General features: G+C 42.5%; 2 protein-coding genes, 1 long non-coding RNA gene and 1 other non-coding gene across 10 annotated transcripts in view; 2 read left to right on the top strand and 2 right to left on the bottom strand.

Moving 5' to 3' along the window:
- TTC1 (tetratricopeptide repeat domain 1) overlaps nucleotides 1–51,310 on the bottom strand; it is an 80,781-nt gene extending 29,471 nt beyond the window's left edge. Inside the window, exons 1-6 of one of the 7 annotated variants that reach the window (XM_055561397.1) lie at nucleotides 51,046–51,310; nucleotides 37,626–37,838; nucleotides 29,582–29,642; nucleotides 26,550–26,656; nucleotides 19,469–19,704; nucleotides 18,060–18,420 (exon numbers count right to left, since the gene is read on the bottom strand). In XM_055561397.1, the coding sequence (XP_055417372.1) occupies nucleotides 18,060–18,389 (330 nt within the window). In that variant the 5' untranslated portion in view covers nucleotides 18,390–18,420; nucleotides 19,469–19,704; nucleotides 26,550–26,656; ... (1 more) ...; nucleotides 37,626–37,838; nucleotides 51,046–51,310. Of the gene's footprint in view, nucleotides 1–18,059; nucleotides 18,421–19,466; nucleotides 19,705–26,549; nucleotides 26,657–29,581; nucleotides 29,643–37,625; nucleotides 37,839–51,045 lie in introns of all 7 variants that reach the window. The other 6 variants (XM_055561390.1, XM_055561406.1, XM_055561354.1 and 3 more) reach the window with 6 other exon arrangements.
- A 6,482-nt stretch (nucleotides 51,311–57,792) lies between these two features.
- ADRA1B (adrenoceptor alpha 1B) lies at nucleotides 57,793–120,267 on the bottom strand. Its single transcript, XM_055561343.1, has 2 exons — nucleotides 119,319–120,267; nucleotides 57,793–58,436 (listed from the first exon to the last, which is right to left on the bottom strand). The coding sequence occupies exons 1-2, from the start codon at nucleotides 120,265–120,267 to the stop codon at nucleotides 57,838–57,840; spliced, it is 1,548 nt and encodes a 515-aa protein (XP_055417318.1). The 3' UTR covers nucleotides 57,793–57,837.
- On the top strand, nucleotides 74,739–74,845 carry LOC129642464 (U6 spliceosomal RNA). The gene has a single exon (XR_008709734.1). It is a non-coding gene; the product is annotated as a U6 spliceosomal RNA (small nuclear RNA).
- An 8,919-nt stretch (nucleotides 120,268–129,186) lies between the features above and the next one.
- LOC129637338 (uncharacterized) overlaps nucleotides 129,187–144,179 on the top strand; it is a 20,858-nt gene continuing 5,865 nt past the window's right edge. The window contains exons 1-2 of the long non-coding RNA XR_008707436.1: nucleotides 129,187–129,311; nucleotides 141,948–142,027. This is a non-coding gene — a long non-coding RNA (uncharacterized LOC129637338). The remainder of the gene's footprint in view (nucleotides 129,312–141,947; nucleotides 142,028–144,179) is intronic.

Raw genomic sequence — 144,179 nt, 5'->3', positions numbered from 1 at the left:
GAGAAATCAAAAGCTTTACAGACAAGCAGAGGCTAAGAGAATTCAGCATCACCAAACTGGCTTTACAACAAATGATAAAAAGGAACTTTTCTAGGCAGGGGTTGGGGGGGGTGAGGGGAGAAAGGAAGGAAAAAGAAAAAGACCATAACTAGAAACAAGAAAATCACAAGTGGGAAAGCTCACCAATAAAGGCAAATAAACAGTAAATGTAAAAACTCATCCATACAAGTAAGATATTAAAACCAGCAACTGTGAGATGAGACTACAATTGCAGGAAGTGGGAAATGCATTTGAAAATAAAAGTCCAGTAACTTAAAAACAACCTTGTATAGTTGGCTTAAAACTCAACATTCAGAAAACTAAGATCATGGCATCTGGTCCCATCACTTCATGGGAAATAGATGGGGAAAAGTGGAAACAGTGTCCAACTTTATTTTTTTGGGCTCCAAAATCACTGCAGATGGTGACTGAAGCCATGAAATTAAAAGATGCTTGCTCCTTGGAAGAAAAGTTATGACCAACCGAGATAGCATATTCAAAAGCAGAGACATTACTTTGCCAACAAAGGTCCATTTAGTCAAAGCTATGGTTTTTCCAGTACTCATGTATGGATGTGAGTTGGACTATAAGGAAAGCTGAGTGCCGAAGAATTGATGCTTTTGAACCGTGGTGTTGGAGAAGACTCTTGAGAGTCCCTTGGACTGCAAGGAGATCCAACCAGTCCATCCTAAAGGAGATCAGTCCTGAATATTCACTGGAAGGGCTTATGCTGAAGCTGAAACTCTAATACTTTGGCCACCTGATGTGAAGAACTGACTGATTTGAAAAGACCCTGATGCTGGGAAAGACTGAAGGCAGGAGGAGAAGGGGATGACAGAGAATGAGATGGTTGGATGGCATCACCGACTCAATGGACATAAGTCTGAGTAAACTCCGGGAGCTGGTGATGGACAGGGAGGCCTGGGTGCTGCAGTCCATGGGGTTGCAAAGAGTCGGATATGACTGAGCGACTGAACTGAACTGATCTGATATAGACTGCTATATCATAACCTCATGGGAACTACAAACCAAGAAACTACAACACACACAAAAAAGGAAATGCAGCCCAAACACAACTCTAAATAAAGATAATCCTCAAGTCACAAAAGAACAAAAGGGGAAGGGGAAAAAAAAGACCTAACAAAATCTAGTTGAAAATGATTCACAAAATGGTAGTTAAGAATTCAGATAGATAATTACCTTAAATGTAAACATTAAATGCTCCAACCAAAAGATTTAGAACAGCTGAATATATACAAAAATGAGACTTGTGTACAGGGTGCCTATAAGAGACCCAATTCAGATCCAGGAACACAAACAGACTGAAAGTGAGGGGATGGAAAAATGTATTCTGTGCAAATAGAATCAAAAGAAAGCTGAAGTAGCAATACTCACATCAGATAAAACAGGCTTTTTAAAAAAAGACTGTTAAAAGAGACAAGGAAGGACACTCCGTAATGATCAAGGGATCAATCCAAGATGATGATTTAACAACTATAAATATATATACACTGAACCTAGTTGCACCTCAATATGTAAGGCAAATGCTAACAGTCATAAAAGGGGAAACAGATAGTAATAGTGGGGGACTTTAACATCCCACTAACACTAATGGACAGATCATCCAGACAGAAAATCAATAAGGAAACACAGGCCTTAAATGACACATTAAGCGAGACAGACAATTGATATTCATAGAAAAATTCATCCAAAAGTAGAATATAATTTCTTCTCAAGTGCACATGGAACATTCTCCAAGATATGTCACATCTTGGGCCATAAATCAAGCTTCGGTAAATTTAAGAAAATTGAAATCATATCAAGCATCTTTTCTGACAACACTGAGATTAAAAATAAATTACAGAAAAAAAAACCTGTAAAAAAAAAAAAAGGAAACGTGGACACTAAACAATTTGACACTGAACTACCAACAGATCACTGAAGAAATGACAGGAAATTAAAAAACACCTACACACAAATTATAACGAAAGCATGATGATCCAAAACCTATGCGATACAGCAAAAGCAGTTCTAAGAGGGAAGTTTATGTCAATGCAATCTTACCTTAGGAAACACAAAAAATATCAAACAACACAGCCTTAAACCTAAAGAAAGAAGAACAAACAAAATCCAAAGTTAGTAGAAGGAAAGATATAAAGATCAGAGCAGGCAAATGAAATAGAGATGAAGAAAACAAAGGAAAATATCAACGAAAGTAAAAGCTGGTTCTTTGAAAAGATGTAATTGATAAATCTTCAGCTAGACTTACTAATACAAAAAGGCAGAAGGCTCAAAACAATAAAGTTAGAGATGACAAAGAAGTTACAATAGACATTACAGAAATAGAAAAGATCATAAATTCTTAGAAAGGTACAATCTTCCAAGACTGAACAACAAACAGAAAATATGACCATGTCAATCGTAAGTATTGATATTGAAACTGTGATCAAAACACTTGCAACAAATGTTGACAGGTAAATTCTATCAAACATTTAGAGAAGAGTTAACACCTATACTTCTGAAATGTTTCCAAAAAACTGCGGAGGAAGGAACACCCCTAAGCTCATTCTACGAGTCCACCATTATTCTAAAACCAAATTCAGACAAAGACATCACAAAAGGGAGAAAATTACAGGCCAATATCACTGATGAACACAGATGCAAAAATCCTTAAAATATTAGCAAATCAAATCCAACAATACATTAGAAGGATCATACACCATGATCAAATGGGATTTACCCCAGGGATGCAAGGATTCTTCAACATATGCTAATCAATCAGTGTGATACACCACATTAACAAACTCAAGAAGAAAAACCATACGGTCATCTCAATAGATGCAGAAAGAGAATTTGACAAAATTCAAAAAACCATTTATCACTAAAAAAAAAAAATCTCCAGAAAGTGGGTACAGAGAACCCATCTCAGCAAAATGAAGGCCATATATGACAAACCCACAGCTAACATCACTCTCAATGGTGAAAAATTTAGATCATTCAGGTGGCACAAGTGGTAAAGAAACTGCCTGTCAATGCAGGAGATGCAAGAAATGCAGGTTTGATCTCTGGGTCATGAAGAGCCCCTGGAGAAGGAAATGGCAAACCACTCTTATTTCTTGCCTGGAAAATTCCATGGAGAGAGGAGCCTGACGGGGAGCCCACGGGAGGGCAAAGAGTTAAGACAGGACAGCACACACACACCACGCATTCTAAGACCAGGAACAAGCACGTCTGCTCTTCCCCCTTCTATTCAACACAGTTTTGGATGTCCTACCCACGGCAATTGGAGAAGGCAATGGCAACCCACTCCAGTACTCTTGCCTTGAAAATCCCACGGACAGAGGAGCCTGGTAGGCTGCAGTCCATGGGGTTGTGACGAGTCGGACATGACTGAGCAACTTCACTTTCACTTTTCACTTTCATGCATTGGAGAAGGAAATGGCAACCCACTCCAGTGTTCTTGCCTGGAGAATCCCAGGGACAGGGGAGCCTGGTGGGCTGCCGTCTATGGGGTCACACAGAGTCGGACACGACTGAAGCGACTTAGTAGTAGCCATGGCAATCAGAGAAGAAAAAGAAATAAAAGAAATTCAAATTGGATAAGAAGTAAAATTGTCATTGTTTGTACATAACATGATACTATCCACAGCAAATCCTAAAGATGCCATCAGAAAACTATTAGAGCTCATCAAGGAATCTGGTAAAGCCACAGGATACAAAATTAATATACAGAAATCTCTTGCATTTCTATAAACTAACAACAAAAGATCAGAAAGAGAATTAAGGAAACAATCCCATTTACCATCACATCAAGAATAAAATACCTAGTAATAAGCCTACCTAAGGAGGCAAAAAGACCTGTACTCAGAAAACTACAAGATGCTGATGAAAGAAATCAAAGATGACACAGATGGAAAAATATATAGTGTTCTTGGATTGGAAGAGTCAATACTGTCAAAATGACTATACTATCCACAGCAATCTACAGATTCAATGCAATCCCTATCAAATTACTGACGACATTTTTCACAGAATTAGCTAACAAAAATTTTAGGGATTTGTATGGAAACACAAACGACCCTGAATAGCCAAAGCAATCGTGAGAAAGAAAAATGGGAGTTAGAGGAATCAGGCTCCCTGACTGCAGACTATACTACAAAACCACGGTCATCAAAACAATGCAGTACAGGCACAAAAACAGAAATAAAGATCAGTGCAACAGGACAGAAAATCCAGAGATAAACCCACTCACCTATTTTCAACTAATCTGTGATAAAGGAGGCAAGACCATACAATGCAGAAAACATGGTCTCTTCAATAAGTGGTGCTAGGAAAACTGGACAGCTATATGTAAAATAGTGGAAATTAGAACCCTCCCTAACACCATAGACAAAAATGAAAAGGATTAAAGACCTAAAAGTAAGGCTGGAAACTATAAAACTCTTAGAGGAAAACATAGGCTCAACATAAGTCACAGCAATATCTTTTTTGATCCACCTCTTACAGTAATGAAAATAAAAATAAACAAATGAGACCTAATTAAACTTTAAGTTTTCTACAGCAAAGGAAATCATAAATAAAACGAAAAGACAATTCACAGAATGAGAATATTTTTAATCAATGCAATTGACAAGGGGTTAATCTCCAAAACATACAAACAATTCATGCAGTTCAAAATAAACAAACAAAACACAAACAACCCAATAAAAAATGGGTGAAATATATAGACATTTTTCTAAAGAAGATATACAGATAGCCAAAAAGCATGTGAAAAGATGCTCAACATCATTAATTACTAGAGAAATGCAAATCAAAACTACAGTGAGATATCACTTTACACTGGTCAGAATGGCCATCATCAAAAGATTATATTAACTGAAGTTAAGTCAGACAAATATCATATGAAATCACTGATATGTGAAATCTAATAAAAAAAATGATACAAATGAACCTACTTACAAAACAGAACAGACCCACCGATCTCAAAATCAAATTTATGGTTACCAAAGGAAAAACACAGGGAGGAAGTGATAAATTGGGAGATTAGGATTAACATACACACACTACTAAATACAAAGTAGATAACTAATAAAGACTGACTATTGCACAGGGAACTCTTACTCAATATTCTGTGGTGACATATGAGAAAAGAATTTGAAAAAGAATGGAGATACACACACACACACACACACCTGATTCACTTTGCTGTATATATGCACTAACCAAATTATAAATCAACTACACTCCAATATAAATTTCTAAAATTTTAAGATGATAAAAAATTAAAAAAGTTATAAATAATTTGTTGCAAAAACTAAAAGGAGTATGTTTAAAAACTTAAATGAGCATGATGACAATGATTTAAAAAAACAGAACCATGAAAAAAGGACAGACATTATTTACAAAGAAAAACAAAATGAAAACAAAGATGAAAGAGTCAATAACTGAAATAAAATATTCACAGATGGGCTCAGCAGACTTATATCAGCATAAGGAATAAGTAAACTTGAAGTTAGAGCAATAGACATCCAATCTGAAGAACTAAGGGCGGGAAAAAAAGACGGGGGGTGGGGGGAATGGACCTGTCACAATATATGTGATTAGAGTTCCAGAAATGAGGAGAGACCAGGTATTTGAAAAAGTGACTAAAAATCTCAAAACTGTGATGAAGAGTTAATCTAAAGATCCGAGAAGCTCAGTGAACCCCAAGTACACAGATCCATCTCTTAGAGACACCAGAGTCAAATTTGCTCAAAGACAAAATCTGAAAGCAACAAGATAAAAACAACTTATCAAGTACAGGGGAACAACAAAACTGTCAATATCTGATTTCTCACCAGAAACAATGAAGGGCAGAGGCAGTACAATGACACATTCTAAATGGTAAAAGAAAAAAGACTGTCAATCAAGAATTAGATATTTAAGAAAACCATACTTCAAAATAAAGGCTAAATAAAGACATTCACGATAAAGACAGAGAATTTGCTGCTATCATACCTGCCTTACAAGACATACTAAAGGGAGTCCTTTGGACAAAAAATGACAACAGACAGTAAAAGTTCATGAAGAAATGAAGGGCATTATAAATGGGAAATACACCAAATGCTCTATAAATACGTTATTTTCTCTTTTAGGGCTTCCCTTGTGGCTCAGCTGGTAAAGAACTGCCTGCAATGTGGGAGACCTGGGTTCGATCCCTGGGTTGGGAAGATCCCCCGGAGGAGGGAAAGGCTACCCACTCCCGTATTCTGGCCTGGACATTTCCATGGACTGTATAGTCCATGGGGTTGCAAAGTGTTGGACATGACTGAGCAACTTTCACTTTCAAGAAAATTTAGCTAAGAAACAGATGGCTAAATCAGAAATATTAAAATGGTACAGTAAAAAAAATTATCTAACACAAAAGACTGTAGTAGAAGAAAAAGGAATAAAAAAGACATGAGACATATAGAAGACAAAATGTCTGATATAAATTTAACCATGTCAATAAGCATAATGTGAATGGACTAAACACTAATGAAATGGCAGAGACTGTCAGACTGAAATTAAGAAGATCCAATCACATGCTGTCTCTAAGACACACTTCAGATTCAAACATGCAAACAGGATGAAAGTTTAAGGATATCAAAAATATATGAATCAGTAACCATAAAAGAGAGTGGATGTCTTAGTTTGGGCTGCTATCACAAAAGTATCAAAGACTGGGTTATAACCAACAAGCATTCTGGAGGCTGAAAGTCTAAGATTAAGGGGCTGGCAGATTCAATATCTGGTGAGTGCCTGCTCTCTGGATCCTAAGGGTCTTCTCACTACAGCCTCATGTGACAGAATGGTCAAGGGCTCTTAGATCTCTTATTAGAGCACAAATCTCATTCATGAGTACTCCACCCTCACGACCTAATCATTTTTGAAAGGCTCCATCTCTTAATTCTGTCACATTGGGAGTAAGCGTCTAAGATATAAATTTTGGGAGGATGAAAATATTGTCTATAGCAGTGCCTCTAGAAGTATCAGACTAAATAGTTTTAAAAACAAGAAATATTGCTCGAGACAAGGAACATTTCATGATGATAGGAGAGTCAAGTTAGGAAAATATAATAGCTATAAAAACGGTTATCTACCTAACAGTAAAGTGGTAAAGTTATAAAATACACAAAGAGGACAAACGGCCAGAACCTCAGACGCTTCCCAGGTGTCCCTTCCAAATCTGTAATACCTTCTTTCTCACCCCAGTCCCACATCCCCCAGCAAACACTCAACTTGTTCTTCATAGATTAACTTGAAGAATAATTTATGTATTATTAACTGAGGTTAACATAATTCTAAAAATCTTAAATATTCACTTATGCTTACCACCTTGTGAGAAACGTATCCAGAAAGGACTTCAGAGATCTTAGAGGCTGCTCTAGGCCCCTAAGTATTCTGCAGTCTACACTCCACTGAAGTTTAGCTGCAACTTTGCTAACAACTAACACTGCCTGATTGCTTTCATGTGCTAGTCATTTAATCCTTACAATAACTTTGTGAGAAAGGTAGTATTATTATCCCACCTTATACCAAGTTAAATGATGGAACTAGGACAGATCTGTCTAACCCTTCATGCTTTTAACTACAAGAGTATATTGTCTTTCACTGTATGGAAATAACAAATTGTTTGCAGGAAGAAATAACTGAGCAAGACACAGAAACTGCTGCAGAAAGGTAAAAGCACAGAGCTTACACGTTTCACTGTCCTGAAGAAAAAGTGACTTTAAATTCCCTTGCTACCAAGAATTAGGGCACCTGAAAGATGACACTACTTCAGAACATGTCATCAAGTCAGAGATCTGATCTATAACGATTCTGAGACCTATGTTAAAAATAAACCTCCACCTCACTGTGAATCAGGGACTTGTACCAACTGGTCTTGGGTTTTTCTTCTACAGTTAATCCAAGTTCATTTTCCAGTAAGTTAGCAAAATGGATTCCTTGAAGATGGATGAATTCAATCTGCAAGTACTTATTCTTTGAAAGTGAAAGTCACTCAGTCATGTCCAACTCTTTGCGACCCCACGGACTACACAGTCCATGGAATTCTCCAGGCCAGAATACTGGAGTGGGTAGCGTTTCCCTTCTCTAGGGAATCTTCCCAACCCAGGGACTGAACGCAGGTCTCCCTTATTCTTTGCCCTTACAAATATACAGATGCATGGGATCTTTTATTCTGTTTTCTAGGAAATTATTTTCTTGGGTCATAGGGTAAAATAATTTCACATGACATGGGGCATAGTCCTTTATGAAAGAACTGAAATATTATACTGCAGAAAGCCATCTCCACAGCACGGTTTTATACTTTTAAAATAATTCTCCAGTTATTTTAAAATTTTATTACTACTCAAATCTCTGGTAATCCAGTCTGAGTCTAAATGAGGTTCTAATGCCACTATAACCTAAATTTAAATGATAATCTGACAAACAGGAAGAAGGTAAGCATTTGGGAAAGGAAATGAACTCAGCTGACACTAAAATATAACTAGATCTTCGAGGCAAAGATGGACATTTTGAAACAGTCCTGGGACAAGTTGGTAGTTATTTGAAAAATGAAAAATTTGGATTTCTATGTCACACTACACACAAGAATAAACTCCAACTGGGCTGCAGATCTAAATGTAAAAATCTATAACTACTGGGAAAAAAACAGGTGAATTCCTCTTTAAGCTCGGTGTAGGGAATGGCTTTCTGTAACTCAGAATCCTACAGAATTTCAACTGACACAACTTTAGATATTGGTGTAACCTGGAAAAAATATCAGAAGGTGTTCAACCATTCCCTTATTAATCACAAAACATCCACTCTCCACCAGAGACCCTCTCAATGCAGTGGCTGGCTACGGATATTTGCTATACTTCAGGTCAGTGAACAAAACATAAATACAATAAGCTTGACTTGGAACTTACAAGTTTATATGCCTTCTATCATTATTAAATGATACAAACTTGCATTAAGTACATTAAAAAAAACTTCTCATAATTAAATAATTCTGTAGTGAATATGTGTTTATAGACAACAGGGAGAAAAACAAGAGGTTCACTATCCACAGATTAATTTCCATATTGTAAATCTATCAGCAGCTCTCTGGTTCCCCCTGCAGCTTTGTAAAGTAATTGCTACAAAATAAAAAAGTACAAACTTAAAGCACAGTAAACAGAGATCTGGAGAAGGCAATGGCACCCCACTCCAGTACTCTTGCCTGGAAAATCCCATGGACAGAGGAGCCTGGTAGGCTGCAATCCATGGGATCACGAAGAGTCGGACACGACTGAGCGACTTCACTTTCACTTTTCACTTTCATGCATTGGAGAAGGAAATGGCAACCCACTCCAGTGTTCTTGTCTGGAGAATCCCAGGGATGGGGGAGCCTGGTGGGCTGCCGTCTATGGGGTCGCACAGAGTCGGACACAACTGAAGCAACTTAGCAGCAGCAGCAGCAGCAAACAGAGATCAATCTTATCTGGCTAAAAAAGAGGAATAAAAAAAGTTACATACTTGCTAAAGGGCTGGAAAGTGGAAGCACAGACAAAACTTTCTGCTTCAGCCCTAATTTAGATGGGAAGAGGAATCCCTACACTGAAAAGGCTAGATACACTGACCTACAAATTATCCTAAAGGGAATGGTTTATCATTAAAAAGGAAACAGAAGCTTCAGTTTTGTCTTCTTTGAAATAAGACATCATTTGCTTCACACATTTGCTCTTTCCACAAGTCACTTTTATTAGTCTACTAGGAACTTGGAGGGAGAATCTCTAGATTGAAGCTGTAGTTAGAACCTCTCACTAAGCCTTGTCCTTCTGAGGAAAGACAACTGATCTTCGAAACAGTTTCCTGTTTCTTGACTCAGAAAGTCCCATCTCCCAAAACTCAATTCAACAGAAATAAATTTTCTTATTTTGGTACTGCTTACATTCTGTCCTATTCTTTTAATCTTTTAGAACCCTGAGTGCAAGATCAGGGTAAAAAAATATATATATCCTATTAGTAAGCTCTTCTTCTGATGTTAGATGGAGTCAGTATACTGGTTAGTCAATATTTCTTATTTTGGAAGCTTAGTCATCTGCATCCATCTAGCTCTCTGTCTCCCAAAGTGGAGTCACAGTTCTACCTGAACCAAAATGACATGGAAAATAAGCCACAAGGATTTATTGTATAGCACAGGGAACTACATTCAGTATCTTGTAATAACCCATAAAGAAATATAATTGAGAAAAAGTACAACTGAATCGAATTGATGCTTTTGAACTGTGGTGTTGGAGAAGACTCGAGAGTCCCTTGGACTACAAGGAGATCCAACCAGTCCATCCTAAAGGAGATCAGTCCTGGGTGTTCATTGGAGGGACTGATGTTGAAGCTGAAACTCCAATATTTTGGCCACCTGATGCGAAGAGCTGACTCATTTGAAAAGACCCTGATGCTGGGAAAGATTGAGGGCAGGCGGAGAAGGGGACAACGGAGGATGAGATGGTTGGGTGGCACCACCGACTCAATGGACATGGGTTTGGGTAGACTCTGGGAGCTGGTGATGGACAGGGAGGCCTTGCGTGCTGCAGTTTATGGGGTCGCAAAGAGTCAGACACAACTGAGCTGAACAGCTGCATCACTATGCTGTACACCTGAAATGAACACAACGCTATTAATCAACTAACTTCAATTGTTAACAAAGGAGACTCCTGGCTGCTACCTCACAATTTTGTGGTTGCTTATCAGGGCTTTGCATGGTTAGTAAGTTTCCTGTGATTCTCAGACACAATTCAGTTTGAGAACCACTTATCTACACAATGAGATCTTCCTTAGTAAACAAAAGAAACACTGAATGCCATTTTAACTCTTTCATCTGCAAATAACTTCCAAACGTTTTAGAGTAAAGGACCCTTACTTCCCCTGGTTTAAAATCAGGATCAGAAATCTAAGGTCCCTTCCAGTTCTTAAATTCTAGGATTTTATTTAATCACTTGTCAGTAGCATTCATTAAACTTAATACTGGTAAACGCTATAAAATTAAATATGGCAACCTTAGTTCAAAAGAATGCACATTAGAAATGAAATAAAAGGAAAAGCACAAATCAGAAAGGGTTTTCTCATGAAGTTAACAGAATATGCAGGGCACTAAGTTACTGAAAATTTTCTGGAAGCAATCAAGAGAACTGTTCCTGGTAACCATGCCCACAGTTACAACAACACTGATAAGATTATGAAAACAATGCAATGGGGACTTCCCTGGTGGTCCAATGGATAAGACTCGGTGCTCCCGATCCAAGGGGCCTGAGTTCAATCCCGAGTCAGGGAACTACATCCGACATGCAAAAACTAAGACCAGCCACAGACAAATAAATAAAACAAATAATATTAAAAAAAATAATGCAATGAGGCAGCAGATACATGGAAATCAAAAGGATAAAGTAATGTGGGATTTAAGAAATATGGGAGTGACGGGGGAAAGACTAATAAAGAACTTCAGCACTAAACCAATAACTATTCCTGGTTAAAGATTAAACAGCCCTAAAGCAAAAAACAATCCTTACAATTTCAGAACCTAAGGAAAATGTTTTAAAATTGCAGAAACAACATGCTCTGAGTCCATGCTCACCAAGCAACAGACTTTTTGTAAATGAACTCGATGTGCACACAACTGGCAACAAGGAGCAAATCCGTTAAAAGGAAGCAATCTGCACTCTCGCTCACAAATAAAAAACCTTTTTTATTTGCACACAAAAATGAAATCACCAGAGACCTGACAAGCTCAAAAAGCCCTCCATCATCTGCGTATTTCTAATGGGCATCACCAGCTACCCAGTAGCCAAAGCCAAGGAATCATGCTTATTCCTCTGTCCAGCCCTCCCAAAGGAATCCAGTATGTCTCGTCAACTTCTCCTCCAAAATGAATCCACTTAGTCCACAGTTCAAGCTACCATCATCTTTCACAGGCTACAGATTAAGCCCTAACTGGTCTTAGTGTTCTGCACCATCCCTGTCCCCATGACCAACAGAATATCAATAAAATGCTAATAACTTTCATCTTTCCTCTGGCTTAAAATTTCCCATCTGTTTTCCATCTGTGCACTCGGAAAAAAATTCAAATTCCTTACTCACAGCTCCCAAGGTGTTCTATCATCAGACTCTCTCTTACTTCATCATCCCATTCTCTTCCTTAATCACTTTGCTCCAGCTCCCAGGCCTTGCACTCCTTGCAAGATCATCAACTGTAGCCCGCCAGGCTCCTCTGTTCAAGGGATTCTCCAAGCAAGAATACTAGAGTGGGTGGCCATTCCTTTCTCCAGGGGATTTTCCTGACCCAGCGATTGAACCCAGGTCTCCCGCATTGCAAGCAGATTCCTTACCATCTGAGCCACCAGGGAAGCCCATGCCAAAAATACATCAAGTTTACAGCTACTGTACAACCTTTACACTAACTGCTCCCTTTATATGGAATATTTTCTCATCAGATCCTCACACACTTGACTCCTTTTTCCCGCAAAGTCTTTCCTAAAATGGCACGTCCCCAGAGAGGTCTTCCCTGACCAACCAATTTAAAGTAGTCCTGCCTACATGAAGCAACCTAGACAGATGTCCACCAAGAGATGAACGTATAAAAAAGATGTGGTGCAGGTACATAATGGAATATTACTCAGCTATAAAAAGGAATGAAATTGAGTCAGTTGTAGTGATGTGGATGGACCTAGCATCTATAACATAGAGTGAAGTACATCAGAGAGAGAGAAACAAATACCATATATTAACACACATATATGCAATCTATAAAAATGGTACCGATGAACCTACCTGCAGGGCAGGAATAGAGATGCAGACATACAGAGCGGACTTATGGACACAGAGGGGAAAGGAAAGGGTGGGCTGAACGGGGAGAGCAGCACTGACATGCACGCATCACCACGTGTCGGACAGAGGACTAGCGGGAAGCTGCTGCACGGCACAGGGAGCTCAGTTTGGTGCTCTGTGACGACTAGAGAGGTGGGACGGGGGTGGGAGGGAGGTTCTAGAGAGAGGGATGCATGTATACATATGGCCGATTCATGCTGTTGCACTGCAGAAACTAATACGATATTGTAAAGCAATTATATTCCAATAAAAAAAAATAAAGTAGTCCCGCCCACCCCACCAGGCCCCATGCGTTTTTCATCACTCCCCCCACCTCCACCCATACCTCCCAACTAGAATATGAGACATGAGTGTTTTATTCACCACCGTATTCCTAAATGTCTCAAACAATGCGTGACATGTGGAAGAAATGCAAATATTTCTTGAATAAATGAATGATAAAATCTCTGATATCTGTAAGACCAATTACTGGCCCTCATGGGAGAGAGAAAACCTTACTTACTCAGCTATTTAATGAAGGAAGACAGTGTGCAAGGTTCCAAGAGAGTGGTCTTTGAATTTTAGTGTGTGCATAAGAACACCCAGAGAACTCCACTTTGATAAGCAGCCCACAAAAAATGATTCTCTTACATCAATACCACCACAAAGAAATATATTCTATAGTTTCCCAAACTATAAGCATCTTTGTATCATAATATTATCATAGTAATAATTCTCATCTGCTACCAGGTAAGTCCACCTCAGTCAAGCCTTTAAAAATCATTTATTTGCTTTGCAGATCTAGTACATCTCAAATGTGAGTTAAAAATCCCATCCCTCTGGGTACTCATGTCTACATTTAAGTTTTCACAAATAGTCAGGATTGCTGCTGAAACACACGTGCACACATAGTGCTTTCTTGAAGAGATTCTGCCAGTTTTAACCAAACCTTAACTGCCTCCCTCCTCCATTACTCCTAATCTATGAGTTCTGCTGAGAACTGGCACTCACTTGAGCCTGGATCTTCTCCTCAGCCACAGGGCTAGTCAAGTCAACTTGAATAACAGACTTCAGCTATTGATACCTGATACGTTTGGCAATACATAGATCCTATGATAGTAAATCTCTCCCAAATCTCCAAAGGTCAGCTTTATGTACTTACTTTAGTAAAAAGTCTGCCCTGGTTATAAAGAATAGAAAATTTATTTATTTATATACTCAAATTGGAGTTACTTTTTTTGATGTTGGTCATATGTAACATGCTTATCATAAAAAAAAAAATCCTGCAAACATTATAAAATTGTATTAAATATAAATGAAAATTCTCCAATAACCACATCCTTCAGAGCTACTCACTTTTTATAATTTGGTGTATACCCTTCCAAGCATTCCTGTATAAATATATTTTCATGTATAAACTATTTTCACACAGGTTTGTAACTTAAAAGGAATCACTGACTGTTCTATGCTGCTGCTGCATCACTTCAGTCGTGTCAGACTCTGTGTGACCCCATAGATGGCAGCCCACCAGGCTCCCCCATCCCTGGGATTCTCCAGGCAAGAACACTGGAGTAGGTTGCCATTTTCTTCTCCAATGCATGAAAGTGAAAAGTGAAAGTGAAGTCGCTCAGTCGTGACCCCATGGACTGCAGCCCACCAGGCTCCTCCGTCCATGGGATTCTCCAGGCAAGAGTACTGGAGTGGGGTGCCATCGCCTTCTCCGGACTGTTCTATAACCTCTGACAAAGAAAACACCTGCATGTCTTTTCTACTCTCAACACTCACTTAGAACATGTGTAGAAGTTTCTCCCACACCAAGCAACTCCAACTCTACAGTGGACACCAGCCAGTGTCCTACACTTTAACTTAATTATGTCACTACCTACCTGGAGACAGTGCCAGACCCCACAGGTTATAGGCTGAGTTCCACAAGACTGGATCCATCCCCACTTCAGATGGCAACTGCAAGTCCAGGTTGTCACTGCTGTTTGTTTTTTTTTTTTTTTTGGGGGGGGTCTGTTTATATGTGTATATATATTTTAAACTATAGTTGATGCACAATATTATATGTTATATATAAAGGTGTACAACACAGTGATCCATGATTGTAAAAGTTACACTCCACTTCTAATTATTATAAAATATTAGCTATATCCCGTGTTGTACAGTACATCCCATAGCTTATTTCATACACAGTAGTTTGTGCCCCTTACTCCTCTACCCCTATACTGCCCCTCCTTTCTTCCCTCTCCCTACTGGTAACCATTGGTTGGTTTCCTGTATCTGCAAGTCTGTTTCTTCTCTGCTATATTCGCCAGTTTGCTTTATTTTTTAGACTCCACATATAAGTGGTATCATACAGTACTTGTCTTTCTCTGGCTTCTCTGACTTGGCATAATGACCTCCAAGTCCACCCATGTTGCTGCTGTCAGCTCTGCTTTTTACCCATGGGCTATAAATGGACAACTTCCACGACAACCTCCTCAGGTTCAACTAATTTGCTAGAGAGGCTCAGAGAACTCAGAAAAAGAGTTCACGTATTAGATTATCACTTTACTATACAGGATATAACTCAGGAACAGTCAGATGGAAGAGATGCGTAAGGCAAGGTTTGTGTGAAGCGGCACTGAGCTTCCAGGCTCTATGGATGTGCACCCTCTCAGCTTCTGTATGTGCTCACCAACTCTGAAGCTCTCTGAACCCCATCCTTTAGGGGTTTTATGGAGCTTTCATTAAGTAAGCATGATTGATTAATTCAACCTTCAGCATCTCTTCCCTCCCCAGAGGTGGGGTGGAGTGGGAGTGGGGCTGAGAGCCCCAAACTGACAACCAGACCTCATCCTTAGGGATTTTCCCAAAGTCATCTCATTAACTCAGATGTGGTTAAAAAAGCCTTGCTATGAATAACAAAATAAACCTTCATCTCTTTTCCCTTAGGAAATGTCAAAGGTCTTAGGAACTCTGTCAGGAACTGGATAAACACCAAATACATATTTATTATAAATCATATTATAACATCTGCTTAATTTATTTAACATTCAGGCATTAATCCATGTCGAGAGAAGATTTATCTCTTTTTAATGATTTCATTGTACACCACATATAAATATGCCAAAACCGTTTAAAGTAATCCCCTCTGTTCAACATTAGTTCTAGTTTTCTGAAATTATGAATGATCCTGCAAAGCGTCTTTATGGTACTCACCAGCCACGTGCGACCATTTAACTAAAATTAAAAAAATAATTTTTAAATTCATTTTGTCAGCTGCACTAGCCATATTTTACCTGCTTAATGGCCAGATGACTGCTAAAATGTAGTAGCCAGTGGCTACCATATTGGACAGTGGAGATATAGAACATTCCCATCACTGTAGAAGGTTCCATGGTAGCCCTGATCTAAAGAAATGCTCATATAAAAATTTGCTATCTGTACACCACAGAAATGATGTAGCAATTCAAACTCCCACTGTTAGTACATTAGTTGCTACTTCCTTTTCTTGTCAACATCCGAACAATGTTCTCATCTGAGAAATGACATGTTTTAATTTGCATTTAAAAATTATTACTGAGACTGAAAGTCTTCCCATGTGGCCCTTTGTGTTTATTTTTGTTGTTGAATTATCTGAACTGTGTCTACTTTAAAAGAATCAAGCTTAAACATATCCTTTTCCCAATGACCTATAAAACTAAACCTTATGTGCAACAAAGAGACACTTCTTCATCTGTTTAGCTGATTTCCTAATACTAATTTCACAAAGATATTTATCAAAGCATCATAAAAGAAAGCTAATACAACAACTGCTGTGAGTTACACAGGTATACACAGTTGTCAAAACTCAGTGAGTAGTACACAATATAACTTAAAGTTTTACAACATGTAAATTATATCTTAATTTTTAAAAGGACCAGTGTTATGAAAATTAAGCTAAACACTTTCTGGAAAATCATTTCTCTAATGTTATTAAATAGTACTTGATTTAATTTTCTGAGTCGTTTCTGCTGGAGGTAGTTTATGAACTTGGCTTATTTTTGCCCTTTATCATTCTCCTCTAGTGACACACACTAGTACAAAAGCTAACACATGCGTGTTAAAACCAAAAGATTTGATAATGAAAAGTGCCTAAGATGCTTCTCCTCACTTCCTGCTACATCCCCCCTCCCATTATTACACTGCATGTTTACCATCTCAGCCCATCACCAATGCATCATAACCTGTTCGGTGAGTGAGTGCTTCAGAGGCATAAGCTACAAATCTCACTCATATTCTCTGCAGACAAACTCAGATGTTACAGTACCTCTTTAAGCCACCTTGCTTCTGAGATCAGAAGGAAGAATATATAGAAGACACCAAGCCTCTGTCTCCCAAAATAAATGCTTGCTCAGTCACTAGCCCAGGGGCAGAGTAGCAGGACAGTATACATTTTATTAGTGGATCTGCTTTGTAGGAAGACAGTTGTTTTTGTTATTAAATTCTGCATTATATTTTACCTTTGGAATCAAAGAGATCCGGGTTTGAGAAACAGTTCTACTACTTAAAAGATACGTGATTTTAGGCAAGTTACTGTACTACCCTAAGATGCTATCTTATGGAGATACTAACAGTATACATTTCATAGGCATGTTGTAAAGATTAAATGAAAACACAAGCAACATTTTAAGCTTAGTGCTTGGCATATTACTGGTGCTTAACAAATGAGCTATTATCACACATAATTCTGTTCCTCAAGAACAAAATGTAAATGACACAGGTCCCAGTAAGCGAATCAACACCAGGATATTCAGGCAGTCATTTTTTGCTAACAAAGGATTAACAAACAAGCAGCATACTAAGACCAAAAAATATCCACGACAGGAATTTCAGCAGCCAACCATCAATAAGGTCATTAAAAAAAGCTAAAGGGTATATATATAAGAAATAGTTGCACAAGATGAACGTAAGAACTCAAAGTTCACAGAAAACAAGTGGAAACTTCTTTGCTAAGCAGACACACTCAATGCGGCCCCACCATGTCACTGATTTATCTCGATCCATCATTACTAAAGCAATAAGGACACAGATGGGCAAGTCACTCTTTACCACAAATGCTGCAATCTATGATAATAGTATCAATCAAATTTAGCACTTTACAAAAGTTTATGTGGCAAATCATGCACACTAAATAGAACATTTACCTTTTTCTCTTCATCTGGCATGTTCTTCTCCAGCTCCATTAGATATTCTTCATCTAGTTCAGAGGGATTCATATCATCCTCAGGTTTGTTCTCAAGCTTGTCTGCTACCGGCTCCTCCATCTCAAATGAGGCACTGGCGTCATGAAAGCACTCCTCCTCCTCCTGGTCCTCCTGGGGCTGGGCGTCGACATCCTTGAGCAGCTCGCTCTGGGAATGCTGCTCTTTGCCACTGGATACTGGAGGGTGAACACACTCTGCTTCCTGGGGATCTGTAACTTTCAAACCAGTGAACAGATCCTCTGGAACCCTACAGTTCAACTTTTCCCCCATTGCTGAATCAGTGAGGGAGGTGAAGCTGAAACTGCGAAAGAGAAAATAGGTTAGGTAATGCTATCTACCTACCTATCCAATGCTAACTATCACATTTAAACAAACTTCTGCATCAAAATTCAAATCACATCCGAACTTCTTCTCATTGACTCAATTATATATTCATACATAAAGGCTTTAATAAGCCCACAAATAATGCCAAATGTAATTCTAACTGCTACCCTTTTCAGAACTTCTTACAAGCCAAGAGGAGACACCGCTTTTAATGTGATTCTTCCATCTTCTACTGCTCCTAGTTTTTCAGGGTTGCAAAAAATTGGCAGAAGCGAAAACAATGGCAAGAAAAACGATGCGTTTCTAATTTTTATTCATATTGAATAACCAGGTCGTAAATAATTTCCAGCACCACCGCAGGAAGCTCAAAAATAAGTTTCTGGTACAGTTCAAAATATAATCCGTGCCAACAGAGCAATCATCAACTTCACCCACTTGCATGTGATACAGCCCACGCAGGTTACAGTGGAAGGGAGGCCTTGGCTCTGGTAGCCCTAATCAGGATTCCCGAAGGGGTCAGAATTAGCCATGAAAAGCGTGGTTCTTAACCCTGGATGCACATCGTTAACACTCAAAACGCTTTAGCAAGTCTTGCTGACCAGACTGTATACTCGACAGATTCTGATTTGCTAGTCTGGCGTGGAGCCAGGGCATCTGTAGTTTTAAAACGGCATCCCAGGTGACTTTCAGGTGCAGCCAATTCAGAACTAGTGCTGTAGACGCTGAGTCAGACCGTCAGCAGCTCCACTCCTCCGGTCGCAGTAAAATCACGCAGACCCTTGGGTTGCGACAGAACCCGAATTCGCCCCTATCTCGTCCCAAGAAAACTTTAAACAGCACGATTTTAATACGGAGACTTTGCCTCCACAGCAACGTTTTGTTTTTCCCAGTTCCCAAGCCTAGTATAAGAACACAGGAGTCTGACGCTCCTGAGTTAAGGAGGGCCACCCCTACACTTCCCAAACGTTCCTCCCGTAGCTGTGTCCCTCACCGCCAAGACTAAAGACCCATGTGGCTACTCACACCTTCACTGTTCCTCTCGTCCTCACCTTCCTCGCCTCTGAGATCTCTACTTCCGCTCAGTCAGGTGCTCTTCCGTCGGCGCCGGCCAATATCGTCGGCGTTGGCAAAGCATCCTGGGAAATGTAGTAAAACCTCAGGGAGAGGGTGCGGCACTGTCGCTCTATCACGTCATTGTACGGACTGAAAACGAGCGATGGTTGCCATCTTGGGTTACGGCGAGACTCCGCGATACCGGGCTCTGGAGAAAAAAAGGAAAAGAGAAAGGCTGTTTCTATAATGTTCCTTTTACTCCTCTGCTCTGACCTCTCAAATGCCAGCTGTGCTGTGTACAGAAGAGTCCTGAAGCATGATCCTGTTCAAAAATAGTTTTCCCTCTAATGTTTCTTAAAGTGTGTTTTTGTCGAAAGGGGTCTACAGCTAGATCAAAACAGTGTTGATAAGTTGTTAAATGGCAACCAACTCCAGTACTCATGCCTGGAAAATTCCATGGATGGAGAAGCCTGGTAGGCTACAGTCCATGGGGTCGCAAAGAGTCGCACACGACTGACTTCACTTTCACTTTTCACTTTATACTCCTCTCATGAATGTACAATGGATTTTTCCAGAGGATATGTGTCCTGTGATAGCGCAATGGATTGAACGCAGGAGCAATGAGAATCCAGGTGTCTTTTATGAAGCCAGAGATTTGCAAAAATGTAAGACAATGCCACTCTTCATTATATGTACATTTTTTGTTTTGGAAAACTTAATTATCTATAGAAAGATTGTTTATGTTAGCATATAATGGGTGTATTGTTATTTTAAGTGAATTAATAAACATATTACAGTATTTTCAGTTATAGGTAGAACCCACATAAACAAAAGCTTTTTGCGGTCCTCAATAATATTTGAGAGTGTTAAGCAGTCCTGGAACCAAAAGCGAACTGTTGGCTTTTACATTCATTCAAGAGATGTTTACTGAATATTAATCAGACCCCAAGCATTGCCCACTAGGAATACAGAACTGAGATATCCCTTTAAGGTAGCCAGATACATAACCAAGGATAACAGCAGAATATTAGTTTTCTATAATTCACAGAACCTACTGCAGAGAAAGCTGGAAGTGACTTTCAAGAAGGGTATAACATTTGCTTTTTGAATTTGTATCTGAATGAGGTTATACAAACAGTTATATTTTTGTATAAATCAAAAGTTTTAATATGCCCGAAGTAAATATTAAAAATATATCAGAATTTTAGAAACCTTTTTATATTTTTTATTTTTTTAAATACAGTAAGACCTTCAAAAAGTTAAGTGGTTAGGTCTTATGATCTTTAGGAAGTCCTGTTAAATTCTGGTGTGATAGGCTGTAAATTTCAGAGCAAAACTAAGAAAGTAAATAAATTCAACAGACACATTACAATGTCAAGTTATTTTAATAGCTGTCCAACTTTGGATGATAGTTCTAGTAGCTAGCCTTTATTGATTACATGCTTATTAGGTGCTATATGCTGTGAAAAATGCTCTAGGTGGATGATTTGATTATTTGAATCCTAATTCTAGCTCTGTCATTTGACTAGTTGTGTGACATTGGGACAAATTACTTAATGCTGCTAAGCTTAATATATAAATGTACCTCATACGTAAATTGGGATGGAGCCAAGGGAACATTTCATTTAAAGATGGGCACAATAAAGGACAGAAATAGTATGGACCTAATGCCAAAGCCTTTGACTGTGTGGATCACAATAAACTGTGGAAAATTCTGAAAGAGATGGGAATACCAGACCACCTGACCTGCCTCTTGAGAAATCTGTATGCAGGTCAGGAAGCCACAGTTAGAACTGGACATGGAACAACAGACTGGTTCCAAATAGGAAAAGGAGTACGTCAAGGCTGTATATTGTCACCCTGCTTATTTAACTTCTATGCAGAGTACATCATGAGAAATGCTGGGCTGGAAGAAGCGCAAGCTGGAATCAAGATTGCTGGGGGAAATATCAATAACCTCAGACATGCAGATGACACCACCCTTATGGCAGAAAGTGAAGAGGAACTAAAAAGCCTCTTGATGAAGGTGGAAGAGGAGAGTGAAAAAGTTGGCTTGAAACTCAACATTCAGAAAACGAAGATCATGGCATCTGGTCCCATCACTTCATGGGAAATAGATGGGGAAACAGTGAAAATAGTGTCAGACTTTATTTTTCTGGGCTCCAAAATCACTGCAGATGGTGACTGCAGCCACGAAATTAAAAGACGCTTACTCCTTGGAAGGAAAGTCATGACCAACCTAGATAGCATATTCAAAAACAGAGACATTACTTTGCCAACAAAGGTCTGTCTAGTCAAGGCTATGGTTTTTCCAGTACTCGTGTATGGACGTGAGAGTTGGACTGTGAAGAAAGCTGAGCGTGAAGAATTGATGCCTTTGAACTGTGGTGTTGGAGAAGACTCTTGAGAGTCCCTTGGACTGCAAGGAGATCCAACCAGTCCATTCTAAAGGAGATCAGTCCTGGGTGTTCTTTGGAAGGAATGATGCTAAAGCTGAAACTCCAGTACTTTGGCCACCTCATGGGAAGAGATGACTCATTGGAAAAGACTCTGATGCTGGGAGGGATTGGGGGCAGGAGGAGAAGGGGACGACAGAGGATGAGATGGCTGGATGGCATCACTGACTCGATGGACATGAGTCTGAGTGAACTCCAGGAGTTGGTGATGGACAGGGAGGCCTGGCGTGCTGCAATTCATGGGGTTGCAAAGAGTCGGACACGACTGAGCGACTGAACTGACTGAACAAAAGCAGAAGATATTAAGAAGAGGTGGCAAGAATACACAGAAGAACTATACAAAAAAAGATATTCATGACCCAGATAACCACAATGGTGTGATCACTCACCTAGAGCCAGACATCCTGGAATGCGAAGTTAAGTGGGCCTTAGGAAGCATCACTACGAACAAAGCTAGTGGAGGTGATGGAATTCCAGTTGAGCTATATCAAATCCTAAAAGATGATGTTGTGAAAATGCTGCACTCAGTATGCCAGTAAATTTGGAAAACTCAGCAGTGGCCACAGGACTGGAAAGTGTCAGTTTTCATTCCAATCCCAAAGAAAGGCAATCCCAAAGAATGCTCAAACTCCCACACAATTGCATTCATCTCACACACTAGCAAAATAATGCTCAAAATTCTACAAGCCAGGCTTCAATAGTATGTGACCCATGAACTTAGAGATGTTCAAGGCTGGATTTAGAAAAGGCAGAGGAACAAGAGATCAAATTGCCAACATCCGTTGGGTCATAGAAAAAGCAAGAGACTTCCAGAAAAACATCTACTCTGCTTTATTGACTACGCCAAAGCCTCTGACTGTGTGGATCATAACAACTGTGGAAAATTCTTAAAGAAGTGGGAATAACAGACCACCTCACCTGCCTCCTGAGAAATCTGTATGCATGTCAAGAAGCAACAGTTAGAACTGGACACGGAACAACAGACTGGTTCCAAATTGGGAAAGGAATACGTCAAGGCTGTATATTGTCACCCTGCTTATTTAACTTCTATGCAGAGTACATCATGAGAAATGCCAGGCTGGATGAAACACAAGCTGGAATCAAGATTGCTGGGGGAAATATCAATAACCTCAGATATGCATATGACACTACCCTTATGGCAGAAAGTGAAGAAGAACTAAAGAGCCTCTTGATGAAAGTGAAAGAGGAGAGTGAAAAGTTGGCTTAAAACTCAACATTCAGAAAACGAAGATCATGGCATCTGGTCCCATCACTTCATGGCAAATAGATGGGGAAAAAATGGAAACAGTGACAGATTTTATTTTGGAGGCTCCAAAATCACTGCAGATGGTGACTGCAGTCATTAAATTAAAAGACGCTTGCTCCTTCAAAGAAAAGCTATGACCAACCTAGACAACATATTAAAAAGTAGAGACATTACTTTGCCAACAAAGGTCTGTCTAGTCAAAACTATGGTTTTTCCACTAGTCATGTATGGATGTGAGAGTTGGACTATAAAGAAAGCTGAGCGCTGAAGAATTGAGGCTTTTTAACTGTGGTGTTGGAGAAGACTTGAGACTCCCTTGGACTTCAAGGAGATCCAACCAGTCTATCCTAAAGGAAATCAGTCCTGAATATTCATTGGAAGGACTGATACTGAAGCTAAAACTCTAGTACATTGGCCACCTGATGCAAAGAACTGACTCACTAGAAAAGACCCTGATGTTGGGAAAGATTGAAGGCGAGAGGAGAAGGGGACAACAGTAGATGAGATGGTTGGATGGCATTACTGACTCGATGGACATGAGTTTGAGTCAGCTCTGGGAGTTGGTGATGGACAGGGAAGCCCAGCGTGCTGTAGTCCATGGGGTCACAAAGAGTCGGACACGACTGAGCAACTGAACTGAACTGGATTAATCACAAGGTGGACTCAAGATTGCTGGAAGAAATATCAGCAACCTCAGATATGCAGATGATACCACTGTAATAGCAGAAAATGAAGAACTAAAAAGCCTCTTGATGAAGGTGAAAGAGGAGAGTGAAAAAAGCTGGCTTGAAACTCAACATTAAAAAAATTATGATCATGACATCCGGTCTTATCACTTCATGGCAAATAGATGGGGAAAAAGTGGAAGCAAAGACACATTTTATATTTCTGGGCTCCAAAATCACTGAAGATGGTGACTGCAGCCATGAAATTAAAAGACACTTACTCCTTGGAAGAAAAGTTATGACCAACCTAGATAGCATATTCAAAAGCAGAGACATTACTTTGTCAACAAAGATCCATTTAGTCAAGGCTATGGTTTTTCCAGTAGTCATGTATGGATGTGAGAGTTGGACTATAAAGAAAGCTGAGTGCCGAAGAATTGATGCGTTTGAACTGTGGTGTTGGAGAAGACTCTTTAGAGTCCCTTGTACTGCAAGGAGATCAAATCAGTCAGTCCCAAAGGAAATCAACCCTGAATATTCATTGGAAGGACTGATGCTGAAACTAAAGCTCCAATACTTTGAAAGTCACCTGATGTTGAGAGTGAACTCATGGGAAAAGACCTTGATGCTGGGAAAGACTGAAGGAAAAGGAGAAGGGGGTGACAGAGGATGAGATGGTTAGATAACATCACTGCCTCAATGGACATGAATTTAAGGAAGCTCCAGGAGATAGTGAAGGACAGAGAAACCTGGCATGTTGTAGTCCATAGGATCGCAGAGTCAGACACAACTTAGCAATTGAACAACAACAAAACAGTGGTTACTCCCTCTTCAGTTTTTTGGCAGAAAATAATATAAACTAGAAGACAAGGACCCACAGGCTTGGCACATAATATTTAATGCACATTAGAGACAATAATAATATGTGACAGGCCTTGTGACAATAGCTGGGTACAGGACACCTAATAAGAAACAGTCCCTGCCTTCCTCCATCCTCATGAGATCACAGGCTAGAGGCGTAGGCTTGGAGACTGGGGATGAAGGAAGGCACTACTGAGCCTAAAGGAAGAAGCACTCCATTCTTTTCTTTTTATACCAAGAACAAACAAGCAGTGGGACCTGTTTGGTAGATCTTCACTAAGAAGATATCTGAATTAGTCTGTTGGAGGAGGAATAATTCATTAAGAGGATAAAAAGGACAAAAAGAAAGGTTGGAGGACATCATGAAAACCTTCAGAGCATTTTGGGGAATGAGAAGGAGTTGGATGTTGCAGAGGTATAGAGCATGAGACAAGAAACATTTTTAGAGATGCAAGCCCACCAATCAATTCTGGAAACTGTAGAGATTTTGTCTCTTCGTTCTTGCAACCCTGCTCTGTAAAAGGAAAATAAGTGTTTTCCATCCAGGGGGTGGTTCTGTCGTGATTTTCCCAGTGCAGAGACCATGTCTGTTTTGTTTACAGTTGTAAGGGGCCAGTGAATATCCTGCTATCACACAGGTGAATGACCCTCTTTCAGGAATTTATAGCCGAAACACTGAATAACCCAGTGCTCTCATGGGTTGTGTAGTATTCTGAGGCTTCTGGAATTTCCTTATACCATTGTTGTGAAAATTAAACACAGAAAATTAAGTGCTCAAGATAGAAAAAAAATTACTAAGTGCCAATTAAGTGATATTAATAGTATTTAGCATGGCAAGTGCTCCACAAATATTATTAATTAAGGTGTTACAGTATTACCATTATTAAGACCAATTACTAATAGTAATATAACTTGATTATTAGTGTTACTAATGATGACCAGTAATATTACTAATAGTGATAGTATTTGTGAAGTTTTCATTCACATCTCACAAGACAGGGAACTGATCACATAAATTTGTTGAAAGAATGAAAGCTGAACATGAATGCAGCATACTAGACCCTGTGGTGGGTACAGTGATATATCTGGAGAATAGCGAAATAATCATTTACTCTTTGTTTTTCTTTCTGGAGGGAGCAACTGGGTGATTTCTCAGTGGCACACACCCATCTCTCAATCATAAGGAGTTGCCCACTTAGTCATGGCCTGCTAGCTCAGGGCTGGGAGCAGAGCAGGGACTAGCAAGGGGTAAGCAAGTCTCAGCAATGGCTAGAAGTGATGGAAGTAGAGAAGAAGTCTTATATTCAAGGGTGGTCCCTTGGGTCACTGGCATGTCAACAGGATTGCTGCCTGTATGGTGACTAAGAGTGTAGGTTCTGGTGTCAGGCTGCCTGGGTTTGAATCCCTGCTCTGCCTCTTAGCAGCTGTGTGATATGATTGATCTTGGACAAGTCACTAAACCTTAACACCTACCTCAGAAAGTTTCATGAAGTTTGAATGGGATAACGAACCTAAAGCACTATATACAGACCCTGGTACAAACTTTAACTATACTTTAAGTTAAAGCAATTTATTTAATTGCTTTGTGGAGAATCTGCAGGCAGAGATGGAAATCACTCCTACCTGTCCCAGTGATTTACTATGAACACACTGTCCTAAACCTTTAGGAGGCTCTGTGCATCTATGCTCCCTGGAGCTAGAGATTTCAGTCTATGCTAGACTTACTTGGTCCTTTTCCTGCTCAAAGTGGATATATTAATACCACAAGGTTACTTAGCTTGGCTTTGGGGATTCAGCTTTATACCTGCAGGTTCTTTAAGTCCTGGGCTCCTTCTCCCAGAGTTGGAGTGCTTGAATTCGCTAAAGTAAGGTTCAATATCCAGGAATAGTCAGGGATGCCAAATGAATTCCCTGAGGTTGAGACAGACATCAAATATATAATTAACATGCAGATCCTGTATTCTTAGTGTTTCTAAAAGATACTATTGCTTTTTATTTTTTCCCAGTTCTAATCTTCAAATTGAGATTTCTAGATAGGAGACATAATCAAGAGTTAACATCCTGCACGTTTAAATTTCTAGATTTCTGTATCTGTTTGACCAGCATGTCCAATAGTAATACACGAGACACTTATGTGTAACAGACAAGAATAAACCTGACTCCATGTTGGATCTATTTCTTTAGCTCTAACCCATGTGCTCTGTGGCCCATGCTTAGTCATGCTGGCTTTGCACCTTTGTAAAAGAATGTTGCCTATAGCCTGCAATATACAGGAGAACCCATTCTCAAGGCTCTGACCTTTACAGATACAACACTTTTCCTCTAAAGACCACAGAACAGAGAATGACATTTGTCCTGTTGGAGGTTTGCAGGAACATTGTTACCAAACAGACCTACAAGGAAGGCAGGAACAAAGGATTCTGGCACCAAGGTTTGCAACATCGAGCCACACCCCCTTTCCTTTTACCATAAAAGAAGCCTGAATTCTAATTTAGAGAAGATAGCTCTTTGGGACACTAGTCTGCCATCTTCTCAGTCTGCTGGATTGCTGAATAAAGTCTCTATTCCTTGTCCCAACATCTCACCTCTTAATTTATTAGCTTGTTGTATGGCAAGAAGTAGTAATCTTGGACTCAGCAACATATGTTAATTAAAAAATTTTTTTAAAGCTTTAAAAACAGTAAAATAAGTGAAATTAATTTTTTAAATAACATTTAATTTAACCTAGTATGTCCAAAATTTGAACATATAATCAATATGAAAATTATTAACAGAATTTTACATTTTCTTTTTCATACTAAATCTTTGAAATCATGTGTGCATTTTACTGTTATAGAACATCTCAATTTGGACATTAAATTTTCATCAAAAATAGTTGACTCTATACTCAGATTTTGTAAAATTTACAGCTAAAAAATAGACTCATATATCCAAGTTTTTCAAAAGTTCTTCCCAAGTGAGTCAAATACTAGTTTTTAAATTTAATTAATATGAAATAAAATACATTTGCATGATTGCACTAGTCACATTTCAAATGCTCAACAGCCACATGAAGCCACTGTCTACTGTATTAGATAAGACAGGCTTAGATTTTTCAGAAAAACAGGCTAACTAACATTCATAGAGAAATTCTATGTGTCAGGAGGCATGCTCATTATTTTACCTTTGTAATTTTAGGTAATCCTTACAACCTTGGCCTCCCTGTTTTTACCCTTTTTCCCTATGATCCCTTCACCATGCAGTAACCAGACAGATCTTTAAAACATGCGATTCCTATACATATCTCAATCACTTTCATTGGCTTCTCAGGCTGATCAGAATAAAACCTAAAACTCCTTGTCATGACCCAAAAGGCCCATGTGAGCTGGTCTCTATCCACCTCTCTGACCTTGTCTTGTACCACTGCGCCTCTTGGATACTGACTACTCTGTCTTCCTAAAACACATTTTCCCTGCCTCCAGACCTTTCTCCCTCTGCCTGATGTAATTTACAGCTCTTCCCATGGTTTGCTCATTCTTATTCTACAGGTCTTGCCTCAGTATCACTTAAGTAGCTCACTCTATTACATCACCCTGTCTCCTCCATATCACTGATCACATCTGTAACAATCTTAAGCATTTATTTACTTGATTATAATAACTCCCTCTACTAGACTATAAGAGCCACAAGGATTGAGATCTCATCTGTCTTGTTTGCTGTGAAATCCATAGAGCCCAGCACGGTGCCTGGCACACAAGAAACACTCAAATATTGTATAAATGGATGACAGTAATAGATATTATTATTAAAAATGACAAGACTGAGGATCAGAGAAGTTAAAAGTTTTCCCCAAGGTCACACAGCTAGTTGAACAGAACAAGGGCATAAAGCCAGGTCTAACCACAAAGTCTGTGTTTTTCTAAAGAACCAAAGGAGTGGGCAGATATAGTAACCTTAACTGTTAAGAGGAGAAGTGGCCTTGAAGGCAATATATATCTATAAAAAATATATGGATATATACTTGGCAGGAAAACTCAGCAGTTTTTCACTGTCAAGCAAATGGCCCAGAGCCCGGTTAAAGATGAGGCCTTTAATGTTGGTAATGGATGGATGAAGGTACCATATAAAATGGAGACTGACAGTCTTAGAGGGACTCACGCAGAAGACTGCCAAGGCAAGCATCCTGCACCCACTTGCCCAACCCCGCCTCTGCCCTCAGCCTTGGCCATTTGGATCAAGAAAGGGAATCTGTGCCCTAACCACAAATGGAATGACTTAGCTAGCACATTTTTCCCCCTTGGGACTCATCCACTGGACCAAACAATTTATTCTGAGTTAGGACACGTACTTCCAACCCTCACTTTACTATATTAAATGTCAATGCCCATTTTAAAGAATAAAGCATTGTGTTCACGATGTATAAACCTTTGCAAGTTTAGGCAGCAGACCAATTTTGGTTCAGCAGGTGGCAAGGATGGGAGACAGAAGGAAGGAGGGCTGTTCGGGAAGTGCCAACTGGATGTCAAGTACCATGCTGAACATTTTCATCTGCCATTCCCCTCACTGAATCCTCCCAGGCTCCCATTTAAAGGGGGAGGCAATCTTTTAACTCCAGAAAGGAGACTGTCTTCTTTGTCATCCTTTGCAGATGTAGTGGATATAGGGGGAGCTAAATAAGCTACAAGTTCTTCAGGGAGAAGCTCTGTCCCAGGTTTCAGATCTCAGCTTCAAGGTCCCCTCTCTGGGGACTCACATTTTAAAGAGCTCATGCCCCACCACTCCAGTGATTCTCTTTCACAGGGTTCCATTTCATGAATCATGGTATGTTAAAAAATTATTTTCAATTATTTTACTTACCTCTTGTCATTTATGTGGGAGAGGAAGCAGTGGGAGTTGAAGTTTTAGAGCAGTCTCTTTCCTGTAAAGGGACAGGTAAATATTTTAGGCTCTATGGGCCATGTGGTCTTTGCTGCAACTACTGGACTAATACTGTTACATGGAAGCTGCCAAAGGCATCATGTAAATGAATGGGAACTTGTCTGTTTCAATAAAACTTTATTTACAAAAGCAGACATTGGGCTGGACTTGGCCAGTGGGCTGTAGTTTGCCAACCCCTGTTTCAGAGCACAGATTGTGGCATCAGATTGGCCAAGACTGAATCCCAGCTCAGTCCTTGACTAGCCCTGTAAACCTGAACATGCTCCTTAAACTTGTGATTCCTTATCTGTAATGTAACGTGGGGTAACAGTATTTTCCTTCTAGGGTGACTGGGAAGCGTTAATTAATTCACATAAGTAAAATACTTAGCACAGAGCCTGTCTCTTAAAATTTTTAACGTTATCAACATTAGTCTTAAGTGTCAGGAGGGCAGGGGCCACATCTGTTGTGCTTGGCATAGTGCCTTGCTAAAGGTGGGCAATCAAGGAACACTTGTAAATAAATGAATGACCTCTCATTAATATCAAGATAAGAAAACTGGAGTTTTTTCTCTGTTGTTTTTCTTTTAAATATAGAAGTAGGCTTTTTTCTATTTTAGTAGAATAAAAGTTTTCCTCAATTCTACCTTTTAGCCGAGTTCTTCTCTATATGGCTAAGACAGCAGAATCAGACTTCCATTCTCTCAAAGCCAGAAAAAAAGGGCAGCTTCCATTGTGCAAACCAGACATCCTCTTCAACAAAAACATCCCAGGGTATTTCCAAAAGTCCTTGGGGAAACCGATCAAAATATCACCTTGTTTAGGAACCATTTTTCTTGGCCAAGCTGACTACCTACCTCCCAGTACACTGTGTCTTTGAGTTTAAGACTATGAAAGCATGAAGTTAACACCCCAAACATAATTTGAGCTCATTTCTAAAATATTGTTGAACAAATAAGATATTTGTAGATATTTACTTTGCTACTTAAAACATTATAGTCACCTCAGCAGATATCTTGGATGAATAAATTTTTGGTAAGTACTCACAGATATTTTAAAGGCACAGACTATGAAAGAAACCAACTTTCTCAACTTTCTAGTCATTTGTCCAATTATCCCTGTATTTAGAGATTACAGAGGAAATGACTGATTGATCTGTGATTTTTTTCTTTTAGACATGGTTTATTGACTGAAGTTTTTCAGAAGTGAAGTCGCTCAGTGTGTCCGACTCTTTGTGAGTGCATGGAAGGAGTAGCTTACCAGGCTCCTCCGTCCGTGGGATTTTCCAGGCAAGAGTACTGGAGTGGGTTGCCATTTCCTTCTCCAGAGGATCTTCCCAACTCAGCAATCAAACCGGGGTCTTCCACATTGTAGGCAGATGCTTTACCATCTGAGCCACCAGGGAAGTCCAAAATACTGGAGTGGGTTGCCTTTCCCTTCTCCAGGGGATCATCCCAACCCAGGCGGATTCTTTACCAACTGAGCTATCAGAGAAGCCCAACTTCCCTGGTGGCTCAGACAGTAAAAGCGTCTGCTTGCAATGTGGGAGACCTGGGTTCAATCCCTGAGTCGGGAAGATCCCCTGGAGAAGGAAATGGCAACCCACTCCAGAACTCTTAGCTGGAAAATTCCATGGCTCCTAGGCTCCTAGTTTCTCAGAGCCTAGGATAATTGGAGTTATATGATCCATTGGGAAAAATCTCACTTTCTCTCCTGTGTTCTTCAGTAGTTCTATTCAAGTGCATTTAAGGTGCAATTTCCCCTTTATTATTGGTTTTTTTTCCTAGGTCAATCCCAATCTATATGACTATCTCAGGACACTTATCTAGAAGTGATTGAAAAAAATCAGCATCTCTGGGAAATAGGTCTAAAGTTGAACAACTTAATAACCCTCATTTATTACCACTTAAGAAGCTGACTCTGCACAGCTGAACAGGCATAAGCTCTGCATCTGTGTGTACTCACATGCAGATTTCTCTGGTTCTCTTAGTAGCTCTTAACTAGATAACGCTAGTATTATTCCCATTTTACAGAAGAGAAAACTGAGGAAATAGAGCACTGAAGGGAGTTGTTCAGGACGACCATGATAGTTAGTGGCACAGTCTCATTTACAGCCAGAGAGGCAGAGTTCTCATATTTCAGGAGCTTTGTCTTATTTGTTCCATGGGCTCTTTGGCAGTCTGATGAAGCCTATGGATCCCTTCTCAGAAAATGTTTTTAAAGGCATAAAGCAAAATACACATGATTATGAAGAAAATAAATTACTTTGAAATATGCATGCTCAGTCACTTCAATGATGTCTGACTCTGCAACCCTATGGACCTTAGCCCGCAAGGCTTGTCTGTCCATGGGATTCCCCAGGCAAGAATACTAGGGTGCGTTGCCACTCCCTCTTCCAGGGGATCTTCCCAATCCAGGGATCAAATGTGAGTCTCCGGTGACTTCTGCATTACAGGCAGGAGAATCTTTACCGCTGAGCCACCAGGGAAGCCCCATTTTTTTAAGTTACTAAAATATTAAAAACAAAATTTGTAAGGTAGATCTATATAGATGTATGCCTCTTAATTAACATTAAATATGGCAGGTGTAATAATGACCACAGTTTTAGGTAATGATGAACATAAATGACATCTTAACATATCTGAAACAACTATAATAGGCTCTAAAATATCTGTGATTTCCTTTGGTAAAAAAAAGTCACAGAATCTGCTACTATTACTGTGGTCTGTTGTCTACAGTCATAATAGAAAGAAATGCTAAATTTCAACTAGAGGTTAGAGAAAATAAGAATGAAATGGTTTTCCCCATCCAAATTCACAACCCTTCTTCCTGGGTTTTATCCATGGTCCCTGTAAGGGTCTGGAGACTTTAAAAACTCCTTCTCTAGTCTGGTCCTTCATAAAACAGATGAGAAAACGGGGGGTCACAAAGTGATTACTTTGGATTGCTTAGCTATATAATAGAAAGGATAAAACCAGAGCCCAGGGGTTGTTAAAAGCTCTCATACAGGGCTGTTATGAAGAATGAATACAATACATGTGAATGTTTGGCACAGTATCAGGCACAAAATAGCCATCTTGCAAAAAAAAAAAAAAAAAAGGCCAGGTGATACAGTAGAAGCTCAGAGAGATAGAACTTTCTGGAAACCTCCTTAAATAAAAGGGGGACAGAGTCAGCAGGATGTGCCTTTTGTTCCTGTCCCTTTCCTTTTCCTGTCCAACAGAGAGACCTGGTGTCCACATTAGAAGGACAACGCAGGCAAGTGCTAGAAAGGGACATAGGGCCTCCATCCTCAATGGTAAGGAGCAACCACACAAGCCCTGGGTTAACTACTCCCAAACTTCTCACATGAGAAAAAAGATCTTCTGAGTTGTTCAAGCCACTGCTACTCGTGTTCTGTTATGTGTAGCCAGTTCACTCACTGACACACGCTTCTTGCTGGTTGGTGGCTGACTCTCTCTGAGCTTTGCATCTGAAAGAGCAACATCAAGGTTTTCTGGTAAGGATCAGAGGATACAGAGGACTCAGCACAGTGCCTGGCTCAATTTCAAGTGCACAGTTAAAGGCAGTTGTTGTTGCTCATACAACTCAACAAAATAAACCAAACAACCCAATCAAAAAAATGGGCAGAAGATCTAAATAGACATTTCTTCAAGAAAAAAATAAAAATGGCCAATGAGCACATGAAAAGATACTCAATGTTGCTAATTATCAGAGAAATGCAAATCAAAACTATGGTAAGTTACCACCTTACACTGGTCAGATGGCCATCATTAAAAAGTCTACAAATAACAAATGCTGAAGAAGATGTAAAGAAAAGAGAACCTTCCTCCACGGCTGGTGAGAATGTAAGTGGGTGCAGCCACTATGGAAAACTGTATGGAGGTTCCTCAGAAAACTAAAAATGAAATTACCATATGATCCAGCAATCCCACTTCTGGGCATATATCCAGACAAAACTCTAATCCAAAAAGATAACATGCACCACTATATTCCTAGCAGCACTATTCACACTAACCAAGACATGGAAACAACAGATGGATGGATGAAGATGTGGTTCATATATACAAGGGAATACTACTCAACCGTAAAAAAGAACAACAAAAAATAAAAAAAAACAAAACAGTGCCATTTGCAGCAACACAGATGGACCTACAGATTATCATACTAAGTAAGTCAGAAAGAGAAAGACCAATACCATATGATATCACATATGTGGAATCTAAAATATGACATAAATGAACTTATAGAGAAACTCACAGACATCGAGAACAGACTTGTGATTGCCAAGCGGGGAGGAGGTTGGGGGAGGGATGGAGTAGGAGGTTGGTGTTAGCAGATGCAAACTATTATATAGAAGGGATAAAAAAACAAGGTCCCACTGTATACCACAGAGAACTATATACAATATCCTATGATAAACCATAATAGAAATGAATATAAAATATATATACATATATATAACTAAATCACTCTGTTGTACAGCAGAAATTAACACAACATTGTAAATCATTATAAATCAACTACATTTCAACTTTTTTTTGAAAAAGGCAGCTGCTGTTTCTATTATTGTTTCAGTGCCTTGTGGCTCATTTTAGTGTCTTGCGGTTCAGTGCTCTTTCTTCCATATTGGCTCACAGCTGCAAAACCACGTACACAGCCTCACCATTCCTATCCACCCTCCCACCCCCTCAAAACTCCTCTCCCCCTCCCTCTGGTACACATGCCTCTAACTCAACCCTGATTAAGTACTTATCATGTCTCACAGAAAGGACTAGTTTGTGAAAATGCTGACAGAGGCAAAACACCTAATAATTAGTGGCTAACAACCACAGACATGGAAGCAATTAGGAGGTTTATACAAATTCAGGGAATGAAAGCAACTTCTCATTTATTCCTCAGATTTCTTGTATAAGCCCTGGAGATGTTATTTCCAACCAGCAATGCTGACTTCACAGGAAGACTGTGGGATGAGGAGTGAGTGGAGAGGTTGGAGGGTGTTGTGAAGAGCCTTCAGACCCCAAATGCCCCTTCCACCCTGCTCCCGTGGCTACTCTGCTGGCCCTTTACCACCCAAGCTGGGGTCCTATGGATGGCACTCTTGCCTATGGGTCTTGACAACAGGATGGTGCTATTTCCCCACTAGGTCCTTTTTTTCCTTAGACATCTCTTGCCCCAGGAGTGATGGACTGGGGACCACTTGGGATGCTAATGCCTTCCAAGTAGGCTTTCTTAGCCATGGAGCACTACTCTGCACTCAGGGCTGGTTGGGGCTCTGTATGTGTAATGGGCAGGCTAAAATTTGGCACCTCTTCCAATTAATATCCTTTTATCATCATCACCAACTATTAAAATAGTGTCATTTAAAAAATTCCTGTAGAAGAAATAGGACTAACTTGGAACCCCAGCACCATTCCCCAGAAGTTATATTAACAACAATTTGCTGTGTATCCTTCCTGAAAATTTCCATACACTGTAATGGACTGCATTGTGTGTCCCCCAGCCCACCCCCTAGCACACCAGTTCATAGGTTAGAACTCTAACTCCCAGTGTGACTGTATTGGGAGATAGAGCCTATGAGGAGGTGATAAAGGTTAAATGAAATCATAAGGGTAGGGCCCCCACTCCAATAGGACTGATGACCTTATAAGAGGCAGAGACACTAGGGATGTGCAGGCCAGAGAAAAGGCCATGTCAGGCCATGGTGAGAAGGCGTTGGAGAAACCAACATTACCAACACTTTGATCTTAGATTTCCAGCCTCCAGAACTATGAGAAAATAAATTTCTGTTGTTTAAGCCACCCAGTCTGTGGTTTGGCCACCTGGGCTCACTAATACTTCATTAAGTAAGTCCATGAGCCAGACAATGTATCAAAATGTTTCATTGTGCTCAACCCCTTTATTCCTTTCTCCTTTTACCAAGGAGAAAGTCAGCTTTTGTTATTCCATAGCTTAGGGGTGGCTGAAGTGCCCTACCCCTTAAGAGATTTTCTTCACTTCCATTCCTAGGAGCACTACATGGTAATGTTTGCCCACATTATCTCAAGTATACTGTCAAACTTTCCCCTTTAGATTTGATTGAGTGAGGATGAGAAGGAACCGATTTTCTAGAAATACAAATGCATAGAAATGGATTAACCACCCAGAGGGGTCCACTTCTGCTGGCAAAGCAAAATTAATGTTCTAAGAAAAAAATTCAGGGGAGTATCTCTTATTGTTCCACGTACTTATTTTCTTGTTAACTCCCTTTTGTGATTTTTCTGAATCAGACAAATTTTGGGGAGGCAGATTAAAGGGTGCAAAATGAAGACTATTTAACAAATTACCCAGTCCTCATAAACAGGTTCACACTGTGCATTATTTAGTGTCAAAATTTCAGCTATGGTGAGGCTAACTTCAATTATTTTTGGCATGCTTTAGTTCTATCCCATCTGCATGGTTCAAAGAAATTTATCACTTTTTACCACCAGGCACTTAGGAAGAAAACTACTTCTTCTCTCATGTAGGCATAAAGGAAAAGCAAGAAGCAACATCGGCTGTCTACCTTCCACTCCTCTTTTTCCTGACTTCGGGACAAGGGACACCCTGAGATCGGGACCTATTTTCTAGGTGGAAATCTCTTACCCAAAATCACTGCTCCTTCTGGATCAGAGTGTAGAACTCGGCTCTCCCCTTCCTGTGTCTAGGAAAGCCCAAGGACAGAGCTGCTCATGAGGCCATGTGCTGATGATACATATGAGAATTTCCGGGGTCCAACAAGGACCCCTTCCATGCCTGACCTTCCAATCTTGCCCCCTAAACCAGAACCAGGTTCCTACTGCCCATCTCTTCCATGTTTGTAAACAGGACTATTCTTCCCTAGAAGCTGAGTTCAGCTGGGGAGGGCTTTCTTTTGGCTAGGTTCTGCTGGGGAATTATACAAAGTTATATGTTGATTTGTGACACACTTTGTGCCAAAATATAATCACTATTTGCACATCTTTTCTTTTTCTCTTAAATTCTGTTTTTAAAGGGAGAAGAAACATTTGTATGAGAATGTTCCCAGGCACAGGCAGAAGTAGAACTTTAAAGATACTCTCTTTGCTGTGATTGCTAATGTTTTGTTGACTCTGACCAAACATGTGTACTGCACAAAGTTAGGCCTGTTTTAAGAAAAGAGTGGGTTAAAAAAAAAAAAAAGTCCACATCAAGAACTGTCTTTTAGAGCAGGAATGAGACCAGTTAACTTTTCCACTTATTTACGCCAGTGATGTTTTAGCATTTTTTATAGGTCCCGCCCCACTCCCTGTCCACCCCCGAAGCTACAGAGCTGGTGTGCTACTTAATCCAGTCATCGACACTCAAGTCCTGAGGCTCTCAAGGCATCAATTTGAAGGACACTGAAAACTCCTCAGAATGTTTTTTCTTATCTAGGAAGATTTTTCTAAGACTAAAATGCAGAGAGCTGCTTTTATTATACCTTAAAATGAATAGCCTTTTAGATCTTAGATTTAGAAATAGTGTTCATTTGGGGGCTTCTTAGTAATGATTGCTCTGAGGGGCTCCTTGAATGGATGAATGATGAAAAGAAGTCTGAGTGCTTGTCGAGGCTACTTAGAGAGGAGTGGACTCTGCTGGTAGCATCCTCGTGGGAGGATAGCTATGACCAGCACTGTGAACATAACTCATGAAGACCCATTTCTAGAAGATCCTTTCACTTCAGGAGGATGAGTTGGGGTTTGGGAAGTAGTGAGACGGACAAGACTGACTGATTCTTGGGGACTTCCCTGTGCAGTGGTTAGGACTCTGAGCTTCCACTGCAGGGGGCATGGTTCCATTCCTAGTTGGGGAAGTAGGATCTCACATGCTGTAGCACAGCAAACAGAAAAAAAAAAAAATAAAATAGTTTTGAAACACATCAAGTTGATTGATTCTTGTCACCACTCATCCATCCCTTCCCCTGTTGAGGACTTCTGTGAGAGAATCATGGCTGAGTCCCCAGTTACCTTCAAGGTCAGCTCCAAGGGCCTTGGGGGAAAAGCCAGATTCTGCCTCCTCAGCTTTAATTTCCAAGCCGCAGGCCTCCCTGGCTCACTCCATGTACTCCCTCAGAGTGACACGGTGACAGGGTGGGGTGGGTGGGGGCTGCTACAAGTTGAGCCTTCGCCAGAACTTGGTCCACAGCCTATAATTTCCACAGGTTTGATGGGCTCCAGTTCCTGAAAAGTAACAGCAGTATTTGAACAGTGTCTTGTTTCCCAAACTTCAGTCATTAGTAAAGTCACAGCATAATTTTTGCTATTTCTGGGGTCCTCTATTATTTCTGTATATTTAAGATAATAAAAATAATAAATTATGTATATTTAAAAATAATTTCTGACTGAACAAAAAATAACTTCACCACTTAAAAAATATATTTTAAAAGGAAAAATTTTATGTCATCTGCATAGTTGAAATACTAGTGCCACTTGCTCTAAAGAGAAGCTTTCAGCAGAAGTAAATACAATGAAAATGAAACAATATGATTAAAGTTGAGCTCTGAGGCTGCCTGCCTAAAGCCCTGGGCCTAAGGTGTGTGACTTCTTTACTTAAACAAGAGAGGGAGGAAGGAAGAGAGAAACAGAGAGGGGAAAGTGAAAGAGGGGTGTTTGGGCTTTACTAGCACCAAAGTCAGACTTTCAATATGATGTAATCGGAAGGACTAAAGGAAACTGAAGAGAGAGTACTTTCTCATTTTACGGTCTAATATTATTGCCTATTCAGTGTTCTACTTAAGTCATCCTATAGGTAGGCAGCGTGCAAAGTACTCTAGCTGAGCAGTTACAGGATCTTAAAAAGTTATGATCAGGGACTTCTCCGGTGGTGCAAGCAGGGTCCAGGTTTGATCCCTGGTCAGGGAACTAGATCCCACATGCTGCACTTAAAGACCCCATATGCCACAACAAAGGTCAAAGATCCAGAGTGCAACAACTAAGACCCAGCTGCTGCTGCTAAGTCACTTCAGTCATGTCCGACTCTGTGTGACCCCAGAGACGGCAGCCCACCAGGCTCCCCCATCCCTGGGATTCTCCAGGCAAGAACACTGGAGTGGGTTGCCATTTCCTTCTCCAATGCATGAAAGTGAAAAGTGAAAGTGAAGTCGCTCAGTCGTGTCTGACTCTTCGCGACCCCATGGACTGCAGCACACCAGGCTCCTCCGTCCATGGGATTTTCCAGGCAAGAGCACCGGAGTGGGTTGCCTTTACCTTCTCCATAAATATTTTTTAAAAAAGGATCAGAAGGTCATAATGAAATCAATTTCCTTCTTGCATAGATAAGGGGAGATGAGGACAAACTGAATTTTTTATTGTAGTCAAATACACATGAAATTCACTATTAGTGACATGTAGTGTATTCAGTGTTGTGCAACTATCACTGCTTTCTAGTTCCACAACACTTGCACCATCCCCAGAGGCCTCCCTGGACCCATTATCGGTCATTCCTCACTACCCCCTCTCCTAGCCCTGGCAACCACTAATGTGATCTCTGTTCCTATGGATTTGCGCACACTACAATTTTATATAAATGGAATCATGCAACATCTGGCCTTTTGTATCTGGCTTCTTACACCTAGAATGATGTTTTTAAGGTTCATTCATGTTGTAGCATGTATTAGTACTTTTCATTATTTTTTATGGCTAAGTAATATTCCATTTATATTCCACCAGGGACTTCCCTGGTGGCTCAGACGGTAAAGCATCTGCCTACATTGCAGGAGACCCGGGTTCAATCCCTGGGTTGGGAAGATCTCTTGCAGAAGGAAATGGCAACCCACTCCAGTATTCTTGCCTAGAAAATCCCATAGATGGAGGAGCCTGGTAGGCTACAGTCCACTGGGTCGCAGAGTCGGAGACGACTGAGCGACTTTACTTTCACTATTCCACTTACAGTTGTACCATTTTGTCTATCCATTCATCAGCTGAGGTACATTTGGGTTACTTCCACCTTTTGCTCTATGCTGCTATGAACATTCATATACAAAGTTTTGTTTGAGTCCCTGTCTTAAGTTCTCTGGGGTATATACCTAGGAGTGGAATTGTCAGGTTAAATGGTCATTCTATGTTTAAGTCACTGAGGAACTGCCTATCTATTTTCCACATGGGTTGGTTATACCATTTTGCATTTCAATCAGCGATGTACAAAGGTTCCAATTTCTTGGTATCATTGTCATCACATGTTATTTTCTGGGGTTTTTGTTTGTTTGCTAAATTGTAGCCATTTTAGAGAGATAGACTAACTAACTTTGACTGAACACTAACTCTCCATTTCTTCTCTGATTAATTCTCCACTCAGCAGCCAAATTAATCTTTCCAAAATGCACATCTGATCACATCATCTGCTTTTTTGATCCCAATCTCTTAGGATGAAGACAAAAAACATCCCAAGTCCTCCAGACTTTGACCTGGTCCTTGTCTGGCCTTTCAACCGGTACCATTCCACCCAGGCCTTTTCAGAAAGCATCCTCTTGCCCGAGCATGGAGAGTTCCCTCTGCCTGGAATGCTCCCTTCCCACATCCTCAAAGCTTAGCTCAGGCTTCATTCTCCAGGAAAGCCACCCCCCAACCAGGCCAGGGGGCTTGTCCTTAGCTCTTAGAGCACTGTGCATTTCGCCTTTTTAACACCTTCTCCTGTTTGCAGTTACATATTTATTCATGTCATTATTTGGTCCTGTTGGAGAGCTCTACCTTCACTCTGCAGAACAGTCAGCAATGAGGCCTTGGACACTCCTTGAACCTGGAGCAATTGTCTTTCCCCTTGTCCATTCAGTCCTCCCAACGAAGGAGGATGAATTTTCCTTTCTCTGCATTCCTTTGCCCAAAGAACAACTTTTCCCTTCCTCAAAACCTCATCAAGTATGCAGGGTTGTCTGCTGGGTTTGCTTGATTCTTAAATTCAAAAAACACATAGGACAATAAAAAGCATGAACACTGTTCAGGAAATGAAAAGATGAGACAAACTGGGAGAAAATATTTGCAAAGCACATATATATTCAAAGAATTGGGCTTAAGATATATAAAGAACTCTTAAAAGTCAATAAGATTTAAAACAAAAATGAGCAGATAATTTAGACATATGATCAAAGATGTAAGCACATAAAAAGATGTTCAATATCATTAGTCATTAGGAAAACACACATAAAAATAAGTATGTAAAAAGACACTCAATATCATTAGTCATTAGGGAAATGCAAATTAAAGCCACAATAGAAGCTATACACCTACTGCTGCTACTGCTGCTGCTAAGTCTCATCCGACTCTGTGGGACCCCATAGACGGCAGCCCACGAGGCTCCCCCGTCCCTGGGACTCTCCAGGCAAGAACACTGGAGTGGGTTGCTATTTCCTTCTCCAATGCGTGAAAGGAAGCCGCTCAGTCATGTCCGACCCTCAGCGACCCCATGAACTGCAGCCTACCAGGCTCCTCTGTCCATGGGATTTTCCAGGCAAGAGTACTGGCGTGGGGGTGCTATTGCCTTCTCCAATATATCTACTAGAATGACTAAATTTGCAAAGACTAGCATTACCAGGTGTTGGTGAGGATGTGGAGCTTCTAAAGATCTCACACATTGTTGACAGGAATGCAAATGGTACAGCAATTTTGGAAGACAGTATGGAAGTTTTGGTAAAGTTATGATACAACACAACAATTCCACTCTTAGCTATTTACCCCAAAGAAAGACCAACATCCACATGTTCACACACAAAGATCCTCAGCTGCTGGCTGTGCTGAAAAGGTCTCCCCAGCAGAGGTCAGCCTGCTATGTGTTTACAGGATATTTTCAGCCATCACAAAGGAGACATATAAGATGTTAAGTTATCAGTCTTGTCTTTGCTTTTACAGAGTTTTCCAGGGGATGAAGTTCAAAAATGCCAGATAAAAATGCTATATAGGCTTTGTGTTTCAGACACTAGAAAAAACCCCAAGTAGCTCATAAGATTCCACTGTGAGAAACACAGAGTCTGATGAGGGAAATAACAGTCAGGCTTCCCTTGTGGCTCAGCTGGTAACGAATCCACCTGCAATGCAGGAGACCTGGGTTAGATCCCTGGAGAAGGGAAAGGCTACCCACTCCAGATTCTGACCTGGAGAATTCCATGGACTGTATAGTCCATGAGGTTGCAAAGAGTCAGACAGGACTGAATGACTTTCACTTTTCCCATATTTAGTTCCTCTAGGGAGGATTTCATATCTATGACACTGGGGAAAACTGTAGGGAAGACCAGTGGTTTCTAGAACTGAAAGTGGGAGGAGAGTGGCTACATACAGGCATGAGTGAAATTTGGAGGTGTTGACATCTAGATCTTGATTTCAGTATTGGTCACACAAATGCATACAGTTGTCAAAATTTATCAAACCATACACTAAAAAAGAGAGTAAGTCTAAAAAGATTTTTAAACTACTAAAAAAAAATTGAAGTATAGTTAATTTACAATGTTGTATTAGATTCAGGTGTACAGCAAAGTGAGTAAACTATATATGTATTTTTCAGATTCCATGGCATTATAGGTTATTTGAAGACACTGAATATAGTTCCCTGTGGTATACAGTAGGTTCCTGTTATCTATTTTATACATGCTGCTGCTAAGTTGCTTCAGTTGTGTCTGACTCTCTGCGACCCCATAGATGGCAGCCCACCAGGCTCCCCAGTCTCTGGGATTCTCCAGGCAAGAACACTGGAGTGGGTTGCCATTTCCTTCTCCAATGCATGAAAGTGAAAAGTGAAAGTGAAGTCACTTAGTCGTGTCCGACTCTTTGCAACCCCATGGATTGCAGCCTACCAGGCTCCTCCGCCTATGGGATTTTCCAGGCAAGAGTACTGGAGTGGGGTGCCATTGCCTTCTCCTAGGGTGAGGGTGCTGCTGCTGCTGCTGCTGCTGCTAAGTCACTTCAGTTGTGTCTGACTCTGTGCGACCCCATAGACGGCAGCCCACCAGGCTCCACCATCCCTGGGATCCTCCAGGCAAGAACACTGGAGTGGGTTGCCATTTTATACATAGTAGTGTGTATATGTTAATCACAAACTCCTAGTTTATCTCCAAGAGTTTTATTTTAGTGCTGCACTCAATATGCCAGCAAATTTGGAAAACTCAGCAGTGGCCACAGGACTGGAAAAAGTGAGTTTTCATTCCAATCCCAAAGAAAGGTAATGCCAAAGAATGCTCAAACTACCACACAATTGCACTCATCTCACACGCTAGTAAAGTAATGCTCAAAATTCTCCAGGCCAGGCTTCAGCAATACGTGAACCGTGAACTTGCAGATGTTCAAGCTGGTTTTAGAAAAGGCAGAGGAACCAGAGATCAAATTGCCAACAACCACTGGATCATCAAAAAAGCAAGAGAGTTCCAGAAAAACATCTATTTCTGCTTTATTGACTACACCAAAGCCTTTGACTGCGTGAATCACAATAAACTGTGGAAAATTCTGAAAGAGATGGGAATACCAGACAACCTGACCTGCCTCTTGAGAAATTTGTATGCAGGTCAGGAAGCAACAGTTAGAACCGGACATGGAACAACAGACTGGTTCCAAATAGGAAAAGGAGTACGTCAAGGCTGTATATTGTCATCCTGCTTATTTAACTTCTATGCAGAGTACATCATGAGAAATGCTGGGCTGGAAGAAGCACAAGCTGGAATCAAGATTGCTGGGAGAAATATCAATAACCTCAGATATGCAGATGACACCACCCTTATGGCAGAAAGTGAAGAGGAACTAAAAAGCCTCTTGATGAAAGTGAAAAAGGAGAGTGAAAAAGTTGGCTTAAAGCTCAACATTCAGAAAACGAAGATCATGGCATCTGGTCCCATCACTTCATGGGAAATAGATGGGGAAAAGTGGAAACAGTGTCAGACTTTATTTTGGGGGGGCTCCAAAATCACTGCAGATGGTGACTGCAGCCATGAAATTAAAAGACGCTTACTCCTTAGAAGGAAAGTTATGACCAACCTAGACAGCATATTGAAAAGCAGAGCTAATACTTTGCCAACAAAGGTCCGTCTAGTCAAGGCTATGGTTTTTCCAGTGGTCATGTATGGATGTGAGAGTTGGACTGTGAAGGAAGCTGAGCGCTGAAGAATTGATGTTTTTGTTTTTGTTTTATTTTTGAATTGATGTTTTTGAACTGTGGTGTTGGAGAAGACTCTTGAGAGTCCCTTGGACTGCAAGGAGATCCAACCAGTCCATTCTGAAGGAGATCAGCCCTGGGATTTCTTTGGAAGGAATGATGCTAAAGCTGAAACTCCAGTACTTTGGCTACCTCATGCGAAGAGTTGACTCATTGGAAAAGACTCTGATGCTGGAAGGGATTGGGGGCAGGAGGAGAAGGGGACGACAGAGGATGAGATGGCTGGATGGCATCACTGACTCGATGGACGTGAGTCTGAGTGAACTTCAGGAGTTGGTGATGGACAGGGAGGCCTGGCATGCTGCAATTCACGGGGTCGCAAGGAGTCAGACACGACTGAGCGACTGAACTGAACTGATACCCAATAAAACTGGCTTAAATACTTACTTGAAATTCAACCATAAAAAAGAAATAATTTAATTTAAAAATGGGCAAAGGACTTCCAACAGGCATGTAAAAGATGCTGAATATCACTAACCATTAGGAAAATGCAAGCCAAAACCACAGTGAGAGGGTCTTCCCTGGAGGTCAAGTGGTTAAGACTTTGCCTTCCAATGCAGAGGGTGCAGGTTCAATCCCTGTTGGGGGAGCTAAGATCCTACAAGCCTCCCAGCCAAAAAAACCAGAACATAAAAAACAGAAGCAATATTGTAATAAACTCAATAAAGATTTTTAAAATGGTCCATTAAAAAAAAATCTTAAAAAACCACAATGAGATACTATCTCATATCTATTTAGATGGTTACTATTAAAAAAAAAAACAAAATAACAACTGTTGAAGATTTGGAGAAACTGGAATACTTGGGCACTGTTAGTGCCGATGTCAAATGGTGCAGTTGCTATGGAAAACAATATGTTAGTTCCTTAAAAATTAGAATTATCAGATGATTCAGCAATTCCATTTTTGGATAAATATCTAAAAGAATTGAAATCTGAGTCTTGAAGAGGTATTTATACACCCATGTTCATAGCAGCATTATTCACAAAAGCCAAAAGATGGAACCTACATGTCCATCAGAGAATAAATGGATAAACAAACTGTGGTATATACATACAATGGAATATTATTTATCCCTAAAAAGAAAGGAAACTGACATATGTTACAACATAGATGAATATTATGTTAGGTTAAATAAGCCAATTGCAAAAAGACATACTGTACGTGAGGTGTCTAGACTGGTCAAACTCATACAAACAGAAAACAGAATGGTGGTTGACGGGGCAGGGCAGGGAGGTGGGGGGTGGATAAGGAGCTGTTTAATGGGTACAGAGCTTCAGTTTTGCAAGATGATTCTGGAGATTGGTATACAACAATGAATATATTTAACTCCACTGAATTACACATTTAAAAATGGGTATGACAGTAAATCTTATGGGTGAGTGAAGTGAAAGTCACTCAGTTGTGTCTGACTCTTTGCAACCCCATGGATTATACAGTCCATGGAATTCTCCAGGCAAGAATGCTGGAGAGGTGGAGTAGGTAACCATGCCCTTCTCCAGGGAATCTTCCCAACCCAGGGATCGAACCCTGGTCTCCTGCACTGCAGAGGGATTCTTTACTCGTTAAGCCACCATGGAAGCCCTATGTGATGTGTATTTGACTGCAATTAAAAAAAAAAAAAACCAACCAAAAAACCTTAGAGCACTTTAGGAATGTGTGTGTGTGTGTGTGTGTGTGTGTGTGTATATATATATATATATATGTCCTGTATACAAAAAAAGCCAAACAGGGAATATACAATTAAAAAGAAAAACCTTTCTCTGTTCTTTTTTCTTTCTAGTACATACGCTCATTCCCATTTCCTGTTGAGAGTTACACACACAAATATATAGCTTTAAAATGTACGTAAATGGAGTGAAACTGTATGTATGGTTAGGTAATCTGCCCTTTCCATAGTGTCCACCTCATTTTAGAGATTTTCTATGTCAGTATACAGCCAGTGACTGGATTCCTTCTAACCATCACACTGCATTTCATAGCTGGACTGTGCATAATCTATTTAAGCATTTTTCTCTGGATGGACAGTTACATAGTTTCCATTTTACCCCTTCCCCAGACAAAGCTGCAGTAAACATCCTTGTACATCCCTGTGGGCTTGTAAGAGTCTCCCTGTGGGTCACAAGCCTACAAGTGCTCTGTTGAAGGAACATTCCCTTAAAATGTTACAGATATTGCCAAACTGCCTTCCAACACACCTTCACTAAGACCACGCCCTAGTACTGCATGAGGTTGCCTTGTCTTCACATTCTCACTAGATTATCAGTTTAAAAAATATTTCCTGCTGGGCTTTCAAAAGCCCACAGAACCCCAGCCAAATGGCCCATTTTTCCACTGACACAGTGGCCACCAGCTAGGTCTTGTTCTTGCTATCTCTCTCTCTAGGAATGTCCTCCCTGACCCCACTATCCCCAGTCCCTTTCCAAATCCTTCTGGTGGGCTGCAGCTCCCCTGCTTCAGCAGTTTTCCTGGACACCAGGGCTTCACCTCCTGCCTGGAGGCCTCCATGGAGTCCAAGCCTATCTAACTGCACCTTCTACTGCTTCTTCAACAGCACCTGTTTCTTAATCTAGAGCTTTTCAGGCTTACCCATCAAAATCTCTCTACCGGCAGGAGAGAGGAAAAGCAGAACCTGGAATGTCTGGGGAGCACAATTTCAAGGTTTCTCGGTGGCTCAGTGGTAAAGAATCTGCCTGCCAATGCAGGAGATTCAAGTGACGTGGGTTCCACCCCTGGGTCAGGAAATCTCCTGGAGGAGGAAATGACAACCCACTCCAGTATTCTTGTTTGGAGAATCCCATGGACAGAGGGGTCTGGCGGACTACAGTCCATGGGGTCTCAAAGAGTTGGGCACAACTGAGCATAGCATAGGGAGAGGAAAATTTCTTTCAAATCCCTCGGTTTTTAAGATTCTAGTTTTATATTTAAAATGTTTTAATACATGTCTCACCCCATAAAATTGGTGCTTCAGGAGATGCCCCACATCGATCCCACATTTCTGTGAAGTCCCTGGCACATCTGTATACTCAGGTAGAAAAATGCAATCTTAGTTTGATCTTCCTCACTATTCCCAGAGTTCTCCAAAAGAGACTCAGATGTAGACTTACCTGTCTGGTACAGAGAGGAAGTTCAGTAAATTCACTCAGTGTTTGGTGCACTTTCCCTCTCTTTGACCTGTTAGTTGGGGAGGTCAGGGAATTGCAAAGCAATTTCATGCCTTCACACTCCTCTCGCTTAGGCGCGCTGGACGACAGGTGGCGCCCGGGTCTGCCTCACCGCAGAGCTTGTCCCGCTCCCAGCACCTGCTCCGGAGAAGGAGCCCTGGAGCGGTGTCGGTCACTGCAGTGTCTAAAGTACTGTTTCCCAGTCTCTGCACGTACACAGGAAGGAAGCCCGACTCTGGGAGGCTAGGAGCGGTCCCGGGAGGCTTCATCCCTGATGTGCGCAGCTGGAGACGCGGCGGCGCCAGCCCCGCAGGAGAGCCCAGTGCACCTCGGCGCGCACTGAGCCCCCCGCTACTGAACAGCGGTCGCCAACTCCTGGCAGCGGCAGAAAACAGAAATCTTATGCCACTTATTTATGAGCCTACTAGAGAAGGAAATTGAAACCTCTTGGTGTGACTTAAAAGACATGGTAACAACTGCTGTGTGATTTCTGGGAACTGGCTCCCCAAGCTTGTTACAACACCGTCCTTTCCCCCGCCCCCCTCCTTTACACGCCGCTGGCTTCTTACTCGCCGGAGGCAGGGGTGGGAGGTCAACAACTTGGGACAGAAGGATCAGAGGAGAAACTTCGTTTCTCTGAAGCCACCTAGGCTTAAGGCAGATGGCCAACTCGGTGTTTACCCAAGCAGGTCCTGGAAAACAGTAGACTCTGGTGTATGTGGAAGGGGAGTAAAACCTAATCCTTTTCCTGACAGGGTTTGTGTGCTTCTCCAAATGTGGTCTACCCACCAGTGGAATCATTTGCGAAAAATGCAGATTACCGGGCTTTACTTACATATACTAAATCAGCCGGAAGAGGCCAGAGGTGGTAGCCGTGGGTCTGTGTTACATTTGTGGGAGTAATTCTCTTCGGAGAAGGCAATGGCACCCCCACTCCAGTACTCTTGCCTGGAAAATCCCATGGACGGAGCCTGGTAGGCTGCAGTCCATGGGGTCGCGAAGAGTCGGACACGACTGAGCGGCTTCCTTTCACGCATTGGAGAAGGAAATGGCAACCCACTCCAGTGTTCTTGCCTGGAGAATCCCAGAGACTGGGGAGCCTGGTGGGCTGCCGTCTATGGGGTCGCACAGAGTCGGACACAACTGAAGCGACTTAGCAGCAGCAGCAGTTCTCTTACTCCCTGAGTCTGACCAGCTAAAAACATTGAGTTTATATACACAGAGTAGAATGGTAGTTGCCAGGGGCTGAGAGGTATGAGAAATGGGGGGATGTTGGTCAAAGGGTACAAAGTTTCAGTTATAAGGGATGAGTAAGTTCTGAAGATCTAATGTACATGATGGTTAACTCTAGTTAATGATACTGTATTGTATAGATGAAATCTGCTAATAGTAAATATTCTTGCCACACACAAAAAGGTAACGTGTGAGGTGATAGATAAGGTGATAGATATGTTGATTAACTTGATTGTGGTGATCATGTCATAGTGTATACTTATAACATCATGTATACACCTTATTCAATTTTTACTCTTCAATTACATCTTAGTAAAGCTGGGTGAGGGGGGAACTCAAACCACAAAGTACAAATGCTTCCTGCCCAGATTCTCTATTCTTTTATTGTGCCCTCTGTCTCCTTTGTAAGTTAAATCTTGCCCAGCATTCCCTTAGCTGTGTCAGAATGAACATATCACGGGCATTTGCTGGTGCTAGGGGTAATGGTTATGAGTGTGGGTTCCAGGATCAAACTGTCCATGTAGAAATCTTAGGTCCTCCCTTCCTTACTAGTTATCTGTTACTATAAAATAAACTTGGTGATACAGAACAGTGAGTCATTAATTGTTATCTATCATGATTCTGGGAGTTGATTGAGCTCAGCTGGGTGATTCTTACTCAAGGGTAACTTAACACGCCTGGTGGTTGAGGCTGGCTGTTGGCCGAGACCTCAGCTGGCAAGAACATCTACTGTGGCCCCTTGAAGTGGCCTAGGGTTCCTCATAAAATGACAGGTGGGTTCCAAGAGCAAGCATCCCAAGAGAGCAAGACATGGGGAAACTGAATTATGTTACAGGACTTTGGAAGTCCTACAGGGTCACTAGGACCCTGCATTCTATTTACCTCTTAATAAGAAGAAGCTGTAGAAGTTTTTTTTAAAACCACCACATCTTCTAAAATCTGTATCTTTAGGCAAGTTAGCCTCTTCATGCTTCAGTTTCCTTATCTACAAAGTAATGGTAACCTTGTTCATAGCATGTTATGAGAATTAAATGAGCATGTGTGTAAACCCCCAAGTGTAGTGCCTAGCACGTAGCAATTGCTCAGAGGTACCCACTCCAGTGTTCTTGCCTGGAGAATCCCAGGGACAGGGGAGCCTGGTGGGCTGCTGTCTATGGGGTCGCACAGAGTTGGACACGACTGAAGCGACTTAGCAGCAGTAGCAGCAGCAGTGATTATTCTGGGGATTATCTCATTACCATCCACCCAAGCCTTTGAGGTAGGCATTTGACACCCATTTTACAGAGGGTAGGATAGGGGTCCTAAGATGATATAAAACTTTCCCAACCCAAACATCTTCCCAATTCTTAGCAAAGGTTCTTCTCCAGGAAGGACAGGGGACGTTGGAAAACAGTTACAACTGAGTTTCTGGTCTGAGATAAGTAGAAACCCTCACCTGGAACAGCATTCCTTAAACCACATCTCTTGCATGTGAAATTGAGTTAGTGGGCCACAGTTAGCATCATTTTAAGTGACCATCTAATTAATAATACAAAATGAGAAACAGAGTACAAAGCAAGTATAAACTTTATGAAACTTATATTCCTTATATCTGTATGCCTCAGTGGTTTTCAGCCGTGGACAATTTTGTCTCCCAAGGAGACGTTTGGAGATGTCTGGAGACAGTTTTGATCGTCACAACTAAAGCGGGACAGGAAATGCTTCCGACATTGAGCAGGTAGAGGCCAGGGATGCTGCTAAGTATCCTACAGTTCACAAGAGAGCCCTCTCCCCACTCCCTTAGGAATAAATTATTCAACTCAAACCCTCAAGAAACCCTGGTATATGTATACCTATATATCGATATCTACGTGTACCGGGTTGCCGTGTGCAATGTTCCATTCTGTGGGTTGTAGTCAAAAAGCTTGAGATTCCCTAGCCTAGAAGACTGCTTGGAAGTCCAGCTCCTGAACCTAGTTCTGCCGCTGAGCTTTGCTCACCAGGCCCTAATGGCATCTGTCCCTGCTCAGAGGATCTGAATGCACTATTTGTTTTCTCCTGGTTTGACTTTATTGTCAGATCTCCCCAAATAGGATTTCTCCCAGGAGAGTTGGAGTGTGGACATAAGTAGCTTCAGAAGAGAACCTTCTGGGACTTCCCTGGGGTTAAGACTGTGCACTTCTAATGCAGGGGTCTTGGGTTTGATCCCTGGTCAGGAGACTCTGATTCCACATGCTGGTGTGGAGCAGCAAAAAGAGAACCCTCTAACACCCATTAACCCTGGTTCAGACAGAAGGTTTTCACTTTCCTGTTGGCCATTTCTGAGACCCTTGGCTTTCCTTGTGTCCCCACACTGAGCTAATCACTAACACTAGTTGAACACTTTCTGTAAGCCCAACACTTCTCAGTTCCATGCATTGGCTCATTTCTTCCTCATAGCAACTGTGTGAAGAAGATTCTATCATGGAGGTTTTACTAGTGTGGGAACTAAAGCTCAGAAAGGTTAAATCACTTCACTGGGACCACACAGCTGGTCAACTGCAGAGCTAGGGTTTGAACTCAGCCTAATGACCAGGCTATACTGCCACTTTCCAAGCTATGCTCTGATTGGAACCTAGGCTTGAAACACGTCTATCACACAGACAGACCTGGTAGGAGAGGACAAATTCTAGGCTGGGGCCAGGCAGTGTTTAGTCTTGTTCTTACTCTCCCCTTTATCAGCCATGTGACCCTGGAAAGGAACTTTTAGAGGTTTAGCTTCCCAGTCTGTCAGGTGGGGATTCCTGTACCTGCTAAGCCTGTCTTAGGAAAACTGCTCTGGGAACACTATGGACATGGAACTGCTTGGGCCAGTCCTTTAAAGATACCCACCCTGTCACCTCTCACCTCTTTGACATGCCTCTTCATCCAGGTTCTCATTGGTTGCCTCTTAGAGCCTCCTGTATCCATCAGCTTGGGCTGCCAAACAAACTCTACAGACGGGGTGGCTTAAACAACAGACATTTCTTTCTCACAGTTCTGGAGACTGGAAGTCTGAGATAAGGCATGAGCAGACCTGGTCCTCAGTGAAGACCCTGTTCCTGACTTGCAAGTGACTTCCCTCTCACCGCGTCCTCTCATGACTGAGACAGGATGCTCTGGTGTTGCTTCCTCTTATAAGAGCACCCATCCCATCACAGAGGCCCTACCCTCCTGACCTCATCTAAACCTAATTACCTCCTGAAGGCTCCACCTCCTAACACCAACACATCAAAGGTTAGGGCTTCAACTCGAATCCTTTCTCCCTGGAACTCCCAAACCCCTTTATCTACTGGCCTCCAATGGCAACGACACTGTGTCCTTCCAAAATTCCTGTGTCTTCAGGGACTGTCCAATCTCCTCTTCCAGACTGAAATTTTCATAAGACAAACCCTGTGTTTTATTTGCTTTTGTTTTGTTGGCTCCTGGCTTTGTGTAGGTGCTCAACAATTGCTTGTAGGATAAGTGAAAGAACAGTGGGGGAGTGAAGTACAGGTGTGAGTGGTTGCTGGGTTTCAGGTGGTGTCTGGCAGAGACACGAACGTGCTTCCAGCAGTAGCAGCTGGCACTACACGTGAGAACAGTCACCAGGTTTTTACACTTTCATCTGCTCCTGAGCTGTTCTGGAAGCCTTGTATATAGATGCTGCTTTTCTGAATGAGGCCATCAGCAAGGGCCAATGCTCTTTATCTTACTAATCCCAATGAAGTTGTCTCCACAAATAGCTTGTCTTGGAGGATTGTGCACTGAAGAGAGAACAAAAGTGGAATCATAGATTGGCAGAGCTTAGGGGTTGTCTTTGACTCAGTGCTTCTGATTGTCAGACAATAGACAGAAGCCTAGAGAAGGGTGGGGATTTGGGAGCTGGGCTATGACCAGATGCCCGGCCTTCAGACTCCCGCCTCCACTGAGGGGTATATGAAAGCACTAACTACAAAAACACAGGGGTGCTGGGTAGGCAGGACCCAGCTGACATTCTTCAGATGCCACTTCTTACAGGAAGCCTTCCCTGACCAGGACTGCCCCTGGCCCAGCTCCCAGGTTAGAGGTAGGAGCCCCTGCCATGAGGTCCCCTAGCACTCTGTTCTGCTGTGAGAGCATTCTGACACTCATGGGAGGTAACATACACTCATTCATTCAAAAATATTCAAGCATCTACTGTATGGGAAGCACTATTTTAGATGCTGAGGATATAAGAGTGAACAAAACAGACAATAATATCCACCCTCACGAAGCTTGCATTTCTAGTGAGCACAGGAAGACAAAAAACAAAACATAAAAACAGATAAAAATATATAACATGCTCAGTTCAGTCGCTCAGTTGTATCCAACTCTTTGCTACCCCATAGACTGCAGCATGCCAGGCCTCCCTGTCCTTCACCATCTCCCGGAGATTGCTCAAACTCATATTCTTCAAATTGGTGATGCCATCCAACCATCTCTTGCTCTGTCGTCCCTTTCTCCTCCTGCTTTCAATCTCTCCCAGCATCAGGGTCTTTTCCAGTGGGTCATATAACATTCTAGGCATCAATAAGCGTTGAATGATGTGGGCGGTGAGGAGGTCAGTTTTAAATAGGACAGCCAGAGGAATCAGATGACCCCTGAGAGGTGACACTTGAGGAAAGATGGAAAGGAGTTGAGGGAGGAAGCCACATGGACAGAAGGGGAACTAGGCAGAGGTGTCAGCAAGTGCAAAGGCCCTGAGTAGGGAGCTGCTGCTGCTGCTGCTAAGTCGCTTCAGTCGTAGCCGATTCTGTGCGACCCCATAGAAGGCAGCCGACCAGGCTCCGCCGTCCCTGGGATTCTCCAGGCAAGAACACTGGAGTGGGTTGCCATTTCCTTCTCCAATGCATGAAAGTGAAAAGTGAAAGTGAAGTCGCTCAGTCATGTCTGACTCTTAGCGACCCCATGGACTGCAGCCCACCAGGCTCCTCCATCCATGGGATTTTCCAGGCAAGAGTACTGGAGTGTTCCCCAATTTGAGGAACAGCAGAGGCCAGTGTGGCCACAATGGAGGGAGGGAAGGGGAGGAGCCTGGGAAAGAACGTCAGAGCAGACTGAACATTTGTTCACTCCCCACTTCCCAACGCACACTCTTCAGTGAACTAAATAGGAAGACAAACATGGCCAATTCTTGGCTGCTAAGCTTCAGAAGGCAGGTCCAGGTACAATGTGGGAGGACTGTGAAAGGATGCAAGTTCTTCTGAAGTGACATGACATTTCTTCATAGCTTCACTCTCACCCTCAGTCAGCCTAAATAAAGTTTCTGTGGACTGATAGGGAGGGTGAAGATGGTCCTGAAGGAATCTACTGAGAGCAGGTTGGGTAGCTGGAAGCTACCATGTCTGTTTCCAGGGCTAGGTGGAAGTCCACCCAGAATCTGAGCTGAGGATTGGTTGCTCTTCTCTTTTTTGGCATCTGCTGAGGACGCTTGGGGATAACAGGCAGAGTGAGGCCAACCTTCATCTGGAGAAGTGATGCTCAGTACTTTGCCTAGGTCCCATGCACTACCCTCCCAAAGTCCCAGGGCACTTACCTATCACCTCCATGCCCCAGATGGTAGACAAAGCCTGACACTTGGGGTCTCACCAGGAGACGATGGTGGTAGACACCACCCCACCCCAAATCCTGTCACACACGTAAATGGGATTCCCTGGTGACTCAGCCACCTCTCATCCAGGCTGGGCTCTGTGAGGGCTCCATCTCTCTTGTGTATGTTTCTCTCTGGATTGGCCACTTCTATATATCAAGAGAGTAAAATCTGTTGAAATCCATGTATCTGTTAGGAGATTTGGGTTGTTATGCTCAGTTTTCTCTGGTTTTTATCAGACTTTTAAAGGAGCTGTTGGTTTAAGAAGGTTCAGTACACATAAGGTGGCCCACAGATATTAAAAATAATGCCCAGTCTGGCCAAGCTCTTCTGTATTTCGTCTCATCCCATTGTGAGGTCAGTGCTAATTGTATCCACTATTTTCAGGCAGGGTGATCAATCTCAGGCCTGAGTAGCTGGTTCAGACAGTGGAGATGGGCCTTGAACCCAGGTACATGTTCAGAGCAGCCCAGTGTCCCCTTCTCCCACTCCTTTATCATGGGATGCACTATCCCTAAGACACCCAGGCTTCCCTCACACATATATTCTGGCTTTGTCACTCTAGAATGTTCTATAACATTATTTTTTATTAAATTTCACTTTTCCTTTTAGTTTGGGCTGACTGCTTTGAGTGATACGTTTCTTTGTGCTATAAGACACAAAATTCTTTTACTCTGTCATAAACTTGTGTCTTTTTTCCTCAAGTTGGACCTCAGTCCTAAAACCCTGACATCTGATGAATAGCACTGAATTTTTTTTCTTTGTCCTTTTACTCAGATTTTCTGAACTTCATCTATCAAACTAATGAACTGAATAACTAATACTCTGCGAATAGCTACCCTTTATCTCAGGGTGCCAAGTGACTGGCATGGTGTTGTTTTACCCTCATAATCTCATTTGATCTTTCTAATATCCCTATGAAGTAAGTATTATTATTATTAGTAGTATTTTATAGTTGAGGAAACTGAGGTTGTGGCAGGAGTGGGATTTGAGCCCAGAACTGCAGGATTAACTACTGCCCTTGCTAAGCCACTGCCCTTTTTACTTTACTTGCTGTAAAAATGTATCCCTGTGCATGCCTCAGGGGTGACAAATGACCCAGCAGTGGTTGGGTAGCTGGAGATGATAAAGTAGGGCTGCTTTACGACCAGTTGCGAGGTCAGAGCAGAGAGGATCTGCTCTCCCCAAGGGCTCTTGATGAACTCGTGGCTTTGGCTGGGGTACACCGCAGTGAGACTTCCTGGAGAGGTCAGCGTAATGCAGGCCCTGGTTGGGGGCAGATCCGGAACCTAGCATTCTCTGGGGATGTGAGCCATGGCTTGGTCAACCTTCCTTCTGGAAAGAGGTATGAGGCTGTCACTGCTATTTGTGCTGCCTGGGTGGCCTCCAAACACCAATCATGTCTGAGGTCATTGGAACTGAGCAACTCAAGGAATACCTTTGGTGACTGTGGCTTCAGATACCCGAGGTCCAAATTATAACTTGCGTCTGCCCAGTGATTCACAGTTCAGTGTTTACACCACAGTGAGCTCATTGAATGCTTTGTGCATCCTGCTGGGCTCTGATGATCGTGTCCATTTGATAGATGCGGAAACAGATGAGAAGAGGCAAGGTCAATTGCCCAAGATCTTGAACCCAGGTCCTGTTGACTCCAACTCCCGTTCACTGGTGATCTTCAGACTTCATGCTGTGGAGCCCTTGAGTGTTTGGGGCAGGCCAGGGAAGGGGCTGAGGAGGTGCAGGAGGAGGCCAAGGGGCTGAGGCTCTGTCTTCCTTTTCCTACTTCACTCCAGGCCACACTTGCATCAGGATTCTGTGACAGACTTGTTTGAAATTTTTGTGTTGCTAAGAAAATATTTCCAGAGGACTCTCTCAAATGGTACTTTCTTCTCTGGGAATTGGGCACAGGCTCTTCCTTCCCAAGGACTCCCTTTTTTCTATAGAGGCAGCGAGATACCTGCTCTTTGTTGGAGAATATACTCAATCCCAAGGTGGCAGCACAAGGGAAGGGAAACATGCTGGACAGGGTTGCAGCAGGTCTTAGTCCTAGGTTAGTATGACTTGGCAAGTTATTTACCTCACCCTCTGTATCTGTTAAGATGAGGGCATTGGCCGACATAATTCTGAACATTCAGTTTCATTCAAGTCACCAGTGAATCTGGGATATCATGCTTAGTTCATAGGATCTTAAACAGAGCTGAGTCACTTGAAATTTGATGAACATGTAGTAATTTTTTTTGTATGCATTTTTTTTTTCCCCTGGAAGGTGTGCCTATAGCTTTCATCAGAATCTCAAAGGGGTCTGTGATACAGAATGTCTAGCATCTCAGGATTTTTTTTTTTTCTCTTTTTGGCAGATATGCTAGGGAATCATATTTCTCCTTAGGGAGGGGGCTAAAGTTATAAGAATGGTGTGAGAAAACTATTTGGAGAAAGGAAACAAGGGAAACTTATAAAGACAAGCAGAGCTAAAAGATGGAAGCTAGATCAATGAGTAAGAGCCTGTGAGCAAGTGGGCAGTACTATTTAAGCTCCTGGATCCAGCCATGCCTGATACCCCAACACTTTTCAGCTAAATAAATGACTGCTCCTCCCTTCTTAAGGCATTTTCTATTTCAATCATCTATAGGATAAATGACTGATGTGCTAATATTATTGGAAGAAGCTACTGCCATTTAAAAAATTAATGAATCGCAACATAGAAAAAGCAAAACAGGAAGAGAAAGGGATTGAGGGGGTTTCCTCTTAGTTTTTTTTTTTTTTTTTCAATTTCAGGGAAGAAGAATGCTCCTTATTTTGTTCCCCATCCTTTATTTTTTTAGCAAACCAGTGCCTTTTAGAGGCAGAAAAGACCTTAGAATCAATCTTGACATTTCACAGATGGGAAACCAAGATCCAGAGGAGATGTGACTTTCTCAAGGTCATATACTAAATTGGAAGCAGCACTGAGAGTAGAACAGAAGTTACCTTCTTCAAGGTATGCTCCTCCTCTCTGCAAATCTTTCCTCAGTGATTCTTTTCCAGGCAGGCTCTTCAGTTAGCAGAGCTTAGGAAAGTTCTTACACCCACATATGTTGTATCCACACATGGGTCCTTATCTTGTCCAGAAAATTCTGCAGTCTGGCTTTCTTTTTCCAGTTCCATGGGCACAGGTGAACAATGCAGTGTTTTGTCCAAAGATGTTGGAGGAGGTAAGGGACCCAAGCCCTCACAGGTGACAGGTCCACCTAGGTAGCCCCAGCTAGGATTGGGGTCCTGGGGATCTGGACCAGGGCAGGCATTGCCCACGGCAGGAGGATTTACAACTGCTAAGGGTCAAAAGCAGACAAGCAGGATTTATGGGACAAGTCCAGGGGGTCACTTTCAGCCACAGGGTTAGATTAGTGCAGCCCTTAAAGGCAGGAATAGCAAAGGCAGAAACCAGGGCCAAGCCAGGGCCAGCACAACCATTACCCACAGGGTCGGCAGGAGAGAGGGGCATACCTGAACGCGAAGGTAAAGGAAAGTCAAGAGCCTACCCGCCACCGCATTCACAAACCACTCAAAGCCGCACAGGAGAAATGACCTTTAATGTCCGACTTTTGTTTCCAACCCCGCCAAAGTGACACCCTTCAGGGAAGTACAGGAGGGGCCTGAGAGGTAAGAAATCAGGAGACAGACAGCGCCCCGGCGCCTCCTGGGCGCACGCACACTCGCTCTGCCCCCCTCGCGGGCGGCCCCACACACGCACACACGCAATATACGCACATCGCACAGACACACGCACGTGACCCCACAGTTAAATACATGTACAGAGGGACTCGTTTAGATATATACAGAGAGAGAGAGAGACGGAAATCCCGGCCGGCGTCGGGTCCCCCAGGCTCTCAGCATGCTCGGCCCAGCTCTCCGCGCTGTACCTGGCACCCATGCCCCTGCCAGAAAAGCAGCTGCCCCTCTTCCCGCCCCCCTCCCCCCGTTTCCCGGTGGGGCCCCGAGTCTACCGGGCACCGACACTCCCGTCCCCCCTCCGCCTGCCCTCCCCCCACGATGATGGGCTCCCCAGGGAAAGGAAGCGGTGCGCGGGGACCCTAAAACTGCCCGGGCGCCAGGGGCATGTTGCTTTTGAAGCCGGGCTGCCCGTTGGCCACGTCGGCTGCGGCCTCGTGGCCGGCGTCCCCGTCAGTCCCGGGGCTCTCGGGCTCGGCAAGGAGCTTGAAGGTGAAGAGCGGACCCGAGTCGCGGCGGCCGCGGCGGCCCGGGGGCTCGGGCGCGGGCAGGCTCAGGAGGGCGCCGGGCGCCTTCCACTCCGGGAAGGCGCACAGCTCGACGGGCGGCGGCGCGCCGCGGCCCAGGTAGCCGGGGCTCGGCGAGGCCGAGGGCAGGGTCCGCTGGCTGCCGCTGAGGCAGCTGCCGCTGTCGTCCAGCGAGTCCTTGCGCGACTGAGAGCGCTCCAGCGAGCTGCCGCGCGTCCACGGCCGGTAGGTGTAGCCGCAGCCGCCCAGGCGCCGCCTACGGCGGCGGCGGCGGCGGCCGCGGCACTGGCACCCGAGGATGCGCACGAAGGCGCGCTTGAACTCCTTGCTGGAGCACGGGTAGATGATGGGGTTGAGGCAGCTGTTGAAGTAGCCCAGCCAGAAGACCACCTTGAACACGGCGTCGGGGGCCTTCAGGGTGGAGAACAGGGAGCCTGCAGGGGGAAGGGGTGGGGTGGGCACGGGCAGAAAGACAAACAATCGGTGAGCAGTCAGACCCTCTCTTCCATGTGATTTGCCCACAAACTGTCAACCGGTGGATTCCTGTCTCCTGCCTCCTTTGCCCAGGCCAGTTCCTCTGCCTGGAATACTGCCGTTCCATCTCAAAATACATGACTCCTACATGCTTTTTTTAAGTCCAAACTCCATCTCTTCACCTTCGCCCACAAAATCTTTCCTGATTTAGCTAAACAGGATTCAAACAACTGTATCTATAACGTTCTTAGGATAGCGCTTACCACTTTCTTCGTGAATGATAATAATAACAATTATACATAGCTCTTGTACAGCTGTTGGAACGGCACTGTGTTGGTTCTTCACCTACTATTTTATCCTTCACAGAATGCTATGAAGTACTTCCATGGGAAATATGAGATGTATTAAAGACCTAAAGGTGAAAGGTAAACCTTTATAAGGTAAAAGAAGACAAGGTAAACGACAGTCTTACCGATGGAGAGGTGAAGAAAAACGACTTAACACTTCAAAAAGATAAACTATGGGGCAAGAGTCGGAGAAGATATTTACAATGTCTTAAGACTGTCAAGGGATTGGTATTTAGAGTACATTAGGACTCCTGCAAGTCAACAAGAAAAAGCATTCATTCCTAGTAGAAACGTGGGCAAAGAAAAGGAACAGGCAATTTCAACAAAATAGAAAACTGGAGGGCTAATGAGCATATGCCAAGGTGCTCAAAATATTAGGCAGTCAAATTAAGTGAGAGCCACAAAGTGAGAGAACATATCTGTTACACTGGCAAAAATTAGAAAGCTTGATAGTGCCAAGTGCAGGCAGGGGTGTGGAAACATGAGGAGTCTCCTGCTGCCGGCGGACACAGGCTGTGAAGACCTGATCCCATTAAGTATACAGATACCTCCTGACCCAGCAATTTTGTTCCAGGGCAGGGATCTGAAAGAATTTTCACACAGGTCACCAGGGGCCATGTGTGACTATGCTCAGGGTGATGGTGGTTATGGTGTTTATGGTGACAGAGTTGGAAAACACTTGGGTGCCCCTCACTGTGAATTATGGAAAAGTAGAGTTTGGACATGCATAGCAGAGCAATTACACAGTACCTAAAAGTCCAAATAGCAATATGGAAAGATCTCAAATACCTTGTTCTTTGTAAAAAAAAAAAAAAAAAAAAGGAAACAGAATGAGCTTTATAACATAACATCTTTTAAGTAACACACCAAACAATCAAACTCATTTGCAAAAACACTTTCAAGTTAAAAAATACATATCAAATGCAAAATGGGTGTCTATGGGTGAAGCAGAGGGAAAGGGGAATAGGAGATAGGAATAAAAGGAAACGAATCAATAAAATAAGAGAGATGCCAGACTTAGACCTATGATGATGGGATGCTGATAACTGAGAAACATGACTAACTCATGTGTCTGAATCGAGGTCCAAAAGCATTTAATGCCTTCCATTTTAAATGCAAGGCAACTGAGACTTGGAGAGGTTAAATGACTTGCCCCAGGCCACATAGCATGTTTGTAATATAGCTGGGATTTAAACTCAATTCTGTTTGAATATGAAACATTTTTGTTTGTTTGTTTTGAATGCTATTAATTTCCCTTTGTGGAAAAATGAGAAGCTATTAAAAAGCAAAAAGAAAAGAAAAAATATTTTAAAAGCACAAATAAACCCACAATGTAGAGATACCACATTCTGGTACATAAACTTCCAGATTTTTTTCCTGTTGTATATACTACACACGTAAATACATTATGTAAATGTTTGCATATGTACATGTAAATGTTGTAGATACGCATACATATGTAAATGAACATATATTTGTTGTATATACATATGTAAATGTTTTAAAAATGCAATTATACTTCACAGAACATTCTGTAACTTCAAACCATGTCCCTAAACCAGCCACTCTACCTGTAGCACAGTGACTTTCATATTCCTGTCTAACCTCCTCTGTTACACTGTGAGCTTCCTAACAGCCTGGTCTTTGGGATCACCTTTGAATCCATTTGAAGGAAGAGCGTATGAGTGGGAGAAATCTTAGCAAATCTTGAAATCCAACTTCCTCACTTGATCCATGGAGACACGGAGACTTAGAAAGTAGCTGAAGATCCCACAGTTGCTGCATAGATGCCATAAGAATCCCTATTTTGGATTGCACTTGAGTTTTCCCCCTGCAGTACTTGACCTTCTTGATTATTGAGCTCTGGCTTGTTGTTACAGGGAGCCTCCTGATTCTCTGCTTGGCGATAGAGGGATGGTGGCTGGCCAGGGTTCCTGCTGCAGGGTTAAGTCAGAGAGGGATTAAACTTGGAAAGAGGGTTATCCATACTTGGTGCATGCACGCCAAGCTGCTTCAGTCGTGACTGACTGTGAGCCTATGGACTGTAGCTCACCAGGCTCCTCTGTCCATACGAGTCTCCAGCAAGAACACTAGAGTGGGTTGCCATGCCATCCTCCAGGGGATCTTCCCCGACTCAGGGATCAAACCCGCGTCTGCTACGTCTCCTACATTGGCAGGCGGGTTCTTTGCCACTAGTGCCATCTAGTGTTAACTATAAGTATGTTGACGTCTCAATTCTGGGTTAGGGCTAGGTGAGGCCAATGAGGGCTCCACATCGTGGTCTGATTCGTGAAAAGGTCTGCACCGTTGGGTTTTGGTCCCACTGTTGGCATCACCGACTCGATGGATGTGAGATTGAGCAAGCTCTGAGAGTTGGTGATGGACAGGGAAGCCTGGCATGGTGCAGTCCATGGGGTCGCAAAGAGTTGAACACGACTGAGTGACTGAACTGACTGTCCAAGATTATCCTTTGGATAGAAGGCTCCAGTGGAAATGCAAATATGACGTGTGGACACCCAGTATCCATGATGGGGCGAGTTCTTTCTGCCCATGTGGATGGTCTTGTTTCTGTCACAGAGTCTAAAGGGAATAGTTAAAATGGTCTTGAAAAAAAATGGGAACCTGGAGAATAAATCTGGGAAGTGGAGAGAGGGAGCTAACAGTTGGAAACCTTGTGCATTATTTACTCTGGAGGGTAAATGTTGGTGAGCATGTGCACAGGTAGGCACACCATCCATGAGGACATGTTAAGGCCTGGGATTGAGTTGCGGGGGAACAAACAATTGTGGCAAAGGTGGGGAGGGTCCAGAGCAGGAGAGCATCCTTGCTGAAGACAGACTTGTAACTCGGCTTGCCAACCCTGTTGAAGATGGTAGTAAAATGGCCTAAAGGGGCTGTATCTTGAAGAACCAGCTTTTAAAGGATACACAAATTACAATAATACTAATAGCTAATATTCATCAGAACCATCAGTCACATTGTGTGTGCTTTATGCACATCCTACACTAAACCCTTTACGCCATTCACCTATTTAATGATCACAGTAATTTCTAGATGAAGGGACTATAGTTGGTCCCATATTATGAATCAGGACACCAGCATATGAGTGGTAGCTTTTTACATTTTTATACATTCATTCTTTCATTTGTTCATTCATTCATTCCACAAATATGGAGCTCTGCTAAGTGTCAGGCATGAGGCCAACCTGTGGGGATACATTAGGGGTGCTTCTGTCCTGTGGCAGTCCACAGGCTTGTGAGGGGGCAGCTCACTGCACCGGAACACACATAGCATTATGATAGGGGCATAAATGCCATTCTCTCCTTCTGTGCCATATGGCATTTCTCCCTAGGTTCTTCTTCACCTGCATCACACTGAAAGCACCTTGTTAGGGATAAAGATGGGCTGGAAGTTTGTCTTTATTTTTTTACCAAGCACTCTCCAAGGACCAGTGGGCTGAGATGTGCTCAGCCAAAGGGAAGGGGGATGATGTTGATTTTCTCATGGCATTCACTTACAGCCATAATTTGAGCTTGGGCTCCCTGAGATGCTTGTTCCTCTGAGAAGAAGGTCATGCTTTGCCTTTAGCCAATTTAGGCAATGTGGTCTGGTGACTTGAGCTCAGAGTTTGCGATCACAGAGGCCTGGTTTTACATCCCTTTTTTTGGAGTATTGGCTGTTTGACTTTTGAAAAGTTAACTGGCTCTCTCAGGCTAAATTTTCTTATCCATAAATTGGGGATAACATCTGCTTCATAGGATTATTCTGAATACATGAAAATATCCATGTTAAAATACTTGATATGGGATCCGGCACCTTGAAAATTGATAAATGGTGGCCATTTTCCAAATATACTTTATATTCTGGCCCATTCATTGCCATCCTCCAGGAACTCTGCTGATTAACCCTACCTGACTCAGAGTGACTCCTTTATTCTGTACTCCTCAGAACATATACAATCAGATCTTATTCTGTTATTTTATTGTTTGTCTGCTAATGTTGCTGAGCCATCCCAGGGCTGGCTAAGTCCTTGTTTACCACCCAGACTGTAAACTCCTTCTGGGCAGAAACCATGTCTTTATTTCTTTTCCATTCCAGGGAAAGAATATTTTTATTACATTTTATTAATATTTTATATTTTTATTATAAAGGTGACACAGTGGAGAATGAATAGGGGGAGCACAGAGAATTTTTAGGGCAGTGAAATTTTTGGTATGATACTATATTGGTGGATATATGTCATTATACATTTGTCCAAACCCATAAGCTGTACAACACTAAGATTGATCCCTAATGTAAACTGAGGACTTCAGGCAATTATGTGTCAATATAGGTTCACCACAGTACCCTCCTGTCAATTTGGACGTGAACCTAGAACTGCTCTAAAAAATTAAGACTATTAAAAAAACCTCACATCCTTAAAAAGTGGGTTTCCCTGGTGGCTCAAATGGTAAAGAATCTGCCTGCAATGCAGGAGACTCAGGTTCAATTCCTGGGTCAGGAAGATCCCCTGGAGAAGGGAATGGTAACCCACTCCAGTATTCTTGCCTGGGAAATCCCATGGACAGAGGAGACTGGTGGGCTATAGTCCAGGGGCCACAAAGAGTTGGACACGACTGAGCGACTAACACACAATACACATATCTTCACAAAGCTAAAAATAGAGTTTCCATATGATTCAGTAATCCTATTTCTAGGCATATATCTGGAAAAGATGAAAACTCTAATTCAAAAAGATGCCAGCACCCCAATGTTCACAGCAGCACTGTTTACAATAGTCAAGACATGGAAGCAACTCAAGTGTCCATCACCAGATGAATGGATGGAGAAAATGTGGTGGGCGCACATGCACGTGCACACACACACACACACACACACACACACACACAGAGGAATATTACTCAGTCATTAAAGAAAATGAAATGATGCCATTTGCAGCAACATGGATGGACCTGGAGATGGTCGTATTAAGTGAAATAAGTCAAAAAGAGAAAGACAAACACCGTATGGTATCACTTATATGTGGAATCTAAAATATGATGCAAATGGGACTTTGTTGGTGATTCAGTGGCTAAGACTCTGCACTGTCAGTGCAGGGGGCTCGGGTCTGATCCCAGGTCAGGGAGTTGGGTCCCACGCGCTGCAAGTAAAGCACCTGCATGCCGCAACTCAGACCCAGAGCAGCCAGGTAAACAACAACCAAATGAGCTTATTCACAAACCAGAAACAGACTCACTGACACAGAAAACAAACGTGGTTACTAAAGGGAAGCAGGGGAGGGCTACATTGGGAGAAGGGGACTTACAGACCCACACTACCACATATAAAATAAACAAACAACAAAGATTTACTGTATAGCACAGGAAACTATATTCAATCAGTTCAGTCAGTTCAGTCGCTCAGTCGTGTCCGATTCTTTGGGACCCCATGAATCACAGCACCCCAGGCCTCCCTGTCCATCATCAACTGCCGGAGTTCACTCAGACTCACATCCATCGAGTCAGTGATGCCATCCAGCCATCTCATCCTCTGTCGTCCCCTTCTCCTCCTGCCCCCAATCCCTCCCAGCATCAGTCTTTTCCAATGAGTCAACTCTTCGCATGAGGTGGCCAAAGTACTGGAGTTTCAGCTTTAGCATCATTCCTTCCAAAGAAATCCCAGGGCTGATCTCCTTCAGAATGGACTGGTTGGATCTCCTTGCAGTCCAAGGGACTCTCAAGAGTCTTCTCCAACACCACAGTTCAAAATAGATTATAATAAACTATAATGTAACAGAATTGAAAAAGAATATATATATATAAACAAATCACCTTGTTGTATACCTGAAAGTAACAAATATTATAAATTAGCTAAACTTCTACTAAAAAAACCTGTCACATTAAAAAAGTGACACCTGTTAAATTACACACTACAAAAAAAATCTATATAATATAGAGTGAAAAATTCTTTCTCAAGTAGATAGGACCAGAGTTACCAATTCTGTTTTTATCCTTTCAGATGGATTTTTTAAATGGGGTCATACACATACCTTTCCCCAAATTTATTTCTTCACTTAGAATATATAAAAGACATTTCTTCATGTCACAGCATTACATCCTGCTGTCTGGACATATAGTATTTCACTTAACTCTTTCCTGATAGTAGTCAAATAGGTGATTTTCAATTTTGGGCTATTACAAACTGCAGTAATGAAAAAGCCTCGTGCATCTTGTGTTTTTGCACACTTGAGTGTTTCTGAAGGGTAACATTCTTCATGAGGAATCACTGGGTAGGTTCCACAGTCAAGTCCTGACAGCTAGCCAAACCGCCTTCTGACTGGCTGTATCAATTTACTATCCCATTGACTGTGTAATGAGTGATATTTTCCCCACATCTCCACAACTTTGTGGTGTGGTCAGTTTTGAATCCTCGTGTATCTGGGAGCTGAATAATGACCTTGCCCGCCCTCTTGTTCCATTTGCATTCTCCTTTATTTCGTCCTCCAGCAGACCAGAATGGCTCTCCCATCTTGAGCAAGCCCTCGGTGACTTCTGCCAGGGACTGCCCTTTTCTCATTAGATTCTGACTCTTGGGATGGAATCCTGGCTCTCTCACCAGACCCATGACCTTGGGCAAGCTTCATACTATCCCTAAGCTTCTTCAGTTTCCTCATCAGTAAAATGGGTCTAATAAGAGTATCACCTTCCCTGGGTTATTTTGAGGATTAAACAAGATAAAACATGTAAAGCTCTTATTAGCATGCTGGGTACCAGGTTCCTGCCACCTAAATCAACTCTGCATTAATGCTAATTAACCAAATGATAATTATTCCTATAAACCACTCATTAGGCTAGAAATCTAATTACAGGAAATCGATGTTTGTTAACTTGATGTATCATTTTGGGTCAGTTGCTTTCCCTTTCTGGGCCTCAGTTTCCCTCCTTTAAAAATGTATTTATTTATTTTACTGAAATAGAGTTGATGGACAATATTATGTTAGTTTCAGGTTCAGTACCTAATAATTTGACATAGTTTCCCTCCTTTAGTTGAGTGGTTTGATCCAAGTCCTGTCCAGCCCTATCATTCACAGTCTCTATAAGCCCAGCGCTAGAAACCCTGCCCATCCCTGCTTCTCCAGACCCACCACAGAGGGGCAGTGCGGGTCAGGGACTGGACTGCCACGCGCCTCAGATTCCACACATATTTCGGCCCCTTCCTTCCTCTCTCTCCTGCCAGCAGCACAGTAGCCATGGGGATTAGGGGCTCTGTTTGCAACACCAGCATGCCCTGGTGGGAGCCAAGAGCCCTCATTAATTAGGGAAGGTGCCAAGCCTCCTCGGGCATGAAAGCATGTTGGTGACAGGAATCCTTTTTTCTCTGGGCACAAAAACGGACCTTTGGGCACCAGTGAAGATGCCAAGGGGCTTCCCTGATGGCTCAGTGGATAAAGAGTCTGCCTGCAATGCAGGAGACACAGGAGACGTAGGTTCCAGCCCTGGGTCATTTGGAAAATCCCCTGGAGAAGCAAAGGGCAACCCAGTCCAGTATTCTTTTTTGGAAAAGCCCTTGGGCAGAGGAACTGGCAGGGTATAGTCCATGGGGTCGCAAAGAGTCGGCCACAACTGAGCAACAAGCACGAAGATGCTAAAAAAGGGAGCAAATATCAATGGGAAATGTAGGTTCCTGGAAGCCTGCTCTCTCTGCTGGAAGTAAGGCCGGTGTCTGCTCTTTGCCAGGGTTACCAACTCTCAGTGCATGTCCTTGAGCCTGGCTCCACATCTCCTGCCCATGAAATGTTCCCACGCGCCTTAGCCCTGTGTCTTAGCATCATGACTTGGCAGAACTGGGAAACCTTCTTCCTTAAGGGAAGGTCAGTCAGGGTGAGTGACTTTTACAAGGTCACTTGGCTGGTGAATGGCAGTACAAGAGCCAGAACCTGTTCAAGTGTCCTTCACTTGATCCAAAAAAACATTTATTGAGACAGTGGAGCTCAGTGATTAAGGACCTGTTCAGCGAACACAGGCAGGTACACCTGGGTTCAAGTGCTGACCCTGACTTCTTAGCTGAGTGAACTTGGAGAAGCTGCTTGAGGTCTGTTTCTCAGAACACAGGAATGGTGATCATTCTTTTCTGAATGGATGAGTTGAGCTTAGGCTTCGTAAGTGCTTGGCGTGTTAAAAGTACTCAATAAGTACAGCTATTCGACTACTGCAAACACAACTACTGTTACTACTGCCAATGCTAGTGCTATCAAGGTGAAGGAAAGGGAGAAGCAGATGAGATCTCCTGTGCAGAGCCGGTGTCAGGACTCTCACCCTGCTGCTGTTCCCAGTACAGGCCCGGGGATAGGGCTTCAGGTGGTTCTGGAACTTGATGAAACTGTGTGTGATATTCATGCAGTTTTCTGGGGGAGAATCCATAGCTATCATGGGCTTGATGGGGTCAGCAACCCTCAAAGGTTTAAGCCTCACCCATCTCAAGTCTAGAGCTTCCTAAGCATCAGTCACTCTACTCCTTGGACCACCCATTACTTAATGCTTTTCTCTAAATCAACTCACTTTTGGTATCTACATTTTTTTTTTTAAAGAAAACTTTTTATTACTGTTTAAAAACCTGCATTACTTGCTATAAACAGGATGCAATGGCAGAGAAAAAGAAGATGAAGACAAAACGTTATTAGTAGCTCTGGATGGCTCCATAGTGTAGTGTGTCTGAGCCTCCTCTCTTTTTCAAAGAGGGAGATTAGCTCCGGTTGAGGGGTGTTGAAGACTTGCTGGCCTTAAATTGAGGGGCATTCATTCCTCTTTGAGGACCTGAAGGATTGAAAGAGAAGTGAACAGGGAATATTTCCTCACTAGAGAACCCAGCCCCTGGCACATAATAGTGCTAAATAAATATTTGTTCACTGATTGACTGACTGAATATGTGATTCAGTTGGTGCCATCTCTGGCTGGCGTTTCAAGCCATCTTGCACTGCACTCAGATCCATAGTCATTTTGAGCAGCACTGTGGGCACAGCGCTGGGAAAGCACTTGTAGGAGGCCCCATGGCTCCATTAGGATGCCTCTTGTTGGTTTCTTACTGAGGTTTTTTTAAACAGATCAAATGAGACAACACCTCTGAAAGGGCTTGGAGGGGTTGAAAGCTTCACATCTGGGTGGGGCAAGTAAGAGGGAGAACTTGAGAGGAAAGGGATAAAGCAGCAAGCAGATGGTGCAGTGAGCCCACTCATATCACATGGGCTTTGCTTGCTGAAGGGTGACTTAGACGGATGGTGAAGTACAAGGATCCAAAAGCTAAAATGAAGCAGGATCAGCACAAGGAGAAGTACTTCTTGGCTGGACCATGGTCCGGGTGGGTCATCCTTAAGGTGCTATTCAACGAATCTGAACAGTGAATCCCCACTCTTCAAAACCACAAGGTTTGTTTGTGGAATAGTAGCTACCATGAAGATCCCCTGGGGAATGAAATGGCAACCCACTCCAGTGTTCTTGCCTGGAGAATCCCAGGGACGGGGGAGCCTGGTGGACTGCAGTCTATGGGGTCTCACAGAGTCGGACACTACTGAAGTGAGTTAGCAGCAGCAGCAGCAGCTACTATGAAGATCCCCTGGGGAAGGAAATGGCAACCCCCTCCAGCATTCTGCCTGGGAAATCCCAGGGACTGAGGAGCCTGATGGGCTACAGTCCATGGGGTCACAAAGGAGTTGGACATGACAGAGTGACTAAACAACAACAACAACAAATTCTGTGTCAGTCACTGGCCAAATGCCTAACCATCTCTACACCCTTTTTTACTTCTTCAACCAGCTCTGTTGCTAAGACAGCTGAGCATGACTGCACCCTGCACGGCTCTAGGGGGCACCATTCTGCCCACTTGGACTCGTGATGTCTGGGGGTCCAACCTAAGGGCACTCGCTGGAGGCCACGACTATTACACTTGAGGGAACAGAACTAGCTCCAAGTCATAGAGTGACTGGGGGCAGAGTTTGAATATGAATCCAGGAAGCCCTTACAGAGGCTGTTAATCACTTCCAATACAATTCATGGGGAAACAAAATACACATGCTGCTGTGTATAAAGGACTGGAAAAATAGACATGAAAGGAGACATCAACTGTGTGTATCCTTCGGTGTTGAAATTATGGGTGAAATTTTATTTTCTGGGCTTTTTGGTGTTTTCCAACATTTTCTCCATAAACATGAATTACTTTTGTGATTGGGAAAAATCCAATGAATATTATTTAAAAAACAAAAAAATGAACCAAAAGACACTTTTTTAATGTTCTATTTAAATATAATCCACATGACAGTTCTATGAGCAAAGTGGGATTATCTGTACTTTTCAGATGAAGAAACAGAGCTGTAACTAGGAGGCAGTGCTTGTTCAAGGCTCTCTGCAGGTAAGGGGGGAGGGGGGTTGAGATGAGACCTTTCGTTGTTAAGCCCAGCAGCCTCCTCTGTTAGTTCCTGATGTGTCTGTGGTCCCCTGATGTACCTTATTCTCTTACTATGGACCCTGTAATATTCCTTCATTAAATATTGGTGAAGGAATGACCAGTGGGTGGGGATTGCACCAAGGCATAGAAAGATGCAGAGCATCATTTGTCTGGTCCCCCCAGGGCTGGGTGGTTTGTAACATCCTTCTGAGTTCTGACAATCTGGGTCTCTAGGATTAGAAATTTGATTTGACTTATTTCACAGTCAGCATCACACAAGCAGATGACCTCAAGGGAGCCAGTGGGTGGTAAAACCATTTTGATCAGCTTGTAAATAGAGTGGAACTCCCTTTCAATGGGGCTGTTATTAGGAGCATTTGGCTACACCTTCAGCCAAGCCAAGTCTTCCCAGTGCAAACCGTTTGCCCAATAAAAACAAAACAAAACAAAAAATGTCAAATACTAGTTACTAATTCTTTCAGCGTTGAGAAGGAGGTTTCCTTGGATTTGGAAATTCCCTTCGAGGTTTTTCCATTTTCAGTTGCCACTTAACCTTGGAAAGAGATCACAAAATTGTCCAACAAATACAATATCCTCAGGGCCAAACAGACCCATGTTAAGTTTTAAAGTAAATGTTGAAAACAATAATAATCACCAGAGCCACCATTTATAATGAACTAAGAACCAGTTATTAGGTACTATGTTTACAAACATTCTCTCATCCAATCCTTCCAGAAGCATTGCTATTATTGTATTTAATTCTATGGATGAGGAGACTGAGGTTTAAGAGATTAATGAAGTCACATATCTAGTAAGAGGTAGAGTTAAGATTAAAATCTAACTCTAAAGTCTGGGTTCTTACTCATTGCTTAATAATAAGAAAAAGAAGCTTCTATTCATTTCTTTAAGCACTAGGCAATTTCCCCCTCAACTGGAACAATCTTTCTCTTCACTAAACTGTCACAGTATTTTATCTGAAGCTAAAATATGGCATTTATCACTCTCTATCTTGAATTACAGTTGCTTAGGGCTATGCCTCATGTAAGATTAGACTGTGAGCTTCTAGAAAAGAGAGTTCATGTCTGATTCTTCTCTTTTTACTCAGGGCCTCGCACAGTGCCTGACACAGAATAGCTACTCAGTCAACATGTGTTGCAAGAATAATAATTAGTAATAAAGACAGCAAGCCAAAATATGTTAGCCCTTGGCTACTCAAGGTGAGGTTCATGGATAAACAACATCAACATCACCTGAGTGCTTGTTAGAAATGCAGAATCTCCATGATCCTGTGAATCAGAATCTGCTATTTAACAAGATCCTAAGGTGAGAAGCATTGCCTTAGTCCACATTACAATTTTATTTTAAAAATTGTTTTCCTGGGTATCTTGGAATTCATGGATGAGCAAAGGCTGGGCCAAAAGCCACCTCAACAAGGGACTGACTTCCTTGTCCCAAACCCTCCAGTGGCTCCTGTAGTTTATAGGATAAATTTCAAACTGTTTAGGTTGGAATTTAAGACCTGTTCAACCCAGCTGCAATGGACTGATTGTTCGCAACGTAAGAGTTGACTTTTCTTGCTCTTTTCCTTTCATCTACTCTGTCCACTGATCTGAAATGTCGGTTCCTTTCCCCTCCTCCTCTCCATCCCTTCTAGGCCTGGCTCAAATTCCTCCTTCTCATAACCTCAGCCCACAATGCCCAGCTTCCTCTGAAGTGTGAAAATAGAAGGAAGGGGCAGGCTGTGAAGACCTGCTCAGATCAAGGTAACTGACACAGCTTAGCTAATCTTGCTCTCACAGTGAGGCAGGAGGGAGCAGTGGGTTCTGTAATTCTCAATTTAGAGATGAGGAAATCAAGTCTTCATGTGTATAGAACTCACTCAATGTTACACCAGCTATTAAACTGTAGAGCTGGGATTCAAACCCAAGTCTGCATGAGCTTCTCTGGTGGTTCAGACAGTAAAGAATCCGCCTGCAATGCAGGAGTCTCGGGTTTGATCCCTGGGTTGGGAAGATCCCCTGGAGAAGGGAATGGCAACCCACTCCAGTATTTTTGCCTGGAGAATCCCATGGACAGAGGAGCCTGGAGGGCTACAGTCCATGGGGTCATAAAGAGTCAGACACAACTGAATGACTAACACTTCACTTCATTGCCTGTCCCAAAGCTGGGCATTTTTCATAACGGACAATACAGCCTCTGAACTCTTAAAATACTTCTAAGCTGGGGAAAGACCAGAATTATTGACTTTATTTGTAATGGTGTCTTTACATATATTTTATCTGGCCATTAAAACACAGAAACCAAGAATTTTGTGGCACTGTACCTCAGTGGTTCTTAACCTAAGTATTCTGATTATGCAAGTAATTTAGCACTGCATAATTTCAGGAGTTCACAGACTCACTGAATCCCATCCATGGGTGCCCAGGAGATGCAGTCACCAGATTAAGAGTCTCTGCTATTCTCTCCACAGAATTCTATCACAACAGCTGCTGAACTTATTTATTTAACAGTCTGTCTCCCTTGTTCACAAGCTCCTCAAGGCCAGGGTCAGTCTTACTTGTCTTGTTTTTCTAGCACCAAACACAGAGCTTGGGTTATAGTGAATGCGTAAAACTATTTGTTGAGCACATAACCTCCTCTTTACGTGCCTAACCCAGTATCTATGTGATTCATGGTAGGTGTGGGGTGATTTTCTTACTTATAATGTGCTTCCTTCCTCTTCTTTATTTGTTTAAATGGTAACCACAGGGACTTCCCTGGTAGTCCAGTGGTTAAGAATTCACCTTCCAATGCTGAGGACGTGGGTTTGATCCCTGGTCAGGGACCTAAGATCCCACATGTCATTAGGCAACTGAGCCCATGCACTGTAGAGTCTGTGCACCATGACTATTGAGCCTGCACACTCTGGAGCCTACAAGTGTGGCTCACACTATGAGACACAACGAGAGAAGCCAGTGTGCTGCAACAAAGACCTGACACACCCAAATAGATAAATATTTTTCAAAAGGTAACCACAGGCCAATGCCCAGTTCAGTTTTTGTCCCCTTCCTGAAATCTTTCCTGACTGCTCCAGGCCTCTTCCCCTGTATTTTCCATCAAAACACAGGCCATATCACATAGATCAATATGGAATGTCATTCTTAAGAGCCATTCATCTCTTTAGACAGCATCAAAGCTGTTTGAAGATGGAGTCTGTCCTATATTTCTAGCACAGGACTGGGGATCAGTTCAGGGACATCAATTGCCCACTGGTTAATTGATGGACCCATTCCCACTTCAAAGAGGGAAGCGACCTCTTGGCTTAGGCCCAGAGTTGGGAGCAGATGGGATGGAGTGATTTCTGTAGCACTTAAAGGTCTATCTTTGATGCCAAACTGAGTGTGTTCCAAACTTTGGCCTTAATGGAAATTTCCCAATAGAACCCTTTTAAAATTGAGCATTGATGGGATCTATGTGAAGGAAGCCATACGACTTTATCAATGGACATAAAAGGAAGACATGTAAAGGGAGAGACATAGCTTGCTTTAGTATGTTGCTGTTGTTCCGTTGTTAAGTCATGCCCAACTGAGACCCCATGGACTGCAACACGCCAGGCTTCCCGGTCCTTCACTATCTCCTGGAGTTTGCTCAGACCTGTGTCCACTGAACTGATGCTGCCATCCAACCATCTTGCCCTCTGTTGCACCTTCTCCTACCCTCAATCTTTCCCGGAATCATGATCTTTTCTAATGAGTATAGAAAGTCTCTATCCAAGACAACTTCAGTTCTCCTTGAATTCATCTGTAAATTCAAGACAATCTCATTAAAATACCATTATGGTATTTTTTAGGGACTGGGGTGGGTAGAGAGAAGAACCTAAATGATCCCAAACTAAATATATGGAAGAATATAGATGATAAAAGAATAACCAAGAAAAAAATATCCAGGTTAATTAAAACAAGAGGAATGACAGGAGTGGTGTAGGGAAAATGTGGAAACTTACCTGTATAGATAGTAAAACTTACCAAAAAGTCATCTCACATTATAAAAGTATTTAAAAGACTCTAGGGCACCTGACCTGCCTCTTGAGAAACCTATATGCAGGTCAGGAAGCAACAGTTAGAACTGGACATGGAACAACAGACTGGTTCCAAATAGGAAAAGGAGTATGTCAAGGCTGTATATTGTCACCCTACTTATTTAACTTATATGCAGAGTACATCATGAGAAATGCTGGGCTGGAAAAAGCACAGCTGGAATCAAGATTGCTGGGAGAAATATCAATAACCTCAGATATGCAGATGACACCACCCTTATGGCAGAAAGTGAAGAGGAACTAAAAAGCCTCTTGATCAAAGTGAAAGAGGAGAGTGAAAAAGTTGTCTTAAAGCTCAACATTCAGAAAACGAAGATCATGGCACCTGGTCCCATCACTTAATGGGAAATAGATGGGGAAATAGTGGAAACAGTGTCAGACTTTATTTATATAAATATAAATAATTATATATATATATTTATATATTTATTTATATAATCACTGCAGATGGTGACTGCAGCCATAAAATTAAAAGACGCTTACTCCTTGGAAGGAAAGTTATGACCAACCTAGATAGCATATTCAAAAGCAGAGACACTACTTTGCCAACAAAGGTCCGTCTAGTCAAGGCTATTTTTTCAGTGGTCATGTATGGGTGTGAGAGTTGGACTGTGAAGAAAGCTGAGTGCTGAAGAATTGATGCTTTTAAACTGTGGTGTTGGAGAAGACTCTAGAGAGTCCCATGGACTGCAAGGAGATCCAACCAGTCCATTCTAAAGGAGATAAGCCCTGGGATTTCTTTGGAAGGAATGATGCTTTGGCCACCTCATGTGAAGAGTTGACTCATTGGAAAAGACTCTGATGCTGGGAGGGATTGGGGGCAGGAAGAAGAGGGGATGACAGAGGATGAGATGGCTGGATGCCATCACTGACTCGATGGACATGAGTTTGAGTGAACTCGGGGAGATGGTGATGGACAGAGAGGCCTGGCGTGCTGCGGTTCATGGTGTCGCAAAGAGTCGGACACGACTGAGCGACTGAACTGAACTGAGGGCAGGAAGTGCAAGAAAAGGCAGATAGATCAATGCAATTATATAGTTTATAAAGAGAACCAAGTATCCAAGAGAATTTGATATGTCATTTCAATGCTTGTGGGAAAAAAGATTATTCTATAAGTGGTGTTGGGACAACAGTCTAGCTATTTAGAAACAAATAAAGCTGGATCCTTACTTTATTTCTTACATTAAAATAAACCCAGATGGATCTAATATATTAAATATTAAAAATTATTTAAAATATTAGAAGATACAGTAAACATTTTTATATGGTTTTGAAATAGGAAAGACCTTTTTAAGTATGACAGGAGTTCAGGATCTGTAAAGTATTGCTGTATTTGCCTGGACATTTCTATAAGGTCACAAACTTTGAAAACAAAGCTATAAGAACTGAGAGAAACATTTGTAACTCAAACAACAGTAAAAGCAGTGCTCACTTCGGCAGCACATATACTAAAATTGGAATGATACAGAGAAGATTAGCATGGCCCCTGAACAAAGATGACACGCAAATTCGTGAAGCATTCCATATTTTTAACATACAAGCAACTCCTGCAGCTCAATTCCAGAAAAATAAACGACCCAATCAAAAAATGGGCCAAAGAACTAAATAGACATTTCTCCAAAGAAGACATACAGATGGCTAGCAAACACATGAAAAGATGCTCAACATCACTCATTATCAGAGAAATGCAAATCAAAACCACAATAAGGTACCATTTCACACCAGTCAGAATGGCTGCGATCCAAAAGTCTACAAGCAATAAGTGCTGGAGAGGATGTAGAGAAAAGGGAATCGTCTTACACTGTTGGTGGGAATGCAAACTAGTACAGCCACTATGGAGAACAGTGTGGAGATTCCTTAAAAAACTGGAAATAGAACTGCCATACGACCCAGCAATCCCACTGCTGGGCATACACACCTAGGAAACCAGAATTGAAAGAGACACGTGTACCCCAATGTTCATCGCAGCACTGTTTATAATAGCCAGGACATGGAAGCAACCTAGATGTCCATCAGCAGATGAATGGAAAAGAAAGCTGTGGTACATATACACAATGGAGTATTACTCAGCCATTAAAAAGAATACATTTGAATCAGTTCTAATGAGGTGGATGAAACTGGAGCCTATTATACAGAATGAAGTAAGCCAGAAAGAAAAACACCAATACAGTATACTAACACATATATATGGAATTTAGGAAGATGGTAATGATAACCCTGTATGTGAGACAGCAAAAGAGACACTGATGTATAGAACAGTCTTTTGGACTCTGTGGGAGAGGGAGGAGGGGATGATTTGGGAGAATGGCATTGAAACATGTATAATATCATATAAGAAATGAATCACCAGTCCAGGTTCGATGCAGGATACAGGAAGCTTGGGGCTGGTGCACTGGGATGACCCAGAGAGATGGTATGGGGAGGGACGTGGTAGGGGGGCGTTCAGGATTGGGAACACGTGTACACCCATGGCGGATGCATGTTGATGTATGGAAAAACCAATACAATATTGTAAAGGAAAGAAAAAGAAAGCAATGGCAAAAAAAAAAAAAAAAAAAAAACACAGTAAAAGCAGTAATATTTCTAATACACAAAACTCTTTCAAATCAAGAAGAGAAAACAATTCAATAAAAACAAAGGAAACCATATGGATAAGCAAATAACAAGAGTAAGTACAACGGGTAGCCAGTGAATTCATGAAAACACCATAAAATTCCTTTACCAAGCAAATAATGCAAATTAAGAAGCAGAAAACTATTTCAGGTCTATTAGTTTGGCAAATATATGAAAGATTTTCATACATTCTATGTGGGAGTGCAAATTTTGGGTAAAAAAACCTGGTGTTATTTAATACAATTAAAATGATCTTAGCTTTTACTTTTGATGTAAATACTCCACATCTAGGAATATATCCTACAAAAGTACTTGTAAACAGAACAAAGGTAAAAGTACAGAGGACTTCCCTGGTGTTCCAATGGCTAAGACTCTGCACTCCCAATGTAGGGGGCCCAGGTTTGATCCCTGGTCAGGGAACTAGATCCACCTGCCATGACTGAGAGTTAGCATGCTGCAATGAAGATCAAAGATCCTGTGTGTTGCAACTAAAATCCAACACAGCCAAATAAACAAATAAATCTTTTTAAAAAGTACAGGATACTCCAGTAATGTCCCCCCAAGATGGGAAATTACCTACATTCCAGCGATAGGGGATTGTGAAATAAACCATGAAGCATTCATGCATTGAAAAACCATACATCTATTAAAATGGTAAGCTAGGTCTACCTGGAATGAGGCTCATGACCCAGTTAAGTAGAAAAAAGCAAATTTCAGGAAAGAAAGTCTAGTATGATCTGATTCTTGTAGAAAAACATGTGTATGTGTGCACACATGTGTGCATGTATGTGTGTATGTGTCTGTGTGTATGTTCATAGGGCTTCCCAGGTGGCTCAGTGGTAAAGAACTCACCTGCCAATGTAGGAGGCGCAGGTTTGATTCCTGGGTCAGGAAGATCCCCTGGAGGAAGGCATGGAAATCCACTCCAGGATTCTTGCCTGGAGAATTCCATGGACAGAGGAGCCTGGCAGGCTACAGCCCAATACAGTTGCGGAGTTGGACAGACATGACTGAGCGACTGAGCACATATACACACATGTTCATAGAAAAAAATCTGGGTGGAAAAAACTTCGTAACGGTTATCTTTGGAGGAAGGCTTTAGGGGAAGATTTTCACTTTTTATTTAAAATTATTTTTGCAGAGAATAATCATTACTTTTGTAATTAGATATTGGGAGAGAGGGGAGATGGGAAAAGGAGAGACAGAAATAGAAGTTGAAAATATTAGCAAAAAGAGCTAACCTAGGGCTAAATAGCTGACTGACATTTATGCACGGTCATCACATTTCTGGGCCCCACTTCCTCATGTGTGAAACAGGGGGTTGCATTAGCACCCGTGCTCCCTGTTTCTTGGATTCTCAGCTGTGTTCACCCCACTGTCAAGGTGAAAGGGAGACTAGAGGAGAAGGCAGGAATATACCTGTGGCCAGAGCGCCTTCGAGCCTGTAACAAACAGGCGGTGAAGTACTGGAGCCTGCCCTCTGAGGAGCAGATAGCTTGCTGCCTGGCCGAGATGCTCAGAGCAGTGGGATGAAAGGCTCCAGAGAGAACAGGGACCATTATTGGCCTTGGGGAATCAGGTGGTAAAACGCTGAGATGGGACCACTTAGGCCATTAGGCACTGTGCGATGCCTTTCATCCCTTCTCTGAGCAGCTGTCTGCTGACCCCCACTGCCTTCCTCTTTCTGACTCATCCCTCTCTTCTGTCCTTTGGCTGGTGGGAGTCCAATCTTATCTGCTGGTTTGCCGGGTCCAGGCTGGGCAGGTCTGCATCTCCTCTCCACTGGTCTGGCCTGGTTTAGGACGCACTCCTCCAGAGGGGACCACACCCGGGCGTCTTGCCTCCCTTGTCACCTGCAGCCCTCAGGGTGCATGGCGCCAGCCCGCTCTATCTAGGACGTCTTGCCTTCTCACCAGAGCCCTCGCCTATCTTTCTGTATCCCGAGGGCCAGGGACATCTCTGGTGTCATGAATATTGTATGATGAAATGATTAGTCTTTGCTGCTGAATATGTGCTGCTGTCCAGATTTCAGCAAATCCTCGTCCTGCTCCTCAGTCCAGGTTCACAGACCTGCCATAAAATGACCCCCAAACTGCTGCCCTTTCTCACAGCTCAAAGGCTTTTCGCTGCTAGGAAACTTTGCAGATGCAAGTGCCTAGGAGACCATTCAGAGCTCAACTCAGAGATGGCCTGTAGGCCAGAGAGCTGGCTGGGCTTGCTGAGACCCTGGAAGAATGTTTTCTGAGAATTTCTGTGAAGGGACAGGATGTAGTTGTTCAGTATTTACTGCCTATGCTGTTTATATATATATGTGTAGCCTTGACATAAATTGGAGCCTTTCCTCCCTTGAAAGCTAGGCAAGGTGATCTTGAATGTCCCTTTTCCATAACCCCAGGATATCTGAAACTCTCCCTCAATGTTCCTGGCTCCTGGGTGGGGCAGGGGGGATAACTTCATCCCCGTCTCTCCTGTTTCTTGGCTCTATTTCCCTAGATGCCTGCTGTGCTTATAGCACCCGGAAGCAGTGCTTATAGCACCCGGAAGCAGTGCTTATAGCACCCGGAAGCAGTGCTTATAGCACCCGGAAGCAGTGAAGAGGAAAGTCACCTGCACCAGGTATTTAAAGCAGTGCTTAGGGCTTGGCTCCCTGCCCCTCTCCTTGCCCTCTCTCACCTCAACTCCTTTCCTGGCACATTGCTTCAGGGGTTCCAAATTCTTATTGTTTTTAAGGCAATAATTTCTTTTCTCTCTTCTGGTAGCTTTGGCATCAGCATTATTGAGGGCAATGAGGAAGACAGGATGTGGGTAGTGATGTGAGGAGATGGGTTTCATTTTCCACCTTCAGCTCTAATTAAGATATTTTCTTAAAGACAGTTCCTTTCCTCAAAGAACCGTATTTTCAGAAAATACAATTTCTTCACCTCTTTCATGTAAATAAATGCTTCTTTCTCAGTTTGATGTAGGTTTTTAGGTTACTGCTTGCAGTGCGAGGGCCCCAAACTTTGCTCCACTTCAAAAAGTCTTTATTGAACAACATCTCCTAGGTGTCTGGAACTCGTTGAGATTTTAATCCAGGAGATTAACACTGACTGGGAAAGCAAGGAGATTTAAGCCGGTGAGTTTAATACAACCATCATGCCCATTTTATGGATGAAGAAAACTATGGTTTAGAGCAATTAAAGATTACATAGTGGTGGAGATAGGATTCAATCCCAGGCATAATCCCAGAGCATCTGATCTTTCTGCATCTTAGTGCTGATTCCCACAGACCAGAGACTTGCTATTTCCCTGGAACATTCTTTGTGAAGGGGCCTAGAAGAAAACCAGGAGATGCTGGTTACTTACTAAAATGGAGAGGTGTTTGTGGGTGATAGTCTGGGAAAGGGTCATTAGATTTTGTGCTTCCCTGGTGGCTCAGCTGGTAAAGAATCTGTCTCTAATGCAGGAGACCTGGGTTCGATCCCTGGGTTGGGAAGATCCCTTGGAGAAGGAAATGGCTACCCACTCCAGTATTCACACTGGAGAATTATACAGTCCATGGGGACTGTATAGTTAATGGGGTCTCAAAGAGTTGGACATGACTGAGCGACTTTCACTTCACTTCATTAGATTTTGCTACTTTCAGAGAAATGCCCTGTAAAACCAATTCCATCTTTACACATTTTGAGGAGACAAGAGCTGAAAAGACAGGGAATTGCTTCCCCTTTGTGAGTGAGGGTGTAATAGGAGTGGGGCAGGTGTGTTTCAGCGGGCAGGTGTGTTTCAGAGGGCTGGTGACCTTAGACTATTTAGTGCTTGAGTAGGGAGGTCTGATGTCCTATGCAGTGTCCTGATCACAAGGAAGGTGGAGAAGTTGGGGTGACTCTCATGATAGCTAGAAATGGACTCAATCCTTATGATGTTGCCCAAGAAGATACAGAAGATGGTGGTGATCTGAATTTAACAACAACAACAACAACAATAATAGCCGTTACCATCTACTGGGAGCATATAAGAGACAAGGGCTGTACCAAACCCCTACTACTACTACTACTAAGTCACTTCAGTCGTGCCCGACTCTGTGCGACCCCATAGACGGCAGCCCACCAGGCTCCCCCGTCCCTGGGATTCTCCAGGCAAGAACACTGGAGTGGGTTGCCATTTCCTTCTCCAATGCATGGAAGTAAAAAGTGAAAGTGAAGTTGCTCAGTCATGTCCAACCCTCAGCGATCCCATGGACTGCAGCCTTCCAGGTTCCTCCATCCATGGGATTTTCCAGGCAAGAGTACTGGAGTGGGGTGCCATTGTCTTCTCTGACTGAACCCCTAACATGCATTATCTCAGTACCCAAAACAACTCAGCGTGGGAGGTACATTTACTGTCCCCATTTTACAAATACTGAAATTGGGGCTTAGAAAAGAAGTTACTTCTTCAGAGTCACAGAGATATTAAGCAGTAGAGCCTCTGCTCTCCTATATTTTGCCATTTGGACCTGGTGAGAAAGGCCACCAAAACACCAAGGACTAAAAGGACATTTTAAAAAGCAGAGCAGATTCCACAAGAGGATACAAGAGGGTGCAGGGGAAACAGAAGAGCTATGTTGGGGTGTGAATATATTAGTTTTCAGATGACTCATATTCCCGGCCAAATCCAGGAGGAACTGTAATTATTTAGAATTGAAAAGTCATTGCCTGTCAGCTCCTGGCCTTGTGAAAGTAAGCCCCAGGGACCCAAAAAGGTGGGAGGTAAAGGGACATTTAACCCACAAACCCTTCTATCACCTGCAGTGCTGAGAACAAATGTGAGAGGATCGGGCCCAGGATGAACAAAAATTAATAAACAGAGATAAAAAGAAAGAGCTAAGCCAGACAATAAAAGGACAGAGAAGCTCCCTTTTCATTACCACTCCTCCTCATGTTTCTGACAAGAATATGGTTGTCCTGTGCAGAATAAGACCTCCAAGGTGGCCACGGACAGGCAGCAAGGGCAGGGAGCCCAGGGTTCAGCTGAGGAGCTGCCTGCAGCCTCTGTGTGTGCCTCCTGGTGGTCTGGTGGCCCCAGCCTGTCTATCCAGATGGAGCTAAACCTTCCACTGGGTCATCCCAAAGGGCAGTGCACTCAAGAGTGCTGATTCCTCTGTCCCCCTCCTTCCTTGAAGGCTGGGACCAGATGTTCCACCCATAATTCTGAAAGTGCCACTGAGCCTCAATGGATCATTATTAAAAACGGCCCCAAAAGCATGTGCTCTGGCCAAGGGAAGTTCCCAGAAAAAACCTTCCTGGCAGAGCGGCATCACAGCAGATGGGTGGGCGAGATCCTGGCCCTCATGCTCCCCTCCCCTCTTGTCTTCCTCCACTGCTGGTGATAGGAGAGGCTTGATGAATCTGGGATGAGGTTTTCCCAACCATAAAGGAGCAGGATGCAAGGGGAGATCGTGAAAGACACTGGTGTGTGAAGAAGTGCATTTGGCAGAAGGAGCCCAGCCTTGTTCTTCGGAGGCTGCTGAAGCACAGGGATGGGGGCAGGCCAGGGCTGGCCTGTCCATCTGCTCTGAGGTCTTGCTGGTTTGGTGGAGGACAGCATGACCTCAGAAGAGAGTTTTGACCTGGGTACCACCCCTCCACAGGGCAAATGGACCATTATTATGCCTGGGCATTTTATTCCAGCTTCTTCTGATCTGGTTCCTTACACTGCAGGACTGTTAAAAAGAATCATCTGGTCAAACCAGCATTTGACAAGGTTCATTAGCCCTGTTTTTAGTTTTAGTTTCACTAAAAGCATAGGAGTCCTTAATGGTGTCCGTGAATTCCCAAAAAGCACAAGGTCATCTGATGTGCATGTATGCGTTTTCTGTGTAGCTGCTTTAGAGCTTCCATTCGATTCTCAAAGGGGCCCACATACCAAGAAAAGGATAAGAATAATTGGTGTAAAGAAAATCAGTGTTTTGATTGGGAACCAGGTTGCATGCATGCTCTAAAGAGCATGAATAAGCTATCAGAAGCCTGGACTTTATTTCTCTAAGGACAACACAAATTAATAATGCCCAGTGTTGGTGAGGATGCAAGTGAGTGGGCATTCATATCCTGATGGTGGAAATATGAATTGGGACATGCTTTCTAGAGGGCAATTGGGCAATATGACTCAGAGACCTTACAATCTGATGTATTTAGTTATCCTGAAATTACAATCCTAAGTATTTATCTTAGTGATTAAGGGCGCTGCCTCTGGCAAATTACTCAATCTCTCTAGGCCTCAGTTTCCTCACCTATGAAATAAAGGTAATATTATTTATTCATAGGACTCTTGGGAGGGTTAAATTTGATAATACAAATGAGGTACCACCTCACACTGGTCAGAATGGCAGTCATTAAAGAGTCTACAAGTTACAAATGCTGGAGAGAGCACAGAGAAAAGGGAAGCCTCCTACACTGTTGGTGGGCATGTAAGTTCATGAAACCACTGTGGAAAACAGTATGGAGGCTCCTTAGCAAACCAAAAATAGAATTACCATGGACATATACCCAGACAAAACTATAATGTAATTCAAAAAGACACATGCACCTCCATGTTCATAGCAGCACTATTTACAATAGCCAAAACATGTAAACAAACTGATTGTCCATCGACAGATCAATGGATAAAGAAAATGTGGTACTATACAATGGAATATACTTCCCTGGTGGCTCAGATGGTAAAGTGTCTGCCTACAATGTGGGAGACCCGTGTTCCCAACCTGAGATTCCTGGGTTGGGAAGATCTGGAGAAGGAAATGGCAACCCACTCCAGTATTCTTGTCTGGAAAATCCCATGGACGGAGGAGCCTGTAGGCTACAGTCCACGGGGTCTCAAAGAGTTGGATACAACTGAGCGACTTCACTTTCACTTTCATACAATGGAATACTACTCAGAGGTTTGACAGAAAACAACAAAATTCTGTAATGCAATTCTCCTTCAATTAAAAAAATAAATTTAAAGAATGAAATAATGCCATTTCCAGCAACATGGATGCAACCATAAATTATCATACTAAGTGAAGTAAATCAGAATGAGAAAGACAAATACTATATGATATTGCTGGTATGTGGAATCTAAAACATGGCACAGATGAACCCATCTACAGGACAGAAACAGACTCACAGACACAGAGACCAGACTTACGGTTGCCAAGAGGGAGGACGGGGGAAGAGGGATGGCCTGGGAATTTGGCATTAGCAGATGCAAACTAGCATATATAGAATGGATAAACAACAAGGTCCTACTGTGTTGCACAGGGAACTATATCTAGTCTCCTGGGATAAACCATCATGGAAAAGAATTTTTAAAAATGTATACATATATATGTGTATAACGGAGTCACTTTGCTGTATAGCAGAGAGTGGCACAATAGCACGACATTGTAAATCAAGTATACTTCAATAAAAATCAATCAATAAATAAAGATAATACATGTAAAATGCTTAGTACAGAATCTAAGCAATAAATGCTCAATAAATGTTAGTTATTATTATTTAGATATAAGAATTTTATTGCCACATTATTTATCATAACTAAAATTTTGAACCAATCTCAAATATTCAATATAAGTGTTTGGTTTAATGATCTATATATCTCAACCATTAAAGATTGAATTACTGAATATGGTTGGAAAAATGTTCGTAATAGTAGGTTACAGAATAGCACGTACGGTATCATCCCATAGAAAAATGGCTGAGTAAATAAATATACATCAAACATTTCAGTGGTTATGTGTGAACAATGGCATTTTATTACCTTTTTGTTTTTATATATCTTCTAAAAATGAGCAATAAGATAAAACTACTTTGCCAACAAAGGTCCGTCTAGTCAAGGCTATGGTTTTTTCAGTGGTCATATAGGGATGTGAGAGTTGGGCTGTGAAGAAAACTGAGCACCGAAGAATTGATGCTTTTGAACTGTGGTGTTGGAGAAGACTCTTGAGAGTCCCTTGGACTGCAAGGAGATCCAATCAGTCCATTCTGAAGGAGATCAGCCCTGGGATTTCTTTGGAAGGAATGATGCTAAGGCTGAGACTCCAGTACTTTGGCCACCTCATGCGAAGAGTTGACTCATTGGAAAAGACTCTGATGCTGGGAGGGATTGGGGGCAGGAGGAGAAGGGGACGACGGAGGATGAGATGGCTGGATGGCATCACTGACTCGATGGATGTGAGTCTGAGTGAACTCCGGGAGTTGGTGATGGCAGGGAGGCCTGGCGTGCTGCGATTCATGGGGTCGCAGAGAGTCGGACACGACTGAGCGACTGAAGTGAACTGAACTGAACTGATCTCAGTAAAAGTTACTTATATAAAAAATAAAAACCGATGACTAATCTTAGTTGAGAAATACTGTATGGCCTTGAGTAATTATTTCTGTGAAGGTTCCTTTCTTTGTGTCTAAAATGAGAGCTGTACCTCTTTCTTCCTGAGAAACCAGGAAACCCAAATGAATGGGTGGGGTGAATGTGCTTTGTGAAGGGTGATACCTGACATGCACAGAAAGGCAGGGGTTCTTAATCAGAATAGCTTTCCCAAAATAATCTGCGTTGTCATGCAGGAGGGCCCCGGAGACCCAGTTGTCTGGACTCTGAAAACCTGCCTCCAGCTCTAAAGTCCTGTTATGATTAACTCTGGGGAACTTGGTATGGATTGAGGATGAAAGGCACAGCGACTTTTAGCTACGAAAATTGGTCTGCAGTCAGGATCCCAAGTTTAATCTCTGTGAAACGGATGGGCAAGTGTGGCCATGCTTACTAATTAGGCAGCAGCAATGTAATTGATCAAATCAATTCCCTTCATGACGCAAAGCCAAAGAACCTAGGGACAGCTTGAGCTTGGAGTTTCCAGAAAGCCAGAGAACATGAATTGCTCTGCCAGAGATGTTAACGTGGTTAATTTAGATTGTTTGTAAATTGCTGGCTCCCTTCTCAATAACGGACACACTATGGCCCCTATGTTCCTCAAGTGGCCAGGCTCTGAGTTGGGGGATTTAAATTGTGCTCATTCATTCTTTTCCTGGATTTACAGCAAGCATTAAACTTCATCAGGCTTAAAGAGCCCTTGTTTTCTGGAAGAAAGCAAAGTTATAGCCAGGTTTCCCATTTCATTTACAAATTGTTGTTTTTGCCTCACCGTTAATTTCAAACTCAATGCATTAAAAAATGTAAATGGGAAACCATTAGAAGAAATGTGGTTTATTTCAGGAACAACATTTTCAATTTATTAAGTACAGATTGGAGGAAAAAAAAAATGAGAGAGGCTGCTTTGGTTGAGTGAAATGAGCATGGGATGTGGAGGCAGACAGTGCTGGTTCCAAGTCTGGTCAGTATGAGTCCTGAGAACTTGGTCCAATTATTTCGCCTTTAGCCTCAGTTTTAGGCTTCCCTGGTGGTTCAGAGGATAAAGAATCTGCCTGCAATGTGGGCAACCTGGGTTCAGTCCCCGGGTTGGGAAGATCCCTTGGAGAAGGGCATGGCAACCCACTCCAGTATTCTTGCCTGGAGAATTCGATGGACAGAGGAGCCTGGTGGGCTACAGTCCATGGGGTCGCTAAGAGTTGACATGACTGAGCGCCTAAGCATAGCACAGCACAGACTCAGTTTTCTTAGTTATTCAATGGAGAGAATGACTCCATCCTCAAAGGGTGGTGAAGGTTAAATAAGAAAACATACTCCAACACCTAGTTCAGTGCCAGAGACATAATAAGTGTTCAGTAAATATTGGTTCTCTGCCAGTGTCTTGTCCCCTGAACAAACCCCGGATATCATGGCTTTGTTCTATTACAGGCTCATGTATCCCAGTCCTATTGTCTGTGCTGTTAGATTTCCAGACTGTTCTAGACAATGGCAACTTGCAGTCTTAACAGAATTTGGACATGTGATTCTCAAGAGGGGGGCCTAACAGAATCTGGGAGTGGGAGTTTATGTCAGGTTTGAAAAAAGCACATTCAACATTATATTAGAATTTTTATTTATATGAAAATACTGTTGTTTTCATACTACCCCTCACAGAATGCAAGGCTCAAATCTCTTGGTTGGCTGTGTAAGAGAATCTCTGATGGCAGAGGGCATGCAACTTTCAGTTTGGAGAAAGGGGTCATGGGTTAGGCAAGACTGAGAAAATTGATTTACAGAATGTCATTCTGGAAAAACATACTTGGAATGCCAGAGACTGACAGGACAGGGAGCTTTGGGGTGTGGAAAATTTTTTCTTTCTTGGTCTGGGTGCTGCTTACAGTGATGTGTTCACTTTATGAAAACCAACAGGGCCCTGTCCTTATGATTGGTGTGCTCTTCTGTACATATGTCACACTTCAATAAAAAGTGTAAAGAAAAACAAGTGGTATATACTTCACACACATTTAGTATGAGATGGGACAAGGCCTAAAGATGTCTCAAGTCAATTTAGTATGGAAGGAAGGGTCCTCTGTAAATCCTACATCACGTTTATTTTTCCTGGATGGTTTCACTTTTTATATATAAAAACAGAGCACAGTCCCAAGCTACCATCACTTCTCTCCTGGACCACTTTTTAAACTGCCTCCCAAAAGTGTCCTTCCTGCTTCCACTCTTGAGTCTCTAAAATCAATTCTCCATTTATGCACAGAGGTATTTAAAAAACATAAATCAGATGATATTATTTTCTGTGAAACCTTCCAATGATTTTTTACTACACTCAGAGAAAACTAAACTCTTTATCATGACCAGGAAGACCATACAAAATGTCCATGCTGTCTTTCAACCTGACATCCTTTGTCACCTCTCTCCTCTTTCTCTTCACTCTAGGACTCTGGCTGCCACTTTCTTGTACCCTTCTAGTCCACCACTTCGTTTTATTTCCTCTCTAGGAGTTACAGTGACTGGACATATTGTTCACTTACATACGGAGTATTTGTCCAGACCCACTCCCCAAGAATGATGGCTTCAGGAAAGCGGAGGCTTTGCCTGTCTCATTAGAGCTGCAGTGCCTGGAAGAGACTTTGACACAAAGTAGGTACTTAACATGTGAGCTGACTGTGTGATTTTTATAAGCCTCTCAATCTCTGAACTTCAATATGTCCTTCCTTCCTGCCTTTACAGACATCTGTAAAATTAGGTTACTAATAAGCCTCTCTTCTCCTCTCTAGGGTTGTTGTGGAGACTGTAGGAGATAATGTATGTAAGGCACTTAGCACAGGGCCCGGCACATCGTACAAACGGTGGCTGTGCTGGCTGGTGCTAACAGCAGGGTCTTGTCAAGCTGACACCTACTAGAGGGCTCTGATTCATTTATCATGAGCAAGCAGTCATCTTTTATTAGGGACACTTTGACAAAATTGTAACACGGTATGTTGAGGGACCAGGTTTCCCAACATCATCCTGATGTTTCTTTGGCTGTTTGCCATTCTCTGCATGTTAATCAATTATTGACTGATTAACAGAGACCTTGTGCTGCGATCATCCTTCAAAAGGCAGGGCAGATGAAATTTGTATCTAGAAGAATGAGCAGCCTGCGGGACACTGTGCCAGGGTCAGATGTAAGAAATGAAAACACAGGAGCAGGAGACTCCAGCCAGGAGATGTTGGCCGGTGAGAAAGCAGATTGCCAAGGCTCTCTGCTAACAAATGGGATCATTTGTTCTTGGGACATTCTGAGTAAACTGGTATCTTTAGAAATGTTTTGTCAAAAAAAGGAAAGGCTGCTTGAAAGGTTCAGAGGAAACAGAACTTGTCTATTTTAAGAAGTTCCCAAAGGTAAACATGCTTTCTGTAAGATGATGATGTAAATAAATGGGCACATCTTGAGTAAAGATCCTCATTGAATGATAAAGAGCTACTGATCTGAAAGGAAGAGAACACACAGAAAAATAAAACTGGAGAATGAGAGTCAGAGAAAGTGAGAGAGAATGAAGGAAAATGGGAGCCAACTGTGGTCGTAAGTTAGTCACTCAGTAATAACATACTGATTGGAAGAGAATCACCATGGCATTTTAGCTACATAATGAGAAAGTATTCCTTTGTATTCTTTCTCATTTTACCTTTTTTCCTTGTGATTTGGGGAAGAAAAGATTGGGAAAAAAATTCAGAAAAATCGAATGAAAAGGATCTCTCTTCCCTAACTGTGGGGAAAAAAAAAAATCCCCTAAATAGGGTCACAGGCAGTGTTCTCAACCATCTCAGCAGAGGCACAGGCTACAGGAAGCATGAAAGAATCTCAGGGTTTCACTGAGATAGACCTCTTAGTGAGAGGTGGTGACAGCGACACAGAGAGGGACTCACCCGGCTAACAAATCTAATCAGGTTGGAGTGCAGGCCCTTCAGGTCTGGGGCTCCCTCAGCAAGGAAACCAGAGGAAGGAGCCCCACAGGAGAATTTCCAGCCCTAGAGAGTTCAAGGATAGGCAAAGTTGAAGTGTTGTACACAGCAGCTTCCCATGAATTATTTCACACGTGGTAGTGTATATATGGTCAATGCTAATCTCCCAATTCACTCCACCGTCCCCTTCCCCCAGTGGGCCCTCATGTCCGCTCTCTACTTCTGTGTCTCTCATCCTGCCCTGCAAATATGTTTATCAGAGGGCTCAGCTCAGTGCTCTGTGATTACCTAGATAGGTGGGATGGGGGGAGCGTGGAAGGGGGACCCAGGAGGGAGGGGATATATGTATACAGATAACTGATTCACTTCATTGTATAGCAGAAACAACATTGTAAAGCAATTATACTCCAATTTAAAGAAAAAAAAAAGAAGTTTGCTTTACCTGGCAGAATATAAGAGGTTAATTAACAAACTATCTGATTACACTTAGTTTATTTCTTTGAAGCATGCTCTTTGTTATATTTCTCTTTATTCCTATAGGGATGATCTAATTTATGCTTTTATTTTAATAAAGAGAGCTTTAAAAATCATTAATTACACACACAAATGAGCACTTTTTCTTTGTAAAAAATTAAGAACCTATCTTTGACAACTGCCCTCAATTTCAGAGTCCTTCCTTTATGTAGCTATTGATATCTTTTTGGTGAATAACCTTACAGTATTATTCCCCTTTGTACAGGTATTTGGAGATATTGCAGGTTTAGGTTCAGTCCATTGTGACAAAGTGAATATGCAGTAAAGCAAATCACCTGATTTTTTCCTATTGCATATAAAAGTTATGCTTATATTATATACTACACTCTTATTTATTTATTTTATTTTTTTAATTTTATTTTATTTTTAAACTTTACATAATTGTATTAGTTTTGCCAAATATCAAAGTGAATCCGCCACAGGTATACATGTGTTCCCCATCCTGAACCCTCCTCCCTCCCCATTCCTCTGGGTCGTCCCAGTGCACCAGCCCCAAGCATCCAGTATCGTGCATCGAACCTGGACTGGCAACTCGTTTCATACATGATATTTTACATGTTTCAATGCCATTCTCCCAAATCTTCCCACCCTCTCCCTCTCCCACAGAGTCCATAAGACTGTTCTATACATCAGTGTCTCTTTTGCTGTCTCATACACAGGGTCATTGTTACCATCTTTCTAAATTCCATATATATGCGTTAGTATACTGTATTGGTGTTTTTCTTTCTGGCTTACTTCACTCTGTATAATAGGCTCCAGTTTCATCCACCTCATTAGAACTGATTCAAATGTATTCTTTTTAATGGCTGAGTAATACTCCATTGTGTATATGTACCACAGCTTTCTTATCCATTCATCTGCTGATGGACATCTAGGTTGCTTCCATGTCCTGGCTATTATAAACAGTGCTGCGATGAACATTGGGGTACACGTGTGTCTTTCCCTTCTGGTTTCCTCAGTGTGTATGCCCAGCAGTGGGATTGCTGGATCATAAGGCAGTTCTATTTCCAGTTTTTTAAGGAATCTCCACACTGTTCTCCATAGTGGCTGTACTAGTTTGCATTCCCACCAACAGTGTAAGAGGGTTCCCTTTTCTCCACACCCTCTCCAGCATTTATTACTTGTAGACTTTTGGATCGCAGCCATTCTGACTGGTGTGAAATGGTACCTCATAGTGGTTTTGATTTGCATTTCTCTGATAATGAGTGATGTTGAGCATCTTTTCATGTGTTTGTGAGCCATCTGTATATCTTCTTTGGAGAAATGTCTATTTAGTTCTTTGGCCCATTTTTTGATTGGGTCATTTATTTTTCTGGAGTTGAGCTGTAGGAGTTGCTTGTATATTCTCGAGATTAGTTGTTTGTCAGTTGCTTCATTTGCTATTATCTTCTCCCATTCTGAAGGCTGTCTTTTCACCTTGCTAATAGTTTCCTTTGATGTGCAGAAGCTTTTAAGGTTAATTAGGTCCCATTTGTTTATTTTTGCTTTTATTTCCAATATTCTGGGAGGTGGGTCATAGAGGATCCTGCTGTGATGTATGTCAGAGAGTGTTTTGCCTATGTTCTCCTCTAGGAGTTTTATAGTTTCTGGTCTTACGTTGAGATCTTTAATCCATTTTGAGTTTATTTTTGTGTATGGTGTTAGAAAGTGTTCTAGTTTCATTCTTTTACAAGTGGTTGACCAGATTTCCCAGCACCACTTGTTAAAGAGATTGTCTTTAATTCATTGTATATTTTTGCCTCCTTTGTCAAAGATAAGGTGTCCATATGTGTGTGGATTTATCTCTGGGCTTTCTATTTTGTTCCATTGATCTATATTTCTGTCTTTGTGCCAGTACCATACTGTCTTGATAACTGTGGCTTTGTAGTAGAGCGTGAAGTCAGGTAGGTTGATTCCTCCAGTTCCATTCTTCTTTCTCAAGATCGCTTTGGCTATTCGGGGTTTTTTGTATTTCCATACAAATTGTGAAATTATTTGTTCTAGCTCTGTGAAGAATGCTGTTGGTAGCTTGATAGGGATTGCATTGAATCTATAGATTGCTTTGGGTAGTATACTCATTTTCACTATATTGATTCTTCCAATCCATGAACATGGTATATTTCTCCATCTGTTAGTGTCCTCTTTGATTTCTTTCACCAGTGTTTTATAGTTTTCTATATATAGGTCTTTAGTTTCTTTAGGTAGATATATTCCTAAGGATTTTATTCTTTCCGTTGCAATGGTGAATGGAATTGTTTCCTTAATTTCTCTTTCTGTTTTCTCATTATTAGTGTATAGGAATGCAAGTGATTTCTGTGTGTTGATTTTATATCCTGCAACTTTACTATAGTCATTGATTAGTTCTAGTAATTTTCTGGTGGAGTCTTTAGGGTTTTCTATGTAGAGGATCATGTCATCTGAAAACAGTGAGAGCTTTACTTCTTCTTTTCCAATTTGGATTCCTTTTATTTCTTTTTCTGCTCTGATTGCTGTGGCCAAAACTTCCAAAACCATGTTGAATAGTAATGGTGAAAGTGGGCACCCTTGTCTTGTTCCTGACTTTAGAGGAAATGCTTTCAATTTTTCCCCATTGAGGATAATGTTTGCTGTGGGTTTGTCATATATAGCTTTTATTATGTTGCGGTATGTTCCTTCTATTCCTGCTTTCTGGAGAGTTTTGATCATAAATGGATGTTGAATTTTGTCAAAGGCTTTCTCTGCATCTATTGAGATAATCATATGGTTTTTATTTTTCAATTTGTTAATGTGGTGTATTACATTGATTGATTTGCGGATATTGAAGAATCCTTGCATCCCTGGGATAAAGCCCACTTGGTCATGGTGTATGATCTTTTTAATGTGTTGTTGGATTCTGATTGCTAGAATTTTGTTAAGGATTTTTGTATCTATGTTCATCAGTGATATTGGCCTGTAGTTTTCTTTTTTTGTGGGATCTTTGTCAGGTTTCGGTATTAGGGTGATGGTGGCCTCATAGAATGAGTTTGGAAGTTTACCATCCTCTGCAATTTTCTGGAAGAGTTTGAGCAGGATAGGTGTTAGCTCTTCTCTAAAATTTTGGTAGAATTCAGCTGTGAAGCCGTCTGGACCTGGGCTTTTGTTTGCTGGAAGATTTTTGATTACAGTTTCAATTTCCGTGCTTGTGATGGGTCTATTAAGATTTTCTATTTCTTCCTGGTCGAGTTTTGGAAAGTTGTACTTTTCTAAGAATTTGTCCATTTCTTCCACGTTGTCCATTTTATTGGCATATAATTGTTGATAGTACTCTCTTATGATCCACCTCTTCTTTATCCGGAGAGGGCAATGGCACCCCACTCCAGTACTCTTGCCTGGAGAATCCCATGGACGGAGGAGCCTGGTGGGCTGCAGTCCATGGGGTCGCTGAGAGTCGGGCACCACTGAGCGATTTCACTTTCACTTTTCACTTTCATGCATTGGAGAAGGAAATGGCAACCCACTCCAGTGTTCTTGCCTGGAGAATCCCAGGAACGGGGGAGCCTGGTGGGCTGCCATCTATGGGGTTGCACAGAGTCGGACACAACTGAAGCGACTTAGCAGCAGCAGCAGCAGCATTCCATTATGTATATGTACCACGTCTTCTTTATCCATTCATCTGTTGATGGACATTTGGGTTGCTTCCATGTCTTAGCTATTACAAACAGTGGTGCTGTGAACACTGAGGTGCATGTATCTTTTCAAATTACAGTTTGATCTGGATATATCCAGGAATAGGACTGCTGGATCACATAGCAACTCAATTTTTATTTTTTAAAAGGAATCTTCACATTGTTTTCCATAGTGGCTGCAACAATTTATAATCCTACCAACATTGGTAGAATTTCTCCAAACCCTTTCCAGCATTTGTTATTCATAGATTTTCTGATGATGGCCATTCTGACTGGTGTGAGGTGATACCTCATCGTAGTTCTGACTTGCATTTTTCTAATAATTAGCAACATTGAATATCTTTTCACGTGCCTAGTGGCCATTTGTATGTCTTCTCTGGAGAAATGTCTGTTTGGATTTTCTGTCCATTTTTTCAGTTGGGTTGTTTTGTTGTTTTTGTTGTTATTGAGTTATACGAGCTGTTTGTATATTTTAGAAGTTAAGCCCTATTGGTCACATTATTTGCAAATATTTTCTCCCAGTCTATAGGTTGGTCTTTCACTTGTTTATGGTTTCCTTTGTCGTAAAAAAAAGCTTATAAATTTGATTAGATCCCATTTGTTTATTTTTGCTTTTATTTTTATTGCCTTATGAGATTGACCTAAGAAAACACTGGTATGATTTATGTCAGAGAATGTTTTGCCTATGTTCTCTTCTAGGAGTTTTATGGTGCCATGCCTTATATTTGAGTCTTTAAGCTATTTTGAATTTATTTTTATGTAGGGTTTGAGGGTGTGTTCTAACTTCATTGGTTTACATTTGGCTGTCCGGCTTTACCAACACTGCTTGTTTTAGAGACCGTCTTTTCTTCACTGTATGTTCTTGTCTTCTTTGTAAAAGACTGACTGTAGGAGTTTGGGTATATTGAGTATATGGGTTTATTTCTGTCCTCTCTATTCTGTGCCATTGATCCATATGTCTGTTTGTGTGTCAATACCGTGCTGTTCCAAACTTCTGTTAATATTGATATTTTGACCTCTTCCCATGAATCATGAATCTTCTCAATGGCATCTAGAATAGTGAATTTTTTCCCAAAGTTTTCAATTGACTTTGTCCAGATCCATCAGAGGAATTACTGTCCATGCTGGTTACAGCCTTATGAAATGCATTTCCTAAATTATAAGACTTCAAACTGAAAATCCTCCTTGATCCATGGGCTGCAGAAAGGATGTTGTATTAGCAGGCATGAAAACAGACATTAGTCTCATTATAGATCTCCATCAGAACCCTTGAGTGACCATGTGCATTGTCAATGAGCAGTAATATTTTGAAAGGAATCTTTTTCTGAGCAGTAGGTCTCAACAGTGGGCTTAAAAAATTCAGTAAACCATGTTGTAAACAGATGTGCTATTATCCAGGCTTTGTTGCTACCTTGATAAAGCAGCAGGCAGAGTAGATTTTAGCATATTTCTTAAGGGCCCTAGGATTTGCAGAATGAGAAATGAACACGGATTTTTAACTTAAAGTCACCAGCTGCTTTCACCCCTAACAAGAGAGTCAGTTGGTCCTTTGAAACTTTCAAGCCAGGCATTGACTTCTCCTCTCTAGCTATGAAAGTTCTAGATGGAATCTTCTTCCAATATAAGATTGTTCTTTCTACATTGAAAATTTGTTATTTAGTGTAGCCACCTCCACTACAATCTTAGCTAGATCTTCTGGATAACTTGCTGCAGCTTCTACATCAGCACTCGCTGCTTCACCTTGTACTTTTATGTTGTAGAGTTGGCTTCTTTCCTTAAACCTCATCAATCAACCTCTGTTAGCTTCAGGCTTTTCTTCTGCAGCTTCCTCACCTCTCTCAGGTTTTGTGGAACTGGTGAGAAGGCCTTTCTCTGGATTAGGCTTTTGCTTAAGGCAATGTTGTGACTGGTTTGATCATCTCTCCTAGACTGTTTCACTTATCATTCTTGTGTTCACTGGAGTAGCACTTTTAATTTTGTTCAAAAACTTTTCCTTTACATTACAACTTGGCTAACAAAAGGCCAAGCTTTTGGCCTATCTTGGCTTTCTGCATGCCTTTTTCAATTAAGCTTAATCATTTCTAACTTTTAAGTGAGACATGTGTGACTCTTCTTTTCACTTGAACATTTAAGAGGCTACTGTAGGGTTTTAATTGGCCTGATTTCAAGATTATTGTGTCTCAGGGAATAGGGAGGCCTGAGAAGAGGGAGAGAAATAGGGAAACAGCCAGTGGGTGGGGCAGTCAGAGCACATATAATATTTATCAATTAAGCAAGTCATGTATGGATGTGAGAGTTAGACTATGAAGAAGGTTGAGTGTCAAAGAATTGATGCTTTTGAATTGTGGTGCTGGAGAAGACTCTTGACAGTTCCTTGGACTGCAAGGAGATCAAACCAGTCAATCCTAAAGGGAATCAACCATGAATATTCATTAGATCAACTGATGTTGGAACTGAAGCTCCAATACTTAGGCCACCTGATGTGAAGAGCCAACTCATTGGAAAAGACCCAGGTGCTGGGAAAGATTGAGGGCAGAAGGAGAAGGGGGTGACAGAGGATGAGATGGCTAGATGCCACCACTGACTCCATGGAAATGAGTTTGAGCAAACTCCGGGAGCTAGTGAAGGACAGGGAAGCCTGGTATGCTGAAGTCCATGAGGTCGCAAAGAGTCGGACCTGACTTAGTGACTAAACAACAGCAATGAAGTCTTACACAGGCATGGTTTGTGCTTTGCCCCGCTCCTCACTACAGTAAACCTCAAAGGTCACTGATCATAGATCACCACCACAGATATGACAATAATGAAAAGGTTTGAAGTATTGTGGGAATTACCAAAGTGTGACACAGAGACACGAAGTAAGCAAGTGTTGTTGGAAAAATGGTGCACATAGACTCAATGCAGTTTTGCCACAAACCTTCAATTTGTAAAAAGCACAGTATCTGCTAAGTGCAATAAAGAGAAATGCACCAAAATGTCTGCATTTTTAGATATACACTCATAGAAAATAAAATATTTGGGATTTAAAAAAAATGTTACATTTTACACTGTACGCAACTCTCTGAAATGTGTTTTTGCCCCACAGCAATTTGTCTTGCAGATCTTTCTTCACTAGATTGAGTCCAGTCTTTCTAAGTGCTGCACTGAAGTTCACTGTATGGATGTGTCAGGGGTTTTTCCTCACTTGCCTACAGGTGGACATTTAGGTTGCTTCCCAATTAGAAGAGTATTTTTTTTTTCTAATTACAGCTTCACTGAGACATCACACCATAAAATTCATCCTTTTAAAGTGTACAATTAGTGGTTTTGTGTGTATGCACAGAGTTGTACAACTATCACCACTATTTAATTCCAGAACATTTTCATCACCCTCAAAAAACACCTAGTACCCATAGGCAGTCACTTCCATCCCCCCTCTCCTCAGCCTCTGGCAACCACTAATTTACTTTCTCTCTCTGTGGATTTGCCCATTCTGGAGATTTTGTATAATGGAATCACAGAATATGTGACCTATTTGGTTTCTTTCCCTTAGCCTTTTCAAGGTTCATCCACGTTATGGCATGTATCAGTACTTCATTCTTTTCTTTGGCTAAATAATACTCTATTGTATGTATTTATCAAATTTGTTTATCCATTTTTCAACTGATGGATATTTGAGTTATTTCCAATTTTCACGTATTATGAATAATGCTGCCTTGAGAGTTGACGTACAGATTTTTTCTGTGAGCATATAGTTTCAATACTTTTGCATATATGTCAGAAGTGGGATTACTGGGCCACAAGGCATCTCTATGGTTAACTTTTTGAGGAACTGCCAAACTGTTTCCCAAAGTCACTGCATCATTTTACATTGCAATGAATATAAAATATAAAAAATATGTATATATATATTATTTTTTAAGGGCTTCCCTGGTGCTCAGATGGTAAAGAATCTGCCTGCATTGCGGGAAACATGGGTTTGATCCCTGGATCAGGAAGATCCCCTGGAGGAGGACGTGGCAACTCACTCTAGTATTTTGCCTGGAGAATTCCATGGACAGAGGAGCCAAGTGGGTTACAGTCCTTGGGGTTCCAGAGAGTTGGATATGACTGAGCAACTAACATTCATGCATATTTTTTAAAGTAAAACGTAACATATTCATGGGGTAAATGGATGTGTTTATTCCCTGGAGATATCACCAACCACGTTGACAGCAAGCTGAGAAACACACTAACTCAGCGCTGCCTGGTAGAGCCTTTTGCAAAGATGTGCTGTCCAATATGTCAGCCACCAGCCATGTGTGGCTGCTGAACACTTGAAATGTGACACCTGTGACTTAGGAACTTTTAATTTTGTGAACTTTTAATTGTATTTACTTTCAGTGAATAAATAAAGTATGATTCATGTTTTATCACCAATGGCTACCATATTGGACAGCAGAGTACTTATTCTCTCCTTCCTGTAAAAACTCTAAGTTCCCCCCAAAATCACCTTGAAGATACTGAAAAAGTGACCTTCTGCCTGATCTGTACCTCTGAGCTCCAAACTAGCTCCTGTCACAGACATGATAGAAAAGAAATTCAGAGACTTCAAGGTCTTAAATCAGAATTGCACCACATTGAAATTCAGCAATCTCCCAACTTTTTCAGAGATATATTTGGAAAACCGGCCCTTTGCGTATCTCCTTTATGCTTTCAGCTCACTCAATTTGAAGAACTGTCTTTATTATTCAGTTCTTATTACAAGAGTAACACATATTTGGCATAGAGAAACATGAGAAGAAAACACAAACTACAGGTAATTGCTGCTAATATCTTGTGTGTTTAAGTGTGTGTGTCTGTGTGTGTGTGTGTCTGTGTGTGTGATCATGAGTGGAATTTATTTATATTTCAGTTTTGGGGACAGGAACAAAAGTGATAGTGGAACTAACCAATCTTGTTTTCTTGTTCACAGCTCCTTTTTATAGTTCCTGTGATAAGGTGCTATTCACTTACTGTGTCCTCATGTGTGCTGGGCTTGTGCTGGGCAAGACCCAGTCTCCTGGGGGAGAGGGACATCAAGAATCCATTCAGCCCAGGGTGACAAGGTTCTGATGGGGTGAAGCAAGGGTAGGGGAGCACAGGACAGGAGTGTCCACTACACTGTGGGGAGCTGTAGAAGATGGCAAATGCACATTTGAGTACATTTGAGTTGGAAGAGTTCACAACACAGAGAAGAGGGGGAGGGGTACTATAGGCAGAGAGAAGAGCGTGTGCAAAGGCTTTGGACACGAGGGAGCAGGCGTGTTCAGGGAAGGGAGAGTGCTCTCGTGTGGTGAAAGAGTTAATACCAGGGTCCCCTGTGGCTCATCTGCTTTACTGTCATTTAATTCTCCTATTTCTCTGATAAGTCAAATGTCATCCCCATGTTATAGGCAGAAGGTGGGAGCTGAGAGAGGAAGTAATTTTCTCAAGGCTACTTACTAGTGAGAGCAAAGCTGGGACTCCTGTTTGTTGAGCATAAAGCTTAGCCTTTTTTTTCTTTTCTATTTAACTTTTATATTTAATATTTTTTAGTGAGGCATCTTTGTGACAGCAATCCTGGTGCATTTACTGGCAGTTCAGAAAATTCAGTCTTGAGTTCAGTTCAGTTCAGTCGCACAGTCATGTCCGACTCTTTGCGACCCCATGAATTGCAGCCTGCCAGGCCTCCCTGTCCATCACCAACTCCTGGAGTTCACTCAAACTCATGTCCATCAAGTCGGTGATGCCATCCAGCCATCTCATCCTCTTTCGTCCCCTTCTCCTCCTGCCCCCAATGCCTCAGAGCATCAGAGACTTTTCCAATGAGTCAACTCTTCACATGAGGTGGCCAAAGTATTGGAGTTTCAGCTTTAGCACCAGTCCTTCCAAAGAACACCCAGGGCTGATCTCCTTCAGAATGGACTGATTGGATCTCCTTGCAGTCCAAGGGACTCTCAAGAGTCTTCTCCAACACCACAGTTCAAAAGCATCAATTCTTCGGTGCTCAGCCTTCTTCACAGTCCAACTCTCACATCCATACATGACCACTGGAAAAACCATGGCCTTGACTAGACGGACCTTTGTTGGCAAAGTGATGTCTCTGCTTTTGAATATGCTATCTAGGTTGGTCATAACTTTTCTACCAAGGAGTAAGCATCTTTTAATTTCATGGCTGCAATCACCATCTGCAGTGATTTTGGAGCCCCCAAAAATAAAGTCTGTCACTGTTTCCACTGTTTCCCCATCTATTTCCCATGAAGTGATGGGACCAGATGCCATGATCTTAGTTTTCTGAATGTTGAGCTTTAAGCCAACTTTTTCACTCTCCTTTTTCACTTTGATCAAGAGGCTGTTTAGTTCCTCTTCACTTTCTGCCATAAAGGTGGTGTCATCTGCATATCTGAGGTGATTGATATTTCTCCCAGCAATCTTGATTCCAGCTTGTGCTTCTTCCATCCAAGCATTTTTCATGATGTACTCTGCATATAAGTTAAATAAGCAGGGTGACAACATACAGCCTTGACATACTCCTTTTCCAGTCTTGAGTGGTGGAGCCCAATTGTGGAAAAATATTTCTGCTCAGAAGCTCAGAAGTTACCCCCTGGTAGTTCAGCAGGATGCTAGTGTGACTGGATCTGTGTTTTAGGAAGATCGTTGTGGCAGCAATGCACTGGTGGTTTTGGAGAGAGCTCAACCCACACTGTAAGTAGGCCTTCAATTACCTGAGTAGTTCAATTACTGAACTACTTTCAACACATCAAACACACACACATACAGCTTCAAAGGCAGGAGCCTCTGAGAAGCCAGTGCCTTTTGTTTCTCTCTCCCTTCCCAAATGAAAATCCATACTAGCAGCTTGAGTTCTCTGTCTTTTCCAGACCACAGCAGGAGGAGGTTGTGGAGAGGGGACATTGCTCCTGGCTGGAAGACCTTGGATAAATAATTTCTCAGGGCCTCTTTTGTAATATGAAGTTCTTAGAATTTCCATCTTTAAATGCCCTTTCCATCTTTTAAACTGTCTGGCTCCTAAGAGCAGTGGGACCTATTAAGGGATTTCACTCTGGCCACACATCATGGTTTTTGGAGAGCTAAGATAGTCTGAGACCAGCTGCCCTCAGATTCAGAGTCTCTCAGCATTTTCTGCATGAGACTAGAGATCTGGCTTTCTAGGGATCATGGAGGATATAATAGAATCTTCTTTTGTTCCCAGGCTAGGCCAATGGCAGCAAATAACCCAATTAAGATCTCACAAGCAGCTTACCCAGTGAAAGGTAATTTAATTAGAGACTTATTAGTTGTTATAACTACTTTTTAATAAAGCTTTATTACATTCAACCACGCAGATACCAAGCAATTGTATTAAATGTTGGCAAACGGCTCATTAGTCTTTGATTTCACTTTTTTTTTTTGCATCATTCCCACCTATCCTGATATTCAGATGCCAGTAGCTCATTGTTTCTCTTCAAAGCCAGATGCAACCTTCAAGGCATACTTCCCTCTCTTGTCCCATTTCTCATTTCTCCAGGATTCCCTGTCTATTAGAGTTGCACTGGAGCAATATGAAGGATAGGGAAAGGCTCCCCTCTGGCCTTCCATATTCCCTAATATTTCTGTCCTTAATCACTCCCAAGCTGCACATTTTCAAGGACTAAGGGCCTCTGGTTGAAGTGTAAATGGTATGGTGGAGGCAAACACAGAAAACCATTATTATGAATTAATACCTTAGTGAAGATTAGCTCCTCATAGTAGCTAATTGGCCAATAAATGAGACTGCAATAGAATCAACCCTGGACTGAGTAGTTTTGATAGCTGTTGGTGTATAAAGCATGGGAAAAAAAAAAAAAAAACAAGAGTTAATTAGTTTTTACTATGCAACAGGCACTGGGCTAGATGTTTTCATATTTATTATCTCATTTAATCCTCTTAATAACCTTGATATGAATGTATTACAATAACTGATCTACATATGAGAAACAGGAGCACAGAGAGGTTAAGTCAGCTTCAAAGACACACAGCTAGTAAGAGGAAGAGTGAGAATTTGAAGTCCCAAGATATGAGGCAAGGGCTAGAAGAACATGATAGTGTGGGCAGCCTTGGCTTCTAGGGGGAAGAATCAGGTCACTGGGGGTTAAGCTTCCCAGGGGATTACCTATGGTCAGGTGAAACCCAGGTGACAGAGGGTCACTAAAGACTAACTGGGCAAGGCTTACAGTTTGGCCCCAGCAGGGCTGAGGAGTTCGTGTTCTCTCTTCATCATCAGTGGGTAGTGTGATGTCATTGTTAAGAGGATAGGATTTGGTGGCAGGCTGACCTAGATTCAGATCCTGATTCCAGTCCTTTTCTGTAGCTATGACCTTGGGCAAGCTGTTTAGCTTTCTCAGCTGAAATTTTCTCATCTGAAAAAAGGGATAACAGTATCTCCCTCATATTCTTATGTAAGTTAAATATATGCGAAGCTTCCAGCCCAAGAGAAACGCCAATAAAGAGTAGCTCCTCCACTTCTGAACAAGTATTGGTGAGCTCTGTGAGCTTTGTTACAGCAGTGAGGGCCATGGGCGACAGGAAATGGACCCACAGGGAATGTGAGATGTGGCCTTAGTAGGTTGTGTGTATGCTCAGCTGTGTCTGACTCTTTGCGACCCCTTGGACTGTAGCCTGCCAGGCTCCTCTATCCATGGGATTCTCCAGCCATGAATACTGGAGTGGGTTGCCGTTTCCTCCTCCAAGGGATCTTCCCAATCTGGGGAATCCAACTTCGGTCTCCTGCATCTCCTGTATTGGCAGGCAGATCCTTTACTGCAAGCCATCTTATTAGATTAGTGGTTCTTAAACTTGAGAGTGCATCTGAATCCCTTGGAGTACTTGAGAACCCAGACTGCCTGGCTGAACCCCCAGTTTCTGACTCAGTAGACTGGGGCATCATCTCTACTAGCTCCTGGGTGATGTGGATGCTGCTGGGCTGGGGACCACACTTAGAGACTCGGAGCAAAAGCCTTTCCTAGTGGGTGCTCTCTGCGTATAGCCCAGACCTGAGTGTGCGGTGAATCAGAGAAGCAGCCTTATGGCCTCTCTCCTTTTCCCCATATTCTACCCCGCTTCTGTAGTTTCTTGGGGTTTTGGGAGCCAGTCCTTGTGAACAGGAGCCAAAAAGACTAGCTTAATTATGATGCTTTAATTTTTTGCTATGCTAGTCCCTGGGCTTGCTTAGGTTGAAGGAATATTTGTGGTTTAAATGAACCCATTTTGTGGCTGAAAGTGCTGATACAATTTGTTCTTTACAGACAGCAAGGAAGGGTTAGAATCTGAGTAACAGCTTCCAGTTAATCTATTGGCCTGAAATTTTATATTTTAAGTAAGTTTACCACTTTAACAAGTAGAATAAGATATCCTCAGATAAGCAGAAGCAACAGTGTTTGCCTTCTATCATTCCTTTTGCTAAGAAGAAGCAACTCACTGACTACCAGTGAGATAATGCATGTGGAAATGTCTAATACAATATCGTAACAAATAAAATTATAATTTATTATGTTTATTGAATAAATATTTTAAAGCCCTTACAAAATGATAGAATGCTTTCTACTAGGATTTCTCTACTTTGGCATAACCGAGATCTTGGGATAGGTTCTCCTCTGTTGTGGGGGCTGTTCTGTGCTCTGTAGGACTCTTAGTTGTATCCTTGGTCTCGCCCACTAGATGCCAATAGCACACCCCAGTCGTGACCATCAAATATGTTTCCTGACACTGCCAAATGTCCCCTGTGGGGCAAACTGATCCTTGATTGTGAACCACTGCTTTACATGAATAGTCTTATCTCATCCTCACAAAACCCAGTGAAGTGTTATTTGTCCCATTTTTAGAGAAGACAGGTGGAGAGGAGGAACAGAGAGGTTGAGCAATTTGCTATAGACTACCCAGCTAGTTAAAGGAGCAGGAGCAGAATTTGAACTCAGAACTGATCTAATCCAAGGCCTCATTTTGGACCACTCTCCTCCTTCCTTCTGAGAGGACCCATTTAGGAAAATGTAGAGAAGAGAATCTACTCAATCAGAGGCAGCCTGGTGATGGCCTCTGAGAAGGAGAGAGATGAATGGGACAAGGAGTGGGGCCTTTCAGATGTACTTGCAACATTTCATTTCTTAAGAGAAGAAAGAAGATAGGTAGCAAATTCAGTAACATGTTAACATTGGTTAAATCTGGGTATAGGAGTCATGTATGTGTGTGTGTTAGTTGCTCAGTCGCATCAGACTCTGCAATCCCATGGCCCGTCCATGGAATTCTCCAGGCAAGAATACTGGAGTGGGTTGCCATTCCCTTCTCCAGGGAATCTTTCCAACCTAGGAATCGAATCAGGGTCTCCTTCATTGCAGGTGGATTCTTTACCATCTGAGCTGCCAGGGAAGCCCCAAGGAGGGCTGTCATAGGTATCAGTTTAGTTCAGTTCAGTCGCTCAGTCGTATCAGACTCCTTGTGACCCCATGAACTGCAGCACCCCAGGCCTCCCTGTCCATCACCAACTCCCGTAGTCCACCCAAACCCATGTCCATGGAGTTGGTGATGCCATCCAACCATCTCATCCTCTGTCACCCCCTTCTCCTCTGGCCCTCAATCTTTCCCAGCATCAGGGTCTTTTCAAATGAGTCAACACTTTGCATCAGGTGGCCAAAGTACTGGAGTTTCAGCTTCAGCATCAGTCCTTCCAATGAACACCCAGGACTGATCTCCTTAAGGATGGACTGGTTGGATCTCCTTGCAGTCCAAGGGACCCTCAAGAGTCTTCTTCAACACCACAGTTCAAAAGCATCAATTCTTTGGTGCTCAGTTTTCTTTATAGGTATCATGGTGTCTGAAATTATTTTTGATCTCCTAATCTTTAAATGTGGAGAAGGCAATGGCACCCCACTCCAGTATTCTTGCCTGGAAAATCCCATGGACAGAGGAGCCTGGTAGGCTGCAGTCCATGGGGTCGCTGAGGGTTGGACATGACTAAGCGACTTCACTTTCACTTTTCACTTTCATGCATTGGAGAAGGAAATGGCAACCCACTCCAGTGTTCTTGCCTGGAGAATCCCAGGGACGGGGGAGCCTGGTGGGCTGCCGTCTATGGGGTCTTACAGAGTTGGACACGACTGAAGTGACTTAGCAGCAGCAGCAGCAATCTTTAAATGAGAAGAAACTGATCCCATTTTTATTTCCCCCAAAGACATAGCCCATCTTGTCAACAGATACTTATTAAATGTATTCTGCAAAGTTGATATTATATTAGAGGTTTCAAAACGTTAATAGCTGAAATATTAATAGTTAATATTTTTGAAATATTTACAAGTGTCTGGGACTCAGCTGAGTCCTTTTCATCTATTTTCCTATTTATTCCTCATTCCGCTCCTATGAGATGGTCTCAGTCTCGTTTTACAGATATATTAACTGAGGATTAGAGAGATGAGCTGCAGAGTCAGTGTTTCAGACCTGGATTCATCTGATTTCAATGTCCCTGTTCTTTCTAGTACTCTAAGCTGCCAGTCAAACAGAACTTGTGAAGGGCTAACAAGGATCTTGCAGAGAAGGAAAGGTGCCTGCCCTCTTTACTGGATGAGAGGGGTGCAATGGCCATGACAGAGACAGGTGACTGGAAAGGCTTTCCTGAGGTTCTGAGAATCCCTGGTTTAGGATCTTCTTGATCTCCTAACTTGGTGGCAGTGGGTCAAAGTTCACCTCCTCCCTTCCCTGTCTAGGATGCTGGTTCCAACACCTCTAGATTTAGTACAGTCTGAAAATAACCCTGCCTCTCCATCCCAGACCAGCAGTTCAAGGTCAAGAGTACATCACCACCCTGATGACCAGGGCCCCTGGACTGCCTCTCAAAAAGCCTTCTTCCCCAGCAGGATCTCCTTGACAGGCCTTCTCCTTGCTTCTTAAGTAATGCTCAATTCAATTTTCACTTCGTGAGGCTGGCATCTTCCAGAGTCAATTTGAATTTTGCAACTAAAATGTGGTGCACTTGCAATGCCCTCCTCTAAATATAGACTGGCCCTCATGGTCGGGTGTGGCAAGCTTAGATGCCCGAAGGAATCCTTCCGTATTAACTCATCCTTGAGTGCCTCAAAGCTGACTGTTTTCCTGGGGTGTGTGGGCAGGGAGGTGGGGGAGTATCTTGTTTAGTTATTGTTTTTAATGGGTACATAAGCCCCAGGGCCTCGAACCATTGATGTGGATCATGGTGGGTCTACCAGCCCTGTGAAAAATCAAATCTGTTTAAACACTGTGGGTGACTGCTTTTTGTTCTCAGATCCTGTATGAAATATACACATTCCAAGGTTGCTGCTTGCTCGGCCCCCCTGATGGATGGGATGTTGCATTCCAAGAGGGCAGCTTGCTAGCCTGAACTCTGGAAGGCTGACACCAAATTATTTGGAAGGATTTGAAACTTTCAAGCCATCTTATCACCTCTGAGGGGAAGCTGACTTGTCACACAGATGTCTGAAGCTTCCCCAGGCAGTGAGGAGCTATCAGCATAAAAAGTGGTTTCTTTAGCTATGCTGAAACACACTTAGTGGGAGTGCAAATTGCTACATCTTTCCCAGAGGGTAATCTGATAATGTGTCTGAGGCGTTTCACAGGAGTCTACCTTTGGATGCTAACCATTCAAAGTGGATTTATCCTAAGGCAATCCTGAAGAGCAAGTGTACAAAAAATATTAAAGGAAAAATACATGTATAAGAAAATCTGTCACAGCTAAAAACTCAAAGCAATCGTACATCAAGAGGGGATGGATTATCAAACATACAAAAAGACGTGTAACTTCATTCACAGAAATTTCACCTATCAAGTTGGCAAGATCAAAAAGTTTGATAGCAAACTATTAGGGAATGAGTGGTCACTCTCAAATGTCAGTCAAGGAAATACAAATTGGTACAATCACTATGAAGAACAATTTGAAAATATTTATAAAAAATTAAAAATTTCCTCAGAATAGTCCACTTTCAGGATTTTAATCATACAATGTGGGAAATAGTGAAATATGTATAGGAATATTCACTACAGTGTTGTTTGTAATAATAAAAGAGTTGAAACAACCTAAATGTTCTTCTATTGAAGTCTATTTGGGAAAAAAGGAATACTATGAAATTAACAAAAAGAATGAAGTTGCTCTGTTTATCTTGAAGTGGAAACATCTCCAAGATGCACTATTCAGCGAAAAAGCAAAGTGCAGAACAGCATGTTATTTATATTAAAGAGAGCATATAAATATATTTTTTTATGCATGGAATATTTCTGAAAGGATGTGCAAGAAACTGGTAATAATAGTTGCCTCCAGGGAGGAAAATTAGATAGGTGGGAGGGAAATTAGATAGGAACCAAGGAAGGGAGAGGGACATGTTTGCATTCTACACTCAGGCCTTGTGAATGTGATACCTTGTGTGTGTCTTACCTAGTAAGATAAATCTGACCACTACTGTCTTAAGTGGATTGGTTGATCACATTATGGTACTTCCTAGATGGTGCTAGTGGGAAAGTATCTGCCTACCAATGCAGGAGATACAAGAGACATGAGTTCCATCCCTGCGTTGGGAAGATCCCCTGGAGAAAATGGCAACCTACTCCAGTATTCTTGCCTGGAAAATCCCATGGACAGAGAAGCCTGGCAGGTTACAGTCCGTGGAGCCAAGAAGAATTAGACATGACTGAGCAACAAAACACACAGACTTTTCATTATGGATTGCAAAACATCATTAAAAAGATGTGAAATATAAATTAAAAACTGACATGATTCAGATTTATTGAAATGGTAAGAAGTCCACATTTTTTTTTTTTTTTTAGTGATAAAAGCACTATGTGGTCTTATTTGTGTATATACACACAGGCACACAAGTGAAATAATGTGAAATATGAAGTGACACAGAGGCGTATAAAAAGTTAAAATCTACTCCTCCTCACTTCATGATACTCCTGAGGGTGACTAAGTTAATAGTTTTTAAAAATAAGATTATATATAATCCTGTGAATTACCGTTTTCACTTCAGGATCATGAACAACCCTCTTGCATGATAAATCTAACCTATTCATATTAACAACTTTACATTTTAATATATTTTAAATTCCTTAGATAGTAAATTTTTGACCATAATCAGGTTAAACCTAAAATACCAAATATTTCTTGCTCCAGTGATTCCATTTCTAGGAATTTATCCTGAGTACGTGGGCACAGACACAGAGACAAGAGTGCTCATTGCAACACTGTTCATAGCATGAAAAAACCAAAATTAACCTAATGTCAATGAACGGAGAGAATGTTAAATAAAGTAGGATACTCCATAAATGGATTACACACCCATGAAAAGGAAAACAGTAACATAGAGTTCTGACAGAGAACTATGTCCAAGATATGCTATTGAGTGTAAAATGTAACCTCCACTATTGTGTTTATAAAATGATACCGTTTGTAAAAATACACAGGATGCACACACACATTCCACACACATACAACTCAAATATTTACACATACACACGTATGTATGTGGATGCTTACAAATAAATAGACTATTTCTGGAACTATATGCAATCTGGTAACAATGTTTGCTCCTGGAGAGAAAGACTGAGGGTGCTGGATACAGGGGGACCTGGAGTCTGGTGTGCTTAGAATAATTTTTCTATTTTTTTCTTCTTTCTGTTTTAAATAAAAGTTTATGTGCTATTATAGACTTTTTTTATTATGGTGCTTAAATAAAGAAACGAGATTTAAGAATTGCTATGAGTAAACATGCCAGATAGTTATAAAGCACGAAGGTGTACAAGTTCCCTGTGGTCCCAAGACTGTATAATCTGAAAGAACACAGCAATGGAAAACCTTATGTCCTGAAGTACATCTTTATCATGTCATAAGACGGTTCTTGTACTGGGGTTAGGGAGTCTCTGAATTAGGATAGGAAAAATTACCTCTCTCTCTCTCTTTTTTAAAATTAACCTTTGGTTGAAAGTTAGCATTTTCTTCAGCAGGAAGGCAGGCAACCAGCCACAGAAGAATTAGCAGGGTTTGTCACCCACAGAAATCAGATTTATGATGTTATATTACATTTGTTGCAGATATCTTGAAATATTCGCACTTGTCACTGCCTCAAATTATAGTAGTTATTTATTTGACTTGCTTCTAGGTCTTGTTTATTTAATATGTTAATAAAGGAGAACATTGTTTTACTCCACAATAAATTTGTTTTATCAACATTATAATAGCTATTTCAACATAATTGATTTTCTTTGAAATCCTGTGTATCTTATTTTATGTATCTATTGTGAGAGGGGGCTTCACCAGATTACCAAAGGGGTCCATGGAACAAAAAAGCCCAAGAGCCCCTGTTTAAGATAAATTCTGAAGAGTTGGGGACAAGGAGCCACAAATGACTCTCTGAGGGTGTACCTGGAAGCAGGTACCACTTTCTCATGATGCCAGGGGGTGATTGATGGCCTGAATATAGAAATCAGAGATGCAATTTTTTTTTGTTTGTTCCAGTTGGTGGCACCCCGTCCTTCCCCGCCAGCTGCCTCTCTGGATCTCTGCCCGGCCCTGTGCTGGTGGTGTGAGCCCTGGGGCCCACGCTTGCGAATGACAGTGAGCCCGGCTTGCCCTTGGTCCTATTTTAACCTCCTTCTGGGGCATGGCCAGGGTGCTGAGCTCAGCCCCTAAGCGATGCATGTTAGCTTGGCAGGAAACTGTCTTAAAGAGGAATTCTAAAAAGTGTGCTAAGCCAAGCCCCAAATGCATCCCAGCTTCAGGGGAACAAGACACTGTGGGCAGATACCCCTGGAAAAAATTAAATGGGGCTCTGAAAGGAATGGTCCGCTTGCATGTGTTAGGACATTCTGTTTCTGAAAGTTTCAGTGTGAACTGTTCATTGGCGTAACTTTTATAGTGCACTTCGTGTGCTCACACCACAGAGGGGCACTTGAGTGCTCCAAGGGGGCTCACGTGTCCTGCCCCTGGGTGTGGTCACGAATGTGTTGTTGACAGAATTCTAAGAACACAAGCCTGCCAGTGAGGACGGCACTCTGAGCCGACCATGCTCCGTTGTCCCAGGATGGGCGTGAAGGATGGTTGGAGATGCCCCACCCCTACTGTTATTCCAGCCTGCTAAGTCCCTAAGACATAGCTCGCTTTTGTTCTCCTCCCTCAAATATTATTTTGGCCCACCTTATTTCTGTCTCCTCTATTCTGGAGACACTCATCATTCAGATAACAGCATTTGCCTTGTGCTGAAATGGATGCACTCGTGAAGTATTTAGGGTCAGACAGCCATGGATTCAGATTCCAGCTCACTGACTCACTTGTGCACGCATGGTAAACTCACTGATAAAGACAAACATTTACAACCAACTTTTACATTAATCCGTTTCCCACAAAAACACACACATGAAGTTATGTCTTTCCTCCTTAAATTCATGCCCAGTTCATTCTCTCATTATTAATCTTTCTCTCTACTGCTGAGGCCTGGGTGCCATACTCCTCCCACCCCCATCTCAGGTTTCTCAGGGAAATCAAGGCAGCCTTGGCTCTTCTACTGTAAACACTGTTACTCCCAGAGTTAAAATATCAAGGCACTTTTATCATTCAAACTGAGACACTTTTGAGAATAAGAGGGTTGGTGATGGATAGGGAGGCCTGGCATGCTGAAATTCATGGGGTCGAAAAGAGTCGGATACGACTGAGCGACTGAACTGACTGAACTGATAGTAATCATCAGAGCCCTTGGTAACAGACGTAAGTGGAGACTGGCCCAGGCAAAGTGGGATGTCTGGTCACCCCATTATGGAGCAATGCTATGTCACCCACAAACAGACTCAGTGTATCTTTAGAGTGTTAGCAGAGCTGCTGGGCACCTTCACTTTTTTAGGAGATGCTTTGGTTTGATCCCTGGGTTGGGAGGATCCTCTGGAGAAGGGAAAGGCTACCCACTCCAGTATTCTGGCCTGGAGAATTCCAAGGACTGTATAGTCCATGGGGTCGCAAAGAGTTGGACATGACTAAGAGACTTTCACTTTCACTTTGATGTTAAAGAAATCAAAGTAGACTTCTTGGGATAAATTAGAATCTTGGCCTTCTTCCCATTTATTTTAGGGCCGTGTGTGTGTGTGTGTGTGACAGAATTTAGACTTTACATTTGGAAGTGAGGGCAGCATTCACTTCTCAGTATCTCGGACCTTTCTAAAGGTCTTAATTGGGCCCTGATATAGAGTCACCAGAATCGTGCCCTCCTCCCCCACTTCTGTGGTGATCAGCTCTGACCACAGCCCTCCCAGAGGTCAGAGGGAGGTGACAAGGGCTGAGAAGGTCAGGGAAAATGGGGACTGACTGGCAACAGACAGGTCTCCCAGAGGCAGTGGAATGGCAACCTTTCATAAAGAATTAAGATGTTGTCTAATTTTCAAGCTCATACCTTGTGTCCACTCTGGTCTTCACCTATCTTACCTTTCTTCATTGGCCCCATAAGCAGACCCATACTGACATTTTGGTTTCACAAAAGCAGTCAAGGCAGTTTCCTTTCAACGTGCTTGTGGTGGTCTCAAGGAATGGGACAAGTCACCTAACCTCTAAGTCTGTTTCCTCAGTTGTAAAGTGAGCAGAACATTAATACCGATCTGATAGGTCATTGGCAGGTTCAAATAGTAGGTGAAGTCTGGCGCATACTGTACGAATCATAGCTGAAATTGCTGTTCTTACTGGGAGTCTAGCAAATACATGTCTCTGGGCCTGAAGGACAGGAAGATGAGTAAAACCTGGACCCTTTCCTCCAGAGGTTTGCAGTCTGGTAACACTGCTGAATATGTACCTGTCAGTCCTGATTCTCATGAACAAACGTGACAGGCACTATATACAAGGTATAAAGGCAACCATCACTGCCTGGGAAAGAGGTGGGGGCCAGGAAAGATTCCTAAGAGAGGTGTCCACAAAATCAGGGGTCTACAGATGGGCAGGATATGGATATTCAAGGGTACAGGAAAAGCATTCCTGCCAGAGGGGACAGTATGAAGAAACACATAGCGGGAGGGAAATACAAGGTGTACTCGGGAAAACGACAAACGATTTGAGTCACAGCACTCACCTAGCACTCGTATTAGGCAAGATGGAAAGATGTGGTCCCTGCCTACAAGAAGTTCTCATGCAAGTCACGAGGTTGCTAGAGAGAGCATTGCTGCAGTGTTTGGGGTGGACCACGGGCACTTCCTTAACCTCAGGGCTCCTCTCTTCATGGGGCCCTCCAAAGCTGCAGGAAGGATCCCAGTGTGTCTCCTCCGGGTTGAACTATTTTGTAAAGTTCTCATGAATAAGATCTATTACCTGCAATGTGTTTGGACCACTGTCTATTTCCACTCCAACTTCCCTCTGCTGTATTTCCCTTCATGTGCATGTTAGTATAGGGGTCATGGACATTTTGGGGAACCAGCTAAGAGTTAAAGATATGTTTCACTTGGGTTCTTTTGAAAATACATATGTGGTGTGCAGTATTTTCTTTTTGTATGGCTAGGTTATCACTAGTCAGGATTACTGAAAAGTGGAAAACTAGCTTTTAGAAATACTCTCTTGTCCATGATGCCAGCCTTTGTGACATCAAGAGGTAGGACCAGAGGCTGATTCAAGGTAGGAGAGAGTCCTATGGTGCATGTGGTCTCAACCACACCTATGTGGTGCAGAGGTGAATCCAGGTCTGAAATGTATACAGCCAGAAATTAGGCTGTGAAAAGTGTTCTAAATTTTATGTGTTTAACCCCAGAGCCCAAATTTGATAAAAGCCTTAAAAGGTATATGGCATCAGTCATGTGTTGAGAAGCTGAAAAAACTCTAAAGCACCCATAATAAAAGAGAAATTGTGACTTAGCTTGCTAGGGGAAAGACCCAATTATTTTTATATTCTTTATGTTTTCACCAGGATATGATGCCTCTTGGTGGCTGAATAATAGGCAGCCACTCGCCCTTCCTTTCCACCTTCTCAGAATAGACTCTGCTTTTCCTAGGGCCTCTTTAAGCTTCCAAAAATCAGGGCTTAGAGTCCCACACCTAGGATACCCTTGGTAATGAACCCTTTTAGTCTAATCTTATTGCCTAGCTGTGAATTCAGGTTCTGGCACTCATCAGCTGGGTGAAAAAAGTGAAAAAGTAAAAATGTTATCCGCTCAGTCATGTTCGACTCTTGCGGCCACATGGGCTACAGCCCACCAGGCTCCTCTGTCCATGGGATTCTCCTGGCAAGAATACTGGAGTGGGTTGCCATCTCCTTCTCCAGGGGATCTTCGCAGCCCAGGGTTCGAACCCAAGTCTCCTGCATTGCAGACAGATTCTTTACTGTCTGAGCCACCAGGGAAACCTCAATCAGCTGGGTAGCTTGAGGCAAATCATTCAATCTTTGAACTCCAGTTTCCTCATCTGTAAAATTAGGACAACAATAGTATCCACTTGGTAAGTCTCTGGAGAGGAGTGAATGAGAGAATGCATGGAAAGCACCCTTATTGCGGTGTAAGCCAGGCACACGGCAAGACCTAATAAATGAAGCTATTAGTATTATTATTAGCAGACATGGTTAGGGAGCACAGTGACTGCGGAAACATCCTGCAGATGTGGGAGAAAGCAATTTCCCAGTGTGGCCTGACGGCCATCCGTTATTTTTATGAGCCACACACACTCAGGTAAAGGCATCGCCTGCATTACAGATCTTACGAGGGCCATCTGTGATGGCACTGCAGCTACACACACACACCCGCTGGCATTTCTGTGCTCTGTTTCATCCCAGCAGTACTGGGTGCTTCCACAGACGGCCCCCAGACTATCATATCTGACAATCATGACCCTACACACATCATCCTTCCCCGTCCCCAACCCCTGCCGCAGGCCTCTGACTCTTACAGCAAAGCTGAGGCTAATTTGTTTATCCATCACCGAGAGGATAAATCATCCTCCTCCTTTCTTCCACAAATACTTTTCATGTCTAATCATCACGGTGTCTTCCACGATTCTAAGACTTTAGGAAACTCACAGAGAAATTTCAAAAAGATTTTGGTGGGGACAAACATAGGGTTACCAACTTTTTATCTTGTCAAGTAGAACATTGCGCACACGCATACACACACACACACACACACACAGAGTGACTATCATCACCACTTATTACCATCATTCCATTAAAGAAATGTTATTTCAGTTTCCCAAAATAGGACATAGTCTTTAGAATAAAAGAACAATCATTTATATTGAGTACATTTGGAAAAACACAGAATTTTCCTAACTTTTTTCTCATTTTTGTCATGAGCCAGTAAAAATTTTATCACTCATGGGCACTAGACCTCAGACAAAGGTCTGGAAGTACTGTAGTAATAGCAAGAATAATATAACAAACATTTACTGAGTGCCAAATATGGAGTCAGATAGACTCCATTTCCTAGCTGTGCAACCTTGGGAAATTTAATGAACCTCTCTGAACTCTAGATGCAGGGTGATGATACTGGCTCTGCAGAGGGGCTGAGAGAATTATAAGCTGTACAGAATATTCAGTGTTGAGCAGTGTACCCGCTACACTGGAGACCTGCTTCCACAGTGCTCATTCAACTCGCCTTCTCCAGGGAGACTCTAGTTTGAAGAGCCTCCAATCTTGTGCCATATGGACTGGCCTGAAGGACTGGGCAGGACTGAGGATACTTCTGGCTACACTGGGCGAAGTTTAACCAAACTTTCTTGGCTCCCCATGGAGTGTTCATTCCAGGTACCAGGCATGGGGAGGACTGGTGCTATGCTGGTGACATAATTGCCTGTGGGAACTGGTTAAAAGTTGAGACTCATGGTCCCATATGAGAGAGTCTGATACAAAGGGTCTGTAAGGGGAATTCCAACAATCTATGTGTTTGAAAGCAGTTCCCTGCCAGATGTTTCTACTGAGCATCTGGGTTTGCTGATGGGTTCTGACTTTTGCGTTGGGACATTTTGTCTACTCAACTCATAAGTGCTAGTTTCTCAGTTGTGTCTGACTCTTTGGAACCTGATGGACTGTGGCCTGCCAGGCTCCTCTGTGCGTTGAATTCTCCAGGCAAGAATACCGGAGTGGGTAGCCATTTCCTTCTCCAGGGGATCTTCCCAACCCAGGGACTGAACCCTAGTCTCCTGCATTACAGACAGATTCTTTACTGTCTGAGCCACCAGGGAAGCCCCTACTCAACTCAGCAGAGTATCTGGCATATCACTCCTAGCATGGTGTCTTGTGAGCCCTGATAAATGGGGTCTGAGGAGAGCCTGGGAGGAATCTTCTCAGTTGTGTTTCACCTAGTAACCTCAAGGATATTCCAGATATATCTCTTGCTCTCCTGTATCATAACCAATCCATCCCCAGGTCTCTGAACCATCTTCCTTCCACCTTCACTGCCACCAGCCTAGTCTAAATTGCCATTAGCTCTCACTGGGATTATGTTCTAACTGCCCCATCTCTGCTCTGTGCCCCATATGGCTGCTTGACTCCTCTTTTAAACACATAATTCATACTGTACACCTTGTTGGCTTCAAATCCTTCAGTAGTGGCTGGTGCAATTTATCATAAAACCTAAAATCCTTAATGTGGCTTAAAAGCCCTGGCGTGGTCTGGCCTCTGCCCACACCTCCAGCCTTGACTTGTACCTTCGGGCCCTCTATTCTCCAGGCTCTATTAGTTCCTTACCAGCTCCTGCCTCAGGATGTTCAGGTGTGCCCTTCCTTCTGACTGGAGCTCTCTTCTTCTACCTGCTCTGTCACTGAATTAACTCTTCCAAACTGTTCAGGGTTCTGCTTAAATGCCACTCAGGAACCCCTGTGATATACTGATCCCTGGTGTATACTTCTAATAGCAGCACACTCCTTTTCTTCAAACCATTTATGTTTATTTGCATGTGTGTATTTTTCAGATTACCTGTGTTCCCCACTAGAACTAAATTCTATGAGAACATGGATTAGCTGCTTTGCTCACCACTGGATCTGCAGCACAATGCCTGGACCTAGTAGGCTTCCAATAAATATATAATTATTCAGTGAATGAAGGAATGCATGATAAAGATGTGGAACCAGGTTTCCAGATGAAGGTCAAGATCCCACTTTTTCTTCCTCGTTGGGATGACTAGATGCCCAGCATAGAGAGACCCATATCCTACACAGTACAGGAGGTAAGAGAAGGCCTAGCCTTGAACTAAAATGTGGATGATCTTCTCTAATATTTTATGAGCCAATCTTTTTAAAGGGTGAAAAGGGAATAGAAGGTTTTGTAACAGGGTTTTGTAACAGAACTAGAATAATCAGCTTTTGACAAGGTGGCTCTGGGGTTCGTGGAGAACATTTGCTATGAGAGCATGTTGGGACCAGAAAGCAAAAAGATCAGACGTCTCCTTTGTGCCCTGGGCCAGGTAAGTACCTGTTCTGACATATATGGATTCAAGTTTTGTCTCTATCATTTACTTGCTGTGTGAATTTGGGCGAGAAGTCTAACCACTCCGAGCTTCAGTATCTTCTGTCAAGAAGGAGCTCCCCTGTCAGGGCAGCTGAGAGGATTAGTGGGATAACATCTGTAGAGGGTCTAGCAGAATGCCTGGTACATAGTATGTGCTCTATGATAATATGACCTCACTGGGCTATGAGCCTCCTGCAGGCAGGGATCATGTTTGCTTTGGCACAAGAACCCAGGGATTAGTACAGTGTCTAGTACATACTAGGTGCTTTAGGAAGTCTTCATTAATGACTTCAGAGGTGGCTGAATATATTTTCCTTCAGTAAGATTTCCCTTTTCTAGGAAGGATTGAATGCATATAAGTTGCTTCTCTGGTGTCTGACTCTCTGCAACCCCATGGACTGTAGCCTACCAGGCTCCTCCATCCATGGGATTCTCCAGGCAAGAAGTGGAATGGGTTGCCATGCCCTTTTCCAGGGGATCTTCCTGACCCAGGGATCAAACCCATGTCTCTTATGTTTCTTGCACTGGCAGTTGGTTTCTTCACCACTAATTTCTTTGCCACCTGGGAAGCCCCTAGGAAGGATTCCCTGTGTATAAAATTTCCCCTCATTCAAACCCAGTTACTTTCCTTGTGAGCAACTCAAATCCCTGTGTTTTGAAACCTCAGAACCAGAAATTTCTTGTGTTTGTGGGGGTGGCTCCATTCTGAGTCATCCCTGAGACCCCCACCCTCCCTTATGCTCCTGTGGGAGGTGGAAATTCATCAGGCCTGATCTGAATGAGAGGACTAGAGAAACAAATCAATGGACAGAAGGATTCCGATTTGGTTCCAGTACTACAGAGAGCACAACTGTTTCTTTGAAATTGACCTTCATTTATTTGGAGGGGAAAGCAGTTAGTTCAATAATGGCTTCCTGGTGCCTTTCAGCATTTTAAAAGACGGAAGAAAGATTTGGAGCGAGGCAAGGTTCCAGTGTTTTCTAAACAACACACCAAGCTCAGCTACCAGTTGGCTGCCCAGCGCTTCCTGCTACCCACCCCCACTCCCATCTTAAACCCCTCCCCCACCCTCCCCAGTGCAATGCATATCCCTCAATAGCCCAGGCACTTCTTGACCCTGACCACCCCAGGCGGTGGGAGTTGGCCTTCATTATAATGCCAGGCAGCTGAAGACTGCTTGGACATCTTGCACATGGCCCATCAAGTAGAAATGCTGCTATATTATATTCCAATTATTTCCTGTCCCTCCGTGGCCTGATTCCAGGGGCTGAATAAAGGCCCTTCTTGTTTGGTGGATCCATCCCTGCTCCTGAGTAAGTGAGAGCTGGTCCCTGGCCCAACTCTGTTGAAGCCACAGGGAAAGGGTGGGGAGGAGATACAGAGGGTGTTACAGGTGGGGAGGGCTGCACAGGAGATAGGAGGCCTGTCTCTGCAGGCAGCCCAACCATGCTCTCCAAAATAAAAACAAGGGAGGAAAGAAAACAAATGGAACCCCTAACCAGGACCCTGTAGGGGGCAAAGCTATTTCCTTCCCAGGAGGAATCCCAACCCTACTCTCCCATGGAGAAGAAAAACAGAGACAGATATCTGGTGCCGCTCAGGCACCTGGCTGTCGATCACCACTGGAAGTTTACTCCTACCTGAACTTTGCCAGCCGCTGTCTCCCCCCAGATCTGCTTTCTCCTCTTCAGAGTGAAAAGCCTTTCATGGAAAATTTAGAATTTGGAATCTGCTTCAGATTCCAAAGGAATTATTGTTCTACATCATGTTACTTTTATTTGGGTGTTATCTGAACTCAGAGGAAGTAGAAGTCCACATCTCCATTTTGCTCAGATGCTCTTTCTAAATTAGTAAGAGCATGTTAATCAGTACCTTCTCTGTTTGAAACTCTTGAGTAACTTTTGAAGTCCATCCCAAACTCAATGCCTGGAGTCCGCATTCCTTACCCTCCAGGGGTCCTCGGGAGAAGTGTGTGGATGGAGTCTGCTCAGGGACAGCACATTGGGAGATAATGGCTGGCCAGAAAGTGTTCAAGTCAAGCAGAAGAGAAACAAGCTCTGATAAATCTCTGGGTGGCAAGAACGCCTCACTTTCTGTGGCATGGAAGCCAAGGACCTGAGCTGTTAGGAAGATAAGATCTCAGAAAGAGATGGACAGAAAGAGGGCAGAAGTTGAAAGCGTATAAAGGGAGAGAAAACTGATGGTGAGCATGAAGAGCAGAATGCAGACAGCAGCCACATTGTCCTGCACCACCGTGTGGGTGGGGAAGTGCTAACCTGTGCAGTGTTTAAAAACCTTGGTGTCCAGGAGGCTGGAGGCTAAAGGGAACTCAGAGATCCTCTGGCTGGTGGTTCCCAAAGCCTGGTGGTGGGCTGGTTAAACATGTGATTTCTGGCATTTACTGAATTAGCTTCTCTATGTGTTAGGCCTTAGAAGCTAAATTTTTATTAAGATCCACAAATGATTCTGATCTTTATTAAAGTTTGAGAGCCCTTGATTTAGTTCAGCCCTCAGTGTTCCCTGGAAGTGAGACCTGAAGCCCAGAAGGTAAAGCAACACACCTAGGGTCACAGAGCTAATTGATGGCAAAGCTCATGTACATACTCTATTGCTCCTGACCCTCAGAGCAGTGCTCTTTCCATTGGAACATGTTGGCAGCCTTTTCACTTGTTTCCCTTGCCCCTAAAGTGAAAGTCTGCAACTGTGATCCATTCCCGCATCTTGCTGGGACCTTGTCTTTCCTGAGGATGCACAGCCTCTGTCAGTTGAGGATCAGGGGAAGAAGGAAGAAAGGATAAGATCTAGTCAATAGTTCCCTTCTGAGCCTTTAATAACAGGTATAGGATTATACCTATAATCAAGCATTTGCTGTGTACCAAACACTGTATTAAGCCCTTTCCATGCACTAGTGCAAACCCCATGGAGCAATAGTAATTAGCCCTACTTTACAGATGAAGAAACTGAGGCTCACAGAGCAGTAATCATTTGCCCAAGGTCACATGGCTACTTAGTAGCCAAATCACCCCATGTGTGACTGTGATCTTTGTATGGTCCAGTGCAGTGTGAACTGTCATCCACTTGAACTGGACAGGCCTGCAAAAGGGCCCTGAGACCTCAGGAAAGAAAAGAAAGCTGGGCAGTGGGATGTGACCGCTACTGTGTATAGAGCTACAAAGCCTCTCTGCTCAGCACAATGAAAATATTTCTGAAAGGCACTAGCTCAAAAGCTAGCCTTAGAAATTACAATATGAGAGTAGGTTAAACAGCTTTTTTTCCTTGTCATTCTTAAACGGAAACTCCTGACATCTGCTTGCCCTCTTTCTATTTGGCTCTTTCTTTTGGAAGCAGTGTGTCTTTAGGATTTTCGTGACTTGAGGGATTGGTTATGTTCAGTTCCAACCAAGTCGCTGGTGTGAGTGCAGCATTAGTGGTCATGGCACGTAGCAGCCGTGGCCTCTTCTGATATCACAGCACATGACTGCCATGATCACCTCCCTCCATTCATTTTCTGGAGCGTCCCCCAGGGACAGGAAAAGAAACTAAAGCAGATCACTGCCTCAGAGCAGGAACAAGTGTTTCTTGAGCTATGTGGACAGGATGGCACAGTATCCTTTTCCAGGTTTACCTCCTAACCATACCTCGGCTTCATCCTTAGAGGAAGTCAGGTAGCATTTCGAACAGCTCACTTAGTAGGACTCCCCAGTCAGATGAAGATGGGCACATGTTTATAGGACAGGAAGGGCTCAGTTTCATACTAGCAGGATTTGGTGTCTAGCAGCTGAAGGTGAGGGGCAACTATAATTTAATTCTGGGCATTCCATCAATCACCAGAGTTTGGGACATTTTGGGATATTTTTGGATGACCCTCTGACCATCATTCTTCTCTTTCAAATCTCAAAGCTTTAGATTAAGTTTGGTTGGGGGTGTGAGGCATAAAATGCTCTTACTAACTCATAATGAAGAGAGTACGTGGAGGTGAGAGGAAGTGGTAAGGGATGGGGGCAGAATGCAGCCTCTGCAAAGCTTTAGAGGACCGTGGGTCTCTGCAAAAGCCCTGGAAATGCTGAATGAAAACTGCCTTCCCGTGTCCGAGCTGCCTCCCTGCTTCCCAAATGCCATGTCTGCGGTAACTACAAACTATTTTGTATGCTGCATTAGTGACAGACACTGCCTTAGCCGACACATCATTACAACTGAAATAATGCTGGTATGATGTTCAAGTCCAGTGTCCTTTTTAATTATTAAACCAAGGCTGTTGAATGAGTCATTCCACATAACAGATTTTCCTCCCATGGTTCTATTTCGAGTAACTTGTACCTCCCCTTAGCATGTTCTGCTAACACCTGAGTTGGTTCTTAGCCAGCTACCCAATCTGCAAAGCCTTTGCAGAACAAACAATATTCCCCAGCCTCCAAACACACACAAACTGCATAAAAAACCAAAACCCATGAACTTACTTTATAGTAAGCTCATCAGTAATCCCCAAAGCTGAGGATGCCCAGTTCCCCTTGGCCAGTCCCCAACTTACCAAGTGGTAGAGCGATGAAGAAGGGTAGCCAACACAAGATGAACATGCCGACCACAATGCCCAAGGTCTTGGCTGCTTTCTTTTCCCGGGAGAACTTAAAAAGTTTGACAGCTATGGAACTCCTGGGGTTATGGCCCTTGGCCTTGGTACTGCTGAGGGTATCCTCGTGAAAGTTCTTGGAGTGGATCCTCAAGGTCAGCTCCTTGGAGTTGGACATCTCCTTCATGACTCCAGCCTCCAGGTTCTTGGTGGTCCTCTTGGCAACGATGTATACACGGCAGTACATGACCAGAATGACCGCCAGAGGGATGTAGAAGGAGCCCAGGGAGGAGAAGAGGGCGTAGAAGGGTTCTTCAGTGACCCCACATTCCCTGTCATCGTTGGGTGCCGGCTCCTTCCACCCAAGAAGAGGCCCAATGGAGATGACTGTGGACAAGACCCAGACACCAAGGAGCGCCAAGATGGCCTTCCTCCTGGTGACCAGTGATGGGTACTGCAAAGAGTAGCGCACCCCAATGTAGCGGTCGATGGAGATGGCGCACAGGCTCAGAATGGAGGCTGTGCAGCACAGGACATCCACGGCGGCCCAGATGTCACAGAAGATCCGGCCCAGCACCCAGTAGCCAAGCACCTCCAGGGCAGCAGAGAAGGGCAGAACGGTGAAGCTTAGCAGCAGGTCGGCAATGGCCAGGTTGACGATGAAGTAGTTGGTGGGCGTCCGCAGGTGACGGTTGCAGGCCACAGACAAGATGACTAGGATGTTGCCCACGATGGCAAAGAGGATGAAGGCGCCCAGCACCAGGCCCACGGAGATGGCCCTGGTGATGTCCAGCTGAGGCAGTGTGGAGTTGGTCGAGGTCTGGTTGGGGCCAGTGAAGTTGGCATTTTTCAACTCTCCCCAGTGGGCAGGTGCTGATGTGTTGTGGCCGGTGTCCAGATCGGGATTCATTTTAGAGTCCGCCCTCCATAGCCAGGGGGGTGACAGGGCTCAGAAGGCTGCGGGGAAGGCTCTTCAGCTGCCCTGAAACTTTGCTTCCCCCGTGGTCTTCTTGCCAGAGGTGCCCTCCTGGCGAGAAGTCATCTCCCCCGGGCAGCCCAGCCCGGCAGCACGTCTCCTGCCTGCACCGAGCCGCTCGCTCGCCTGTCAGAGGGAGGAGGAGGAGAGAAGGGACGAGGCGGCAGCTCCAAGTTTAATGGTCCACGTCAGGCGCGCCAGGCCGGGCTCGCGGGGAGCGGCGGGGAGGAGAGGGTGGCGGGGCAGGGGGCGCCCGGCTCTGCCCGGTCCGCGGCGGGTCTGCGGACAGCGGCGCCTCCGCCCAGCCAGCGCCGAGGAGGGTCTGCTTTCAATGAGCCGCCTCTGGGCTGACTGCACGGCGGTGACATCAGGCGGGGGAGCCCGGCGCCCTGACTCCGCGCGGCACTAGGGGGCAATGCGGGTCCAGCGAAGGCGCCCGCAGCCCCGACGCCGCCACCCAGTAGAGCCCCGAGGCCGGCTGCGCCCCCGCCGCCCCCGAGGGGCAAGCCGGTAGGGTGTGCAGTGAGTGGGGCGGGGTAGGGCGACCTCAGCGTGGGGATTCCCCCTGCCCTCCATCTACCCGCGGCCCCCCCGCCCCCCACCACGAGTGGCCCTCTGGGGTTCTTTCCCCTCCTGTTCACCGCACAGTTTCAAAATGGGGGTGGGGGTGCTTGTTTTTAATGAGGGGGGTCTGAAGTGAACACCCAGATTTAAGGGGCTATGCAACTTGCGTGGAACCTAAAAGGGGCAGAATTCGATGTTTAAGCAGGTTAGAGGGCCTTGAGTCAGGTCTGAGACCAACCCCCATCCTTACCTCCCTGTGCAGCCTTTCTGGTGGGAAGCTTTTTGTCATTCATTCATTCGCTCATTCACTGATTCATTAAACAGATTGTTCATCGGGCATCCACTGTCTGCCCTGGGTTCTCTTCTAGGTGCTGTGGGTATAGCAACTGAACCAAGTAGATAAAGACCCCCTCTGTCCTCGGGGAGCTTATATTCTAGTGGGAGGAGACAGACAAATAATTCGGCAAATTCTGAGATGTGCCCTAGGTGGACAGGTGTAACAGAAAATAAAGCAAGGTTGGAGAAATGGAATGGTTTGGAGGCACATTTGAAATTTTATCTGGGTGCTCAGGATTTTACTGAAGTGATGTTTGAGGCATGACCTGAAAGAAATGCAACAAACTGTAGGCTATCTGGGGGTGGCAGTGGGGGTGGGGGTAGGGAGGGGACTTGGAGAATCCATATTATTTGTTGATTTTTTTCCCCCTTTCTGCCTGATATCCATGTTGGACATTCAGCTATAGGGACACACTCCCCAAGGTGGATGAATGGTAGGTAGGAGAGAAGGTGTGGCTAAGGATGCTGAGGGAGAGCCTCATGTTAGCTAACATTTATCCATATGTCCCAGTCCCAGACAGCGTGCTAAGTACTTTTCCTATTTTCTCACAACACTAGGAAAGATAGACTGTTCTCATAACCATTTCATTCTGCAGATGGGACACTAAGGTGCAGCAAAGTTGAACTCTTTGCCTATGTTCACATGGCCATCAAGCAGAGAATTTGGGAGCTGAACTCAAACGCATGTCTACCCAAAGTTGAGCCCTTTTAGCTGCTATGTCATGCTTTTCCTCCAGAAGCAAGAAGGGGGTGAATCCCACCCCCAGCTTTATTGAGATATAAATGACATAAAACATTATGTAAGTTGATTTGAGACACTTATAAATTGAAAAATGATTACTATCATAGTGTTAGCTAATACCTCCAACATGTCACATAATTACCATTTCTTTTTTTGTGGTGAGACATTTAAAATCTGCTCTGTTAGCAACTTTCAAGTCTATAATATAGTATTACTAACTACAATCACCATACTGTACATTAGATCCTCAGAACTTATTCATCTTATAACTGGAAGTTTGTATCCTTTCACCAACATCTCCCCACCTGGTCCTTCTCTGCCAACCCATGGTAACCACCACTTAACTCTGTTTCTATGAGTTGTTTTTTTTTTTTAAGATTCATATATAAGTGATATCATGTAGTATCTGCCTTTCTCTGTGTGACTTATTTCACCTAGCACAATGCCTTCAAGTTTTATCCATGTTGTTGCAAATGGTGGGATTTCTTTCTTTATCTTGGCTGAATAATACTCCATTGTGATATCAATCTTCTTCATCCATCAGTTGATGGACACTTATTTCCAAGTCTTGGCTCTTGTGAATAATGCTGCATTGAGCATGGGGGTACAGATATCTCTTTGAGATCCTGTCTTCATTTGCTTTGGATATATACCCAGAAGCAGGATTGCTGGGTGATATAGTACCTCTATTTTTAATTTTTTCAGGAACCTCCTTATTGTTGTCTATAGTAACTATACCAATTTACATTTGAGATAAAGGTTAATTGATTGTTATAGATGGAGCTATCTTCAAAATAGTCAGTTTTGGGATCCGAGCCACTAGTGGTGGGAAGAAACTTAGATTTATTGAGTTTCCACTGATAGTCAAGCATTTGAGAGACATACCGCACTCCACTGAAAGTTGAGAAAACCATGATTCAGAGAGAGTTAGTGCATTCCTGAGGTTGTATGGCTAGCAGACATGCAGCAGAGCAATGGGTAGTGGTAGCTGGAGATTGAAAAGTAAAGCCCGATGCTTTCCTTTATTCTCATCCAGAATCCTGCATCTTCCTACTTCCTGCCCTTGATTATCACTATAGCCCGGTGTTCAGGGATGGGGAACCGGGAAACCACTCAAGATGATTTACACTTCAATTCTTCATCCTAGAGGTGGGTCCCTAATCTCTTTTGGGGTGTACACCTATCTAAGGATTTACTCTTCTCCCACCAAAATTTACAGACTCTCAAATGCATAAAATATAGAATTTCAAGGAGTTCCCTAAGATTAAGGAATCTGTGGTTGAGAGAACCCTGAAAACACTTTTTCTATTTCAATTAAACTGGCTTAAGTTGTGTTTGAAGATTTTAAAATAAGAGATTCACAGGTTTATAGTAATTCAGGTCTTCCAGAGCTGGCAGAACCCTCACTTGCCCATTTTCTCATTTTGGAGGTAGTCCAGGAGGTAGAGGAAGTTGGTGAACTCCCATAACTACTCAGGTGTAGAGCTGGTTCTCAAACTCCATTTCCCTGGCCCACAGAGCAGAAGGAAGCCACACATGGCAGCTACTCATGACTTATACAGTGAGATGTGAGATGGGGACAACTTAGGCAGGCCTCTGCCAGGGGTCCTTGTGAAGAGAAGAGACTGTCCTTTGTCTTGGGTGGCTCGTGTACTAATGACTAATGGCTCATGTCTGGAGATAGGGCCTGAGCTAGATGGTCTTTTGAGGTTTTCTAGTTTCCAGTGGTCAGCTTCCTTTGCTGGATAAAGTGGCCTCTGACAGCAACCTTGCTGCCCCCTTCTCCCATGCATCATCCGTAGTGGGGGTGGGAGCAGGGTCTCATACGCTCAGCTCCCATCATCTTCATGTATCTTCAAGTCTAGGATGATGGCGCTTCTCTTGAACTGGTTTACTCCCAAGGCAGCGTGGGAGGAGGAAGAGAACACCAGTAAGTTGGCGGAAAGCTGGCAATTAGCACAAAGTCAGGGATGTGGGAGGGAAAGAGTGGGGCAAATGACGAGCAAGTTTGAAGTCCACATTTTGATTGTGGCGGCCCATTTACCACTTCCCTGGGCATTAATTTTACCAGCTATTGAACAGCCAGCAAGACACACTGAATTTACAGAGACTGTGTCTACATAATCACAGTAACCAGCTGCAGTGTGAAAACTTAGCCTATCTGACATTTTTCTACAGTGGCAAAAGGCCGGGGTGGGTGGGGGAAGAGCAAGTATGAGATAAAGATTTGGTTTATACTTGTTACAAAAGAAGATAGTTTGTTACCTAATTGAGAACTTATGTCTTGATTTAGGTGTCCGGATGTGGATTTCAGACATGTTGTCATTTATCAGCATCTTTCACGAAAGCAAAACACACATCCCATCATAAGGCAAACAGGTATCAGCCTTAACAGGAACCATGTACCAGGACTCCACTAAGCACCGTGTTCATGATCTGCTGCTCCTTTCCTCCCTTCACTGGAGACGCCTCTTAACTGCTCTGGCTGATATTTGACCCATGGAATTGACCATTTGTTTAGGTGTCATGAGGATATTTCATTTTCTTGGTACTCCCCGGGGCAATGCCAGGCACAGAGCTCTGACTCACTCAAGGCTCAGGGAAGAAGAACCTTTTCATTATCTATCTGATTACATTAGAAACCTCTGATGTTGCAAACTCCCATTTCTGTGAGCCCTCTAGGAGAAGATGCCACTGCGTTTGACCTGTGGGGAGACCAAGGCTGTGGGAAATTCAGAGATCTGCTTAGAGGACCTGTGGGAAGAGACCTCTCAACTGTGGTCGTGTACTTTTGCATGGTACTCCCTCTCTACCTCTCTCCAGTTTTTGGTTCAGCCAGCCATACATAGGAGCATCTACTCTGTGTAAGGCACCATGCTAGGCACTGTGGGCGAATCAAGTTGAATCAAATCAAGCAAGTAATAAACTAGACTGAGCTAAGTGCCTTAGGAGATGTTGATGATGGTAAAGCACCCTTCAGAGAGGACCTACTCTGTGGCAGGCACTGTTTTAGGTACTCTGTGTGTACTTACTCAAATCTTTACAATGATGCAAGGTAGGAAATATCCCCATTTTACATATGAGGAAACTGAGGTTCAGAGAGGTCCTGTGACATGGCCAAACCCATTCAATGAATAAGCAGCATGAGTATTCAAAGCATTATTATCTTGCTCCAAAGCTTGCATCCTCTCTCTGCGTCAGATTGAGATTTAAAAAAAAAAAAAAAAAAGGGAGCAGAAGGTTCAGTGTTAGCCCTGAAGGAAATTACTGTAGAAGATACAATGTGATCAGGTTCCTGAACGAGGCAGAGGTCAGGCAAGGGACGGCATGGCAGAGTTGTCTGGGTGAAAAGGTTCTGTAGAGGAGCTCCTTGGGTCAGGCTTTCTTGCCTCCCAGGCCAGCACTGAATCTGCTGAAGATCTAAGAGCCAACTTGGTGACTAATCCTGCTTCCTTTATTTAGTAGCTGCTAATGTGACCTTGGGCAGGCTAGTAAAGTAACTAAGAGTCAGAACACTGGCACCAAACAGACCAGGGTTTATGTCCCAGGCCCGTTAATTTATTAGTTGTGTGTCCTTGGGCAAGTCACTTAACCAGTCTGAGCTGTGGTTTCCTCATTTGTGACATGAAGATCATAATAGTGCCTATCTCAGAGGACTGAGGTGGGGATTAAATGTGATACTGTGTGAAGTGCCCAGCACAGTGTAATAGTCTATCAGCCAGGAGTTTAGTGCTTACCATGTGCTAGAGTAGACATTGTGCCCCAAATGCCTTATGTACATTTTCTGGCTTAATTCTGATAATAATATTATAGATGCTGTTATTATTGACATTGTAGAGATGAGCAAACCCAGTCTCAGAGTGGTTGCCCAAGGCGACAGCTGGCAGGTGGTACAGCTGGTATACAGAGTACCCAGTAAATGAAACTTAAAATGAAAAAAGAATTGGGAGGTGTGAGGCCTCTGCTTCATGAGGTACGCTAGGGTCTCTGGGGACCTAAAGGAGGATTTCTGTCCCTGCTGTGGTCCAGGAGGGAGAGGAGAAGCACCCTTTCTTCTGAGCAGGAGACACTGGCTGCAGTCGAGGCATCCTCTGCCTCCAAAGGCAGCAGGTCAGAGGCTCCCAGGAGTGAGGGATTTCAGCTCCCTCGGGGCAAACTTGCTTTTCTCTCTGGTGATTATAGTTTGTCAGTCTTTGGTGAGCAACGATTTCCCCAGCCCAAATATTGTAGTTGCACCGAGTCTCCTGGTAAGCGAGTGAGTGAGTGAGGGAGAGAGAGAGAGCTCAGAGCAGCCCTTTGCAGTAAGCTGGTGAAGATTAATTGCCAAGTCACCAGGAGCTAAAAATCACATCACATGGTCCAGGAGAGCCCAGGAGCCCTGAACTGGGAGAGGTGGTGGGGTTTAAGGGGGTGAAAGCACAGGGTGTGAAAGGCCTATTGAGTCTGGAACCAAGAACGTGTCCTTTCTTCCTTATGCCCTATGCCCTAGCAGCTTCTCCTGTTGGGACAAGGTAAAAGGATCACCAACACTAGCTCACGGTGCTGCAGAGGCGAAGGGGAGTGCATGCCATTTTCTTGAGAGATTCTGGTTGTGCCATTATCATCCATGGGCTTTGCCCATCACTTTGTTCAGAAATCTGTGGTGGCCCCTACATTTCTCAAGAAATGGTCTTTGGGTTGCAGTCTGGTTTAAAAGCGGGCACACAGCCGTGTTTGCACCGTGCTCTTCACAAGACAGATGTATTAACAGTTGTCCACATCAGGTGTCAATGGAGATTTTGGGGAGCTAAAGCTCGTCTGAGCTGCTTTGTATTGCCACTGCCAGGATTTACTTTTTTTTTTCCCCTGAACAATGGGTTTGCTTTCTTTCTTTTTAATGTGGGTGTGTGTCTATATAATTTCATTTATTTATTTTTGGCTGTGCTGGGTCTTCGTTGCTGCGGGGGCTTTTCTCTAGTTGCGGCAAGCGCGAGCTACTCTCTAGTTGCAGTGTGCAGGCTTCTCATTGTGGTGGCTTCTCTTGTTGCAGAGCACAGGCTCTAGGAGGTGTGGGCTCAGTAGTTGCGGTTCCTGGGCTCTAGAGAACAGGCTCAATAGCTGGAGCACACGCTTAGCTGTTCCATGGCATGTGGGATCTTCCCAGACTAGGGATTGAACTCGTGTTTCCTGCATTGGCAGGTGGATTCTTCAGCACTGAACCACGAGGAATCCCCAGGATTTACTTTCTAACCACACTTGTTGACATTGTCAAACATGACAAAACAAAAGTTATGGCAACAAGCTCTGTACAGCTGACTTTTCAAGGCATTGGTCCCTTTGGGCTCCACTGCTACAATCAGGACCCAGACTTCTGAAATGTCAGACTCAGAAGGACCCTACGGATCATCTGGTCCAGGGTCAGCAAGGTATAATCCCATGGACCAAATCTAGCCTTGTACCTATTTTTGTACATAAAGTTTTATGGAACACAGCCATGCTTGTTCACTTGGGTATGTCTCTGGGTGCTTTCACGGTACCATGACAGAGTTATGGAGCTGTAACAGAGACAGGCTGTCTTGCAAAACCTAAAATATCTTCTCTCTGACCCATTACAGAAAATATCTGTTGCATACTTTGTAAACACTGTTGCATCAAATGTTTGTTTATTTAATCTCACTCTCTTATTTTACATGCAGGGATACAAAGGTCCAGAAAGGGGGAGGGATTTACCTAGGGCAGAACCAGGGTCCATAGCCTGATGGTTTGATCCTCCCCCAGGGCTTTTTATGCCACTGAGGTCATCAATTCCTGCAGCTTGGCATGGACTCAGAGTTTGAAGCCTAGCTTTGGTTGACCAGATGTGTGACCTTGGGCAAGCTACATAAACTCTTTCAGCCTTCGTTTTTTCATCTGAGACTTGGGAATAATGCTTTCTATTTCTTGAGATAATGCACAGCAACATAGGTGGTTGCAAGAAGTAAAGCAACTATAGTCTGTAATGATTCAGCCTGGGACTTGGCTCATAAAAAACACTCATCCAAAAACAACACTACTATTATATTGATGTCCTCTGTAATATCGAGCTTCCCAGTGGTGCTAGTAATAAAGAATTCTCCTGCCAGTGCAGGAGACATAAGAAACACAGGTTCGATCCTTGGGTCAGAAGATCTGCTGGAAGAGGGCACAGCAACTCACTCCAGTATTCTTGCCTGGAGAATCACATGGGCAGAAGAGCCTGGCAGGCTGCAGTCCATAGGGTCCTACAGAGTTGGACATGACTGCAGCCACTTAGCACGCCCACAATTTTATATGTATTAATCTTATTCCTTGCCCTCTCTCCAAATTTCAAAAGAAAAAGTGATTTATCTTCCCAGTTGTTCTTTATCTTTTTGGGTTCTAGACCTTATTGAGAATCTACTGAAAGCAGTGGACACTTTGCTTTACTCCACACTTTTTCTGAATCCCTAGTAGGGGCTCCTTCAGTGACAAATTCTTGGCAGGGCCCCTTGATCAGTTGATTGCCACCCTGTTGCTTCTTATTTTTGTTTGCTCCTTCTAACTTTATCTTGGTGTAACCTCTACTACTCTTGAGCAACAGAACGAATTCAGTGTTTTACCATTGATCGTGGAGGAGAACTTGCATAGAATAAAGTAAATGGACGCTGGCCTTCTTTGTCCTCCTGGAGTTCACAGTGTAAGATGGATAATGGGAATGTGCATCTGAGGATGTAGAGAGAATTGTGCCTGACATTGAACAGTAATGTGAGTTAAATAAGGAAACACATAAATATTTGACATAGGTCTCGTGTTTCTCTGACTTCCTCTTCTTCCTCATTTGGGTTCTTTGAACCAAACCATCAAACCTCTTTTGGGGGATTTTCACTTGTGGTGGCCACCAAGTTCAGAAAGGTCTAAAAGAAGTGGTGGGAACCTTTTTCCTTGGGGGCATCTAAAAATTGTATCTGGACAAAGTGTTAGAGCCAAGCTTTGGAGTAGACAGACCGGGCCCCTAGGGAGCAAGGCAAGGAAGTGATGTCATAGAGTGATCTCTGGCTCCTCTGGCAGAGGTGACTGGGCAGGACCCAGGGATCGGGGTGGACATGTTTGGGAAATGTGTGTGAGATCATGTCAGGCCCCGTGGACATGGTGGAGGAGGGAGGCCTGTGAGAAAGAGGCAGTTGGCTTTGCCCATCTCGATCGTGTCCTGAGGAACGCTGGGACAGGAAATGCCCAGCGTTTCTTTACTGTTTACTGGACGCCAGACCCACAGATTTGGAAGGTTGCCTTGGGAGTCATGAAAAGATGAAGGGAGAAGGAGGAGGAGCATTGGTTTTCTGCCTCTTGTGGGACTGCCCTGGTAAGTGCTCGGGGATAGGGTATGTGGAAGATTTTGTAGAAACTTCTAGATAGGGGGTTCCCTGGTGGCTCAGACAGTAGTAAAGAATCCACCTGCAATGCGGGAGACCTGGGTTTGATCCCTGGGTTGGGAAGATCCCCTGGAGGAGGGCATGGCAACCCACTCCAGTATTCTTGCCTGGAGAATCCCCAAGGACAGAGGAACCTGGCAGGCTACAGTCCATAGGGTCGCAAAGAGCTGGACATGACTAAGCGACTGAGCACACAGCACAGAGCAGTTAGGGCATGGTGTGAATTACAAGTTCTTGGAAAAGCTTCCAAATATCTCCCTAATTCTTTAGAGTACTATCCGTTTAGACATAAGCATTGCCCTCTTCCAATAGCCCTATGTTAATTAACTATGAGTATAGTTACGCATCAAGCCTGTGTCAGGCTAATTCACAGGCATCATCTTATTTAACCCTGTAAACAACACTTTTGTAGAAGATTCTGTTGGCTCTAATTCACAGGTGAGGAAACTGAGGATAAGAGTGATTTATTAATTTGCTCAAGATTATTCAGAGATGGGATTAGAACAGATATGGTTTTACTCAAAAGTGGCACTTTTCACCTCTCAGATAACCTGAGTTTGACTGTAGGCTGACCTCACAGATAAAGTGACAGGAATGTCTGGGTATCTCAGCAGGTCAGAGACCTTGGTCAGAGAGACAGAATTTGTTCTGGTCTGTGTGCTACCACGCAATGTGGGCCCTTCTCTGGGTGAGATCTGAGGACTGAATCTTTCCTGCTAACCCCTCCCTGGGAACCTCAAATGAGAGCAAGAGCTTGTATCAGGCTTGAGCCTTACTTCTTCCAAGAAGAAGCGTAGGGGACCTGATTTAAAAATTGCCTTTAAGGACTGCAAAAGTTATTAATCTTATGATGGAAATCAACTGTTGTCTATTTGTCTATCTCAGAGAGAGAGAGACAGAGAGAGCAGATATAGCCTCCTAAGACAGCATGAGAGATAGCATTTAGACCTAAGGAAGTAGCTTATTAAACATCGGATTAAATTCAAGTTGCTGCCATTTCCTAGCTTTGTCACTTCGGGACTTTGTTTAGTTAAGCTTCTGTTTATTTGTAAAATGTGGATTTTAATACTTCTTATGAGGATTAAATGAAACTTTGCCTGGTCCTAGAAAGCTCTCAGCTAGTTATTGTTGATGTTCTGTATATCTTAAAAACATACAACAGGATTCTCAGTATCTGGACCATGTAGGTACAGATCTTCCTAGTTGATCTCTCACTGATACTTTCAACCTCTTACTTGCCAGTTGATATAGCTGATTTCTTTTTTCTTCCCTTATAAATACCCCTAAACAAACAGTGGCTGGAAAAATAACATAAATATAAAGGACACTAACATTTGTTGAGAGTTTTCTGTGTGCTAGGCTGGAGTTATGTGCTTTATATGCACTATTTCATTTTAATACAAGCATTTTGGCCAGTAGGTGGAAATAATATACCTGGCCTTTGAAAGGCAACTTGTGAGACTGGCTCTACTACACCTAGAGAGCTCAGGACCTGCTGGAAATATTTCTTCACACAGAGACTCAAAATGAGGTTGGAGACCACCAGTATGGGTGTTGGTGCCTTGGAGGTGGGGTGGGCTTTGTGGGTGGTGGGTTCTGTGAGCTTGCTGTGCAGAGGGAAAGGGAAACAGCTTGGCCCAGCAGGCAGGGCAGCTCACATCAGAGGTGACCAATCATGCCCTAGAAAGGCAGGAAAGGAAGGGGAGACCTATGTGAAACTCCACTGGCTCCCAAAACTGCAGAGAACCAGAGTCATGAGAAGGGAAAGAAGAAGGGAGGGAAAAGGGCAGGGAACAGACTTCAGTAAATATATATTTTCAAGTAAATCCCAGGAGTGGAGTGGAAGGTAAAAAAAAAAAAAAATCAGGGACTTCCCTGGTGGTCCTGTGGCTAAAATTTTGCACTCCCATTGCAGGGGGCCCTGGTTCCATCCATGGTCAGGGAACTAGATCCCACATGCCTCATCTAAAGATACCACACACTGCAACAAAGATCAAAGGTCTCATGTGCTGCAAATAAGATCCAGCACAGCCAAATAAATAAACAAAAATACATATTAACAAAACACTCATAAACCTTAAAAAAAAATCAGTCTAGAGCTATTTTCTCTCAAGTCAGTCTGGGGAACTTGTCCCTAAAACAACTGGACCAACTCCAGGTGTAAAAGCTCAGACCTTTTGTTGTCACCTGAAAACTTTAGTAGGTTCCTTTTCTCAGTCTGGAGGACTGCCCACTTTACCTCTTCTTGGTGCTGCTCCATTGGGAACCTGGGAATTTAGAAAGAAACAAAGAGCCACTTAGCAGGTAAAAGTTTGCCTACCCAGATGCTCAAACTTTACCGAGCATAAGAGCCACCTAGAGTAGCCTTAAAATGCAGATCTTGGGACCTAGCACCGTATATATATATATATATATATGTAATTTTTTTTTGAGTTGTGAGTTAAATTTTATTTAGGAAGACAGCATTTCAGACAGCTCTGAGAAATAGCTCCAAAGAGGTACAAGGGAAGGTCAGTACATATATGATTTTGGTGAAGGGGGAGTACATGCAATCAAGCACACATTTTTTTGCAAAAGGTTTCTGTTAGTCACAAGGAGCAGACATCAGCATGAAGAATTTTAGTTCTTTTCTAGATATGAGGAGGTACAAGAATTGTAGCCCAAGATACTTTGATCCAGTAGGTATGAAGTGAGGTCCAGGAATTTATATTTTTCACAAGTAACCCATTTTCCATGTGTCTTCTGCTGCAGAAGATCAGCAGACCACATTTTGAGAAATGTCATTTTAGTCCATCATTCCCATTTTACAGATCATCAAATGGAGGCCCAGAAAGTGCAAATGACTTTGCTGAATGTCTCATAGGTGGGTTCTTGGAAGGTGTAGGTCTTAACCTTAGATTGTCTGCATACCAGTACTACTATTTTTGCTTTGGCTAGACCCATTAAAAATGACTTGTCTCCACTTGCTGTGATTTATTCCTTGCCAGGGGCCCATGGTTCTTCACATCTCAAATCAGGGGTCAATTCCTCAGGGAAGATTCTTTCCCCTCCCCACCCCAGTCTAGGTGAGGTTCCTTTTTTCTCTGCTCTCAGAAAACCACATCTCTCTGCTTCATGGCATTCCCCCTGGTTTGTGTTTTATACTCACACCTTCATGTGATTATTGGATCAATATCTGCCTCTCTCTCTAGATTTCAGACTCAATGAGCGCAGACACATTGTTTTTTTTTGCTCATCTGAGGAGCCAGTACACTGTCTGATGGATTCTATGTGCTCAATAAATATTTATTAGATGAGTAATAGAATGAATGAGTGAATGAAAAGGGCAGGTTGATTTGAGCCTTAACTGAAACACAAAATAAGGGAAAATTTGTGAAACTTTTGTCCTTCAATGGACTTTCTCTAGACACTTTTTTTTTTGTTCTTGTTTTTGACCCACTTTTTTGATCCCAACATCTAATCCCATCCCTAAAACCAGAGCTTCTTATAGGCAAAATTGTGTAGAAGGAAGTTTGATTTGTTTGTCTGTCTTTCTTTACTCTTCCTATTTTTCCAGTGAATTTTGTGTTGGAAATCCACTCTCCTCCTGCAATCTTCCTTTCCTTTCAACTCTAACCCTTTTCCAAGATCCTAATGCTCTCTGACAGGTGTGAGGTGATATCTCATTGTGGTTTTGATTTGTATTTCTCTGATGATTAGTGATCCTGAACATCTTTTCATGTGTCTGTTGGCCATTTGTATGTCTTCTTTGGAAGAATATCTATTTAGGTCCTCTGCCCATTTTTAAATTGGGTTGTTTATTTTCTTGATATTGAGTTGTGTTAGTTCTTTGTATATTTTGGATATTAATCTCTTACTGGATAGACTGTTTGCCAACATATTTTCCTATTCAGTAGGCTGCCTTTTTATTTTACTGATAGTCTTCTTTGCTGTGTGAAAAACTTTTAGTTTGATATAGTCCCATGTGTTTATTTTTGCTTTTGTTTTCCATCAAAAAGACAACAAATAAGTGTTGGCAAGGACGTAGAGAAAAGGGAACCCTCTTGCGCTATTGGTAGAAATGTAAATTGGTGCAGCCACCATGGAAAACAGTATGGATCTTCATAAAAAATTAAAAATAGAATTGCCATATAATCCAGCAATTGCACTTCTGGGTATTTACCCAAAGAAAACAAAAGTGCTAATTAGAAAAGATATATGCACTCCAATGTTCACTGCAGCATTATTTACAATAGCCAAGATACAGAAGCAACTTAAGTGCCCATAGATAGAATGGATAAAGATGTGATATATGTATACACACAAACACACACCCAATGGAAAATTACTCATCTGATAAGAAAAGGAAATCTTGTCATTTGTAACAACATGGATGGATCTAGAGTATATTATGCTCAGTGAAATAAATCAGATAGAAAAAGACACTGCATGATCTCATTTATATGTGGAATCTAAAAAACAAAGAAAACAAAAGGAAAACAGACTAATAGGTATAGAGAAGAAACAGAATGAAGAGAGATGACAGGGTAGACAAAATAGGAGAAAGGGATTAAGAGGTACAAATCTCCAGTGATAAAATAAACAAGTCACAGGGATACAATATCGAACATAAGGAATATGGTCAGTACCGTAGTGATGGCTCTGTATGCGGACAGATGGTTGCTAGCCTTATTGTGGTGATCATTTCATAATGTATGTAAATGACAAATCATTATGGAGCATACCTGAAACTAACATAATATTGTGCAGCCACTGTATTTCAATAAAGATAAAATTCCCAGTGCTCTCAGATTGCTTCCAGACACCCCTAATCCTGATCTTTCTAACCTGCTCCTGATCAAAGTCTACCTATCCAATGTCCTATTTCCTGAATGCCCTGTGCATAGCAGGACAACTCTTTAAAGTGACAGCTTCCTGTCAACAGTGGATAATCACCTAATCTGTTGTTCCTTATCCTCCCCCTTTAATCTGATCATCATTCTCTTAACCTAGGAGCTGGTCAAACCTTTGATATTAGGAATAATCCTCTATGGAGCCCAAAAAGCAGTGATAGGAGGTTTCTAATGATTAGCAAGTGTTTATCGAGCCCTGTGTTAGGGTCTGAGGGACATATGAAGATGAACAAAGAGCATTTCTTCCTCCCAAGGATCTTTATGGGAAGGCAAGCATTCAATAATGGTGCAGGAGACTTTAGTTGCTTGTCGAATAAATGATGGTAACAACATCATGAGTTTATATCAGATGATGTATATAACATACTTTGTATTAGGCTGGACACATAGTAGGCCCAGCCAGTAATGTTAATTCTTCTCTCTTAGGGAGGGAGAGATTTCTCAGGGCTGGAGTCAGCTAACTGGTCTCCACTGAGGAGGGCACTCTTTTAGGAGCTCTGGGAGCATGTTCAACTTCTGAAGAAACTCTCTCAACTACATAAATGTGCCCATTTTTATTCAGAACTGATTTCTATTAAGCAATAATTACAGAAAAAGAATATATATATACATATACAGTTGAATAACTCAATGACTTTGCTGTATACATGAAACTAACACAATGCAGTAAGTCTACTTCAGTTAAAAAAAAAGTACAAACAAACAAACAAAAAAACTGAATTTCCCTGGTGATCCAGTGGTTATGAATCTGCCAATGCAGGGGACATTGGGTAGATGTCCACAGGCCTGGGAGCAACAAAGCCCGTGTGCCACAACTTCTGAAGCCCACTTACCCTAGAGCTCATTCTCTGCAACAAGAGAAGCCGCTGCAGTAAGAAGCCCACGAACCACAAGGAAGAGTAGCCCCTGCTTGCGGCAACTAGAGAAAGTAGCAGTTGACTCTAGAACAATGCGGGTGGGGAGAGGGGCTGAGAAGGAGTTTAGGGGTCAAGACAGAGGGGTTTGCAGTCAGCCTTGGTCTCCTGTATCCACAGATCAATTGGGGATTGTGTATTTATGTTACATAGTACATATTCACTGAAAACAAATCTGTGTAAGAGTATCCACAGAGTTCAAAGCTGTGTTGTTCAAGGGTCTCTTCACATTCAGGCGGATCTCCTAGGACCCAGCTGATCTGCACCTTTTCACTTGCTGTATGTACACAGAAGGGGAGAGAATCATAACTGGAAGAGACTGCAGAGGTTGTGTGACCCTTCTCTCATTTACAGATAGTGGAATTGAGGCCAGACAAGTGACATGACCATGGTCATTCAGAGCCAGAACTGGGACTGAGGCTTCAAATATCCAGCCCCAAACTCTTAAAATTCAACATATCTAATATAACTATATATTATTTGCATTATTTAACCACTAAATAAAAACAGCTTTTAAAAGATTATGAAACTATATGCTTATGGTAAACCTCTGGAAGAGATAGAAAACGAAAGAGAAATCAACTTCTTATTCCACTATCCAGAGAGAGCATCTCTGTAAACATTTTGGCAAATGTTTTAAGACCACACATATACACACACATCCTGCTTGGGCCCTTAGCCTCCATTCCACATCCCTTTGTGCCCACTACTGTCTGCTGGGCTTAGGCTGACCCTCTCTTCCAGCTCTAGAAGTGGACACTCTGACCCAATCGGAGCCAATGAGAGCCCAGGGACTCCTTGTTCATGGGATTTGAGAATTAGACTACAAAGCATTTAGAATAAGTTCTGGAAGTATTCCAGCCATCATGCAGCGACAGTAAGGGCACCTGTCTGGCTCTGGAGCTGAATGGAGCTGAATGATAGTGTCTGTCCTTCCCCTAGGACTTAGTAGAATAATCCCTGTGCATTATAGTAACTAGCTGACTATTAACCAGTGACTTTGATTCTCAGTAGAAGCACTTTGAGCAAGTCACTTTATCTCTCTGGGCCCAGTTTCCTCATCTTTAAAGTGGGATAAATACTTTGGAGATTATAGTGAAAACAAGTTACTATTGCTGCTCTCAGTACAAATAATAATAATGACATTTACAACTGCCTCTGTTAATTGTTTGCTGTGATCAGGACTTAAGCCAAGCAGTTTAATATAATGTTTCATTTACTTCTCATACCCGCAGAGAGTAGAAGGGGGATCTGCCTATGCTTGCCTGTGTAATGGTGAAGGAATGAAGTACAAAACCAGATTCCAGCTGCCCTGGTTCCTGTCACAGTCATTTTGCTAACTGATCCCTTCTGTCTCTCTGAACGTCTGGTAGGAGGATCTTGGTGCATTTCAGAACCTCTTGGCTGGAGGCCACCTTTGCCCTCTACAGGGGACAGGACCTTGGTTCCAAACTAGAGAGAGGGAAGTGCTGGCTGGGCTGTCGCCGGGAGGCTGGGACGCTGGCCAGAGCCTTCTCTGTCTGCAGTGCCCCTCTTTCTGGCTGGGCCCCAGGGTTCCCTAAGTAACCACAGGGACGCAGCGTAGATTTATGGCCCCACTGCTCCTGAGCAAGTACCTGACATGTTCTGTCTGAGAGCGATGGTGTCTGGCGCCAGATGACTCATCAGGAGGAGAACAGACACATGCAGGCAGCACAGAAGGAAGGAAAACCCACTTCTCACCTCCCCAAAGCTAGGAGACCAAGAGGAATTACTCTATCACACAGGCTGTTCAAAGGGCAGATGTTCAAGGCTCCCACTTTATAGATGAGGACATCTGCTCCTTCATGGAGTACATGAGCATTGGTTGAGCTTTGTGCCAGGCTGGGTTAGATCATGTGGGGAACACAAACATGGAAAAAACATAGACTCTGCCATCAACAATGCTGAACTAAGCAAAGGGAGAAGACATGGAACAGGGAACCATCACTAGGGAGGGATGTCAAAGTGTGGCAGGGCTCCAGAGAGTCAGCATGTCAATCATTTGTATTTAAGTAGGTTCAACTTCACTTCACCTCACTTCACTTCATTCTTTTACATTCCAGTAGGTGCTGAGGACAGCCAAGATGAACAAGAAACCCCTCAAGAAACTTTTAGAAAAGTGTTGGGATGAAACAGAGAAGTCAGGACATTTCTCTCTCATCCTCTTTCTCAGGAGTTCTTCCATAGCTCCTGCTGCACCAGACAGGTTCAACAATGTCTATCTCAGTCTCTACCTGTTACCTCCACCTCCATCTTTACATACATATTTCTCAATGGCTTGCTATATACCAGCATGAACTTTCTATAAAGCATTACGCCAAAGAGATTTAACTCACAATAGCAAATAAATATGTAACACCCAGGAATAACTTTAACAAGAAATGTACAGGACCTAAATGGAAAAAATGACAAAATTTTAGTAAGGAACATGAAAGAGGACTTGAACAAACAGAAAGATGTATTATGCTTCTGGAAGTCTTGTAAAGATGTCAATGTCCCACAGTTTAATCTATTAATTTAAGGCAATTCCATCCAAAATATCAATGGGATTTGGAAGGAACTTAACAAAATGATTCCAAAGTACTTCTGGAAGAATAAATGCTTAAGAATAGCCTTTTTTTTTTTTTTTCAAAAAAGGAAGGCTACATGGAGGGAATTGCCCTGCTGCTGCTGCTGCTGCTGCTGCTAAGTCTCTATAGTCATGTCCGACTCTGTGCGACCCCAGAGACGGCAGCCCACCAGGCTCCCCCGTCCCTGGGATTCTCCAGGCAAGAACACTGGAGTGGGTTGCCATTTCCTTCTCCAATGCAGGAAAGTGAAAAGTGCAAGTGAAGTTGCTCAGTCATGTCCGATTCCCAGTGACCCCATGGACTGCAGCCTACCAGGCTCCTCCATCCATGGGATTTTCCAGGCAAGAGTACTGGAGTGGGGTGCCATTGCCTTCTCCAGGGAATTGCTCTACTAGATTCAAATGCTGGATAATGAGACTGGCAGAGGGTAGGCTCGCAGATCACTGGAAGAGCATAGATCATCTGAAACAAGATCAACTATGCATGAAAATTAATATATGATAAAGGTGACATTAATACGTGATAAAATTGACACAAATGGTGTCAGTTTTGGATATTTGAAAAAAAATAAAGTTAGAGCCTTACTTCTCACCTTACAATATAAATATATATATTTATAAATATAAATTCCACACAAATAGAGATTGAATGCAAGCATCTAAATCATGAAAATACTAAAAGAAAGCATAGGTGCATAGTTTTAGCTTCTTAGGGTTAGGGAAATTCTTTTTAGCAATGGCATTAATATCAGAAACCATAAAAGAAAGAGTATGACTATAAATAAAAATGTAAAACTTATGTGGCAAAACCTCCCACATTATCAAGCTAAATCACAAAGGATATATTTAAAACATACATTCAACTTGTTTAAATAATAGGTAATTAACATTAGATATTTAAAAAATTCTTTTGATCAATCACAAAAAGGTGAGTAACATTCATTATAAAAATGTGAAAATGATATGAATGGATAAATCATAAATAAAATACATGAGTGATCAATAATCATATAAAATTTGTATATTAATAAAGGACATGTAAATTGTATACAGTGGAAGTGAGAAATAGATTTAAGGGACTAGATCTTATAGACAGAGTGCCTGATGAACTATGGATGGAGGTTCGTGACACTGTACAGGAGACAGGGAGCAAGACCATCCCCAAGAAAAATAAATGCAAAAAAGTTAAATGGCTGTCTAAGGAGGCCTTACAAATAGCTGTGAAAAGTAGAGAAGCAAAAAGCAAAGGAGAAAAGGAAAGATATGCCCATATGAATGCAGAGTTCCAAAGAATAGCAAGGAGAGATAAGAAAGCCTTCCTCAGTGATCAATGCAAAGAAATAGAGGAAAACAATAGAATGGCAAAGACTAGAGATCTCTTCAAGAAAATTAGAGATTCCAAGGGAACATTTCATGCAAAGATGGGCTCAATAAAGGACAGAAATTATGGACCTAACAGAAGCAGAAGATATTAAGAAGAGGTGGCAAGAATACACAGAAGAACTATACAAAAAAGATCTTCACAACCCAGATAATCACAATGGTGTGATCACTCACCTAGAGCCAGATATCCTAGAATGTGAAGTCAAGTGGGCCTTAGGAAGCATCACTACGAACTAAGCTAGTGGAGGTGATGGAATTTCAGTTGAGCTAATTTCAAGTCCTAAAAGATGATGCTGTGAAAGTGCTGCACTCAGTATGCCAGCAAACCTGGAAAACTCAGCAGTGGCCACAGGACTGGAAAAGGTCAGTTTTCATTCCAATCTCAAAGAAAGGCAATGCCAAAGAATGCTCAAACTACCACACAACTGTACTCATCTCACACACTAGTAAAGTAATGCTCAAAATTCTCCAAGCCAGGCTTCAGCAGTATGTGAACCATGAACTTCCAGATGTTCAAGCTGGTTTTAGAAAAGGCAGAGGAACCAGAGATCACATTGCCAACATCCGCTGGATCATCGAAAAAGCAAGATACTTCCAGAAAAGCATCTGTTTCTGCTTTATTGACTATGCCAAAGCCTTTGACTGTGTGGATCACAACAGACTGTTGAAAATTCTGAAAGAGATGGGAATACCAGACTACTTGACCTGCCTCTTGAGAAACCTATATGCAGGTTAGGAAGCAAAAATTAGAATTGGACATGGAACAACAGACTGGTTCCAAATAGGAAAAGGAGCATGTCAAGGCAGTATATTGTCACCCTGCTTATTTAACTTATATGCAGAGGACATCATGAGAAACACTGGGCTGGAAGAAGCATAGGCTGGAATCAAGATTGCCAGGAGAAATATCAATAACCTCAGATATGCAGATGACACCACCCTTACGGCAGAAAGTGAAGAAGAACTAAAAAGCCTCTTGATGAAAGTGAAAGAGAAGAGTGAAAAAGTTGGCTTAAAGCTCAACATTCAGAAAACTAAGATCATGGCATCCCATCACTTCATGGGAAATAGATGGGGAAACAGTGGAAATAGTGGCTGACTATTTTTCTGGGCTCCAAAATCACTGCAGATGGTGATTGCAGCCATGAAATTAAAAGACGCTTACTCTTTCGAAGGAAAGTTATGACCAACCTAGACAGTATATTAAAAAGCAGAGATGTTACTTTGTCAACAAAGGTCCGTCTAGTCAAGGCTATGGTTTTTTCAGTAGTCATGTATGGATGTGAGAATTGGACTATAAAGAAAGCTGAGCACTGAAGAATTGATGCTTTTGAACTGTGGTGTTGGAGAAGACTCCTAAGAGTCCCTTGGACTGCACGGAAATCCAACCAGTCCATCCTAAAGGAGATCAGTCCTGGGTGTTCATTGGAAGGACTGTTGTTGAAGCTGAACTCCAATACTTTGGCCACCTGATGTGAAGAACTGACTCATTTGAAAAGATCCTGATGCTGGGAAAGGTTGAGGACAGGAGGAGAAGGGGTCAACAGAGGATGAGATGGTTGGATGGCATCACTGACTCAATGGACATGAGTTTGGGTAAACTCCGGGAGTTGGTGATAGACAGGGAGGCCTGGCATGCTGCAGTTCATAGAGTCTCAAAGAGTCAGACACAACTGAGCAACTGAACTGAACTGAACTGAAATTGTATAACCATGATATCTGGATTTTACCTACTGGACAGGTAGTAAGGAATAAAACTGAGTCTAAAAAGTCTGTAAAGGGTGAGGAAAATTTTTTCATACAGTGATGGTGTAAACTGGCACATTGCTAAGGGGCATTTGACAATATATATCAAAGGACTTGAAAATATGAAAGTCCTTTAACACAGCAATCCCACTTGTTGAAATTTATCTTACTAAAACAAGCAAACAAATGTGTAAAGATCTGTCATCATGGTTTTTTATATAAAAGCAAAGACACACACACGCATACTCGCAACCTGATTGGAAGCAGCTTAAATGTCTGCCAAGGGGGAACTGGTTAAGACATTACTATAAACCCACACAGAGAATGCCATGAGGCCTTTTAATGACAATGATGTAGAATCATGTTGTGTATATTTAATGACATTTTGCTCATAAAATATTGAAAGTGAAAAAAACTGGGATGCCACACTGTATAAATGGCTCAAATCTATTTTCATATAAATGTTTAGATGCTTTAAAAAGAGGTAATAAGCAGATAGACAAATATTAGTTGAGATTGTATCTGAGTAGGTAGAAAGATTATAGGTGATTTCATAATTTTCCATATTTTCTGAAGGTATTCTTTTTTTTTTTTTCAAACAGCAGGCCTGTAATCAACTGTCTCCCTCCCCCTGCAAAAATTTTTTGAAAGGATGAAGTCAATTGGAGTCAAATCTACTGAATAATATAGGAATCAGGATGGAAGGCTTTTTTACTTAGCGATCCCCTAAAGCTGGACTTACCCATTTCCTCACAAACAGTTTGGCTTATTTTGTTCCTTCTGCTTGAAGTACTCATTTCAAGTTTCCTTCCACTTAATCCCAGTCCTCTCCACTGATTAGAGTCCCACCAGCCTTGGAGGGTTAGCTAAATCCCTGTGGACCTCCCTGGCCCTTGTAGCTGGATCCGCTTGCTCCTTCCTCAAATTCTCCCACAGAAGCTCTGGCACCGTCCAACACAGCTTTGGCACTGTCCACACCTGCCCCTGGGTGTCACAGTTTCTTTGGAACCTGTCCAAAGAATAATTCCCCTGTCTTCACAGGAGATTCAAGATGGAGTTCTGCAGAATGGGATGAGGGTAGGGAAGCCCCAACTGAGAGAACAAAGACATCAAGTTGAAAGGTAGGTCAATGCTCACATCCAGAAAGGTCTAAATGCAGGAATCAGGCAGTGACCAAATCTGGCTGGGTGGACTTAAACTGGAACCAGAGATGTAAGACCTACCAGGACCATGTGCTTTTAAGGACCCTTGGTTCTAGAAAACTAGTTCCAAGAGGATTAAGTGAAAACAGCAATTTACTGTGTTAGTTGAGTATCATGAGCAATTTAAAACCTGGCATGTATCTGCGCTTCAGGAGCAATTGGACTCAGGGTTCAAGACCCTTTGAATAACTCGTCACATACCTTATTTCATCTTTGTTTCTTTCCACAGGATGAAACCCTCTTCCTGTGATTAACAAGATGACAAACAAGGCCACAAAAAGTCCTAGTTTTTATACCTTAGCATGTGGGCAGCCAGCCTGGGTCCTTTACATCAGTCTTGTCCCAAAACTTTCATGGAAGGGTTCAGGTAAATCTGAGGGTCGGGGTTTATATCTGAACCAATCAGCTGTCACTAGGCAATGGCTTCTGTCATTGGATAGGCTTTGGTAGGCGACCAGCCCTGAACCCTCAACACTGGCCAGGGAAAGGGCATCACATTTTTATGGGATGGCACCCATGGTGACCATATGGATAAGAGAGGGACAGTTCTTAGTAAGGAGCCTTGTAGGTATTTCCTTCAGAGCACATAAGGATCCAGAATGGAATGAAGGAAAGAAGAGCCTGACAGTTTGCCTAGAAAACCACTTAACATTTGAAAATTATTTTTATGATCCATCCAGCATATACTGTTTGATTTGATTGGACATCTGCCTTATTTTTTCCATATAAATAATAAATGCTTTGAGGTTCTGAACTTTTTTGTTGTCATTGCTGTTGCCCATCTCTCAGTGAGAGATTCTCTCCCAAGTCTCTAGCTTAGCTTCTACTCATTGATACTAACATCAGATAGTGAGAAAACTCCCAAACAAAAGGAGCAGTCAATACTGCCAGGATAATGTCATAGAATGTTTTAAAGATTAAATGAGGTAACATATAAAATCCTTAGTGACTGGCATCTTGCAAATGGTCAATAATTAGTAATAAAAATTATAATAAAATATTTAAAAATCACCTTGTTGGAATATATAAACATATGTTTAATGTGCTAACAGCCTCTAATGTCCATATTCTTGATTTAACCCCTAGGTTACGAATGTAAGTCAGAGGCATAATTTGCTGAGTATAATTGATAATTAGATGCTTATCAGATGGTGGGAATGTAAACTGATACAGACATTATGGAGAACAGTATGGATATTCCTTTAAAAGCTAGGAATAAATCTACCGTATGACCCAGTAATTCTACTATTGGGCACATACCCTGAGAAAGCCACAATTCTAATAGACACACATACCCCAAAGTTCATTGCAGCACTATTTACAATAGCCAGGACATGGAAGCAACCTAGATGTCCATCTATAGGTAAATGGATAAAGAAGATGTAGTACATATATACAATGGAATATTACTCAGGCATAGAAAGACTGAATTTGAGTCAGTTCTAGTGAGGTGGATGAACCTAGAGCCTGTTATACAGAGTGAAGTAAATCAGAAAGAGAAAAACAAATATTGTATATTAACTCATATATATGGAATCTAGAAAAATGGTATCGATGAACCTATTTGCAGGGAAGGGATGAAGATGCAGAAGTAGAGAATGGACTTGTAGACACAGTTGGGAAAGGAGAGAGTGGAATGAATGGAGAAAGTAGCATCAGTATATATCTACACCATCAGATGAAAACTAGATAGCTGGTGAGAAGCTGCTATATAACACAGGGAAGCCAGCCTGGTGCTCTGTGATGACTTAGAAGGTGCAATGTGGGAGGGTAGGGGGCCCAAGAGGGAGAGTATATACGTATAATTATGGCTGATTTGCACTGTTGTATGGCAGAAACCAACATAACATTGTAAAGCAATTTTCCTCCAATTAAAAAAAATTTTTTTAAGTATATAAAAAATCTGTTAAGCATATGGATCCCCCACCAAAAAAGATACTTATCATAGTTTCAATTGTCACACACACACACACACACACACACACACACACATACACACACACTCTTTCTGGGGATCAGATTCTGTGATCTAGTGACTTTTAAAATCTAAGGGCATAATTCTCTGTTATTA

Source organism: Bubalus kerabau, chromosome 1 (genome assembly GCF_029407905.1).
Source record: "Bubalus kerabau isolate K-KA32 ecotype Philippines breed swamp buffalo chromosome 1, PCC_UOA_SB_1v2, whole genome shotgun sequence".
Classification (NCBI taxonomy): domain Eukaryota; kingdom Metazoa; phylum Chordata; class Mammalia; order Artiodactyla; family Bovidae; genus Bubalus; species Bubalus kerabau.
This window is presented reverse-complemented; position numbering and strand designations above follow the sequence as displayed.

What these genes read in the sequence shown, in the direction of transcription:
- ADRA1B (XM_055561343.1), bottom strand. Translation starts at nt 120,267, where the DNA reads ATGAATCCCGATCTGGACACCGGCCACAACACATCAGCACCTGCCCAC. An exon ending in CTTCATCGCTCTACCACTTG is followed by an intron (nt 58,437 to 119,318) that starts GTAAGTTGGGGA and finishes TTCCCCCTGCAG; the next exon opens with GCTCCCTGTTCTCCACCCTG.